This window comes from Podarcis tiliguerta (assembly GCF_965153285.1).
Source record: "Podarcis tiliguerta genome assembly, chromosome: 7".
Taxonomy (NCBI): Eukaryota; Metazoa; Chordata; class Lepidosauria; order Squamata; family Lacertidae; genus Podarcis; species Podarcis tiliguerta.
In genome coordinates, this window is record NC_139540.1 from 75777970 (window position 1) to 75918333 (window position 140364).

The 140364-nt window shown below is 43.8% G+C and overlaps 7 long non-coding RNA genes across 9 annotated transcripts; 3 read left to right on the forward strand and 4 right to left on the reverse strand.

The window, feature by feature from the left end:
* Window positions 1-1916: 1916 nt before the first annotated feature.
* On the reverse strand, window positions 1917-22857 carry LOC310681685. 2 transcript variants are annotated; one of them, XR_014513509.1, is made up of 4 exons: window positions 22664-22857; window positions 20980-21044; window positions 15082-15242; window positions 1917-2103 (listed from the first exon to the last, which is right to left on the reverse strand). It is a non-coding gene; the product is annotated as an uncharacterized lncRNA (long non-coding RNA). The 2 variants fall into 2 exon arrangements; XR_014513510.1 differs by lacking the exons at window positions 20980-21044; window positions 22664-22857 and adding an exon at window positions 15502-15672.
* Window positions 22858-23744: 887 nt separating this feature from the next.
* Window positions 23745-34823, forward strand: LOC310681721. The gene is made up of 4 exons (XR_014513550.1): window positions 23745-23962; window positions 25246-25332; window positions 32604-32765; window positions 34051-34823. It is a non-coding gene; the product is annotated as an uncharacterized lncRNA (long non-coding RNA).
* Window positions 34824-35717: 894 nt separating this feature from the next.
* On the reverse strand, window positions 35718-43292 carry LOC310681651. The gene is made up of 3 exons (XR_014513446.1): window positions 43137-43292; window positions 37283-37484; window positions 35718-36053 (listed from the first exon to the last, which is right to left on the reverse strand). It is a non-coding gene; the product is annotated as an uncharacterized lncRNA (long non-coding RNA).
* A 1476-nt stretch (window positions 43293-44768) lies between these two features.
* Window positions 44769-66613, reverse strand: LOC310681745. Its single transcript, XR_014513576.1, has 2 exons — window positions 66483-66613; window positions 44769-44865 (listed from the first exon to the last, which is right to left on the reverse strand). It is a non-coding gene; the product is annotated as an uncharacterized lncRNA (long non-coding RNA).
* On the forward strand, window positions 44858-61694 carry LOC310681663. Of its 2 annotated transcripts, none has more exons than XR_014513467.1 (3): window positions 44858-45310; window positions 48410-48530; window positions 61550-61694. It is a non-coding gene; the product is annotated as an uncharacterized lncRNA (long non-coding RNA). The 2 variants fall into 2 exon arrangements; XR_014513468.1 differs by lacking the exon at window positions 61550-61694 and adding an exon at window positions 52703-53102.
* Window positions 66614-87891: 21278 nt separating the features above from the next.
* On the forward strand, window positions 87892-92951 carry LOC310681723. Its single transcript, XR_014513552.1, has 3 exons — window positions 87892-88170; window positions 90345-90878; window positions 92510-92951. It is a non-coding gene; the product is annotated as an uncharacterized lncRNA (long non-coding RNA).
* Window positions 92952-129259: 36308 nt separating this feature from the next.
* On the reverse strand, window positions 129260-133123 carry LOC310681662. The gene is made up of 2 exons (XR_014513466.1): window positions 132364-133123; window positions 129260-130284 (listed from the first exon to the last, which is right to left on the reverse strand). It is a non-coding gene; the product is annotated as an uncharacterized lncRNA (long non-coding RNA).
* Between the last annotated feature and the right edge of the window lie 7241 nt (window positions 133124-140364).

The window sequence follows — 140364 nt, forward strand, 5'->3', positions numbered from 1 at the left end:
CTATGACCAGCCTAGGAGTATTCTACTAATGGGGCTTCCTATCTTACAAGTCTGAAAGCCATGCAAAATACAGGGGAGAGGATATGAATCATAGGAAGGCCAAGTTCAAACAGATGAAAACTGAAATGGATGAAAGGCTTTCCTTGCCAAGCTCACATTCTCTCTTAATGCAACAAAGCGCTGCTAATGACCATGTGAATATTTGTTACATCAAGCCCTCTCTGTTTTTGGGGAAAATATCTTTGAATGAGATCTTTTCATATTTTAATTTTACACTGTCCATTTAACTTCATTGGCATGTATTTAGTCACAACTGGTAACTGTACACCATCTTAGAAAACAAGTGGAAACTGTGTGTGATTAAAACACCCTGTTTTCAAGTGCATTTATGAAGGTTTTCCTTCTCTCTTTAGGGAAGTGGCTTGTGTAATCCAGAAGACTGGGTAGAATTCAAGGTTGGCAAGTTTACTTACTGCTGTCCTGGGTTTAGGGTGGATAAAGATTCCATAAAGGTGTTTTTTTTTGTCACCGTGGTGGTATTTTTTTGGAGTATCTTGTATGCCTTTTGACTTAACCGTTGCACATTCTTCAAAAACAGAATACAATCACAGACCACCTAGTCCCCTACATAAGGGGAAAGCTTCCACTATTAGATTTTTCTCCCTATTAAGAAGACATTGTCTGATTCAGTGAAATAATAAAATTAAGCATGCAAGAGATCCAACTTAAGTGATTTTTGGAGGCAAATGAACCTGAGCATAAAACAATTTTCTTTTTATCCTCATGAGCACTATTTCCATGCTAGATTAGGTTGCTGTGTGTTTCCACAGTCTCATGAATACATTTAAAGCACTGGAATTGAGTCAATTCAAATAGCTACCCATGCCTTTGATTATAATCCATATTAGATCCCAACCATTAAAAATCAGAATCTCTCGTACACAGCTTTCTCATTTAAACAACTCCTTTTAACCCCCGAGATAATGCTCCCGCTTTATATGTGGGCTGATATCAACGTTTGCTTTAGTTGTGAATGTGTGTTTGATAGAATGCTTTAATGCTGCTTCAATTTAACAAGATACACTTTAAAGGTTTTCATTAGGGAAATGGGGTGTTATGCAAAGTAGTTAAAATGGAAGTTAAAGCAAAGGAGTTTTCTTTTTAATGAAAAGTAAGAAGTCAAAAGAGGTGAACAGAAAGAATAGTCACCCTGAAAATAATTACCTTGTGTCGTAAGGAGCCCATATCTTCAGAAAATAAGCACTCTCTAGGGTGCTAGACCAGGTCTAACTACCAACATGGCATAAGGCTTGTCTACACTTCCTCTTGTTCCACTACTTTCTAGTGCTTAGCTTATTTTTCCTAAGTTGCTATTTTGTTAATGCTGTTTATAGATTATAAATGCCATGTTGATTAGTTAAGTCATATAATATGACTTTTGCTGCGGTCGTGATGTTCAGCTTGTTTTCTGGTTGCTGTTTCGTTAATAGTGTTTCATAGATTGTAATTACCTTATTGATGATTTGTTAACCATTTTATGAGATTTATGCTGTATTTGAAATGTCCTATCGTGCTCTATTAAGCTGCCATTACTGTTTGTACGCTGCTTTGAGATTTAGCGGAATAAAAAGAGGAATAGAAATACAGTGGTACCTCGGGTTAAGAACTTAATTAGTTCTGGAGGTCCGTTCTTAACGTGAAACTGTTCTTAACCTGAGGTACCACTTTAGCTAATGGGGCCTCCCACTGCCGCCGTGCGATTTCTGTTCTCATCCTGAAGCAAAGTTCTTAACCCGAGGTGCTATTTCTGGGTTAGTGGAGTCTGTAACCTGAAGCGTCTGTAACCTGAAGCGTCTGTAACCCGAGGTACCACTATATCACCAACCAATTGATGAAATGAGCAAATACAGTTCAGATTTTCTGTGGAATGCTGTTTATTCCAATTTAGAGCTAATGAGTGGGTTTTCACTGGGAAAATAGCACTTCCTGGAGAAGAGTCAATAGTGCAACAATAGCTGGTTTATGTGGGGCGGCCTCTCCTTGCAACCTTAACTGAAGGTGTTTTCAGTGGGTGTTCACACCTGGAGCCCTGAGGCACAGTACCTGTTGGAGTTGAAAGAAAGCAAGTATTATTCATTTACTCTTTGGATTTTCATTTTGCTTCTCAGATTGCTGGATGTCTGACATCAGGAAATAATTCTGGGAGCTGACTTTGGAATGGTCGTCCTAGCCACATGACACAAACCTGCTACACAGTGGCGTAGCATGGGGGGGTGCAGGGGGGGCCGACCGCACTGGGCACAACATCTGGGGGGGGCCGCACTCACACTCGCAGCTCTCTGCCCCTACCTGGCTCACTCACTCTCTCTCACTGCAGTGCTGGCTGTGCGAATCCGATCCGAGTCGCCTGGTCGCCGCCCACTGTGGAGGGGAGGGTGCCAGGCGTGCGGTGCAGTGCGGAGAGAGAGCGAGGGACTATCTGGGGGAGGGACAGTGCAGTGGGGGGGGTGCAAATTACTTGCCTTGCCCTGGGTTAGGGGGCGCAAATTACTTGCCTTGCCCCGGGTGCTGACAACCCACGCTACGCCACTGCTGCTACATACAGAACATGGGTGAAATGGGAGTCAGTCATTTGTGGAAGGGGTCTTCAGTGAGATGATCAAGCCTGCCTTTGTTTCACTGCCACCACCTCTGCCACTTACACTTCTGGAAGCCAGCACCACTTCCGGAAGTGTGGAGCCAGCTTCCGGAAGCACGGTGACTGGAAAGCCACAGTAGAAGGAGAAGGAAGAGTGGGTGATGTATTTGGGCAAGGTATGTAGGTGTGCTTTTGGGGTTCCATATTTTGGTCCCGCGCTCTGGTGTGAGCCAGAGCATGGGAAACAAAACAGGACATCTGGGATGGGTTTTTTAAATATATATTTCTAATAAATTTATTTATTTGCTTTTTCAGATTAAAATTTCAAAGTCACATATCCAACATAAAAAGGTAAAGGTACCCCTGCCCGTACGGGCCAGTCTTGCCAGACTCTAGGGTTGTGCGCCCATCTCACTTAAGAGGCCGGGGGCCAGCACTGTCCGGAGACACTTCCGGGTCACGTGGCCAGCGTGACAAGCTGCATCTGGCGAGCCAGCGCAGCACACGGAAACGCCATTTACCTTCCCGCTAGTAAGCGGTCCCTATTTATCTACTTGCATCCGGGGGTGCTTTCGAACTGCTAGGTTGGCAGGCGCTGGGACTGAGCAACGGGAGCGCACCCCGCCGCGGGGATTCGAACCGCCGACCTTTTGATCGGCAAGCCCTAGGCGCTGAGGTTTTACCCACAGCGCCACCCGCGTCCAACATACAACATAGAAACTAGATTCCAAAGAATCTCCTGGACTTCACTCCTCCCATTTGTGGGTCCTATTGTCAAGGCCATCTTACCCATAGGGGCTAGGGGTGTGAGGCACTTTGGGTGCTGGGCTCTCAGGGGCACCAGGCTAAGAGTCATGGGCCCGAGAGTTGAATCCGGGGAAGAGCCCACCTGTCGGTCGGAGCGCCATGATGGGCTCTTCTGCTGTGAGTGGCACTGTGTTGCGAATTCGGGGGCAACCGAGCCAGCGAGTCGCTGAGGTGGCAGGCTGGCTCTGCCCTCCTGGGGGGGGGGCACCAGGTGGATCTTTGCACCCTGGCATTGCATATGCTTAAGACAGCCCTGCCCAATAATAATAATAATAATAATAATAATAATAATAATGAAATTTTATTTATATCCCGCCCTCCCCAACCAAAGCCGGGCTCAGAGCGGCTAACAACAGTAAAAATAGCACAGTTTACATAAAATCACAGTCAATTAATTGAGATACATTCTAAAATCAATTCAGAATCAAATTAGTGGCAACCATTGGGCTAGAGTTCTATGAGGATTACAGAAGAGGTCAGACTGTGCCTTGGCCAAAGGCTTGGTGGAACAGCTCTGTCTTGCAGGCCCTGTGGAAAGATGTCAAGTCCCGCAGGGCCGTAGTCTCTTGTGACAGAGCGTTCCACCAGATCGGGGCCACGGCTGAAAAGGTCCTCACTCGGGTAGAGGCCAGCCTAACCTCCCTGTGGCCCAGGATCTCCAAGATGTTTTTATTTGAAGACTGTAAGGTCCTCTGTGGGACATACCAAGAGAGGCGGTCCCGTAGGTACGAGGGTCCTAGGCCATACAGGACTTTAAATGTTAAAACCAGCACCTTAAACCTGATCCTCTACTCCACCAGGAGCCACTGCAGCTGGTATAGCACCGGCTGAATGTGATCCCACAGCGAGGACCCCATGTCTCGCCACGGTGTTCTGCACTCACTGGAGTTTTCGGGTCAGTCTCAAGGGGAGCCCCACGTAGAGTGAGTTAATCATTTCCTCCTACATCTTTTATAGTAATCCAAACCTTTTACCTCTCCGTTGTGTCCAAAATTCACCATTAAACTACAAGTGTTACAATGGTTTTTAAGATAAATTATATATTTTCCCCAACAACTGGGATTGGGATTAGAAACTGGGTCAGCTTCTGGAAATCTGGGATATCCCTCTTAAAACAGGACAGTTGAGCCGTATGTTGATTGTTTCTCTGTCCCTTCCCTGGCAAACAAAAAGTGCCTGGCTATGTGGTGTGCACACTCCTGATAGGGCCACTGCAGCCATGGTTTTAGCTTTCCTGCCCTTGTCATCATATGGTGAAGGGGCATGGGCAGTTGGGTGTGCTTCAGCCAAACGTGGCCTGCAGAGGGTTTCTGATCTAGTTCTCCTCCTCCAAAAATAATTCCCTACCTCTTTTCTGGATCAAACTCAGACTGAAACTCTTGTTCAATCAATCAAGATCCTTTATTAGGCATGGTAAACCACACATTATCATACAGGCACCGTATACAAATTGTGCAAAATACAAACTCAACATAACAAGGCTTGTAACAGTCATAGAAACTGTTATTGTTCTCCTACTTTGCAGTCAGCTCTTCCCTGTTCTTTCTCTCCTTCTCAACTCTGTGCCCCCTGCTACCTTGGAATATGGTTCCATGAAAAATCTCTGATTCTCCCTGGATAAAAAAAAAGGCATCATTTGAATAAACCAAATATGCCTGTAGCTGCTCTTAGGAGGACAGTCTCTGAAGCAGGCTATCCAAATTATCACAGTCAGTGAAAGAGACATGTCACGCCTGAACTACATTCTGAAGCAAACCTCTTCCTCCCCGCCCACCCTAAACCTTTTAAAGAAAACTCCATTGGGATTGCATTTGTGGAAAGCTAAGCAATAACTGAAACCCAATTTTGAAAGAAACCAACCATAAACACCTGTACACATTAGAAGAGGCTTGTGTGTGCAGAGGATCCTTTATTTATAAAGCAATCAAGATTGTAAAGGGGAGGAGAATGCAGCTGACAGGACAGGCGAGAAAAGAAAAAGATCAGGGAGTCTCAGTGCATTTTGAGATTGTCAATTGCCAACGAGATGTTCGTTTTAATGCAGACAGGGAATTGTCACAGCTGCATTTTCCTGGCATGGTGGTTGGTTCCACTTCAGGCCTGACAGGCATGTAATTGAACCCAGAGAAGATTTGCTTGCCGCCATTGAGAGAAACACACTTTAAAGGGCACTGTCATGTCCTCCCTTTCGTGTTCAGAAATATCCCCCACTGTTCGCTTTACGTAATGAATGTCTCTTATTTCGGTGCCCTGCCTTTCACTACTATGAACAGTTTAATGGGGATCTTTCAGTCATTCGGAAGGTTTCTACAAACAAAAACATGTCCAATATCCAAACGGCCTGAGGGGAAAACAACATTCTTTCCTGACATCAAGTTTTGCAGGCAGCTGAAACCCTAAACAAAAATAGACTGAGAGGAGACAGTGGTGAGGTCCATCAAGAGATATTAACTACAATAGCTAAGTGGAATTAAATCTCCACATCCAGCAGCAGCGGACCACAGAGCACTAGGTGCGGACAACAAAGTGTGTTCTCCAATAAATGAGAGCACGTGTTGCGGTGTGGGCCACCGGGCCAGGCCTCTTATTGCCAGGAAGGTTAATAGTTGTTGCCTGGCATTGTGATTGGATAACCGGGTTGCTGGGGCAAATTGTATGTTGCAAATTGGGTGGGTGGGACCATAGTCTTTAAATATTGGTGCACTCTGGTTTCTCTTTCTCTTTGCAGAGTGCATCGGATCACCCGCCCGCCCGCCCTCTTTTCCGGTTGACCTTGCTTTGCCTGTCATGGGGTCGTCAGCCTTGGCGCAGGGGCCTAGTAGGAATTTTGCCATTTGGTGATTGGCTGTGCCATTTGGTTTTTGCCTACTACTCAGCAATTCATCACAACTTGTAAGGTTGCGGTTAGGCATTGGTTATAATATGCTGGTGGTGGAGGGGTCAGGACAGGCTGTGCCTGCCCCTCCTATTGCGCTGAAGGGAATTCCGTTAAAGGAATCCTGGGGCTTGCCATGATTTTGTCCAATCCCTGTCATGGGAATCCTTGTCATAGGACCGGGCTGGCAAGCTTTCAGGGAGCTGCTGGGGTGAGCGGTGTGGGTCCGATGTTTAGCTCAAATGACCCCCAAGTTTGACTTTCCCTTCTACTGGCTACCGATCGGACCTCGGGATGTCAGTTCTGTCCCAGGCGGGGGAACAGATAGTCATAACCAATGTCTAAACAACCACTCACTGATTTTGTATTTTAATAAAGTTGTGGCCAAAATAGTGCCCAAAAACCAAATCTAAATTACGTGTTATGTGTGAAGTTATTTGAGGGGTGGCCTGGGGACCTACACACACAAATGAGAGTTTTCATTCCTTCTTTGAGAGCTTGAGAAGATCCCTGCTGCATCAGGCCAGTGATAGCTTTATCCTCCCTGAATTTGCCTAATCCCCCTTTTTAAAAAAAAAAATAAAAAAAAATTATACTTTTCAGGTTTAAACATTTAATTAATTTTACTATCATTTTGACATTTCAAAACTTGACTTCCTTCCCCCTCTTTCTGCAGTTCCTTCAATTTATTTTTAATATCTTCTGCATATTAACCCAATTTGCTCATTTATTCATCTTCTTTAAATATATACTCTTATGAAACTGCTGGTTATTACAATAATCCTGCCAATGTTCTTCTCTGTTTACAATTTATCTGTAAATATTCAATAAACCATTTCCATTCTTTTATAAAGTTTGTTATCTTGATTTCTTATTCTTCCAGTGAGTTCTGCCATTTCTGTGTACTTCGTAAGTTTTTGTATCCATTCTTCCTTTGCTGGGACGTCTTCTTTTTCCCATTTTTGGGCAGATAACATTCTTGCTGTAGTCGTATACATAGGAAGTGTTCCGTTGAGCCAGAAGCGGTTTCGTCATGCTGGCCACATGACCCGGAATGCTGTCTGTGGACAAATGCTAGCTCCCTCAGCCTGAAAGCAAGATGAGCTCCACAACCCCATAGTCGCCTTTGACTGGACTTAACCATTCAGGGGTCCTTTACCTTTACCTTTCTTTTTCTTTTTCTTTTTCACCTCAAGGACTGCTTCTTCCCATATGAAGCAAGCCAGACCCTGTGATCATCATCTGAGGTCTTCCTCATGTGCCTCCTCTATGACAAGTCTGGAGGTGGCAATACAAGAATGAGCCTTTTCTGTGGTGGCTCTGCATCTGTGGAATGCTCTTCCCAAGGAGGCTTGCCTGGTGCCATCATTACGTGTCTTTAGGCACCAGCCAAAAACATGCCTATTTAACCATGCCATAATAATAATAATAATAATAATAATAATAATAATAATAATAATAATTTATTTACACTCACCCCCCGTCACTCTGGGCGGCTTCCAACAGAATATTAAAATACAATAGTTTATTAAACATTAAAAGCTTCCCTAAACAGGGCTGCCTTCAGAAGTCTTCTAAATGTCTGGTAGTTGTTTATTTCTTTGACATCTGATATGAGGAAGTTCCACAGAGCGGGTGCCACTACTGAGAAGGCCCTCTGCCTGGTTCCCTGTAACTTGGCTTCTTGCAGCAAGGGAATCGCCAGAAGGCCCTTGGCACTGGACCTCAGTGTCCAGGCAGAACGATGGGGGCGGAGACGCTCCTTCAGGTATACTGGGCCAAGGCCGTTTAGGGCTTTATAGGTCAACACCAACACTTTGAATTGTGCTCAGAAACGTACTGGGAGCCATTGCAGGTCTTTCAAGACTGGTGTTATGTGGTCTCGGTGGCCGCTCCCAGTCACCAATCTAGCTGCCGCATTCTGGATTAGTTGTAGTTTCTGGGTCACCTTCAAAGGTAGCCCCACATAGAGCGCATTGCAGGAGTCCAAGCGGTGGCCATTAAATAATCTATTGCTTGTTAAATGTGTGTGTAGGTGGGGACTGCTATTATGATTGTTTCATTATTGTGCTGTTCTGTTTGTATTATTATGCTGCGTAAATTACGTTCATAATGTGGCTGCATTCTGGTGGCTGCTGAATGTTGGACTTGCTGGTTTGATTGAGCAATGCCATTTTAATATTACTGTGACCCGCAGCCACAATGGAGGTTTGTGAAGATCTCATATTATCTTCACCATAAAATTCCCAATGGAAATATCCTAAGTTTGATGGCAGAACAGGCTGCCTCAGGGTCATCCTTTGCTGGAGGATTTGAAGCACGGACAGCCATTTGCCACCCAGCCTATAGGTGCATTCTATAGATGGCCCTTCGTGATTCTATGTGAATAAATCAGCATTCCAGTATTTTATTAGGAATTGATCAAGATTATAGAGTTTTCCTAATGAGTAAAAAACAATGTATGCTTTCTTGCTTATTATTATATCTGATGAAAACCTCTGGATAACTTGAGTGGGACCTTGCACTTTCACCAACATAAGCTATAAACTGCTTCGGATACGGACATGTTTGTTTCATGCTTTGTAAGGTGCCTTGTGGGTGCTTTTAAACACATAAACAAATAGCACGGCTTCCTATTTTCAAAAGGAATTGGCCACACTGTGTTGCATCTCAAAAATTTTGTTCCCCGGCCCAGAAGTGTTTTTTTGTTTTGTTTGTTTATAGCCCCAGGTATAAGAAAGAGAAATCACCTCCCTAGTTTCTGAAAAGGTTATGAAGCTTCTGATACTATTCTTTCTGGCGAAAATTACAGCAATGTCTTAAATCTGCCAGTGGTGTTAGGTACAAAGCATTGCATACTATATTCTCTTTATGGTCTGACCTACTTAATGGTAAGAGTTTTAAAAGATTTAAAACCAGTACTATAGAGCACAGTCCTTTACAGTACATGTCTAGCTGAGTAGTAAAACATTAAGTTCATTGACACTTACTCTTGTGTAAGTGTGCATGGGATTATAGCCGTTCTGTTCTAAAAATCCTAAAATCCATTTTATAATTTTCTCCACTTCTATATTTCAAAAAGTAGGCTCCCTTACCACCACATTAATTGAGCAGAGGGAGGGGTCGTGAGAAGAAAACAGTGGCAATGGCTTAATATATGGAATATAAGGGCCAAACTAGATTCCAAGCCGCTGCTGCTTCGAGCAATGCATTACCTGAAATTTAGGTTTTCCCCTCCCTCAGATACACAGAATTCTGCATACCATCGTTTGAGCTCTTCCATTCCATTTATATCCATATTCTCTAAAGGGGGAGGGGAAGCCAGAGTGAGAATTTACATTTCAAACATGGTTGAACAGAAACTGAATGAAGATGTCTTATTTTGTAGAGCGCACAGTAGCTAGGGGAATAAACTTGGCAGGCTGGCGACAGGGTGGGGTGGGGTGGGGGCTGGTTGTCTTGTCCTGCTATTTGAATGAAAATGCCTCCCACTTCTCCTCCTCAGAGACATCCCATAAAGTTCTCACGCACTCGTTGCCTGTCACCAGAAAGACCCATAGCCCAACAATGTGTTAGATACAGTTGGGGGTTCTTTTAATTCATATCTTGCCCTTCCTCAAATGAGCCCAAGGCATGAGGTGAGGCCATTTTCTGATCATGCCAATCCTGTGAGTTAGGTTAGGCCAGCTTTTCTCAACCTCCAAGCATTGATGGTCCACAACTCCCATCAGCCTCACACCATGGGGTTTCAGATGATGGGAGATGCAGTCCAAGAGGTTGGACGGCCATTTGTCATGGATGCCTTGGCTGAGATTCCTGCATTGCAGGAATTCTATGATCTCTGAAGGGCAATGCTCTGTAGATGACTGGGTTAAGTTCAGAGAAAGCGACATGCCCTTGGTCATTCTCTGAGTTTCATGGCTTGGATCATGGTCTCCCCTGCATTGCTTTCCATCCTGCTGGCCATCTGTGTTGCATTTCCACGCTGAACTTCTTTCATTTTGTCTGTTACAAGTGTAAAGAACCTGTGGACTTTCAGGTGCTGTTAAACTGCATTTAGGGATGGGTGGATCAGTCTTTTCCTAGTCCATGTCAATTTTGCATTGACTTATTCGTAAGTCTGTCTCACTCTGTTTCTGCATTAATCTGTGACATTCCCCAATCTGTATTAAAATTTGTATTTATTCATTTTTTCCCCAAATATGTAGTATAAAAAAGGTAAAGGTACCCCTGCCCGTACGGGCCAGTCTTGACAGACTCTAGGGTTGTGCGCCCATCTCACTCAAAGAGGCCGGGGGCCAGCGCTGTCCGAAGACACCTCCGGGTCACGTGGCCAGCGTGACATCGCTGCTCTGGCGAGCCAGAGCCGCACACAGAAACACCGTTTACCTTCCCGCTAGTAAGCGGTCCCTATTTATCTACTTGCACCCGGGAGTGCTTTCGAACTGCTAGGTTGGCAGGCGCTGGGACCGAACAGCGGGAGCGCACCCTGCCGTGGGGATTCGAACCGCCGACCTTTCGATCGGCAAGCCCTAGGCACTGAGGCTTTAACCCACAGCACCACCCGCGTCCCAATATGTAGTATACCTAAACAATAATTTACCACAAAAGACCTCTCACCTCATTCTTGCTGGGTAGCGGTGGTAGCAATTTTTGAGACATGGAAAATTTGATGAATAATTATATTCTGATGTGTGTTGTAGTTCAGAATATGCAAGTTAGGTTGGCTCGCTTAAAATGTGAACTAAATTAAATTCTCCTCCATCCTCATCTACAACTACAATAGGTCCAGACCACTGGACATCCTGGCTGTGGGATTTATTTTTCCTTAAATGTAGATGTTTGCATTAGTCTCTATGGATGTTCATTTTGTGAGAGTCAGTCCCATTTTCTATCCTATCAAGGTCCAGTTGTATTTTATTCCTCTGTCCTGAGATGTGCTCCTAACATGAGTTTGACCAAACTGCGGGAGGCAGTGGAAGACAGGAGTGCCTGGCGTGCTCTGGTCCATGGGGACATGAAGAGTCGGACACAACTAAACAACTAAACAACAACATCCTGAGATGTTAGCTATCCCTCCTAATTTGGTATTATCTGCAGATTCGATCATTGTTTCCTCCATACCTTCATCTAGGTCATTGATAAAAATATTGAAGAAGGCAGCTGTCATGATACCCCCTTGAAAATACCTTCAGCTTTATGAGGAACCATTGATGAGCATTTTAAATAGTTTTCCATCTCAGTGAATCCAGCTGATGTGACAGTATTATCATCCAGCTCCCATTTAACCACTCTTGTAGCAAAACTTTGTTGAAGTAGGGCTTTTAAAAAAATAAAATAGAATAGAATAAATGTTTAGAACTAAATTAACATGGCACTGGGGAGAATATCAGCTTCTTACTTTTTCTTAATAGTTTCAGTTCTTTTAACTTTTCTTTCAACTTTTCTTTGATATGGAAACGTTTCCCTTAGCACTTTCGTTGCATCCTAAATTGTCATAAAGTGTTATTAGAATAAAAGCAGTCAGTCTTGTTCATGGGCCTGTTATGATTTCTTTGTAAGTGGGGTCAATATTTCTTATTCTGAATTACAATGAAAGCCCCCTTCCACCCTCTTAACTTCCTACAAAACAAGTATAAGAAGTAATGAATAATTCTATCACTTCAAGGAGTTTTAGCATTTTTGAGAAAAAGACAAGATGCCGCAGCTATAGCTATTCAAATTATTTTAGTGGTAAAAGAGGAGAAAATGCTTGAATAATCTCTTCTGTTTTCTTACATATGGGGGAATGAGGGTGGTTAATTCCCATCATCATGAAGTATGCTTGATGGAGACTCATAATATAAGCAAATGGAGGGGCGAATCTCTTTATTTCTGGCCTGGCCACTTTCACATCTCCAGACCAGTACAGTCATACCTTGGAAGTCGAACAGAATCCGTTCAACTTCCAAAACGTTCAGAAACCAAAGCGTAGCTTCCGATAGGCTGCAGGAAGGTCCTGCAGCCAATTGGAAGCCACGGAAGCCTCATCAGACATTTGGGTTCCAAAGAAGGTTCACAAACCGGAACACTCACTTCCGGTATTGTGGTGTTCAGGAGCCAAAACGTCTGAGTATCAAGGTGTTCAGGATTCAAGGTATGACTGTAATTCCATCCCCTTTCTGCATGAATCAGTCTCTCTGTGTTTTTTTTTAAAAAAATCAGTTCTCAAACATTTATTCAAAATACATGCTTAAATGATCACTCCGCCCCCCAAAAAATCTGTATTTAAGTGTGTGTGTGTGTGTGTGTGTGTGTGTGTAAAAACATTTAAACAGCTGAGCTCTGCATCACAATATTTTGAGAAGTGCAAACTCCACCAAAACAGCTAAGTGGACAGTTTAGTCTGAGAAGTGTGAATTGACTAATTCCATATAGGAATTCACAAAGCATCACATGAATAAACGTAAAGGGGCCATGGGGCATTCACCACCCTCCAGTCTCCTTGACCCCATGACTGGTGTGGAGAGGTAAAATCTGAAGTGGGTTTCAAGTGTGCTTGAATGAATGTGCTCCATGAGCTAAGTCAGGTTTCCTGGTCATGCAGGGCCATCTAAACAGATTCAACTGAACACAGTTGGAAGCCCCTTTCACTCTCCAGTTGTGAAGGTTGCCTGTGAAGATGGGGACGATGGGTGCAGCTTGGACACATGAACCAGATGCCATCTTCAGGTGTTCACTTTAAATGCCCAAAGAAGGTTTGAATTCTTGAAGCATCTCTGCAGGTGTGAGGTCCCAGTGTACAGTTAGATTTTCTTTTACCTGCACCTGTATCTTTTTTGCTTTTCTTGTGCTGCAGAAGGTGGTGGAGGGAATAACAGAGGGAAATTGCAACTCGGTGTTTCATAAATTGTGGTCAGAACCTACCAAGAGACAGTGTGACCTATCTGCATATGGTGTCAAACTGCGATTAAGAGGGCCAAGGAGGGAGTGATTTCCAGATTACTGGGTTATTCTTGTGCAGAAAGAGAATGCTACATTTGGGAAGTATTTGAGCGGAGTTATTCCACAGGTAGCCTAAAGGAAGGCTTGCTTACTTTGCTTCCGATTGTGTAAACCTGTCAATTTATTCAAAGCAATCTGCATTTGGGTTATTTAATACCAAAGGGCTAGCGATCTGAACCAAGAAAAAGAAATAACTGTTAAAGTGTACTCCAACAATGCTGGCTACCAGTCAGGAGCATTCAGAGTCCTAAGTAATACCAGTTCAATCACAGTAATTGTGGTCTTCCAGGTAGAAAGTGAAGACTCAAAACTCACAATATGCAGAGAGAGAGAGAGAGAGAGAGAGAGAGAGCTTTTACTTTGTCTTAACAACAAGAATTATTTAGATTAACAAATGTCTTTTGTAATCTGGTGGAAGTATAACACCATCTGTTTAATAGTAGCAGTTTATAATGATTTTCCCAAGTCACAGTATCTAATGCATATTTATGTATACCATTAAAAAAAACCATTCCATTATCTGCATAATCAGATATATCCTGTTTAGTCTTAAATTCCATATCTATGTGATCTTTGTCCATCAAACATTTATAACTGTTGACAGGAGACCTCTAGTTACAGATTATCCCGGACTTATTCCTGGATCTCTCTCTCAGCATCCTCTGTGAAAAAGAGCTGTGTTGCCTCTGGCTAATTTGGGTTGTGATGGCCTGCTGATCTACAGTACCATCACCCTTGACCTCCATCCCCAGACACTCTCCACTTCGCTTGTGTATTGGTCAATACCCAATTGGCAAGCCAGAGAAAATCTGAAACCAGTCCTTGCTCAATTGCAAACCGAGCTTGAATGAACCAAGGCAGTGTACACAGATATTAATTAATGCCTACATTGCTTCTGGCAGTGTCATGGGGCAGCTTGAAAAGTTTGTTAATGAGAACAGGAAACTGGAAGCATATTGCTTGTCTCCTCTCCTAGATCTTTTGAAGGAGCCATATGTAGGATAAGAACGTTGACATTTTAGAGAGGCTGCTTGGAATATTTATAGCGAACTAGAGACACTGAATCCCAGACAGATCTCAGACAGCTGCTCACTTATTGATACAATAGTTTTAGCCATGAGTAATAAAAATTTCAGAAAACAGTCTGCTACAGAAGGGTTTGCAATTACTTTTAAAATGTTCATTTTAGTTTATACACCACATGGACTTGCTTCGTACAGACATTTCCCTACGAACACCCTGTCCAACAGTCAAATCCATCAGCTAAAATAAATCTTCGGTTTCAAGCCAAATCTTGGTGCCTTATGTTTATTAGGTTTAATAATTTAAGAAATGTTTATTGTAAGAACATCTTGGAATTTTATTTTTGAAATGGTTACGGGGTGTTTCCACCACTTGCTTATGTAAAAAAATTCTTTTAAATCACAAACTTCTCAGAGCGGCTAGGACAAATATCGGCAAAACATCAAGAACAAATCAGCTATACAAGTAAAACAGGCCAAAAAGCAGAAGGGAAGAATAGTAATGAAATAGAACAGCATCCAAAATCAGGTGAATGCCTGGGTGAATAATAGGTCTAAGCCTCAGACTACATATTGACCAAGGAAGCTGCCCTGTACAGTAATTATTTCACCACCCAGAAAAAGGGTTTTTCCTTGGCAACCACTTGCCCAATTGTGATTTTAGCTATTTCAGCTGTCGCACATCCAAACACAGATGATAATATCCTAACTTGATAACAGCTTGGGACCATGTTACTTGAAATATCTCCACCTACCTGAATCTTAAGATCTTTAGGGTCGTGGTTCATATGCTATTGGCAAGAGAGATGTTGTAGATGGCTTCAAAGCAGAGCATCTTCTCAGTTGTAGCACCCCAAATAAATTAACCTTTCAGGATGTCCTGGTCCCCACCCAAGAACAGCAACAGGTGCACTTTCTTATAAGTAAAGAAGGTAACCCATTAGCAGATTGACCATGCAAACTCCAAAGAAGAAAAGGGATTAGTTCAGAACCCTTTGGGCACTAGCAAGGGTCAGTTCTGGTGTGTGTGTGTATTGATGATATGCAATGTCCAGACTCTCTCTCTATATGTGTGTGTGTGTGTGTGTGTGTGTGTGTGTGTGTGTATATATATATATATATATATATTAAAACCTTTACTTTCACAAACATATAACTTAGAAGAATATACTTACAATCTCATGCTCAGGCTTCTCCCTATAAATGTTTAGGGATCACTTCAGACAGATCACACACTAACACACACTGTCCTCAACAGTATCCTGAGATGTCTCTCTCAGCAGCTATTCTCCCCCCCCCCTCTCTCTCTCTCTCTCTCTCTCTCTCACACACACACACACAGAGAGAGAGAGAAGCAGGAAAAGAGAGTTAAAATGACAGTTACTTGAATAACAGTCACAATTGAATGGAATGCTTCTCTCATGTGACTCACAGTCAGCCAATCACATGAGAACTATTGCCATAGGAACCCCCCCCCCCCCAGCAATTCAACATAAGCAAACATTTCCAATTCAGGGAATTAAACCATTATCCTTAACAAATTCAGCTCAGGATAGGTGCTTGAAGAATCCTTCAGATAAGCTCAGGGACAAGGCCAGAGACCAGGATGTGAAACAAAGATCTGAGAATGCACAGGAGCAGTCCAATAATTGACTGGCCTGAAGCCATGTGCTCCTTTCTTGGGGGCTGGGGCTGCTGTTGCCTCTTGAGACAAAGATTGGCTGTTCTCCTCCACAACAGCTAAATCTGTTCTGTGGAGTTTCCTTTTTCATTTAAGTTTATTGCTTTTGCTTATACCCTGGGCCATAAAGGTAAAAGGACCCCTGACCGTTAGGTCCAGTCGGGGATGACTCTGGGGTTGCGGCGCTCATCTCACTTTATTGGCTGAGGGAGTTGGCGTACAGCTTCTGGGTCATGTGGCCAGCATGGTGAACCAGAGCAGTGCATGGAAACACTGTTTACCTTCCCGCCGGAGCGGTACGTATTTATCTACTTGCACTGTGACGTGCTTTCGAACTGCTAGGTTGGCAGGAGCTGGGACAGAGCAACGGGAGCTCACCCCATCACAGGAATTCGAACCGCCGACCTTCTGATCGGCAAGTCCTAGGCTCTGTGGTTTAACCCACAGTGCCACCCGCGTCCCTTTTATCCTGGGCTATAGGCTTACATTATTTAGGGAAACTAAAGAAGGACAGGGGGGCACTTGTGTGAAGACCAGGGTTTGGACTGATCCCTTTTTCTTTTCTGTAGCTGCGAACAAGCTAAAGGAAACAGTGCAACTAGAGAAAAGTTCCCCAGGCATTCTTAATCATCTCAAACATGAACTTATTGGATCCATAATGAAAAAAGTCTTTAAACCTCCTTAGTTACCTAGTTCCTTTATTAGTATATCACCACCATAATCATCTTAGGGAAGAAACATAAAGAAATTAAATTTGTAATCATATTTTTTTTTTAGAAGACTAGCTCTCTGTATGTGCAAGAATGACAAATCACCCAAGAATGCAGCAAAAACATAAAACAAACAAACAAACACACAACAAAATTGTTAATGGACTGGAGATTCTGAGACATAGTCGTAATGATATCATTGACTAGCAAGGTTGTATGCATTCAAAAAGAAGACAAAAAGCTTGAGCTTTGTACATTTGAAGCACATGGCTTCCTCTAAAGAATCCTGGGTAGTATAGTTTTCTCCTCGAAGAGTTACAATTCCCAGCACCCTTAATAAACTATAGTTCCCAGGATACTTTGGGGAAACTTTAAATGTATATAGTGTGTATGCAGTCTTGTTTACAAGAAAATGGGCTTTATTTCTGATGTTCTACAATACTAAAGTATAGGACTGGATGTGGCCATATGCCTTGTTGAAATTGCCACAAATTGTAGTACCTTTGCCTCAGAATGTGTTTCATAATTGTCCTATACTTTACAAGCATAAAAGAAAACAAAATAGAGGGAAAGCTTTGTATGATTATTTCTGTGTGTTTATTTTCAGCTGTGTGCGTTTCATTTTGTGGCTTCTCCTTCAAGTGGTAAGTCTTGGAAGACTTGTTTTTCTTGTGATGCATGTTGTACTCCCATGTCTTGTTCTGCAGGTTCTGCTGCAAGCTGTCTATAACATCATTTGGTATTAGTAATGTTTGCAGAGACTGAATGAAGCCTCTTCGAAGTCGGGTGGGATGCCTCTAATTAGCTTCCTTCCACATTTTTACCCAAATATAATTAAACTTTTAATCCTAAAGTGCCCTGACTATTAGTGGAATGACTTATAATGAATGTTTCCACTGTGGTTTTTAATGTGTTGTGCCTAGCTGCCTTCCTAGCATTCGAATGTTAAAGGAGGGGGAGGGAATCGCTGGCCTTCAGGGAATAAAAGGACCCTGGGAATTCATAATAGGATGAGCCGAATTTGATATCAAGCTGATTTCCTTCCAAAAGTATTGACCAAAAACTGAAGTTGTGTGTTAGAGCAAGTGAGAAAGGACCATTTGTTTCCAGAAACTGTGAGAAGATTCTTGAAGATTCTCAAAGCATCAAGGTGCAAGATTCTTTAGTCTACAGCAGTTATCTATCTATCTATCTATCTATCTATCTATCTATCATCGACTTGTGCGATTCCTGCAAGGGAGAGACTGCTGAGCTGAGTTCAAGCAGCATGGAAGACTGAAGTGTGCCTTACTATCTGCATGGTAGTAAAGTTGTAAATAGTCTTAACAACAACAACAACAACAATTTATTATTTATACCCCACCCATCTGGCTGGGCTTCCCCAGCCACATAGACATAGACTTCTTGTAGACCTCTGGTTGGTCAGTGTGAGTGCAGGATGTTGTACTAGATGGGCCATTGATCTCATCCAGCAGGCTTTTCTTAAGCTCTTGTGATCCTGTGAATATTCAGTACCGAAAATTCAGAGGAGAGCATTTTAGCAGCCATCTCATTTCGTTTCCAACCCTGGCTCTGTTTTATGATAACATGCTATTGTGGGGGGTTATATTTAACTTCCAGAAATCCTTCTCAACAAACTCTTCATGCTTCACAATGAAGGAACACTTGCTTCAGAAACTGAAAGGTATTTCCACTTTTATTCACGATTTCCCATGATCAAGTGAAGTGGCTTGGGCTCAGCATGTTTTATTCTGCTCGGCAGTATAAAGCTCTTAATTAGGTAAGGCATTGCTAGGAATAAGAATGCAAAAAATGGCACAGGCATATGTGAGCTAGTAAGCGGTTTACGTTCCGCAGAGTTCCTGGGACAGCCCAGGATCACACGGCTTTGCTGGAGGAGTGCAAATAGAGATTTAGCACTATTTGTAACTGTCCTACTAATTGGGAGGAGCAGAACATGCTCTGATGTGAGAAAGATGTTCTCTATTGTACACTCCGCTAATTAAGCTTGCTGGAAGGCTTACGATTTAGCACAATTTCCTACCAGAATAATTTTTAGTAAAGGGGGAGGGAAGGATGATCTGCTAAAGTGCTTAGTGCTCTAGATGCTGACAAAAGCAGGAATTTAAAAGTCTGGATTCCATTGTAGCTGAAGTTCATTTATCCTAAACATTCTATTTACAGAAGCTGTCACAGTTTGGTGCGGTAATGATGAAATATTCTTTGAAATCCAACTTATCGTTGTAATTTGTGGCCATATTACCATGTGTGTTTTTTGGCGTTTGCCTGTAGTGCTGCCATCTTTTCATTTTAAAAAATACTGGTCTCCTGGGTGAGACCACCAAGTGATGCCAGAAAAACCTGAACCAGGGAAGAATTTAGCGGATCAGAAATTCCCAGGGAACGGGGCCAGGGGTGGTGGTGGGAGGAACGAAAGTGGGGGATATTGACATCAGCACCTTGTCATGGTCAAGTAACTTCATGTTGGGATTTATCGTGTTTTTAATTTTCTGTTGGGAGCCGCCCAGAGTGGCTGGGGTATAAATAATAATAATAATAATAATAATAATAATAATAATAATAATAATGGCTCTCAGTCCCCTTTCCCTCCCTGCAGAGGCTATGAGGATGGTCCTCTAAGAGAGGCTGATGGATCCAATTTGTTGCAAGATGGGAATAGTACTAGGAAGTCTAAAGGAAGAAGACAAGACATTATATTTATAAGCAACAGTAGCTGCAAGGCTATTGACTGCGAAAAATTGGAAAAGTGGTATAATACCGACAAAAACAGAGTGGCTTGCCAAATTATTGGAGTATTACAATATGTCCAAAACAATGGGAGAAATTGGAAGGATCTCAAAAGAGAAGATAGACAAGGACTGGAAGGTGTTTAAAGGATACTTGCAAAACCATATTGAAAAATCAGAACTCCTATTAGAATAAACAAATTCCGTTATAAATACTGAAATACTAAATAAGGTGGATAACAATGTGTAACAGAAAAAGAAGTAGAAAAGTTGGTTTTAAAGTGTGTGGAAGAAAGTAATAGAAGTGGAAAGAAATTGCAATAGAGTTGATTGGAAGTCTAACACAAGGGTGGGGTGAGGGGTGAGGGATGGTGGTGGGAAAAAGAAGTATCTGTGGGACTGAGTGTGGGTATGTATGAATATTTTTAAGGATTGTATGAAATGTATGTTTGTTTGTATATTCGTAATATGTGTGTATTAATGTTGAATTATTTTAATAATAATTTTTTAAAACAAAACCCCCATTTATAGCAGTTTCCCAACCTTGGGCAGGGAACTAAATCACTCCTGTTTTCCTAATTAGTCTCCCTCTCTCTCTGTTTTGCTCATCAGGAGATAAAAAGAACCCTATTTCAGAGGAGATGCACATTCATCGAGACAGAGAGGAAATAGTGTTTATCCTTCTTTTATGTCCAAAGCTGCTCAGAAGTGACTTTTCCATACAGAACTATCTCCCATCCAGCACCTGTTAATTCTCACTCCTACAAGAAGTAAGCCATGAAACAAAAAATGACTCTGAGGACATTTCTGATCACTTATCAAATAATGTATCAGAAATTCCTTCTCGTAATTGCAACGCCACACTTGTGCACGGATGTTCCCCCGGTGCTTGGTCTGCTCCCGAGCAAATGAGATCACTTGCCTTGTGTAATCTTAGCCTTGTGAAGTGTCATGCCTTCTGTAGCTTCCAAAATGATTCCAACATAATAATCAAGGAGATTGACAAAGGAGGACTCTTTCTGTTATGAAGAAGTCTGATTACATGTGGCAAGCTCAGACAGCTTTCCAATACAACTTGGTGCTGAACACTGATTGATGGCCCCAATGAGCCATACTGTATGAACTGGCAAAACAAGAAAATCACCATGGCCCTACCTTAGAAATGTTAACCAGGATTTTTCTATGTACTTCCCCAAATCCATGAATTTGGTCATTCAGGGCACTCATTATTTCAGAAATAGATGAATACTCTGACAGCGGAGACAACAGCATGTGAGTTCAGTCCATGTTGCAAAAATGATCTGGGCTGTTCCACTTTTCTCCAATAAACCTTCCCCAGAAATTATTGTCCTGGGGGTCACAGATGTGCTTGTTACACCCAAAATCAAAAGTGTATTGTGTGGGAGGAAGGACTGGATATTAATCCAATCAATCAATCAATCAATCAATGTATTGAGGCTGAATTCCTCTGTTTCTGCTGCCACCACTAAAGGTTATATTACAGAAGTTACTTACGTTCCGGGGATTTGTGGGGCAAGGATTATTATATGCTGTACAATTTATGGTCAGGAAATTGAAGTCTGTCAAAAGAAAAGGCAACTTATAAACTGGGCCAGAGCACCCAGAGGGGTTTGGTAAGGGGGCAGTTATTAACAGAACAAAAATATATATAAACATTAAAAGAGAGCTACTACCAGGCAGATTGTGATGAAGACTGTTTATTGTTCAGCAATAAATCATCATCCAGAGCACAGGAGTGAGGGACTGAAATGGGATGAGTGGCACAGGAAATCTCACTGCAGGAGCTGTGTGTCCAGGCAGGCTGCAAACGGGAATTGAAAGCCTAAATAACAGGGTGGGGGGGGGGTTCCGCTGTGGCTTTCTTCTCCCTCCCTAACATCATCATCATCATCGTCATCATCACATACAAACATTCAGAATAAATAGGCCAGTGCGATCTCATCGCCATTTCAACAGTACAGTCATTTGCCAAAGGGAAGAAGAGGCGAGCAATCTATTCCCTCCCTAACATAATGTTAACAAAATTACAAGATGGTTAAGGGGAGCAACCACTGCAAATGGATGGAGGCTGGTACCTAACCTTGTATTGCTCATTATACTGTACTTAAAGTTATAAAAAAGCTTCCATGGGGATGCTGCAGCATAAAAATATGTATACCCATTCTAGTTAATAACTCTATTATTATGGATGGAGGAGGAATCCCTTTTCAATAATAATAATAATAATAATAATAATAATAATAATAATAATAATAATATATTATTTGTACCCCGCCCATCTGGCTGGGTTTCCCCAGCCACTCTGGGCGGCTTCCAACAAAGATGAAAAATTCACTAAAATGTCACATATTAAAAACTTCCCTAAACAGGGCTGCCTTCAGATGTCTTCTGAATGTCAGGTGGTTGTTTATTGCTTTGACATCTGATGGGAGGGCGTTCCACAGGGCGGGCGCCACTACCGAGAAGGCCCTCTGCCTGGTTCCCTGTAACTTGGCCTCTCGCAGTGAGGGAACCGCCAGAAGGCCCTCGGAGCTGGACCTCAGTGTCCAGGCTGAACGATGGGGGTGGAGACGCTCCTTCAGATATACTGGACCGAGGCTGGATTTAACTACCTCACTGAGCTTGGCCAACAAGAGTATCCCCACACCTGCAATTCCCAGCTACTCATATAGAAAGGCATAAGGCCTCTGACAATGGACTGTCAGGGTCTGGGCAGAGGAGGAATGGTGGAGACTGCCTCCCCATCCTGACCCTTCCAAGGAGGAGGAAGAGGAATACAGTATAGGTTTACAAAAGGGGTTTGAGAGAAGGCTGCAGCTCAGAGGCAGATTAGGGGGAAAGCTGGGAAATCATGGGAGAACATTCTAGACCCACCATCTCCCAGAACCTGGCAAGCTTTAAAAGTAGGAGAGCAAAGAGCTCAAAGACAGAGGGCACTTAGTGGCACCTGTAGATGAGGTGAGGAAGTTGACGAATGAGGAAGTGGGAGAGACAGGTGGTGGAGATTTAATCAAGACAACACCATTATCCAAGAGGCTGGGTTCTATAGCCTTTCTCTGTAAAGTTTGAAATAAAAAAAGACTGTATGAAACTTTTCTTTGTCTTTATACTATTCTGGGCAACGAGCCAGGATCCTGACAGCAGGGAGCAGAGAGCAATAGCCATTCAAATTACCTACCTTCCAACTTTCTTGAGAAAGGAAATGTGATTGTATGAATCCATCCCAAAGTCACACATAAAGTTGATTATTTGATGGATACAGGGCTGTGAGTGTATATCTATTGGCCTCAATTTGATGGGTTACAAACTGGCAAACCAATCTAAAATTTTTCCCAATGGTATAAGTTAATATGTCCCCCAAATAAAACTATCCATCACCTATTATGGAGATCCATCTTAACAGGGCTGAGATGCAGTCTGCCTGTTAACTGTTTCTTGCTTTACCAAGACTTAAAGCAGATCCTCTTTGTGACATCACACATGACATCAGAATGCCATGTTTGCATTCAACCTAGACTATCTCCATGCCAACAGCAATGGCCAGTAAATTTCTGCAACTAAGTAACCATCAGCCTGACTACCCAGTTGTTTCTATCTAGACTACTGGATGTTTATTTTTTGCTCTCATAATCAAAGCCTGAAGAAGAGCTGTGTATAATCTGAAAATGTGCTTCCACTGTTAAAGAAAACTAATTGTCAGAGACTGGGCAGAGGAGGAATGGTGGAAACCCCCTCCCCACCCTGACCCTTCCAGGGAGGAGGAAAAGGAAGAAAGTTTAGATTTGCAACAGGGGTTTGAGGGAGGTAGTAGTTCAGAGGCAGATTGGGGAGGAATTGGGAAATCGTGGGAGAGTCAGAACAACACCCGGCTGACACAGTGTCATTAGAAAGCATTCCAGACCCTCCATCTCCCAGAACCCGGCGAGCCTTAAAAGTAGGAGAGCAAAGAGCTCAAAGACAGAGGGCACATTGCAGCACCAGTAGAGGAGATGATAAGAATGAAGAATGAAGAAGTGGGAGAGACGGGGGGGGGGGGGCGTGTGGGTGGAGATTCACTCGGAACAATGCCATTATCCAAGAGGCTGGGTTCTATAGCCTCTCTATGTAAAGACTGAAATAAAAAGGACGGTAAGAAACTTTTCCTTGTCTTTATACTATCCTGTCAGGTGTGGAGAGTCCTCTCCCCCTCTTGTAGCATCAAAGGCAAGAATAACAAGCAATTCATATTTTATAGACCCTTTTATTCAGTCTCCACACAAAGAGAGATGTTGGCTACTCTAACCCCACCTCTTCTGTCCCCAACAACATCCTGAGCGCCAATGGGAAGTCTAAGGAGTCCCACCCCTCTGCCTTCTCTGTTCTAGAATGTGGAGGGGCCAACGGGCCTGAGAAGATGGAGGATCCCCCCATACTCTCCAGGGAGGTCTCTGCCAGCTGTGCTCTCACCCCCCTTCCTCCTCCATTATCTCATAACTAGGCAAGTCTTCCACGAATGGTATAGCATCTCTCTCTCTCTCTCTCTCTCTCTCTCTCCTCTTGAAAATGCTGTAGACAAGGGGTAGGCAAAGCTTCCCCCTCATCCTCTTCAAAGGGAAGCTGATCAGACTGAGCACACACTTCCCAGTCTTCCTGTTCCAACCGTTCCCTGACATTTCATGGGCAACTAGCCAGGAGCCACTGATAGCATCCTGACATGGACATAGAACAAAGCCATGATGGCTACTAGCCATTAAAGATGTGTTTGTTGTTGTTGTTTAGCCGTTTAGTAGTGTCCGACTCTTCGTGACCCCATGGACCAGAGCACGCCAGGCACTTCTGTCTTCCACTGCCTCCCGCAGTTTGGTCAAACTCATGCTGGTCCAACCATCTCATACTCTGTCGTACCCTTCTCCTTGTGCCCTCCATCTTTCCCAACATCAAGGTCTTTTCCAGGGAGTCTTCTCTTCTCATGAGGTGGCCAAAGTATTGGAGCCTCAGCTTCACGATCTGTCCTTCCAGTGAGCACTCGGGGCTGATTTCCTTCAGAATGGATAGGTTGGATCTTCTTGCAGTCCATGGGACTCTCAAGAGTCTCCTCCAGCACCATAATTCAAAAGCATCAATTCTTCGGCGATCAGCCTTCTTTATGGTCCAGCTCTCACTTCCATACATCACTATTGGGAAAACCATGGCTTTAACTATACGGACCCTTAAAGATGTGTTATCCTCTTGTAAATATATCCAGTTTGGTGGTGGTTACTACATCTTGTGGGAGCAAATTACATAGCCAGTTTCCCACCCCCCTAGAAAACCTCCCTTGTTCTCTTAGAATGGCAATGGCACCTGCCTGAGAGGTGCCGGAAATGTGTTCTGGCCAGTTCTAGCTGAAAAGGAAAGCCCTGGTTCAACCATGTGGTGTTCAGCTAAGTCCTTTTATCCATCCTGAATCTTCCATTCAGCTGGATGGACTCGAGTCCTACTAGTAGGAGAGAGAGAGAGTATTTTGCTTGTATGGTGGATTGGGGAAATAGCAGCAAACAGTGTGAGAGGACTATCTCTCTTCAGAGGGAGGAGGTATGAAACTCTGTGTGATATGATACACTTGTGGGAGATGGGGGCATTTCTTTCTTTCTTTCTTTTTCACATTTCCAATTGTGCACTGAAGTCTTGTAGGAGGAGCATGGGGAGCCGTTGTGTATATGCCCTCAATGAAATGTAAAAACAAGGGAGCTATCACCACAAATCATTTCTTACAAGCTATGCTGTAATTTTTGTTTTCAGAGATGCTGTTATGCCAGAGTCTGAACATGCAGTGGGAATGACAATGGCTGGAGTTGCGGAGTTTTGTCCCAGTTATCTTGAATAATGGTAGGTAGATCTTCAGGAAAGCGGTCCCTTCATTGGGAGACATGTATAATGCAGAAGATAAGGAATATAATATAAGCCAGAACAGTTTCATAGGAAATTTAATTGTCTTCAGGTGTTCAGAACTAAGGACAGCTACCTACCAATAATTTATATATAGGCATCTAGTCAATTAGTGAGTTAGATGTTGTTCATAATCCTCATCTGGGATCCAGATGCAGCATCATGGAAACCAAAGGTCAGAAAGGTTTGTTCTCATTTTTAACATTTTCCTTTTTCTTTGCACAGTACTTCTACTTCCCAGGGAACAGTAGGAACAAACTTCACCACAAGTTACTATGATTCAATGAAGCTGAACTCCTCATTACATACTTTGCTGCTTCTCTGCTGGCCAGGGTCCCTTAGTGGAGAGGAACAGCTTTTTATAGTGCATCTAAAGTGACCTTGGGCAAAGTAGCTGTATATTGGGTCAATTTCATGAAAAGACACCATTCAGACATTTTTCAATACAAACACACACGGAGAGATCCTTACCGTGTGTCCCACCAATAGCTAGAAATCCTCTAGAGCCCAACTACATACAGCGATCTTTACTGAAGGTAAAAACCAAACCACAACTTCAATTCTAGTCTCTCTCTAAAAGATTATTTTTCAAAAAGGTTTTACACTATCAGCCTCTATTACTTACGATCTGATGATATGGAATAGACATAGGCTTCTTCACTGCAGATATCAGCTGACCTCAGCAGATTCCTTGCTCTCATTTTAGTCTTTTCCAAAATTCTAGTAAAGCTGCTGCTATCTCCACTTAGGGATATCTCGCTAGTATCCAGTACGATTGCTGATCCTTGGACGCCTTCCCTATAAAGAGTGGTATGAAACAGGGCTGTGTTCTCACCCCCTGCTCTCTCTTTGGAATATGTGCTCTATGAGGAGCTGGCTTCAGGTACCAGGTCCATTGGTAGACCTACTCTGTGTTACAAAGACGTCTAATAATAATAATAATAATAATAATAATAATAATAATAATAATAATAATAATAATTTATTTGTGACCTAGCTGAGTCTAGGAATACAATTCTGTGGTATTAACCAGCCCTATGCTTGCTAATTATATTTGACTGCAATTTCCCACAAAAAGTCCTATTAATGCCCCAGTCCTAAAGACTTATGTAGGTCTACTGCCCCACAATCATAAAGGTAAAGGTAAAGGTACCCGTGCCCGTACGGGCCAGTCTTGACAGACTCTAGGGTTGTGCGCCCATCTCACTCAAAGAGGCCAAGGGCCAGCGCTGTCCGAAGACACTTCCGGGTCACGTGGCCAGCGTGACATCACTGCTCTGGCGAGCCAGAGCCGCACACGGAAACGCCGTTTACCTTCCCGCTAGTAAGCGGTCCCTATTTATCTACTTGTACCCAGGGGTGCTTTCGAACTGCTAGGTTGGCAGGCGCTGGGACTGAACAGCGGGAGTGCACCCTGCCGCGGGGGTTCGAACCACCGACCTTTTGATCGGCAAGCCCTAGGCACTGAGGCTTTAACCCACAGCGCCACCCACGTCCCGCCCCACAATCATACCATAATACTAATAGCTTAACTTGGTCCCGTAAGTGGCATATACTGTATATTCTTGTGCCTCATCCTCAGGAATTACATGCTTGTATGTCATAGGTTAGGCTATAAGTATCTTACTCTCCTTTATAGACGGAAATTGGTGGTTTCTCAGGCTTGATGTCTATAGTTCAGCTGCATTCTCAACGTCTCACTGGAGTTAATTGTAAGCAGCCTGGGGACTGCAGCCACATTCTGCCTGACAAATGCAGCAAATTTAAAAACTAATGAATGAAATCAAGTGTGTATTATAGAAGCAAGACATCAGGGCTTCAAAATAAGAGATGATATTTAAAAGATGGATGCAAATCACCCTATTGAAGGAAAATGGATTATTCGCTTGAGCAAGGCAAACAGGATTGAGACTTTGCGGTATAAGGTGTTTTTGTCTAATTTAGGCTACAAAAGAATAGTTACTGATATATATATATATATATATATATATATATATATATATTTAAAAGCAGCTGAACACTGACTTATTTTCAGAGGGTCCACATAATTCTTTCAAAGGACTTTATAAAGCAGGCCAGCTGGATATAACGGCAATGAAATGGGATTATCTGCAAGTGTAGCCATCCTAGAATTGACATGGATATTGTCACATTATAAAATCTTTTAGATTTTTTTTTTTAACTAATCATTTAGCATTCTTTTTCTAAATGTTGCTCATCAGAAGACAGCAAACTGTTAAGTCTCCAAGAAATGTGATCCCACTACAGTATTTTGTCAGTCTGGTCCATCTCAGTGCTTCTGAGCAGGTAGTAGCAGATTAAACAGCCAAGACTGAATCTCTCTCAATATACAATGTTGTGAAATAATTGGAATGATACTAGTCAAGGCAGCAAAGTCTGTAATCTTATTCCCACTTATTTTGGAGGAAGCCCCATTAAACTCAACAGGGCACACTTCTGAGTAGAAATGCATAGAATTGCATTGTAAACCTTCCACTAACTTAACCCTGGGCTGACTTACTCACACTTACATGTTAATAACTTTCTAATTGACTGGTGTCTGGGAATGAATGTTCCATAACAGTGTGGGACGCTGGTGGAGCTGTGGTCTAAACCACTGAGCCCCTTGGGCCTGTTGATCAGAAGGTTGGAGGTTTGAATCCTGCAACAGGGTGAGCTCCCATTGCTCGGTCCCAGCTCCTGCCAACCTAGCACTTTGAAAGCACACCAGTGCAAGCAGATAAATAAGTACCACTGCAGCTGGAAGGTAAACGGCATTTCCGTGCGCTCTGGTTTCTGTCATAGTGTTCCGTTGCACCAAAAGTGGTTTAGTCATGCTGGTCACATGACCTGGATAGCTGTCTGTGGACAAACACCAGCTCCCTTGGCCTGAAAGTGAGATGAGCGCCGCAACCCCATAGTCGCCTTTGACTGGACTTAACCATTCAGGGGTCCTTTCCCTTTACCCATAACAGTACTTCCCTATTGCTCCATGGCAGTTCAATCACAGTGCCTTTCAATGGAGAAAACTCAGACATTTGACTGTAATCAGGTGACAGGATTTCCCATGTTGCACATGAATATGGATAAACCAACTCCCAGGTTCCTCAAAATCCAACACACACAGAAAGGTAGCACATCCCCTAGGACCCCTAGAACAGAGTCAGAGGTTATGTGGGGAGAGGAATGCAGGGGTGGGTGGTGGGTGGGAGAAGTCTCATTTTGGAAGTGATGCTTGTACTGATTGGACCCATTCCTCAGCATCACTTGGGATGCAAACCAAAACTTTTTTATTATTATAATGCTTCTGAAATATGCCCGGATTTTGATTTGAAAGGAGGGTAACCTATTCTTGTGGCACAGTTGCTGTGATTCCCCACTTTGGCAGTGACACAGGCAAAATTAAAGACAACATCATAACACACACAGACCCTATTTTGGGAGGAAACTTTTGGTATGGCCAGAGCATGGGAGCCCAAATGGGACATCTGGGATTGGAATCAGAAGCCGCTCCATCAATCTGGGATGTCCCGATTAAATCAGGACACTTGGGGGTATGCAAAATTAGTAATATTTGTCTCTATTCCAGCATTCTTTGGCCACCTCATGAGAAGAGAAGACTGTTAATTGTGCAACCTACATTTGCTGAAATTTGCCCTTGGATGTTGCAATTGAACAGACAAGGATATGTCAACATGGCCCCAGATCCAGTAAATTGTAAATTGAGACTAAGGTCCACTGAAACCATCAAATCTGGTTAGCTGCAATCCTGCCAACACTTACCTGGGAGTAAGCTTCATTTAAGTAATTAAATAAAGGTTTACATCTTACATTGCTAGGAATGTGCTACAAGATTCAAACTATATGTTTCATATAAATGTGTGGAACGGTAAAACCAAAAAACCAATTAGGTGCCATAAGGGCCTGCCATTCAGTTCCATGCCATAGTTTTTGTCCTACAGCTTAAGGGAGGAGTTTTGAAGAACAAACCATGAAAAGCGGCCAAAAATCCAGCTTCTGGTTAACTTATTCTGTGTGGCACGATGACGGGGCTCTCTTCCCATTCGATGCTGCAGTTTATTTTTTCGAAAGAAAAAGTATGTGTTTCAGCTGTATTTTTCTTTTATATTAAGCAGCATGGTTTTAATGAGGATGCAAAGGAATATATTAGAAGAAGAGCTTATTAGGAGCACAACAGTCACTTTTTTGCTGATTTTAATAGTTCTGTAGGGAATATACAAAGCCAGTTTGCTTTATTGTTTATAGAAATTAATGAATCTACTCAACTGGTCTAAGATATGGAGGACAATCAAAGGGAAGATGAACAACAGAAAGGGAGAGGAATTATTATTACTGACTGTAGGTCTCCTTGATGTCTGGGTTCAAACCTAATAGACTTCATCATATGTCATCTGCTCCCGATTTAATGCTGGAATGTTGTTGTTGTTGTTTAGTCGTTTAGTCATGTCCGACTCTTCGTGATGCCCTGGACCAGAGGCACAGGCACTCCTGTCAATCTTTCTCAACATCAGGGTCTTTTCCAGGGAGTCTTCTCTTCTCATGAGGTGGCCAAAGTATTGGAGCCTCAGAGTCACGATCTGTCCTTCCGGTGAGCACTCAGGGCTGATTTCCTTCAGAATGGAGAGGTTTGATCTTCTTGCAGTCCATGGGACTCTCAAGAGTCTCCTCCAGCACCATAATTCAAGAGCATCAATTCTTTGGCTATCAGCCTTCTTTATGGTCCAACTCTCACTTCCATACATCACTACTGGGAAAACCATAGCTTTAACTATACAGACCTTTGTTGGCAAGATGATGTCTCTGCTTTTTAAGATCCAATGAAAATAGGGACATCCTAAGCAAAAGGGGGGGCATTCCAGGATCAAATCAGAAACCGGGACAGCTTCTGTAAATCTGGGAGTGTCCCTGGGGAAAAAAGCACACTTTGAGAGTCTGTAGTGAAACGAAAAGCATATCGGTCAAGTTATAAATACACAGCTTTGATTTGCGGCTTCCCTACATGGGGCTTTGGAGCCTAATCCAAGATCCCAAGGAAGCGAGAAGAAAAGTTAGGAATTGTGATTCCCTATCCCCCAGGTGGAAGCAAGCATCACTGGATGCAGGTAAAAAGCTTCAGGTTTGCTAACACTCTTCTTATTTAATTACATGCCTGAATGAGTCGCAGGAACTCCTTGTGCTCCAGGTCTTTCGATGGCCTTGCAGACTGCCTAAGGCCTCAGACTGCTTATCCAATGGATTCTCTTATTTAATCATTTATATTTGGTAATAAATAAGGCCTGACCAAATGTAACATTTATTAGTAGTTTCTCCCAGGCTGAATTCATTATAGCAGTAGCTTGGAATCAACATTGCATACAAGGTAAATCAACTGTGAAGTGGAATATGGTGCAGAGCCTAAGCACTCATTTAGTTTTCGCCATCCCCACCCCGTTACTTCTCAAGATCTGGAAAGGTATAACTCAAATTTAGAGTTTTAGACAAACACATCTCTGGAGTTACTCTGCTGAATTTGGTAGTTATGTGACAGAGATGGAGCTTTGTAGGTCTTACTTTGTTTTCTCGGTGCCAGAAAATATTGCTGTTCAGAACAGGAAACAGAGCCAGAAATTAGTATATTTTGCCATGCTTGTTTTACATTTGGGTACTGGGAAAAGGAGGCATTAATGCCCATTTGTGAGGTACTCAAGGTGAATATACATGACATTTTAGTGCCTCCTTTTTACCTTGAATATTCTTTTCTCATGTTCAGAAACTCATTGCCCCTATTTGGCTTTTGGGGGAGATTTTGGATTTTTGTTTTAAAAACAAGAACATACCAAATATACATAATATGAACACAAAATGCACTAGATTCACTGCTACGTCATCCCACATCACTGCCTGTCAAGAGAATAAATGTACAGAAATTTATTCACGTATGCGACGACAGCAGAAAGAATGTTACTTGCCCCCAAAATGGAAAGAAGCAGAAGTCCCAGCAAAAGAAGAATTGATATGAAAACTTCTGGCATATGCAGAAATGGCAAAACTTACAGGAAAAAATAAGAAATCAAGATAACAAACTTTTTATAAAAGAATGGAAATGGTTTATTGAATGTTTACAAATAAATTGTAAACAGATAAGAAGGTTGGCAGGGTTACTGTAATAACCTGCAGTTTTATAAGAATATATATTTATAGTAGATGAATAAATGAGGAAATAAAGTTAATTTGGATATGCAGAAAATATTAAAAATAAATTTAAGGAACCGCAGAAAGAGGGGAAGGATGTCAAGTTTTGAAATGTTAAAATGATTACAAAATTATTGAAATGTATAAAATTGAAAGTCATAAATAAAATATTTTTTGTAGAGAAAAAGAGAATAAATGTTGGATATGTTTGTAGCTATTCTACTGAACTCATTTGTCAGGTTTAATATGTTCAGAAATAATTGAAAGACCATACAAAAGAAAAGAAAAAGAAAACACACTATGGTCATTGTGTGGATATTGTCATTATACCATTTAGGCACCGGGTGACATTGGACTTAATTGTATATGGGCGAAGTCAGGAGACTCCTGTCTTATGTAAATTAAATATTTTGTTCATTTCAGGTAAATTAAAAGAAAGGATGTTAAGGATAATGGTTGACTGTATTTTTCGCCCCATAAGGCGCACCGGCCCACAGGACGCACCTAGTTTTTTTGGGGGGAGAAATACAGGGGAAAAAATTATCTCCTCCCCAGGCGCGGGGCTGGGGCGGGAAGCTGTCCCCCGAGCTTGTGGGGCTGGCGGTGGGGAGAAGCAGGCTCCTCCCCGCTGCCAGCCTTCAAACCAGGTCAGGGGATAGCGGGACAGGCGCGCTGCGCCTCTCCCGCTGTCTCCCGAGCTTGTGGGGTTGGCGGTGGGGCTCTCCTGAAGCCTGCATTCATTCGCCCCATAGGACGCACACACATTTCACCTTCATTTTTGGAGGGGGGAAATGCGTCCTTTAGGGCGAAAAATACGGTAATTTCCTGAAATGGGAATGTTGCTTATGTTGAATTGCTGTGTGTTTTTTAGCATGGTTTTTACCCCCCCCTTTGGCAGAAGCTCTCTCATGTGATTGGATGACTGTGAGTCACATGAGAGAGGCAATCCATTTTGTTGTGACTGTTATTCAAGTAACTGTCGTTTTTAACTGCTTTCTGTTCTCTCTGTGTATGATGAGGTGGAATGGCTGCTGAGAGAGGTTTCTCTGGATGCTGATGAGAACACTGTGAGTTAGTGTGACCTGTCTGGGACGAAGAAGACAGAGTAAGATCCCTTAATGTTAGTAAGGAGAAACCTGTGCTCTCTATAAGGAACAAAGTGAATACGCTTGAGATTGTAGGTATGTTCTTCTCGGTTATATGTTTATGAAAGCAAAGTTCTTTTGAATATAAAGAGTCTGTATATTGCATAGCATCCAAATTTATATATAAAACAGGTGGCATGGGAATTAATTGTATATGGATGAAGTCAGGAGTTTCCTGGGTCTGTTTTGCTCTGGTCTAAGAAAGAAAATGGGATGTGGGTGGCGCTGTGGGTTAAACCACAGAGACTAGGGCTTGCCGATCAGAAGGTCGGCGGTACTAATTCCTGCAATAGGGTGAGCTCTCGTTCGGTCTCAGCTCCTGCCAACCTAGCTGTTCGAAAGCACGTCAAAGTGCAAGTAGATAAATAGGTACCCTTCTGGCGGGAAGGTAAACAGCGTTTCCAAGCACTGCTCTGGTTCACCAGAAGCGGCTTAGTCATGCTGGCCACATGACCCAGAAGCTGTCTGTGGACAAACACTGGCTCCCTCAGCCAGTAAAGCGAGATGAGCGCCGCAACCCCAGAGTCGTCTGTGACTGGACCTAATGGTCAGGGGTCCCTTTACCTTTACCTTTACCTTTAAGAAAGACAATAAAATTCCTGTCTAGATTTCTGGCTAGCATGTATTCTGACTAAGCCTTCAATGAGTGCTTTCAATTACAAGCTAAGCTGCAGTCAATGAACATCACATAAGGCAGTCTTCAGCAATGTGTGGTGTTGTTTAGAACACCTCTTCTTGATTGGAGGCTATCATTTTGTTTTCCACAGTGGTCAACAGATGCCTATGGGGATCCTAGGGATACAAGTTTCCCAAACCTTCTAAAATCCCCCCCCCACACCCTCAACTTGGGTTCTGCAAGCTTATTTCTTTTATTCCACCGGGGGGGGGTGTCCCCCAGTAAGAGAGGCAGAGCATGGGAACTGGGTCTGAGTCTTTTGTTGACGGAAGGGAAATTATGGGCTTACTTGCCTTCAGTCAGCTGAAGCACCCAATGAGTGAGAAGAATCTTGATAGACCATCCTCACCTAATGAGAGTTCTTAGGGAACAGTAATGGTCTCCCCTGGATTAGAGGGTGCCATTGTGGCTGCATAAGGACTGATACCCAGAGAATTCAGCTTGCTGTTGGTATATAAGATGATGCCTGGTGTACAGGAAAGAGATCATTTCAGGCTTTATTTCTAGAAAGTTCATGATCTTTATATGCACATAAATGTCTAGCTCCCATGTTTCTGCATCGCAGAGTTTTAAGTAGCCTTCTTGGCCAATTATAAAGTTTTTTTATCCCGTCAAGCCAAAGTTCCTTTTTCCATTTTCTCGTAGATTGTTTATCTCGCAAGACATGGGAATTGGTTTGATGTCTGCGCGGTTCATGAATGTGGATGTTAAGCTGCTTGTGTGTGCGGATTAAATTCTCTTTGCATACAAATAACAGAAAAATAAATCTCCCTTTTCATGTCGTAACATGCATATAGAATTAATTGATTTGTAAGCACAGCTATCTCCTTTCCAAAACAGGGTGCTGAGGAAAACGCAAAAATTAAGGGTTTAGCACAAAGATTAAAATGGAATCTGAATTTCTCTGTCTCTCTCTTTGAGTAGCATTAATACCTTTCTAAATAAGCCAGCCAGTAAAATCCACGAGACACTGTTGCAACAGCCTTCAGTTTTAATGGTATACTTGCTAGAACATTCTGAAAGTGAGTGAAGATTGTTCAGCATTCATGCCTGAAGGACTGGGCCAATGAGTCGCCACTAAACATTTGCCCAATGTAAAATTAGAAGTGAATTGGGGGTTCCCCTTCAGGAGAAACTTCAGAGGATTGTCAAAGAAATACAAATGGGTTTAGATGATAACAAGAATTTTTTTGATTAGCTTGACCAGCTTTCCCCTCTATCTGCAGTGCAGATGGTGAAGACCAAGGAAGGCTGATTTTAGAATATGAGCAGCTGTTGGAGAGGTCATTCGGTAAAAAATAACTCCAAAATGCAGCAATCACTTGTGATTTTTATTGAATGAATCAAAACCCCAGCTAGGTGGTTCTTTTTCTTAGTTTGAATCAAAGTTGGTTGAGGATTTCATAAGGAATGGTGGGATACTGTGGATAAGAGTCAGAATAGGCCGAATGAGGAACCTTAGTCATATGCATTAATTCTAGTGGGTCTACTCTAGGTAGAAATTAGTTGGATAGAATCATATGTTTTTCAGGCGCTAAACCACAGAGCCTAGGGCTTGCCAATCAGAAGGTCGGCGGTTCGAATCCCCGCGACGGGGTGAGCTCCCATTGCTGGGTCCCTGCTCCTGCCAACCTAGCAGTTTGAAAGCATGTCAAACTGCAAGTGGTGGTGGGGAAGTGGTGTGCGGTGGGTCAGGCATGGAAGGCGGAGAAGGAGGGCCAAGAGCGGCGGCAGCAGTGAGGCTCTGGCAGTGCAATGCCTCCCTTCCTATTGGAGCAGCCCCAATCCCACTCCTACTTGCGTGCAAGCAGGAGGGGGCAGGGATCCCTCAGCTGGGAAGGGAGGCTTTCTGTCACCTAACTGAGAGATCCCAGCCCCTTCCTGCTTGCACGCAACCTCTGATAGGCAGCGTGAAGCCTCCCTTCACAGCTGAGAGATCCCCGCCCCGATCCTGCTTGCATGCAAGTAGGAGTTGGGAGGCTGCTCTGATAGGCAGCATGAAGCCTCCCTTTCCAGCTTAGTTGCTAGGGTCAGGGAAGGTGGAGGCAGCCCAGAAGCTGCATCTTAGAGCCCCTGCACCACCAGCATATGGGGACTTCCGAGCAGCTCCTGAAGCCAGCCAAAGCCAACTGCTCCAGGCTGCTACTGCTGCATTCACTGGGGACATTAGATTAAATCCGGGGACATTCCGGGGATGGAATTTGTCCAGGGACTTATTTGCAAATCCGGGGACTGTCCCCAGGAAACGGGGGCATCTGGTAACCCTAGTTTAGATCCTTAAACCCTGGTTTAGATCGAAACTAGAACAGATGTCAATTTATAATGGCATGGATGACTTTAAAATGGTTCAATCTCTTTCTCTGCAGAGGGCAATGGGTGGCATCTCACCATGTGGCAAGTTATGGGAGAAAAGGAAGTGACTGACCTGTTTCTCATTCTTCCCCATCTCCTCCAATTGTTTGGGGATAGATAACTGCATACACGGAGCCTGCATTGCTGGATGTCCTAATGGGTAGCACCAAGGCCCCTGGGATGATTTTCTGTGAGCTTGTACCTGTATATGGTGCTTTCAGAGCATTAGGAACCTCTCACTCTCTCCTTTCTGTGGGGACTGCACTCTAAGCATCCTGCTGTTTTTATATCCTGCCCTAAAAAGAAAATACACAGAATGAAAAGGAAGTAATAACTTCCAACTGATATGTTCAGCTGTACATGCAGAAATCTAGCCCGAAAACAATCTAGAATGATATATCTATATATCTATCTGAGGGGGTGCAAGGGTTTCCATCCATTGCTACAAACTAATAAGAAGTGAAGAAAAATAGATCGAAGCTGAAGATTTTTGGAAAAGAAATAACTCATTTGTTTATTCCGCTGATGGATTTTCTATTTTCTCCTGTGTGCAAAGCTGTTAGATTTAGAATGCCATTCATTCTTCAGTTGTGGAAGTGTAATATTATTTTAGGTATATTCTTGGAATTGGCAAACCCGATAAAATATTTATTAGATCTCAGATGATTGAAACCCAGAGTTCTTTCCTCCAGCGGTAGCTGGAGCAACAGGAACGCCCCCCCCCCCAGTGCACCACAATATTTATTAAGTTCCAAGATTATTCATTTTGGACACAAATGTGTCATGGAAGTTGCAAAACAAATGAGAATTGAGCCTAAAAGGGAAAGGAGAGGCTGTTCTGTGAACTCTCAATGCTGATCGTGTTGGTGACAACACTACTTTCCTTTAACAATTTCATCAACATTGTTTGGGTCAATATTATTGTGGAAGGATTTGCATTGTTCTGTTGATCACTTTTATCAGGCAGGCCTGTAACCGCCTAATTCTTTTCAGGGGAACATTTTTTAATCTGGGCCATCCTTCCTAATTCCACCAACCCCAGCCATTGAAACCATCCCACTTCCTTCAAAACAGCCTTCATTCCCTCCCCCCTTTTCTTCTTCTTTGAGCACCATATACCGTATTTTTTGCTCTATAAGACGTACTTTTTCCCTCCTAAAAAGTAAGGGGAAATGTGTGTGCGTCTTATGGAGTGAATGCAGGCTGCGCAGCTATCGCTGAAGCTAGAACAGCAAGAGGGATCGCTGCGCAGTGATCCCTCTTGCTGTTCTGGCTTCTGGGATTCAGAATATTTTTTTTCTTGTTTTCCTCCTCCAAAAACTAGGTGTGTTTTATGGTCTGGTGCGTCCTATAGAGTGAAAAATACGATATATCAGGGCTTGACAATCTTTTTAGGCCCTTTATACATTTTTATTTTTGAGTTAATGTTGTAGTCACCACCTGCTTGTTAAAGTTATACATTTAATGTACATAAAATGCTGTGTTTGGATGCGTTGTATTTGGAATGCTGTAAAGAGAAGTTTACCTTAAAAAAGAGGTTCCACTCTGGCTGAAAGCAGAGGGCTGGTGTTTTTCCACCTCGGTGAGTTAAACCAACCAATGACTCGTTACCCAGAAAACTGAGCTGCAACTCTCACAGCAGAAGAAGACATCTGAGAAATCAGAGATGGCTAGTAGTAGCAGTAGCAGAGAAGCTTTGCAGTGATGAAGAAGCTGAGGATCTCTCTCTGGGACCAGAGAGAGGAAAGTTTACTGAACTTAGTAAAGGACTTAGAGGAATGAACTGCATTGTTTGATTGCACCGTGTTACTTTGTTATTTTGTTCTTGTAACTTATTGTAACTAGATTTAAGACCTTTCAACAGTAAAGCTTTGAAACTCATTATCGGAGTGGAAAGCTCACTTATTTCCACAGAAGGGATTCTGCTGAACTCTTCCCAAGATCAGCCCCCACCCAAAAGACAGAAAGAGAGACACACACTTAACTTTTTCAAGGGGTGTGGCTAAAAACGAGAATTGAACTGAGCCTTGAGAAGCACATAGAGCTGAAAGAGGAAGTGGGAAAGAGGGTTACTCTTCCAGCTTTGTCCTTCAGCTCTCTGTACTCTTCAAGATAGAAAATTGTAACCACCCTCACTATTTCATGACTGAGGGGAGATGAGTTGGGGGAGGGGAAGAGAGCTGAGAGGATTTTGGGGCACTGGGGATGACCTCATATTTTCCTTGATAATTATTTTAATGAGTGTGTAAACATTCAATTAAATGGTTGCTGTTCATTCACAGAGGTGACAGCAAATTGCTACACATGTTGGCAGTGAAAAATCTGTCCCCCATCCAACACTGAGTGTTCTCTATTGTTGTTATATATACAGTGGTACCTCAGGTTAAATACTTAATTTGTTCCAGAGGTCTGTACTTAACCTGAAAATGTTCTTAACCTGAAGCACCACTTTAGCTAATGGGGCCTCCTGCTGCCGCCGCACCACTGGAGCACAATTTCTGTTTATCCTGAAGCAAAGTTCTTAACCCGAGGTAATATTTCTGGGTTAGCGGAGTCTGTAACCTGAAGAGTATGTAACCTGAAGCGTATGTAACCTGAGGTACCACTGTATCTGCACAGAGCACAGGGAAATGCACCAGACTCTCTCTCTCCTCCTCTGGTTTCTTGCATACACCATCCATTATGATGTGCATTCTGCAAGGGAGTAAAATTTCTTTTAAGGGCTCACCACATCCATCAGTTAGCTGGTATGGCTAATTACTTAATTGCAGAACAACAGTTGGACTCCAGTTAACCGGAGTCAACTTTCCCACCACGTCCACTGGAACATGTTTTGGTTCCCTGCTGCCTACTTCTTTCCCAAGCGCTCCCCTTAATTTCTCGTTGCTGCGGACAGAGTCTTCCAGAGATGGATTGCCTTGGCTGAAGGCAAGAGAGTGAGTGGACAGGTTCCAGCATTTGAGAAAAGGCAGATGGCTCATCACATATGGACAGAAGAAGCAGAACTGGATTGCATCCTGAAGATGTCAGAGGAATTTGCCATAGCCAAATATTGTATGCATGGGCTCAGGCTGGGAAGGAAAGGGCATTTGATAGGCAAATATAGCAGCCCCCGTCATGTTCACCTCTCATTCCCCTTAAGATGTAGGCAGATTACCTGTTTTGCGATACTTTGGGTTTCTCCAATCCCAGCAGCTGCCAATGAAATGGAGTGCAGATAAGTGAATGCACTACAATGTAGGCATTATGGGAGGCTGGAGAACTTGACATGGGGTGCTGGGTGTCAGCTGTAATATCTGATTCAGAGGCAACGAGTCTATGGTCCTCAAGATGTTGCTGGACTATGTATCAGGTAGCGCAATGGGTCAGTGTGCGTGGCTTTTAACCAGAAGGTTGGTGGTTGAGCCCTACATTGCAGAGGGTCAGGATCCCTTCCAACTCTATACAGTGGTACCTCGGGTTAAGAACTTGATTCGTTCCGGAGGACCGTTCTTAACCTGAAACTGTTCTTAACCTGAAGCACCACTTTAGCTAATGGGGCCTCCTGTTGCTGCCGCGCCACTGCTGTGCAATTTCTGATCTCATCCTGAAGCAAAGTTCTTAACCCGAGGTACTATTTCTGGGTTAGCGGAGTCTGTAACCTGAAGCGTTTGTAACCTGAAGCGTCTGTAACCCGAGGTACCACTGTAGTTCTATGATTCTATGTGGTGTGGTGTAGTGGTTAAGAGCGGTAGTCTCCTAATCTGGGGAACTGGGTTCGCGTCTCCGCTCCTCCACATGCAGCTGCTGGGTGACCTTGGGCCAGTCACACTTCTTTGAAGTCTCTCAGCCCCACTCACCTCACAGAGTGTTTGTTGTGGGGGAGGAAGGGAAAGGAGAATGTTAGCCACTTTGAGACTCCTTAAAGGGAGTGAAAGGCGGGATTTCAAATCCAAACTACTACTACTACTACTACTACTACTACTACTCTTCTTCTTCTTCTTCTTCTTCTTCTTCTTCTTCTTCTTCTTCTTCTTCTCTGATCACCCCTGACCATTGGCCATCCAGCTTGGGACTGATGGGAATAGGCAGTCCAGCAATGACTTGAGAGTCACAAATCCTGCAGCCTTGAACCTTAGGATGATATACATTTAAATGCTTTGCTTGATTATAGTTGGTCTAGAAACCTAAAAGCATACAACGTCCCGCCCCATTATGTTCCAAATATTCCATGGAATACACAGTATAGATGGTTTCCTTGCTGCACCAAACAGCTGAATTAGAGTTTGATTTGTGTATATAAAACTGGCTCATTTCTTTCTGTTTGCCATTCAGTATCTAGGCCCTCCGAAAGGAGCAAATAGATGTAGAGTTGGGGGGGGGGGGGACTAGATGCAGGGAGGAGCATATCTTTTATTTAAAGGTTAAAACTGAGTGAAATGCCTTGTTTTTATCTTCCTCTTTAAAGGTTTGTGTCTGTCTGAATGACCTTACAGTGTTTGAATTTGAAATTATAGTTTCATTACCTGGTTTCAGACAAGTTGTTGTCATGTATCGGCTATGTGGGGGGAGGAACAGAGAGCTGGGTGGGTTGAAATGAAACTAAAAAGCAATTGTGATTATGTAGTCAATCTCCTGTTTTTAGGTATAAGCTGGGCATGCACTAGATAAGTCATGAGTGGCTTGTCACAGTGAGGCTCCCCACAGCTTGGCCTTCTCGTTGAAGGTCCAGATGTGATTTATTATAATCCAAACCTTCATTGCCCTGATTAGTATTTGCCTCGGTCTGTCTCTGATGCTACTGAGGATGAAATTGTTGCAGAGAGCCCCTGCCCTCATGGTCACTTCCATCTACCAGATGGAGCTGCCTTGGACACAGAATTGACCTGTGCCTCCATGGACAGCTGTGAGTCCAAAATGACTTCCAGGCTGCACACCTGGTCCTTCAGGGGCATAGTTACTCCATTCAGGACCAGAGAGTCCCCTACACCTGCCCACCCCCTGTCCTCCAGAAACAATACTTCTGTCTTGTTGGGATACAATCTCAATTCCTTCACTCTAGCCAGAAAAACAGAGCATCTCTTGGCAGAAGAGCAAAGAGGAAGAATAAGGGTTTGGCAGACCCAGGGCTACAGGTGGCAGTACTCAAATCTAGACCTACTTTGCAACTCAAGGTCCTTGAAGTCCATGCCTTGAAGGCATGAGGACTTGTGAAGCTGAAGCCTGAAATCAATGCAGCACCAGATATCAGTACTGCTCTGTTGACCAGGTACAGGCAAAAAGTCAGGACTCTTAGGATTTTATACAAAGCCTTTCAAGCCAGAGGCTTCATATTTTCTGCCAACTGCAGGGGCCACTACTACACCACCCTATTTGCTTTGGCGCTTAAGCAGTTCTCTGACTCTTAGGTCTGAGCACATGCAGCCTAGGTTACTACAATATTTAGAAATCAGCTCCATGTTCGTTCTGGGGATTCTAAGAAATTAATTCAGAAACTGGGGTACTTCCAATCCCAGGTTTCACTGATGAATTCTCTCTCTCTCCTCCCCCCACAAGGTAGATTGCCTCAGGCAGCCATGAAAGAATCTGGTAGGCCTGACTCTAAATACTTATTTCTACTGTAGTCCTTTTAATAAAACCACACTCTTACAGCAACTTACTGGGTTACGTCCCAACAGTGTTTGCTGTCGTCTATCAGCATAGGAATTCTTTGATAGGAGGCGAAGAAGGGATTTTATTTTTCCCAAAGTAGCGCTTTTCTTAGGCAACCACACATGAATGAGCTATTTCTGACAGAAAGCCTAATTATGCCAATTTCGTGTTTGTGCACAGGAGTTCCAGAATATCCAATTACAATGCATTATGTTCCCCCCACCGTCACCACATCAGCAAACAGAATTTATTACAAAGGCGCAGAAGCTGTGCCTGAAAGCTACCTTGTCGTGAAGGCTGTGTCTTGAATTTAGTTTTCATGTCTGTTTTGCAGCACACAAAACATGTTTCCATAATCAGGATTCCAAAAGGGGGGGTTGTTGGGTACGTTGAAGGAAATCGATGAATAAAAGATGTGAACATTGGATTCCAGACTCAGAACATGGTTTGTTCTAGCTACGAAACCCCATCCTGACTTAATATGCTGTTAAAACATTTGCTATACATAGAAGCAACGTGACCCTGTATTGTCTGGTGGGGAACCTGTGGCTCTCAGTGTTACTGGGCTACAGTTTCCATCATCCCTGAACATTGTAGTAGCTTGAGGGCCACAAGGGCTGGATCTACACTGACCTGTTTAACATTATTCCCCCCTATTAAAACGATATTAAATATGCTGTTCTAAAACATCACAGGGCATACTTATTAATTAAAACATATTTTACCTTCTTTCTCCCCATCAAATGTGATCCATCCTTCCTTCCTTCCTTCCTTCCTTCCTTCCTTCCTTCCTTCCTTCCTTCCATGTCCTTTGTTATCTCCGCATGTCAGCCTTTCAAATTTAAATGAAATTGAACACCGCTCCTCAAATACCATCGGAGGGGGTGGGGGTCAGCGTTTGAAAGCAGTGAAGAAAGGTAAAATGCTACATAGGGACACATGAACAGTGCTTCACCGATATAGCAGCATAAAACGGTTAAAAATCAAGCAATAAATAAGACAAGGCATTATGAAGTAGGACACCATCTAGGTTATGAAAACCATTCCTAAACTTTTCCTTAACGTTAAAAACCATGAGTGTAGATCTGCCCCAGAGCTGCCCCAGAGCTCCCTATGCTGTGTGGTTCTCTGTGTGGTGTGGGGCAAGCCATGGTCTGCTCTGAGGAGAACTTAGCTGAAGAGCACCCCATGTCTTTGGAGAAGGCAAGGTGAAGTTTACCTAAATGGGCCAGATTCCCCCCCCCATTTTAAAAATGACATCCCATTCAGCAGCTCAGCTTTCCCCAGCCTGGTGCTATCTTACAAATCCCACCCACATGGCCAATGGTCAGGGATGAGGGGAGAAGAGAGGAAGAGAAGAAGAAGAGTTTGGATTCGATATCCCGCTTTATCACTACCCGAAGGAGTCTCAAAGCAGCCAATATTCTCCTTTCCCTTCCTCCCCCACAACAAACTCTCTGTGAGGTGAGTGGGGCTGAGAGACTTCAGAGAAGTGTGACTAGCCCAAGGTCACCCAGCAGCTGCATGTGGAGGAGCGGGGACGTGAACCTGGTTCACCAGATTATGAGACTACCTCTCTTAACCACTACACCACACTGGCTCCCAGTGGAGAGCGCCAGGCTATGCAAGCTGCAGTTGCACATTCCCAGTGAATTCATTAACCAGAGACTTCCCCAAGGTGTTTTTGGGACTGCCATATTTTAAACAATTTTGGAGTGCAGTAGGCCCTGCCTGGGCAGCCCACGTACCTGGCAATAATAGCTGGACCATTTGTCACATCTTGTCAAGGTGTATATGGACCTCAAGAGTTAATGTTGGCCAGTTGTTAGCTTCCAGTTCAGGGCACTGTTTCCATTCCCACCCTACCTGGAGGCTTCATCAAGCATCTAAGACCATTCACAGTGCAATCCTGTGATGTAATAACAGCACTGGGTTGCTTATTATGATGCTGTTCATGGTTTCCTAGCAGAGAGAAGGAAAATCAACAGCTACAGTTTTTAACAACATGCAGCGATGTTGATGCCATTTGGCACTTGTATCAACACTTTCTCTGAGCTTTCAAAGGTGGGTCAGTATTGCTATACATTATTTCCCAAACTGACAGGATAGCTTCACCTGTGATATTTTACCTGACTCAGCTGTGGCCAAGTCAGCGGGCTGCCCAAGGGGCACAGAAATCACTGTTTTAAAAGGGAAACGTCTCCGAGAAAAGTGGCAGACCAATGCAGATTCAACTGCTTTAGTTAGTCCTCGCTGATTTTGATAGAACAGACTTATATGCACTTACAGAATGTCAGCATCGCCCTTGAGCCAGTGTCACCAACTGGACTCATCCACCTCAGCCCCGACTGGGCTAGGCGAGCTGGATGGCACTTCCAGAGACCACCTTCCTCACAGGAACAGGTCCAAGTGCCATGGACTCACAACTCAGAGCTGTGAGCACCGCAAATCACTCCAACAAGAAGACAGTTGTTGTACAGCAGAGTACAGCAGAGCATAAATCACTCGGACGACAGCGCTGAAGAATATCTTCTTTTATTCACTAACAGCTACTGTACTATACAAACTATATACAAATGGAGATGCTGGACTGCACTGAGTCTTACAGCTGCTTTCTGCAGCGACCTTATCTACACAGAGATAACACTCAGTCTTTTTCTCTCCCTGACTGACTCACTCACTGACTCTCTCACTGACCGACTCACTCACTCTCTGACTTGGTGCTAGAGCAGAATAAGTAGATATAAGAACACGCCTCCTCATCTCTGCAGAATCAGCAGACTGCTCAGGAGATTCTTGGGTATGGGAGGGGTGAAATCTCCTCACAGAATCTTTAAACACTCAGCTAATGGCCATTTGTAGGCAGATGTAAGCTTTCCACCTATGAGTTCCTCGCTGGTTGCTTCCGTAAACTAGCTGCTAGGTGCACAGTCAAAATAATACACCAATCTGCTATAGTGGGAAGCTGGATTCTATCCCTCATTTAATCTTCCTTGGCAACACTGGCAAAAGCTGAGAGGCCAATTTTTTTACCTGGACTACATATCATCGCTTGATCAGCTCTGTTCTGTTTAAACGTTATAAAAGACCTATCCCTTGGTTGAGATATCAAAAACAGCATGCCTGCAGTCCACGGCTCTGTCAAGAACAATGAGTGGCATCCGGTCTCCTTCTGTCATATGTAGAGATTGTTGGTTGTTCATTTGAGGGACAATGTCAGAAGGAGCAGAAGCTTAAAATGCCACCTTGATGGTGGACCATTAGATGGCTGTGACAGTGCCACTCGGCAGGTATATTTGGAATGGGGGATTTGTATGACTCACTCTTGTATCACAACTGAGGGTTTATCTGTATTAATGGATACGAAGGCCGGGTCAGAGTAAGTTGGAATTTTCATCTGTATTATACAGTGTGATGCTCTGGCAGTTTTGAAAGGCTCCACTTCAGCAGACCTCTATCATTTCTAAAGACAAAACGCTGAAAAACAAGAGCATCTGTGATTACTTGCATTCCTCCAGTATTACAGGTCAGCTAAGCCAACGCTTATCATTATAAATCATTTTATTTCCACCGTTGTTGTGGCTCGAGAGCGTTTAGTTATAGGATCAGGAGGCACAGAAGCGAGCACAGAGAAATTTGAGAACAGGGTTAAAATGAGGAGAGCAGCCATGATCGGGTGCTGTACTTATTACAAACCTGTCACTTCGAGTCACCTTTCTTGTTAGTTGTTCCTTGCCAAGCAGTGGAGTGTGGCAGCCGGAATGCGGGGAGCCGGAGGTGAAGTTACTGTGGGAGATCAGACTTGGGAAGGTGCAGAGATGCAAGACCAGATAGAATGTGAAGTGGAGCACAAGATTCTCACTGGCGGGAGATAGAGCAATTGAGTAACAAGCACCACCAAAAGGGGAAGAAATACATCAGGGTAAGATAATGAAACAGATGAGAGCTCGGTGATATCATGTTGTACCGTGCCTTTCTAAATAAGGTGTTTTATAAATAAACAGTATTTTATTTGTTTCCAAAATATTTTACTATTATGATTATGATTATTTTAAAAAAGGTAAAGATAAAGAAGGGACCCGGGTGGCACTGTGGGTAAAAGCCTCAGCGCCTAGGACTTGCCGATCGAAAGGTCAGCGGTTCGAATCCCCGCAGCGGGGTGCGCTCTCGTCGCGCGGTCCCAGCGCCTGCCAACCTAGCAGTTCGAAAGCACCCCCGGGTGCAAGTAGATAAATAGGGACCGCTTACTAGCGGGAAGGTAAACGGCGTTCCGTGTGCTGCGCTGGCTCGCCAGATGCAGCTTGTCACGCTGGCCACGTGACCCGGAAGTGTCTTCGGACAGCGCTGGCTCCCGGCCTCTAGAGTGAGATGAGCGCACAACCCTAGAGTCTGTCAAGACTGGCCCGTACGGGCAGGGGTACCTTTACCTTTACCTTTTAAAGATAAAGAACCCCGGATGGTTAAGTCCAGTCAAAGGCAACTATGAGGTTGCGGTGCTCATCTTGCTTTCAGGCCGATGGAGCTGGCGTTTGTCCACAGACAGCTTTCTGGGTCATGTGGCCAGCATGACTAAACCACTTTTGGTGCAGCGGAACACTGTGGCAGAAACCAGAGTGCACGGAAACGCTGTTTACCTTCTTGCCGCAGGTGTACCTATTTATCTACTTGCACTGGTGTGCTTTCGAAATGCTAGGTTGGTAGGAGTTGGGATGGAGTGATGGGAGCTCACCCCGTTGTGGGGATTCGAACCGCCGACCTTCTGATCAACAAGTCCAAGAGACTCAGTGTTTAGACCACAGCCCCACCTGTGTCCTGCACTGTTATGGAACATGCATTCCCAGACATCAGTCAATGAGAAAGTTATTAACAGGTAAGTGTAAGTCAGCCCAGGGTTAAGTGGTTAAGTTAGTGGAAGGTTTACAGTGCAATTCCATGCATGTCTACTCAGAAGTGTGCTCTGTTGAGTTTAATGGGGCTTCCTCCAAAAGAAGTAGGAATAAGATTACAGAAACCAGAGCGCACACAAAGGCTGTTTACCTTCCCGCCGCAATGGTATCTATCTATCTACTTGCACTGGTGTGTTTTCGAACTGCGAGGTTGGCAGGAGCCGGGATGGAGCGACAGGAGCTTACCCTGTCACGGGGATTCGAACCGCTGACCTTCTGATTGTATTTGCTTCTGGGTTACATTGGTAATAAAAAAGGTAAAGGTAAAGGACCCCTGGACAGTTAAATCCAGTCAAAGGGGTCTACGGGGTTGTGGCGCTCATCTCACTTTCAGGCCGAGGGAGTTGGCGTTTATCCGCAGGCAGCTTTCCAGGTCATGTGGCCAGCATGACTAAACCGCTTCTGGTGCAACGGAACACCATGACGGAAACCAGAGCGCACGAAAACACTATTATTATTATGGTTCATGACATAAAAATGTGAGATATAAAGTACAAAATACATAATAAAACAAAAACAAACAAATAACCCCCACCTCTTCCCACAAACACATATTAAAAGGTGTTAGAGGTTAATCAACCAAAGGCCTGGTTGAAGAGGAATGATATGGGAGATACATGTTTTGTTGCACCTGGGGCAGAAGAAGGCGTCCAGTTTTGCTGCTGCAGATGCACCATGGAGCTTCCTCTCTCTGCGCTCCTAGAATCATAGAATCATAGAGTTGGAAGAGACCATAAGGGCCATCGAGTCCAACCCCCTGCCAAGCAGGAAACACCATCAGAGCACTCCTGACATATGGTTGTCAAGCCTCTGCTTAAAGACCTCCAAAGAAGGAGACTCCACCACACTCCTTGGCAGCAAATTCCACTGTCAAACAGCTCTGACTGTCAGGAGTTCTTCCTAATGTTTAGGTGGAATCTTCTTTCTTGTAGTTTGGATCCATTGTTCCTTGTCCGCTTCTCTGGAGCAGCAGAAAACAACCTTTCTCCCTCCTCTATGTGACATCCTTTTATATATTTGAACATGGCTATCATATCACCCCTTAACCTCCTCTTCTCCAGGCTAAACATGCCCAGCTCCCTTAGCCGTTCCTCATAAGGCATCGTTTCCAGGCCTTTGACCATTTTGGTTGCCCTCCTCTGGACTCCTCCTGGTGGTCATTCCGCCTCTGGTCACTGCTATAAATACACGACATGATTTCCAGTCTCCAGGCACCTTAGACGTACCAGCAGTGTCTAAGGCTGCCGTTTCCAAGCTGGCGCCCTCCAGATATTTTGGAATACAACTCTTGGCTTTTTGTTGTTGTTGCATATCCTTTTTTTTTTTTTACTGAAAACCCTGCTTTTCCTGGATTGGGCATGCAATTTTTTTCATTAAACGCATTAAACACACACTCCTTCTCTCTTTCATAATGTGGACAGAAAGGGGTTCTGTTCCTCCCCCCTCATGGACACTTTTTCTTTCTTCCTTAGTTAGGCAGAGAGCCACAGCAAGGCTGTCTAATTCATCATCTCCCCAGCTCTGATTCCTCATGTTGAGGGTCAATGTGTGTTGCGCAGTAGGGCATTGATTTGCTGCATGTAGCTCGCCTTCCTTTTATTTTTCATCATTAGTACCTGACTCAGTACCTGGTGACGGGCTGACTGCTACCACCGAGATCATGCTATGAAGAACTATATATTTTTTTTTCAACAATTGAGATGAAACGCCTGGGTGTGTGTGTTTTTTTTATTTATTTAAAAAATGATTTGGTAAGCCAGCTTGACAGCTGGATCATTAGAGGCATGAAAAATGCATGGGGTATTTAAAAACAACAACAAAATGTGGCTGATACGCTGTGCTTGCAGGTAACAGAACAAATCTACATTTGTAAATTGTCTCCCAAAAATCAGGAATCCAGGAAAAGAAAATGCCTTCGGTCTGTAGAAAGGAATTTATTTAATTAATTAAACCTGCCACAGCAATTGACATAATACGTACTGTTCTCTGGTCTTTGCTGTAGACCACTTTGAAAGGCCCTTCTTCCATCTTAGGGACAATAATGTTTATGGTTTTTTTTTCAAAAATAATCTTAGGAATGATAATGCTACAGTCTTGTCAGAGAAAGATGCTGCCCATTATTAAAGAAGTCGTGATCAAAGGGAATGGCACTTCAGATTCCCGAAAAATGCGTTCAGAAGGGAAACTGGATGTACGGTAGGAGTAATATAGGCTTTGCTTTTACACCAGAAAAATAGGTGTTAAAGAAGGATAGAACTTTCTTTATGTATGCTACAACAGCAGCAAGAATACTCATCGCAAAGTATTGGAAGACACAAGAACTACCCACTCTGGAAGAATGGCAGATGAAGGTGATGGACTACATGGAACTGGCAAAAATGACTGGCAGAATCAGAGACCAGGGAGAAGAGACGGTGGAGGAAGACTGGAAGAAATTTAAAGACTATTTACAGAAATCTTATAAAATTAATGAATGTTAGAATGACGTTGGATGGAGGTTAAAGGGTTATTAGTAATAATGTGGTGAAGTAGTACGGAAAATTCGAAGGTTAAAAAGATGAAGAATTAAAGGTATAATACAGTAAGATAAAGATAAAGATAAGACAGAGGGAAGGGATTTGCTGATTAAATATTTGAATTGGAATACAGAGAGGGGAGGTGTGGGGAAGTCTGGGAAACAAGTAAATGTAAGAAATACTATGAAAATGGAATTGCTTTTACTTGTTTTTCTTTTTATTTTTGTATTTTTCTTTTTCTTTTTTTATGTGAAAGTCTTAATAAAATATTATTTTAATATATATATATATATATATATAGGCTTTGCTTTTGCACTAGGAACCAGTCCCAAACAAAACTGATCTTAGCCTCATATCTGAAGCACCCAAAGCAGTTGCGTGTCGAGGTCCCCAGGGCCACCCCAATAACTGACACATCACACAGAAATTTTTGTTTAAGGTTTTTGGCATAATTTTGGCCACAACTTTATTAAAATACAAAAATGCGAGTGGTTGCTTAGGCATTGGTTGTGACTATCTGCCCAATGGAGGACAGACTGACATTCCACATGCCTGCGAAAGTCAGAAAAGGGGAATACACTTGGGGGTAGCGATGGAGCAGGGAACCTGCCCTCAGCCCTCCCCAAATGCAACCAGGGGCTCTTGCATGGCCCTAGCCCCCTTGACAGGGTGGACAAAAGCAATAGTGAGCCCCTGTATTCCTTTAACGGAATCCCTTGCAGCAGCATTAGAGGGGCAGGCACAGCTAATCCATGCCCCTCAACCAACCAAACCATATACCAATGCCTAACCGCAACCTTACAAGTTGTGACAATTTGCTATGCAGTAGGAAAAAACCAAATGGCCCCAGCCAATCAGCCAGATGGACAAAATTCCTACCGGGGCCCTGCCCCAAAAGCAGATGACCCCATAGGCATAGCAAGGTCAAAGCGAACAACCCTAAATATAGGGAGGGGGGCGGGCAATCTGATGCACTGGGCGAAAAGAGGAAGCTCTACACCCCGTGCAGGGAGTTATAGCATTTCTGGCTGTCAATCAACAAATGGCAACATTAACTTCTTTCCAACAATAAGGGAAGCCCAATCACATCAGTGGCCAACGATCAATTAGCCTGCCCCACAACTTTGGAGTGTCCTGTCAGCCCCCACTGCAACACGTGCTCTCCATGAAGGAGAACACACTTGAATGTAAAACTAGGAGCTTGGCAGCCTCCATGAAGCTAGGAACTTGGACTGATTCTTTTCTGCTGCAAAGAGAAGTGTGATCTGCAGAGGAGAAGCATCTTGGGGGAGGGGGTGGTGACTTGTGCCTAAGAAGAGGCCATTCCAACATTTTCTCCCTCCAATTCTCTGGTGTAAATGGAAGAGGCACACTGCTTTGCAGTTAGGTCTATGAACCTGCATTGGTGTGTTGCCGAAATCAACTTGAAACGAGCCTGGAAGCACCGGCTTAAAGTGCATCCTCGAGGCTCACTGGAAACATCTGCTTAGGTCAACGTAGATTCTCCTGAGCAACAGATGTCTTCATCAAGGCATGTCTGGAGAGATGGAGCTGAATTTGAGGCACTCAGTGTTGGTCCGTGTGGCTGCCAGAATATGTGGAAGTCTGGATGAAGCGGAGATCTGTATATAGTTTTGTTTCTAGTTTTATATGTAGACCAGTAGTGCTATGCAACTTGTCATGTAAATAATAGAGACTTTAGAGAAGAACTGGATGGGTGAGGTGGTTATTCCTTGGTAATTCGTCAAGAGAAGGCTGGACTGCCGCGGCTGTGAAGATGCAGGAAGACTTTCTGCTTAACTCTGCTGAGACAGAGAAAATAAACCCCAGGAGTTGACGCTTATGCAATAGCAGCCTGAATCTCTAGACCCATGTTTGCCACCAAACATCTAGCTTCAGTCAGAATGGCCAGGAAAATGGATACATTTCACTATTAAAAGGCTTATGAGTCCTGCTTTAAATGATCCGTGGAAAATATCGCCTTAGACAGTATACAGTTGCTAGCATTGCTTTTTAAAAAATGCATGAATTGGTCTTTGCATGCCTAATGTAAGGTTGTGGATTACTTTGTCACCATAATCAGCAGCAAGCTGCTTTCCTATGTGCTACATGGCAAATAGCATTCTGGACAATCCAAGCTGGTCATTAAAAATGTATATTTTGGGATTTGGATCTCCAATAGCCTTTATTATCTTAACTTTTTCCAATACCCTCTTTCTGGATACCGTGAAGAGCCAACAGATTTTATATTGGTGGTCACTGCATTGCACAAGGCATGTTTTCTCCCCCCCCCCCCAATAAGCCCATCTTGTATGAATATAAAGCATTGTTATGCTGCCTTGCTTATTCAATAAGCACTAATAAATAGAACATGCAAAAAGGTAGTGCCGTTTTTGAATAAACGAGATAGCCAGAATACTAGCAATGGTTAGTAACAGTACTATGGATTTTCTCCAACTGGATTGGCAGATTAAAAGTTCCTTTGGCGTACATGTATTATTCACAGAATAAAACAGCAGCAAAATGTGTAGATTAGGTAGAGAACAACTCCCTATATTCTGGTCTGCTCTTCCAACCTTCTGACAAGAAACAGCCTAGGCTTCCTACACAGGACTGCCTTAGAATCATAGAATCATAGAGTTGAAAGAGACCACAAGGGCCATCGAGTCCAACCCCCTGCCAAGCAGGAAACACCATCAGAGCACTCCTGACATATGGTTGTCAAGCCTCTGCTTAAAGACCTCAAAAGAAGGAGACTCCACCACACTCCTTGGCAGCAAATTCCACTGTCGAACAGCTCTTACTGTCAGGAAGTTCTTCCTAATGTTTAGGTGGAATCTTCTTTCTTGTAGTTTGGTTGCCCTCCTCTGGACACGTTCCAGTTTGTCAGTGTCCTTCTTGAACTGTGGTGCCCAGAACTGGACACAGTACTCCAGGTGAGGTCTGACCAGAGCAGAATACAGTGGCACTATTACTTCCCTTGATCTAGATGCTATACTATTGATGCAGCCCAGAATTGCATTGGCTTTTTTAGCTGCCGCATCACACTGTTGGCTCATGTCAAGTTTGTGGTCAACCAAGACTCCTAGATCCTTTTCACATGTACTGCTCTCAAGCCAGGTGTCACCCATCTTGTATTTGTGCCTCTCATTTTTTTTGCCCAAGTGCAATACTTTACATTTCTCCCTGTTAAAATTCATCTTGTTTGTTTTGGCCCAGTTCTCTAATCTGTCAAGGTTGTTTTGAAGTGTGATCCTGTCCTCTGGGGTGTTAGCCACCCCTCCCAGTTTGGTGTCATCTGCAAATTTGATCAGGATGCCCTTGAGTCCATCATCCAAGTCATTGATAAAGAAGTTGAATAAGACCGGGCCCAAGACAGAACCCTGTGGCACCCCACTAGTCACTCTTCTCCAGGATGAAGAGGGACCATTGATGAGCACCCTTTGGGTTCGGTCCGTCAGCCAGTTACAAATCCACTGAGTGGTAGCATAGTCAAGACCGCACTGCGTTCCCTTCATCTACCAGGCTTGTAATTCTGCTTTTGCGCACTATATATGTTTGATATTTGTACTCAATATAAAAAAAAGAAATCAATCTGAAAACCAGCTTTGTCAATAACAGCAGGATGGTAATTTAAAATATATTAAAATGCAGCTTAAATTTTAAATGTAACAATGGCCTTTGCAAAGAGTTAGTAGGTATACCAATCTGCTGCAACAAAAATAGCAGTGCCTTGTGATGCCCTGGAGACAAATAGATTTACTATAGCATAAACTTTGTTGGAGCTGAGTTCTACAGTAAATCTATTAAGTCTCTAAACTGCCACAATAACTCTCTTCTTCTTCTTTTAAGGAATGAAGTTTGGGTGAATCCAAATTTTTAAACCAGTCCCACAAACCCCACACTTTATTGAAGCTAGCAGGCCTTTGAACAGGCAGTCCTTCCGTAACCTCTGAAGAGATGCAATCTAGTGAATAAGAACACATTGCAAACAGACTCCTGTTCTCCTGGGTGTAGATCAAACTCAAAAACAGTGACACTTCCATTTATGAGAGCGACTTCAAAGATGCAGTTATGGTCACGACTTGTAAACAGAACTCCTGTAGCAAGCAAAATGGTCATTAAAAACAAGCAAGCAAACAAACAAGAAAATTATTTGCTACTTTTTCATTTTAAAGTCTTTCTGCCTAGGGCTCGTTGTAGACAGAGACTGGGGCTGGCAATAACTGAGATTTCAGTTTAAGTCAAGTGAAGAGTTGCGTGTCGAGGTCCCCAAGTCACCCCCCAAATAACTCACAATGCACACTTAATTTTTGTTTAAGGTTTTTGGCATAATTTTGGCCACAACTTTATTTAAATACAAAACCGTGAGTGGTTGTTTAGGCATTGGTTAAGACTATCTGTCCCCCCGCCTGGGGACAGAACTGACTTCCGGGCACCACCAAAAGACAGTGCGGGGGAAAGCAAGTCGGGGAGAAATGGAGCTGAGTCACAGACCCTCAATTCTCATCCGCATGCTCCCCGAAGGCTTGCCGGCCCTAGTCCCATTCCAGGGATTGGACGAAAAGATGGCAAGCCCCAGGATTCCTTTAACGGAACTCCCTTTCCGCAGCAACCATGGAGGGGCAGGCACAGCCTATCCTAACCCCTCCTCCATCAATTTATAACCAATGCCTAACCGCAACCTTACAAGTTGTGACGATTTGCTACGCAGTAGGCAAAAACCAAATGGCCCAGCCAATCAGCCAGATGGACAAAATTCCTACCAGGCCCCTGCCCCAACGGCAGACGACCCCATGACAGGCATAGCAAGGTGAATGCAACAACCCCTTACTCAAGGGCGGGTGGGCGGGTGATCTGTTGCACACAGCAAAGAGAAAGCTCCAGGCTGTGTGCAGAGTATTTAAACATTTTACTCCTCCCACCAAAATTGCAACATAACTTTTACCCCAGCAACCCAGTGAACCAATCACTGCCCCAGGCCATCTTTAGAGACCCTGCCTGGTAACAGAGGGGTGGCTCAGCAGACCCCACCGCAACACGTGCTCTCCATGAAGGAGAACACACTTTTCAAGTACAGTGGTACCTCGGGTTCACCGAACCTGGATGTACTGGAACAGGTTACTTCTGGGTTTTGGCGCTCGCACATGTGCAGAAGCACTAAATCGCGCTTTGCGCATGCACAGAAGCACCAAATTGTGACACATATGCAGACGTGGTGCTACGGGTTGTCTGCGCGGATCACGTTTGCAACCCAAGGTTCCACTGTACAAGCTTTATATAAACTATGTTAAAATCAGGACAAATAACTTGTCAACTGCCCTGGGAAAAATGGGATACCCTGTTTTTTCTCGTGAGAGGGCAGCGGCCAAAATGGTCGCAACAATCTCACACAATTTTGGAATGCACTTTGTCTGGCATGGTGCCCCATAACACACGTTTTGGGGTGCCATGCAAGTTCACTGTCCTGGAAAAATCACTTTTTGCAGGGCAGTGATCTTGTGGGGCACCCTGTAAGGTAAACCCCCCCACATAAATCTTGCCATTCCCTCCCAGTGTGGTGTAGTGGTTAAGAGCAGTAGTCACGTAATCTGGGTAACCGGGTTCGCGTCTCCGCTCCTCCACATGCAGCTGCTGGGTGACCTTGGGCCAGTCACACTTCTCTGAAGTCACTCAGCCCCACTCACCTCACAGAGTGTTTGTTGTGGGGGAGGAAGGGAAAGGAGAATGTTAGCCGCTTTGAGACTCCTTAAAGGGAGTGAAAGGCAGTATATCAAATCCAAATTCTTCTTCTCTTCTTCTTCTTCTTGCATTGTGTAACTGTATGATATTCCCGGCCCAAGCAGAGGAACTGGTCCCATCAGCGTAGGGGCTGGAACTTGCATCCTAGAACTGGTGCAAAAGGGCAAATTAATCCTTCATCTTTTTATCATGAATAATTCTACTGGATTCATCAAAAAGCTGCCTGAGCACAGACGAAAAGACTGCCTACCAACCAGTATTTTGTTCACAGCTTCAACAAGTAAACACTGTTCTGTCAGTCAGGTAATAATGGGATATAAGGACTGCTATAACCCTCTGTGTGTTTTCCCTATGTGAGCTCACATTTTTCTAGGTCCCATTCCTTGCGTCCTTTGTTATGCCTGGTTCCACTGGGGACTGGGCAAAATTTGGAAGTCAAAAGTTGGAAATCTTGACAGTGTGGGTTTGGGTGGGTGGGGATTTCCAGGGAAAGACCCAAAACAACACAATGAGGAGAGCATTGCCTAAGTGAAGGGGCTGTTCATTACAGAGTGCTAATTACAGAACTGTAAGTTTGCCTTCCTATTTTTGTTTTGTTTAGAGAACAATTTCCCTCTCTTATGAATTCATGAAGCTGAATCACTCTGCATCCTTGCACTACAACCTGTTATTCATTCAGTGATGTTTTCATTTTCAAACGCCCTGCCTGACTTTGCGCATAAGTTTGCAAAGTGGTGTAATGCATCATTTATGTTTTCCCACCTTTCTTGACTGATAGCCTTCTTGACTGTCAATTGCATGGTAATATTCTGCAAAGGGAAGAAAGTATGTGTGTGCCTGCATGGGAGATTTAGTTGTCCTGGAACTCAAGTGCATCCACCTATGAACAAATGCACAAAATAAAAAGCATAAGTTGGGATTACAGAAGATCATTTGATAGACAACAAAGGCCCCAAGAGAAGGCATTTAGAGATGAGTATGGAAATAAATGAAGCAAGTGTGATCTACTTAGCTGAGCAAGAGTCTTTGAGCAAAGGGGAGCATAATAGCAAGACTTTGTTTACTAATGAGATGGTGCATCTATAATATATATTGTAATGAAATTTCCAAAATCGTAATTATAGGGAAGGGGTTGTAAATGCCAACTACTGTATAATGTGGCAATCTTTCCTATTTTTTAAAAAATAATTGCTTACTATAATAAACAGCTTAACAAAATTCATCATGTAACTCCAAAGGTTTCATTACAACTCCAAAGCCTTCAGTAAAAACTGTTAGGAACTGGATAATGTTTATGTGGCGCTGTGGTCTAAATCACAGAGCCTAGGGCTTGCCAATCGGAAGGTCAGCGGTTCGAATCCCCGCGACAGGGTGAGCTCCCATTGCTCGGTCCCAGCTCCTGCCAACCTAGCAGTTCAAAAGCACGACAAAGTGCAAGTAGATAAATAGGTACTGCTCCAGCAGGAAGGTAAAGGGCATTTCTGTGCGCTGCTCTGGTCCACCAGAAGCTGCTTCGTCATGCTGGCCACATGACCCGGAAGCTGTACACCGGCTCCCTTGGCCAATAAAGCAAGATGAGCGTCGCAACCCCAGGGTCGTTTGTGACTGGGCTTAACTGTCAGAGGTCCTTTACCTTTTTAATGTTTATATATTCTATACTGGCAAGTTGCAATGCCAGTGTTAAATGTGTCTTATATACATCCCTGAATCAAAATCGAAGATTGGAGGAGCAACTCCACCCAAGCATCCCTTTCTACACATGCAACCAATCCTTCCATTGTAGTGAAACTATTCCAAGAATGTGAGACCCCCATGGCCATTTCCAGATGACCTGTTTATTGACCATTCATCCTGGTTTGTTTGCACAAAGTTTGCTGGGAGGTTGAATGATGCCAGCTATTTATTCAGTATTCATTCTTATTTGCTTGCTGGGCAGAACTCCAGCCAAGTAGTTGGCCTGTACTTTATGAGCACGTAGCTGCCACCCTGAAGCTCTCATGGTAAAAAAATGGGAGGGGCTGAACCTAGCAACCAATTTTCAGTATTGCACCTAGCACCAGCTGACAAGATCTCCCACAGCTGGTGTTCTGAAGCTGTTGCTGTCAAAAAGGAAGTGAGGTACCAGTCAAGGAACCATCTAACTTGCTTTTGACACCCCTTTTTTGCACTACAGTGGTACCTCGGGTTAAGTACTTAATTCGTTCCAGAGGTCCGTTCTTAACCTGAAACTGTTCTTAACCTGAAGCACCACTTTAGTTAATGGGGCCTCCTGCTGCTGCCGCGCCGCCAGAGCATGATTTCTGTTCTTATCCTGAAGCAAAGTTCTTAACTTGAAGCACTATTTCTGTTCTTATCCTGAAACGAAGTTCTTAACTTGAAGCACTATTTCTGGGTTAGCGGAGTCTGTAACCTGAAGCGTATGTAACCCGAGGTACCACTGTATCTGCCTAGATCCTACTATGTTGCTGCCATTTTGAAAGGAGATGCAATGAAATGTACAAGTGTCTTTAGCTTATTCACCCAAGCTCAGTTGTCTGCATCCGAACCAACCCCTTCCATCTGCAGGCAACTGCAAAAGGGACAAGAAGATCTGCCACATTTACTAAGTCGCCCTGAACACTTCTATGGAAAGATGAGACAGACGTATAAGAAACAATGTCTGCCACATAATTTTTTGTTTTTGTTTTTAGTAACTGTGAGTTGTCCTAAAGGTCTGGATCAGTGCTTGAATTATTGGGATGGGGGCTGTGAGGAAGACAGGAGGGCCCTTAGTGAAACCCAACAGCTTCATCAGCTTACTCCCTGCAGATTATGCTATTTCCTTCCCTACTCTGTAGCCATATTAAAATGGTATCTAAGGAGACCATTATAAAATGGTATCTAAGGAGACCACTAAAGGCAGTGTGGTACCCTCAGCGCTTCCTAAAATTTGTTCACTGTCTTGATACTGAATGCAACATTGAAAAATACAGAACCCTAGTTTCACTGGAGCCGGCCAGTTTTGCTAAACTACATGTTAATTCCCCTTTAGCAATGGGTATGGAAAACTGCATGTAAGCTAGGTAAAGGTAAAGGGACCCCTGACCATTAGGTCCAGTCGTGACCGACTCTGGGGTTGCGGCGCTCATCTCGCTTTATTGGCCGAGGGAGACGGCGTACAGCTCCCGGGTCATGTGGCCAGCATGACTAAGCTGCTTCTGACGAACCAGAGTAGCGCACGGAAACGCCATTTACCTTCCCACTGGAGCAGTACCTATTTATCTACTTGCACTTTGACGTGCTTTTGAACTGCTAGGTTGGCAAGAGCAGGGACTGAGCAACGGGAGCTCATCCCGTCATGGGAATTTGAACCACCGACCTTCTGATCAGTAAGTCCTAGGCTCTGTGGTTTAACTCACAGCGCCACCCGCGTCCCTGCATGTAAGCTACTTCAGTTCTATTGACTTCAGCTGGATTCAGGCAAACTAAATGTGCGCCGGTTTGCAGCCTTTGGTGGTAGGCATTTCTGAAATACCACAAAAGGGAAATGGTAGCGGTGCCAAGAGAGCCAAGGTTATGCAAGGTCGTACAACTACTTTGAATTCTTCCTACTGTGATTTCCTCCCCATCAAACCCCCGGTACAACTATCCTCACAATGGCACATATCTAATTAAAGTCAGTGGCAATTGAACAACCATGAACCCAGACTTTTATAAAAGATGATTTATGTGTCTGAATGGAGACTGTAATCCTGGTTTTCTTATTCAATTAAATGTTTAAGTGCTCTATAGCATCCAAATGAAGGTTAAGTTCTAAGTGATTAAGATCAGTTGCACTGAAGAGTTTTTAACAAGACAAGACTTATATGATAACCTGGTTATAAAATCTGAGCTTTTCAGAGCGGTGAAAGCTAACAATACAGAATGGACCTCCAAGGTTGCTGCAACTAGTGAGATTTACCCAGTGCAATGTTTCTAGAGTTTTCTTGGCAGGGATACTGGAGTGGCGTGCCGGTTCCTGCTCCAGGTGGATCACTTTTGGTCAAAACTCTCCACTATGACCTGTCCATCTTGGGTGCCCTGCTCGGCATAGTTCATAGCTTCTCTGAGTTATTCAAGCCCCTTCGCCATGGCAAGGCAGTGATCCATGGAGGGGGATGGATGAATCCCTAGCCGGAATTAAGATTGCCGGAAGAAATATCAACAACCTCAGATATGCAGATGACACACCTTGATGGCAGAAAGTGAGGAGGAATTAAAGAACCTTTTAATGAGGGTGAAAGAGGAGAGCGCAAAATATGGTCTGAAGCTCAACATCAAAAAAACGAAGATCATGGCCACTGGTCCCATCACCTCCTGGCAAATAGAAGGGGAGGAAATGGAGGCAGTGAGAGATTTTACTTTCTTGGGCTCCATGATCACTGCAAATGGTGACAGCAGTCACAAAATTAAAAGACGCCTGCTTCTTGGGAGAAAAGCAATGACAAACCTAGACAGCAACTTAAAAAGCAGAGACATCAACAAAGCTCCGTATAGTTAAAGCTATGGTTTTACCAGTAGTGATGTATGGAAGTGAGAGCTGGACCATAAAGAAGGCTGATTGTCGAAGAATTGATGCTTTTGAATTATGGTGCTAGAGGAGACTCTTGAGAGTACCATGGACTGCAAGAAGATCAAACCTCTCCATTCTGAAGGAAATCAGCCCTGAGTGCTCACTGGAAGGACAGATCGTGAAGCTGAGGCTCCAATACTTTGGCCACCTCATGAGAAGAGAGGACTCCCTGGAAAAGACCCTGATGTTGGGAAAGATGGAGGGCACAAGGAGAAGGGGACGACAGAGGACAAGATGGTTGGACAGTGTTCTTGAAGCTACCAGCATGAGTTTGACCAAACTGCGGGTGGCAGTGGAAGACAGGAGTGCCTGGCGTGCTCTGGTCCATGGGGTCACGAAGAGTCGGACACGACTGAACGACTAAACAACAACAACAAGGATGTTGTGGGCACAGAGCACAAAGCTGAAGGGGTGCATCTTCATCATCTACCGTATTCTTCGCTCCATAAGACACACCTGACCATAGTTTTTAGAGGAGGGATGCAAGAAAAAAAATATTATTTAAAGGCAGCGCTGAGCAGAGCCTGTGTGCATCCCAGGCTCTGCTCAGCGCTCCCTTTCATGAGCTGCGTGGAGTGTGTGTGCGGCGCTCGCAGGCTTTTCTGCGAGGTGGGGGAAGGGACAGAGGGTCTAAGCCAGAAGCTAGAACAGCAAGAGTGATCCCTCTCACTGTTCTGGCTTCTGGGATAGCTGTGCAGCCTGTATTCTCTACATAAGACGCACACATTTCCCATTACTTTTTAGGAGGGAAAAAGTGTGTCTTATAGAGCGAAAAATATGGTATATTTATATGGGTACCTAATCAAAGTTAGTGGGGGTGCCAAATGCTGTCCTTGCTGAAGGTACCGTATTACCCAATCCACCATAGCTCAAATGTTGACTCAGCAGCAAAGCAATCCAAAATGGAGTGTTAAATAGAGCTGCAACTCAACCTGGAAACTGAAGACAGAGAACAGTTTAGTATAGCGATTCTGATGACCAAGCGGAATGCATTAGCACTGCACCGACGAATAAAGAGGTTTGATGAGTAAGGAGGAAGGGGGGGAAAAACCACTGGAAGACTGACAAAAGTCCTGGTAGAGTCATTTTCCCCCTGCTTATATAGAAAGGAGAAAACCGGGGTGAAAAGATCACAAGGGCTGCCTTTGCCGCAATTGTCTGAGAGATTTCCAGCCCCTGTTAACAATAATTGCTGTGCGCTTGGCTCATCCCTGTTATCTTAAAACGTAGGTTGCGGCAGGAAGGATAAGGCCACACCATTTCACAGGCTATCCAAAGATGCAGCATGAACTGGCAAAGGATGACCTCGAGAAACACCCTTGGCAGGAGACAGCACAGCGTGGAAAAAAAGGAAGCAAGGAGGAAAAGCATAAAATAGGGGATTGCCACTCCTGGCCAAGGTTTCAATACCATATGCTTCTGTCTCTGTGTTTTGCTTGTTCAGAACAAAAAGTATTGCTGTAAAACTTGCCTCACCAGATGCACACTTCCTTCTGAACAGGAGTTGGCTGCCTTAAAGGTCAGCAGATGGACAGGTGATGGATAAACCGCTAAGCTGAACAATCACACCCAAGAGTCAGTATTGTTAGGCATTGGAGGTCTTATTGGAACACGAGTGCAGGAGAAGTTGGAGAGGCTGGCTGAAGTTTACTCAACGCTTTCTGATACCAGAGACACCCTCCTGGCTGTATTCACCAGCATATATCCAGTGGAACAGACTGTGCATTGTTATTAGCTGGAATAATTGACTACAAGAGCTGCAGCTACGGCTAATTTAGTCAGGATTACTGTCTCGGGCTGTAGCTCCCAGTACTCTAATAGAGGTCTTGCTGAACAGTAATTATTGTACATGCCTGTCAACTACAAGAAGTATTTTGAGATAGTTTTTATCATCAGACAAAAAAGTGCTGGAATTATTTATAGGTGCGACCAGAATATAATAAATGTTAAAGCAAGGCCGGCTGTTTTGCACATTTAAAACCAAGTGAATTGTTGGGACTGTGAGTTGATTGGTCTGTGCAGGATTCCTCATTTGGAGTAGATTAGCATGGGTCGTGTATTAGGGTTGTTCTGTGGCAAGTATTGAATTAAGGTGCTAAGCCTGAAGACCATAGAAGTGTTTAGTATCATTGCTTAATTGACACTGAAATAGTGAATGGCTGTGTGTATTGCTGAGAAAGTTTAACATCAGAAAATGCCACTGGAGTATACTAAGTGGTCTCTGAACTCCTTGATGGGTTGATTATTAACTACTGTTTTTTTCTGCTAGCTGGCATGTGAGTGTTTAACCTTAAATCAGGTAACAAAGGTATTTGGTTGCAAATCTCCATTTTGCAAGAGAGTTGCCTTTATTCTTTTGTTCCCAGTTTCTGTGGAAGTAAAGACGTGTAAATGACCATCTCCAGTGAGTGAATACAGGCAAAATGGAGACAATAAGGAGAGACAGACCTTTCATTTTAGATCTGTTTGGAGTATTTAATATTTCATATTCAGCTGAGTCATTGCTGGACTTGCACATGATCTTCTGGATATTTTGGATTTACTGTTCTGTTTTGGAGAAAGTAAAGCTTTAATTAAACTTATGGGCTTTGGCAATGTTTTGTTTCCCAAAACGAACCAGTTTTTGTGCATCCAGTCACATTACGTTGTACAATATTAACATCTGCAATAGAGAGAGGAAGGTGGCAGAAGAGCTGGGGCCTCAAATAGCTGTAAGGTAGGAAAGAAAGTGGGAAAATGGGAACATGAGTGCCGACCAGAGGCTCCTTCCCCCATTAGAGGATTGGCAGAAAGGGGCCCTACATCCCTACAAGTAGGCTAGGGATGAAGAACCTGTGGTTCTTCAGATGTTGTTTGACTAGGTAAAGGTAAAGGCACCCCTGACCATTAGGTCCAGTTGTGGCCAACTCTGGGCTTGCGGCGCTCACCTCGCTTTATTGGCCGAGGGAGCCGGCGTACAGCTTCCAGGTCATGTGGCCAGCATGACTAAGCCACTTCTGGCGAACCAGAGCAGCACACGGAAACGCCGTTTACCTTCCTGCCAGAGCGGTACCTATTTATCTATTTGCACTTTGACGTGCTTTCGAACTGCTAGGTTGGCAGGAGCAGGGACCGAGCAACGGGAGCTCACCCCGTTGTGGGGATTCGAACCACCGACCTTCTGATCAGCAAGTCCTAGGCTCTGTGGTTTAACCCACAGCGCCACCCGCGTCCCTACAGCTCCCATTATCCCATCATCATGCTAGCTGGGGTTGATAGCAGTTAGATTCCAACAAAATCTGGAGGGAATTGGTTCCCCATCCCTGCCAGAGATACTGCTAGATGAGTCTCACTCTACACAGAAGCATAAGAGTGAGATGGAGGAATATTGGTAGGGATGGAACTTTTGTCATGCTTAAAACAAATTTGTATACTAGATGAGGCTGTTTGCCATTTGTAAGCCGAAGTCCTTAAACAGAAACATCTCTCCTCGTGATCACTTTGTGGACATATTTTTTATAAATGGGGAAATCTTGAATAGAACAGTGATGTTTGAATTTAAAATTACTATTCTTGAAAAGTGTTAGGAAAAGTAATAGCAATTTGCTGAGGAACCCTTCAGAACAAAAGCATGTTGCGCGGTATTTCAGAAGAGGAACCTTTATGGTCACTATTATGTAAATAAGCTTTGTATTCTGTTAATGCCATTTTAAGTGTCTCCAAGAGAACTCTGCAGGCCAGTCACGTAGCAAAGCTGCCAGTGAGACTGGACAATCCATCTAAAATGCCATTTTGAAAAGACATTTCATTTCCTTGTATAAAGCATTGAGAATCAACCCAGTGAATATCTGCTGGAAGCAATTGCTGCATTCAAGATGCCATGTAATGAAATCCTCTGCCCTTGGCGGTAGGAAATCAATAATTTCTTTATTCAATGGTTGAAATAACAAAACAGAGATTATACAGATCTGGATGAAAATATATCTTATACATGCATAGCTAAAAACAAAGCAAGTGCTATGAAGAAGTCTTTGGATGCAGTTGTAAGAGCCCACTAGGATCCTGGTGATCTGTTGAAATAGCGCTGCTTATCACCACCTCGCTTGCGACTAGCCTGTTGCGAGCAGAAGGCAAGATGGTGGAAAAATCCCTAGCAGAAGTGACTCTTCTTTGTTTTCACCAAGCACTGCCCTATCGCCGTACCCCGGAGCCACAGTAGAATTCACATGAGCTTCTTGTGCAGCTTATGAAATATCTGTTGTTCTCCAGTTTTATTATCATTTTTCAAAAGGACACTGTGTTTTGATTAGTGATGGGTGAGCTCCCGTAGGCTTAGTTTGGCTTGGAACAGGCAATCTGATACCCAAACACTCTGAGTGTTGGGTTGGAAATGAGTTGTTTCCCTTTTCACTCTCCCCTCCCTTGGTGTGTAGAATGAATGCTGCCCTGGTGCCAGGAATCCATAGTAATGACATGTGTCCTGGGGAAATGATATCTTCCAGGATCCCTGGTGCCTGTTACACTGCCGTCATGGTTCTCAGGGTGTCAGGGGAAGGTGGAGAAGGAATTTGTTTGGTCCACTTTTTGCTACGGACCAACCCGATCTTGCTTCTGAAGTTCCTTACAGATTGGAATGCAGTTCTCATTCTGATAATGTACCGTATTTTTCGCTCCATAAGACACACCTTTTCCCTCCTAAAAAGTAAGGGGAAATGTCTGTGCGTCTTATGGAGCGAATGCAGGCAGGAGGCTCTGCTACCTTTAAAGAGCCACGTGGAGTGTGTATACGGCTCTTGGGGGCTTTACCCTGAGAAGGGAGAAGGGCAGCCCATCAGTCCCTTCTCCCACCTCGTGGAAAAGCCCCCAAGAGCCGCACGCACGCTCTGCACAGCTCTTTAAAGGGAGCACGCCTCTTGGGGGCTTTTCTCCAAGGAGGGAGAAGGGACTGATGGGCTGCTCTCTGTCCCTTCCCACACTTCCCAGAAAAGCCAGCAAGAGCCAGTGCCAGGCTCTGCTCAGCGCTCCCTTGTAAGGGCTCCCTTTCGTCCCTCATCCCACTTTGCTGAGAAGCCAGCAGAACAAGAGCCGCTGTGCAGCTATCGCTTTTGCTCTGCTGGCTTCTCAGCAAAGAGGGAGGAGGGATGGAAGGGTTTAAAGCAAGAAAAGCGAGAGCTGCTTACATGCTCTGTGCAGAATATTTTTTTCTTGCTTTCCCCCTCTAAAAACTAGGTGCGTCTTATGGAGCAAAGATACGGTACTTCTTTGAGTGGATGCAATGCATTTTAGTGCACAAAGATGCACACTAAAACACATATTTTACATAAAAGATGCATGCAAAATGTGTATGTATATTCCTGGGGAATGTATTGAAAATCCTTGACAAGTTTGCCTAATGGCCTGTAGTCCCAAGTGTTTCCCCTTTAAGGACTGAGGTTCTTAAAAAGTGTGTGGAGCCTATGATCCATAGGCTGGAATCATAAGCTCTAAATACATTGCTAGAGCAAGTTCTCACTACATGCTGGGGCAACAACATTTGCCCTGCCAACCATGCCCCCCTTTCCTTTGGGCTCTGTTGCCAGACCAGAAGAGGACTCTGTCCAAATTACCAAAAACACAGCAATCAAGTCCAATAAATTCCAAATCTGTAGATAAAGGCTCCAATTCTGTAGATTGACGGATGAAAGACCAGAGGAATCCAATATATAACAGGAAAAAAATCACAGGAACATTACAGATTAGTGGTCCCTTAATCCAGTTCAGAAAATCTTTATCAAGAGTTAATTTGCATGCATGGGTTCAGCAAACCATGCAATACCCAAGTACAATTCAATGATCGAAAAAACCTTGCCAGTGTAAGGTGAGAGTTAAGGCCATCTCATGTTGGCTCAAGCTCCACAATGCTGGGAAGTAAGCTATGGTAGATGCATCAATGGAGTCAGTAATGATGTTGCGCGATGTTACAAAGTTTGCTTGCTCGCAATTTATCCTCCATGCTCCACATGGTTATTTTGCTGCCTGAGGCAGAGAAGAAAAGGGTAAAGGTAAAGGACCCCGTCAGTTAAGTCCAGTTGTGGATGACTCTGGGGTTGTGGCGCTCATCTCGCTTTACTGGCCGATGGAGCCGGTGTTTGTCCACAGATAGTTTTTATGGGTCATGTGGCCAGCATGACTAAGCCGCTTCTGGCGAAACCAGAGCAGCTCACGGAAATGCCATTTACCTTCCCACCGCAGCAGTGCCTATTTATCTACTTGCACAGGTGTGCTTTCAAACTGCTAGGTTGGCAGGAGCAGGGGCCAAGCAACGGGAGCTCACCCTGTCGCGGGGATTCAAACCGCCAACCTTCTGATCGGCAAGCTCAAGAGGCTCAGTGGTTTAGACCACAGCGCCACTCCTTATTTCTGAATACAGAAGCAGACAGGACTGGCAGTTGTCTTTCATGGGGAGTTGTGTGTGTGTGTGTGTGTGTGAGGGTGTATGTATTTGTGGTGTGCATGTATTGGGGTGGCGTTGTGTCATGACCTGGTGAGGGGTTTGCAATGTAGGCTAGGGCAGCATGTTTGGTGAGGTTTGCCTGTAGGATGCTCAAATGGCTGTGGGGTGTGGTCTTCCAGGACAGTTCCTCAGATTTCCATATGTGCTTATGGGCCAAAAAAAGGTTGACAAATGCTCTTCGAGCTACTTCACACCATACAGTCATAACTAATGGAAAAATCACTGTACGTAGCTTCCACTAGATGGCTGCCTCAGCAAACGCTGAAGTCCTGGCAAATTGTCACTTCAAAATTTAAAATGCGCATGCACAGTAGTTTGCCAGTAGTTGCTGTCTTAGGCGTTATGGGGGAGCAAAATCCTGATAACTTTTGCACTGCCGCTCAGAACTTCATCAAACACAAACCTTGATCTGAATTAGGCAGTCTGCAAAGCATCTTGGAATATGTTGGCCTGTTTTGGCCTGGGAACCAAAGTAAATCTTGTGGTCAGTGAATATTTCTACTAATAGTGTTGTTAAAGAAGCTCTCGGTGTTCTATCACATTCCTTTTTAAAAAATGAAAAAACCAAACTTAATAAGGAAAATATAAACAATAATAAGGGGGGAATCACCAGTGCTTTTTTTCTTTAAAAAATGTTTAGGGATACTCTCATTGACTCAAGAAAACCACGATTTTATAGTTCAAATCGGGGGAAAGAAATACAGCAAATGGACCAAAGTACAAAGATTCTCAAAATGTTAGGGGTATGCGTACCCCTGCTCTCCCCCCCCCCCGAAAAAGCACTGGGAATCATAATTTTTATAATGGAATAAGTTGATCTCATATACCTTTCAAACACTGATTGCATATTTTTTTCCTTATCTTTTACATTCACAACTCTCCTTTTCTCGAACTAAATTCTTGTATTCCACAGCACTCAGGATATTGGTGTTAGTTCTGCGATAGAAGTTAGCTTGATTGTCTAAATGTCCTATGGGGAAAACCAAAGCATTCTGATGGGGAAAATGCTTACCTCTACTCCACATACTGGGTGTCAAGATCAACTCATGCCTGGAACCAGAACAGGACAAGAAAGAAGACCGAAAACAAACCCCAGCATGGCTTGAGATCAATGGAAGCCAGTATACAATCAGGCCAACCCTGAAACCAAAACCCAGAAAGTTGCACTACTTGGGAAAAACATGAAAAATGGATTCACCCTTTAGTTGCTTAGTGGTTATCTCCCAATAACCACTAATGTAACAACCCCATGTCTCAGTTTCTGTTTTCCAGCCCTGGGGATACCACAGATACCCCTGCTAAGAAGATTCCAGTCTGGGTTTGGGCAATTATTTCCTCCTCAATGGCAGCATTACACTACTGATAATATGAGAATTGGGGTTCTGGTTAACAAACAATCCGTACAATTCAGAACAATGCAAATACTTGTCAGTTCTGCATAGAAACTAATGAATAAAAAATGGTTTATTTTTGTCTAGCTGGGGGGAAAGTTAGTCACAGTTAGGTCCCACTGTAGCTATTTGTTGTGTCTGAAAGAAGTCATTCAGTATATCTCTCAACTAGGCTGTTTAGGCTATGGTTACCAGATGTCCCCATTTTCCGGGGACAGTTCCCAGATTTACAAATCTGTCCCCGGACAAAATCCATCCCTGGAATTTTCCCAGATTTATATTTTAAGTGTTGTAGATTTATTAGTAGGGAATGACTGTTGTGTGATTTGTTCAACGGCACAAGACACATCATATGGGGACTTCCGGTGAGGCAAAGTGGCAGACACCATGGCAGTGAACAGCTCCTGGAGCCAGCCAGAGCCAACTGCGCTACCAGGCTGGCTCTGGGCTGCTGAGACTGCCACCACTGCCAAAGGGGAACCGGGGACACCCAGTGCATCAACTGGGGGAACCGCTGACTCCCCCTGCCCGCGTGACCCAAATCGAGCTAGGAGCAAGAGCGCCTGACCACCTGGCCAATTGCCCAACAGCTCTCCAGGGCCAGTTAAAACCCCAGAGCTGACGCAGTGAGAAGGAGGAGTTACTGCCGCTGCCACTGCTGAGGGGGAACCGCTGGCACACACACACCGCGACTCAAATCGAGCTGGTGCGAGAGCACCCAGCCACGCAGTCAACTGACTTCTCTTTTTAATAAAAGGGTCCCTGGATTCTTTGAAAAAAAATCTGGTAACCTTAGTTTAGGCAATTTTAAGCAATGAGTTAGAAGTGCTTTTTAGAATTAGCAGACTAACACCGGGATTAGAAAATTCGTTTTGTAGAACCAGGAGCTCAATGCACCATGGAAGAGAGTTTGTATATAACTGGGGGGAAATACATACAGTATTTGCATTTTTGGTACTGCTTGAATACCCTAAATCAACAATAGTCTCAATTCTATTAAACTAAGGTCTGCGTTATTTACACACAAAGTAGTGTTTGAAGAATGTATAGGATAGTTTCCATATTTTCACAAGATGCCTGTGGGCTGGTTCTGTTGTCTATGCAGTTCATTCAGGTGCAGAAAGGTTCTTTGAAGGACTTGCTTAAAGCATGTTGAATGACAGTGAATCCCTGATATGAAATTACAGCCCTCACTAAATCACTATGCTTCACTTCTACTCAACATTTGCAGGATCTGCATATAACTAAATGTACTATGCATCAAGTTCATTTCAATGTTGGAGGTTTACTGCTGACATTCAGTGTCAAAACCAGCTTTCCCCCCACTAATCTTGGTGCCGGGCTAGCAACGTGGCTTTCGTTAAAACTATAGAGCAGAAAGACCATAAAAGACAGGACATAACAATGAATCTTAGAATGCAATCTACAAATTAATATGGAAATGTAGTAACGCATATATCTGCCATTTAATTTCTTAAGAGGCAACACAGAACTAATAAATGGACAAATTAGTATAGAAGTAACATCGCATAGTAATTTGGGTATTTAGCGTTAATTAATGTCTGCTTATTGTTATGTGTCATCTGTAATTGAATTCTGCTAATGCTAATAAATTACTGTAGACAAAGTCGGCGGTGGAAAGGCATCACCAGACAAATCCCTTAGTAGCTCTCCTTGTCATTGAGAGGGAGTTTCGAATGCATATTGTGTTGAGGCCTGAATAGATCACTAAACTTCATGAAAATGTATGTATCCAAGAGAACAAAAGGGAATACGAACATTAGAAAGCTATAAAGAGATTACACAGGGATTATTTTAGAAACACTGAAGCATGTTTTCTAATATAAAGACAGTTGTGGGGGAAGAGGGCGTTGTTTCGTTCCTTCTCCCTCAGAGCAGGGAGAAACTCAGTGCAGCCTTTCCAGAGTTGATTTGCCTCAGAGGACAACACTTCGAAGCACTACGACACAAAGCATTCCCATAATCCTCATTTAAGTGGTGTGGAGGACGCAACTGGGCATCTCAGGAGCATGCTAAAGGAGTTTTGGGGAGCCTTCCAGACGCTCATAAGAGCAGGCCTGCAGGATAAGACTAAACATAGTCCAACATCCTTTTCCCACAGTGGACAACCAGATGCATTTGGGATGCCCACAAGCAAAATAGGACTATATATTCCGTAATCCCCAGATATTGTTCTTCAGATACACACTTGATCTTAGCCAAAAGGCCGAGAAGTAGACCACAATAAAGCTGTGTGTGTTATTTGGAGACATTCTGCCTGTGATACTGGCTGTAGTACATACAGTCATACTTTGTGTTGCGTCTGCTTCATGTTGTGTCTTTTCACATTACGTCCCACGGCAACCCGAAAGTGCCGGAATAGGTTACTTCCGGGTTTCGCCACTTGTGCATGCGCAGAAGTGCTAAATTGCGCTTTGCGCCTGCTCAGAAGTGCCAAATCGTGCCGCGCGCCTGCGTAGACACAGTGCTTCAATTTGCGGGTATTTCACGTTACAGATGGGCCTCTGGAACGGATCCATCCGTAACATGAGGTACCACTGTAAACACCTTCATGACTAGCAGCCATTGCTAGGAATGGACAAATCTGTCCGCTTTGAAGGTTTTTTGTTTTTGTTTCATTTTTCCATACATCAGTTGAGTTCACCACATTTCTGCATCAGTTCAGAAATGCACCAGCTAGGTAGGTTTGCGTTACAATGTGGACCAAACCAAATTTATCCTCCAACCTTAGCCGTTGTTAACTTTATCCTCCATGAATGAGACATACACTCGGTCGAGCCAAGATGGCCACCGTGTAAGGTTCCGCTTCCCAGTTCTCTCCGACCTCTTCTCCCGATTTGGATTTTACAACCACTGGAGTAAGTCATTTACTTTAGTTTTGCATTTAGCTAGACAAGTAATTGCTGGACTCTCCACTGATGTGATGCCAGATTTTAATTAAGTCTGACGAAGGAGGATTGCTTTGGATTGATCTGGGGAAGCTGCTGTAGAAATGGCGTCAAGGTAAGACGCATTTGCCGGAGTTCATCTCGAATCCTCCCTAAAATTTGTGTTGCGGCTCCCAGCCTTTCAAGTTCTTGCTGAAGGTTGCACCAGGGTGACGGAGCCCATACCAGGAGTTTACATTGCTGATAATCTACAAAGCCTGCATCGCAAATCAGCTTTAACGAGCAGATAACCGTACCCTTCGGCAGCCTTCGACACACTGGTTTTTTTTTCGCCAGCCCACATTAGGTTGTTTTTCTATTTTTATTACCTTTTTTTATTACCTTTTATTACCTTTTATTACCTTTTAACCACTGCTATTTTAAAAGACTCACAACGATGGGCCAAGGCAAACGCCTAAGGGACTGTGACGAGGCTCTGCCCTCCCCAAGAGCCAAACAATCTAAAACCGACCCCCCTGTGTCTGGCAAATGGAGTGTCCCCACTCAGAACCGTTTTCACCCTCTAATGTCACCAGAAACAACGTCAACACCAGAGGAATTACCTTTACTTTTACCCCAGACTACAGCTGTGGATGGCAAGCTCGGAGGAAGAGGGAGTGTCCCACTGGGGGTGGCGCAGGACGCTGGAGTCGAGGACTGCGCAAGACAAGAACAACACGAACATCTCCACCTTGTGGTCAGAACCCTTAACTGCATATTCAAGAAGATTGATGTGCTATCCTCCCAGCTATGTAACCTCGAACAGAAAATTGATAACCGCTGGCCAAAGTTCGAACCAACTGTAGCTACGGGGGAAATGAAGTGCCAGAGAACCTTATCCTCAACCAAAAAAGGAAGTGGGATCCCTAAATATAAACCAAATCCCGCACTGAAACATCAAGCATTGTCTCTGCAACCTAAGAAAATTTGCCTAAATATCGGGGTAGGGTCAGCAAGGTGGCTCACTCTGGATGGGGCCAAAAGGTATATAAGCAACCTACTAAACATAGAAACCACACAATGCGATCTCATTGCAGTATTACCTTTGAACCAGCACCTCAGGCAACAGAAAGTGATGCTTGCGTTTTACTCTCCAAGGATCCCCTCAGCTATCATCAGGCAGAAATCACTCTTGGCTAGGTACAATATCATCCCAACAAGAGTTTTTATGGATAGCATGATCCATCCCCTCCTACTTGCCGGTTACGACACGGAGCGGACCCGGTCGGAGAGGTCGGGAACACCTCGGGACATCGAGCCTCCTATTCCGGAGGATATCCATCCATCTCGAAACTGGACTTATTCCATGTCCCCACGAGCCTTAAAGGATCCCACTGGCGCAAGTAACTCTCTGACCCCACCGGAGGAAAGAGAGCTTTTAGCCACCTTTGGCGACCTTCCACCGAGGGAACAACAAGAAATAATTGATAGACTAGAAGTACTTAATCATCAGCTCATACACGTCCAGAAGAACGGAAAAGCCCTGTCCACTTCTCAGGATAACCTTGCCAGCTTTTCGGAGTCGTGCTTTAAGGAAGCAGGAAGTCTTCCACACCTCAGCCCAGCTCCTAAACCCATACCTCCCCCACTTGTGGGTAAATCCCACCGATGCTTGGCAGACTCAAGTTTTGCCACACAAGCTGGCCGCTCATCCCAACTCTTGATAAATTTTGATTCGCCCTCCAAGAGCCCTCCGCCGAAGAGTGTAACTCAGAGTGCCTCCCACCAAAACAATTCCTTACCATCCAATCCATCAATGCCGGAACTGGAGTCTTCATATTCCCCTGAGCGGCATAGACCCGTCATACAAACGGTAACTGCACGCCGAGCATCCCCAGCACCTTTGCTGGCAGCTGGTCAGGGGAGTGTTCCATCTACATCAAAAAATGGCGCGGATTTGACTGAAGATCCGGCCGGACATATAAACCAAATGGTTTCATCGGCGACCTTTAGACCTCGCGGTGGGGCAGTCTCAGCTAACCCCGTGGTGTTCCCCACTGAAATGTCCGCCCTTGGGTTAGCTAGCGGGAGACCCGTTCTGTCACCCCAGTCAGAATACCTCAATACCAACTTCAAGACCAGGACCCTTCAGCAGGTGCCTATGCAAAGTAAAATAACTGATTTCTTTGTGGGGCCTGCCCTGCCCCCAAAGGTCTCACATTCCTCCCCGAAATGACAGCGAATTGGACTCAACAGGAACTCCCCCCTATCAGTCCTGAGCTGGAACATTGCGGGCTGGAGGGGAAAAAAACTTGATCCAGAATTCCTGGAATTTATTAACCCATTTCATATCATCCTGTTCCAAGAATCGTGGGAAGTAGAGAAAATTGTCCTAAATGGTTTTGAGCTTCTAGAACTCCCAGCCTGTCCCTCCCTGAAAGGAGGCCGCCCTAAAGGGGGCCTAATAATAGGCATTTCTCTCAACCTTCATTCTAAATTTTCTCTAGTACAGGCCTTACCCCCTTACGCCCTTACCGGGCTGATAGCGGGGGAAAAGATCTCACTCCTAGTTACAAATGTTTATTTGCCTCCTGGGGGTTCCTCTCTTGAACTGGGCTCTAAATGGGCCTCGCTGGAAGATCATTTGCTCTCATGTTATGTTAAGTTTCCCAACACCCCGGCCATAATAGGTGGCGATTTTAATGCCCGCACAGCAGCAAACTGGGATTCGCTGACCAAAGCCAAATGGTGGGTTACCCCAAATCTTGATAATTATGATCTGGAACACATCATGAGGAGAACCTCTAAAGACCACAGAGTAAATGAGGCTGGAGTGCTCCTATATCAAATGGCCATCCGTTTAAATCTGGCCCCCTTAAATGGCGCTTGTCTCCCTGATATCCCAGGGGATTTCACTCACCTGAGCGTTAAGTCAAACAGCGTCCTCGATTACCTGTTGGTCTCCAGGGATTTACTTAAGTGTATTTCCACCTTTAAGATTGAGAATGTACAATCTAGTGATCATCTCCCCCTGGTAGCCAAGTTTTCCCTGAACTGGCAGCCAGAGGCTGATAGACACACGACCCAGATGGTAACCAACGAATCCTTCCAAATAAGAGGAATCAAATGGTCGGAGACCCAGGCTCAAAGGTATCAGGAATTCTTTCAAAAAGAAATCCTTGGGCCTCATCCCAACATAGGCTCTGCCCCAGACGAGCATAGCATAGTGTTGAATCGCTTCCACCATCATACCACTGTTCTTACGTCCTTCTTCAGGCTACCACCCAAAAATTTAAATCGTAACGAGTATACTCACGGTGCCCCCTGGTATAATTCTCAGTGTAAACAAGCAAGACAGCGCCTTCGTGCTATATATAATGTATATAAGACCTCTGATGCATCTATTCTGCCAGCTAGCTACGCACAAGCCAAGCAAGTTTATAAACGCACGCAAAAAATTGCCAAACGCGAGTGGCAACATAATCGTTGGCAGGCCCTGATTGCTGCTTCAAAACCACACAGATCCAGGGAATTCTGGTCCTTGATTAATAGAAGGGTGAGGATATACCCAAGGGCAGTCATCCCTGCACCGACATGGGAATTGTTCCTGAAGAAATGTTTCTCACAAGCAGATGCTCCCTCCGACCATCTGACGCACCTGTTTACCCATCTACCCATTTGGCCTCCCACCGATCCTGACGAAATAGTCAAGCTAATAGCCCAGCTTAAACCGGGCAAAGCCCCAGGGCCCGATCTGATCCCTGCCGAAGCCATCAAACTACACCCAAAATGGTGGGCTGGCATCTTGGCCAAAACCTTCAACGCAATCAACGCCTCTGGTCACATCCCCAAAATATGGAAGGAGGCCATTATAGTACCAATCCATAAAAAAGGTTCTCCAACGGAGCCGGAAAATTACCGTAACATCAGCCTCCTTTCGATTATAGGGAAAATTTATGCCAGCTTCTTGCTGACTAAACTATTGCGTTGGGTAGATGAGACTAATCAGATTGGCCATGAACAAGCAGGGTTCAGAATTAAACGCTCTACAACCGATCATGCGATAGTGCTCTATCACCTGGCACGGAAGTACTCCTCCCCTCCGCGGGGCTACCTCTGTGCGGCCTTTTTAGATCTAAAGGCAGCCTTCGACAGCGTGCCCAGAAATATTCTTTGGGAGAAACTTGCGAAACAGGGCATTGATAGAAGACTCTTATGGCTTATAAGTCAACTCCACGAAGGTACCCTTGCCAGAGTGAGACTCACTCCTGCGGGCGACCTCACAAACCCGATACCAATAAACAAGGGAGTGCGCCAAGGTTGTATATTGGCTCCCTGCCTATTCAACCTATTCATCAGCGACATGCGAGCACCCCTAGTTAATTCATCTCCAAGTACACACGCGCCTAGACTAGCGGACTATCGTTGCCCACTCCTTTTATATGCGGACGACGCAGTACTCCTATCTTTTACACGTGTTGGACTAACCAGAGCTCTGAAGATCTTTGCCATGTATTGTCAACTCAACCAATTAACCATCAACTATGCCAAATCCAAGATTCTGATTTTCTCCAGAAGCCGGAGATTATATAAATGGAAGCTTGGTGGAGCAAAAATAGAGCAAGTCCTAAAATTCCAATACCTAGGAGTTATTTTTCAATACAATCTGGGGTGGAAAGCTCATATACAACACCTACTTAATAAGGCCAAAACTCTGTCATATGCGCTCCTCCGATTTTTCTTTTCGGATGGAGCTTTGCATGTTCCCTCGGCCCTAAAGGTGTTCAAGGCAAAAGTGGTGGCTGTGCTCGCTTATGCTGCCCCGCTCTGGGCCGTGTTGACTGATCTTGCTCCCCTTGAGACTCTGCAAAACCAATTCCTACGCCGGCTCCTAATGCTTCCTCTGTGCGTAAGCAACGCAGCCATGCGACTAGAATTGAAGATCGCATCCTTAGAAACTTGTCTGTGGAAGCAAGTCTTCAATTACTGGTTATCACTGTGGCATAGATTACCAAACCATTACCTTATCCAATGCCTATGGCGAGATGAATTCTCTAGCCTTTGGTCTAGTAGAATTCATGCCAAACTCTTGAGCTATGGAATCTCTCCTGCAGATTCCCTAAAATTAGATCAAATCACAGCTCAAAGACTGATCCGCCAAAGACTGGATGACATCGACTTACAGCGAAATTATATGCTGGGGGGAGGTGTTTGTTCGCCCCAGAGCATTGGTATCACTTTAACTTACTGCGTCCCATCATACCTCTCCTCCCTTTCGACTGTTGCCCATAGACTGGCCTTCACCAAAGCGAGGTTTAACGTTTTTCCCTCCAATGTCCTGAGACATAGATTCTCAAAGGGCCAAGTCCCCGCCATGTGCGAATGTGATAAGGTGACGCCGGAGTCGCTCCAGCACATTATGTTTTCTTGCCCCTTGTTCAATGTGTTATGAGCAAATCTGCTGGGATCAATCATACAGAAACTAGCGGGTACCCCTCCAACATTCCACCTTGCCCAAATCTTGCAGGATAAGGATACCCATACGACCCTGAAAGTGGCTAGGTTCCTGGTCGCGGTCCTTACCCAAAAGCGACGCCAAGGAGCACTACAAGCTAATTAAGGCGTAGGATGCCATTCTATCTTATAGTATTTTATTGTTATAGCGGTGTTTTAGCGGCTGTTTTTTTCTTTTTTTGTTCCCTTCCCTATTTTTTTTATTTTATTTTATTTTTTTTTTCTTTCTTTTTTCCCCACGTGCACAAGTTGTTATTTATGTTTTTTCTTGTATGGGCCTATGGCCGTAATAAATAAATTGTTGTATTGTGACATACACTCTTTTTGAAACTGTTCAAACTGGTATGCAACAAATGTAGTGGTAGCAAATCCTGCGTTGAAATATTCACTGCGTGGAGAAATACACTGTTGGACCTTGAGCTACAATTCTTCTATCTGGGATGGTCGTCCTCTTCAGCAGAGCACGCCACTTCAAGAGGAACGCACATGGAGTGTTGAGAGAGAAAGGGGAAACCCGTCTAGCCAGCCAGATCAGCCGAATCAACCCTGACAATCAATGGGGCGAGAGATGTCGCAGCCAGATCGCCCTTGCATCACCACAACAGTTATTAACACTGGGCTTCAGCAAAGCAAATAATTTAATTAGACAGTGCCTATATGATATCAAGGGATGCGGGTGGCACTGTGGGTTAAACCACAGAGCTTAGGACTTGCCAATCAGAAGGTTGGCGGTTCAATCCCTGCATGGGGTGAGCTCCCGTTGCTCGGTCCCTGCTCCTGCCAACCTAGCAGTTTGAAAGCACATCAAAGTGCAAGTAGATAAATAGGTACCGCTCTGGCGGGAAGGTAAAGGGTGTTTCCGTGCACTGCTCTGGTTCACCAGAAGTGGCTTAGTCATGCTAGCCACATGACCCGGAAGCTGTACGCCGGCTCCCTCAGCCAGTAAAGCGAGATGAGCACCGCAACCCCAGAGTCGGTCATGACTAGACCTAATGGTCAGGGGTCCCTTTACCTTTTTATATGATATCAAGCGACAGAATAATCTGGCCACAATAAGGAAATTTTGTCCATGGCATGATTATTTTCCACCTAGTCATTTTGACACTTGGGCACCCTCTTTGCAAAATTTAACAATTCCAAAATACAGACGTGCTTTCTCTTTCGCAAGATGGAATATACTGCCCTCGGCTGTGCTTGATTTCAAAAAATTCCACTGGAAAAACGGTTATGTCAATGTGGAGATGGCAGTATTGAGTCAGTGGATCATGTGCTTCTGACTTACACTTATAAAGATTTGAGGAGTGAGGTCATTGCCCCTCTATTATTGTCCCCGCCAGGTTGCTCAACCATTGCTACTGTGTCCTATCTTTTAGCAGATCAAGATAACCAGGTGACAGCAAAAACTGCAAGGTTTTTTGCAGGGGCAATTAAAATTAGATCTACTATTTGATTATTGGAATAAACCCCCAAAATGTATTTTGTATAGTTTAGGTTTTACCTCTATCTTCAGTACATTTTATTTTATTGCTATGGCTAGTGGCTCACTGAAAGGACAGATCATGAAGCTGAGGCGCCAATACTTTGGCCACCTCATGAGAAGAGAAGACTCCCTGGAAAAGACCCTGATGTTGGGAAAGATGGAGGGCACAAGGAGAAGGGGACGATAGAGGACGAGATGGTTGGATAGTGTTCTCGAAGCTACCAGCATGAGTTTGACCAAATTGTGGGAGGCAGTGGAAGACCGGGAGTGCCTGGCGTGCTCTGGTCCATGGGGTCACAAAGAGTCGGACATGACTAAACGACTAAACAACAACAACAAAAATGGCTGATGCAAATAAAGATTCTTATGATTCGGAATACTTTGTCGCTGCAAGACCATTCCCTCAGATGAATCTTAGGGAAAAGACACAGAGAGGCCACTGTCATTCTGGGCTGCTGCAACTTTTGGCTACTCCGATCCAGCTGCTGCCTCTAGTAGCAATGGTGGCAGAGGGGAAAACCAGTGTCAGGAAAGCTCTTCCCACTCAGCTTTACTACACAGAGAAGGTTCCTCCTTGTACCTGGAGGGGAGAACACAACAGGGGCTGTCCTCTATTCACCACCACTTTCCCCATTTAATTTTCTCTCCTTCCCTCCTCCATCCCACTCTTGGAGCTCTGCTTCCTCACTTTGAATAGTATTAGGAACTGTCAGCAAAGCAGATAGGAATTAAAAGCTGCTTTTAATATAAAATTGATCTCGGAATGAATTCATTAGTTGTAATCATGGCTTTCCCTCAGTGGGGGATTACCTCCGTAATTTCATCTAAATGTTTTCATAGTAGCCAATCTTTCTATTGACATTTCACTCTTTAAATTGGTTTTTAATTATAATATTGAATTTCCCTTTCATGCTCACCATTCAATTGATTTCTATTCCAATTTGCCATAATAGAGTCGTGCATTCGATTTCCTGTGTCAACCTGCTCTGCATGTCTGGACAGGAGGCAGGTAACTTTATCAATATCCTGCCCATACAAATTTTCAGTATGACTGTAGTATTTATATTTGAGAATGATATTATTACATGTACATGCAGAAATCCAGGCACATACACAGAAAATGTGCATGGGGTCATTCACATTAGTCCCACAGTATCATAACCAGAACTGGCAATGTTGTACCACCACTGCAAACAACAACAACAACCAACCAACCAACCATGGGACAAAAGATCACACAGGTACAACGATGCGTGCTTATGGTTCTGGTCCAAGTTCTTATGGATGTATGAAATGTGGGTGCATAATGAAAGCTGTGGTGAATTTAGGGATGTAACAAGACCATGATTTCTGTTCCAATCTGTAATTGACAGTCAGCGGTGTCTCTATTCTACTGCAGTTTGCTTGACTCCAAACACTATTTGTACCAGTTACAGGTAGGTAGCCGTGTTGGTCTGCTGTAGTCAAAACAAAATAAAAAAACTCCTTCCAGTAGCACCTTAGAGACCAACTAAGTTTGTTCTTGGTATGAGCTTTCGTGTGCATGCAAACGTCTTCAGATACACTGAAACAGAAGTCACCAGACCCTTATATATAATGAGAGGGTGGGGAGGGGTATTACTCAGAAGGGTGGTGGGAGTGGGTGATTGGCTGATAGGTGTGGTAAACCTGTTGAGGACTGTTAAGACTGCCATTGGTCTTACAGGAAAAAGCAAGGGGTGAGATGGCTAAAAATAGTTTTATCATGTATAATGAGATGAGAATCCAATGTCTCTGTTCAGACCAGGTCTCTCCATGGTTTTAAGTTTGGTAATAAGCTGCAATTCAGCAACTTCTCTTTCCAGTCTATTTCTGAAGTTCTTTTGTAATAAGACAGCTACTTTGAGATCTTGTATAGAATGTCCTGGGAGAGTGAAGTGTTCTCCTACTGGTTTCTCTGTCTTGTGATTCCTGATATCAGATTTATGTCCATTTATCCTTTGGCCTTTACCACACCTATCAGCCTATCACCCATTCCCACCACCCTGTTGATGACTGTTAACGACTGCAATTGGTCTGGTGACTTCTGTTTCAGTGTATCTGAAGAAGTGTGCATGCACACGAAAGCTCATACCAAGAACAAACTTTGTTGTTGTTTAGTCGTGTCTGACTCTTCGTGACCCCATGGACCAGAGAACGCCAGGCACTTCTGTCTTCCACTGCCTCCCGCAGTTTGGTCAAACTCATGCTGGTAGCTTTGAGAACACTATCCAACCATCTCGTCCTATGTTGTCCCCTTCTCCTTGTGCCCTCCATCTTTCCCAACATCAGGGTCTTTTCCAGGGAGTCTTCTCTTATCATGAGGTGGCCAAAGTATTGGAGCCTCAGCTTCACGATCTGTCCTTTCAGTGAGCACTCAAGAATGGATAGGTTTGTTCTTCTTGCAGTCCATGGGACTCTCAAGAGTCTCAAACTTAGTTGGCCTCTAAGGTGCTACTGGAATGAATTTTTAAATTTTGTTTCAACTATTTGTACTGCTAGTCACTATTTAACGTAACGTATCTAAGTTATTTAACTATATACATAAAATATGCTCATTTAAATGTAAAGGAAACATCAAAATAATGTTTAGAAAGGTAATTAATTACATTTTTTTTTGTATAGTTAAACAACAACAAGAATGGGAACAAATTCTTACCATATTTTCTTGACTGACTTCCTGTCGTGATGACATCAGGCATCGATTTGGCAAATGAAAAAGTTATTTAGAGGCTCATTGCATCTCTCTAAGGCCTGTAAACTGACATTACAAAAGAGCTGGCTGGTTCTGAGAGTTACCCTCTGTGAAAACAGAATTAGCTTGAAGATGTATATTCAGAAATAAAACACTGTGTCTAACAAAGGTTCATAGCTAGGTTGTGAAATTCCATATGTTCTAGACGGCATTGTTGAATTATATCAGAATACAGCAGTTAATTTTTAATTATTATTATTTTTTAAATTGAGGTCCCTACATGATTCCCTGAGAAACTGACTGGACACATTAGGATCAACTATACCTTCCATATCTCAGCTAGAATGCTAATTCTATATAAATGAAGCAGTTGCCACTGAACTGCGATTTTAATTGGTGCTTTCACTATTAATTTATGTATTACTTAACCAGCAGGTTTGCCTTTTCACTCCACAGCATTCCCAACGGCTTCCCCACCCCCATTTCTTACTTAATCTTTGCCAAATTCTGTGTCATGCTTAGTTTACATTTCGTTAAGGCAAAATGCCAGCACAATGCTTTGGAAAAATTCCATGAGGAAAGAAAGTAGATGGAAAAGTTTGCACACGTTGGCATCTGATTAATCTGAATTGGAACCTTGTTATAATTCATGACCAAATGTGTTGCTTACTGTTTGTTCGTAATACTTTTAATTATGTAAAAATGACACCCTTATGACCTGCTCCAGTTCTCTGATGTCAACAGAAAGACTAGCTCTGAAATGGCAATAAGGATTTAAAATGCTAACAGCTCAATTGACCCTAAAGAAAGATGTAAAGTGAATGAGAAGCTGAGGCCAAACCATGGCGGTAATGTAATTAAATATTTCCTTGTGGTACTCATACTTAGGTTATATTGTAGCTAAAGGGGGGCACCTGAGGTGGTTCCAAAGAATCTGTACAATAATAAGTTTTGACAATGTTCTTCTGAAAAAGAGATGAGCTTGTAAAAGCTCCAAGCTGAAAGCAAAACATAAGATTATTTGATTTACCACAACTTGGGAATTTAATGCTAAGAGGCTAAAGCTTGCTAGAAACAGTAAAAACAAACAAAGTTTGAAGAAACCATGCCCGTTAAAATAATTTCTCAAGCACTGTCTGTGTTTGAAAAGTTTCTGCTAATACAGATTTGCAGCAGCACCTCTGACAAGAAAAGAATTGACACCTCTTGTTTAGACAGCATTTGAAGACCATACCACAAACTGGTTTAATAATAATGACCTCGCCCCAAGGAACTCTGGGAAATGCAGCCCGGCGTGGCATAGCTAACAATGAATTATTAGCACCTGCACCAAACGACAGTTCTGAGATTCTTTGAATCTCATGGCAATTAAACTAATATATAACACTGATATGGATTTAGAGTACAGATTGGTTGTTTAGCAAATGCCTTGGACAAGACTGGACTCTATCATAGGATTGCCATATGTCCAGAATTTCCCAGACATAGCATCAGAAACAGTGTCTGGGCAGAAATAGGTGAAATGTCTGGGGAAATCCAAATATATGGCATCCCATGTTGGCAGTGCCGTTTTTGGCATTTTTCTTTAAAAATAGCTCTAAAATTTCAAAATTGCCCCAAAAGCTCAAGAACTTTGTCCAAGAAAGCTCAGCAACCTTTGCATCTGGATTTTCAGTTTTTGAAATATGGCAACCCTATTCGTCAAGGTCCCTAAGCCACCCCAAATAACACACATCACACAGAAAAAAATTTGTTTAAGGTTTTTGGCATAACTTTTGGCCACAACTTTATTAAATACAAAAATGTGAGTGGTTGCTTAGGCACTGGTTGCGACTATCTGCCCTCCAGTAGGGGACAGACTGACATTTTGTGAAAGTCAGAAAAGGAGAATACATTTTGGGGTAGCGACGGAGCAGGGAACCTGCCCTCAGCCCTCCCCAAATGCAACCAGGGGCTCTTGAATGGCCCTAGCCCCTTGACAGGGTTCAGAAAAAGCAATGGTGAGCTCCTGTATTCCTTTAATGGAATCCCTTGCAGCAGCATTAGAGGGGCAGGCACAGCCAATCCATGCCCCTCAACCAACCAAACCATAGAACCAATGCCTAACCGCAACCTTACAAGTTGTGACAATTTGCTACGCAGTAGGCAAAAACCAAATGGCACCAGCCAATCAGCCAGATGGACAAAATTCCTACCGGGCCCCTGCCCCATGAGCAGACGACCCCATGACAGGCATAGCAAGGTCAACACGAACAACCCTAAATATAGGGAGGGGTGACGGGCAATCCGATGCATGGAGTGAAAAGAGAAAGCTCTACGCCTCGTGTAGGGAGTTTTAACATTTCTGGCTGTCAATCACAAAATGGCAACATTAACGTCTTCCTAACAACAAGGGAAGCCCAATCACAACAGTGGCCAATAATCAATTTGCCCGTCCCACAACTTTGGAGTGTCTTGTCAGCCCGCACCGCAACACATGCTCTCCATGAAGGAGAACACGTTTTGTGTCACACCTCACAGACCTATGGGAGGTGTGACAGAGATGTTTGCTCTGCTGAACATCTCTTCTGCAATGGGAAAGGTGTTTGGTACAAATAGAGTGATCAAGATAATGATTGAGTGTCGGGTATTCTTGAAACTGCTTCCTTGTGCGAAGTGCCCCTTCTCCATAGATCTCATCGCTTGAGTTCCCCCTTGTGAGTTATAAAGCCCTACACTGAGATGGCTTAAAGTGGGGAGTCAGGGTCAAGCTCACAAGTTGCTCTATCAGCATCATCACATGGCCTTGGCTCCACTTCCGTCCTTCCCATATTGAGCATAAAGGTCTGAAGGGAGAATTTTACTGCATCAGTTCCACTAACAATAAAGGCACCCTCTGCTCATTTTCCATCACCATTATTTCTGCTGCAGATTTTTCTTCTCCGAGATGTGTATTGATGACTCTAACAGCTCTATTTGCTCAATACATAAGATGCACATCATCGTACTCTGTGTTAACGACGTGAAATATGAGGTGTTTACTGTGCAGTTGATTATTATGGATTGGATTTAGACATCATGGAGAGAAGGCGATTTGAAAGTTGGATTAATTAAGGCAGCTTTCGGTGACTCCATGGCTGCTCGTGTTTTTAATATTAACCTTTGCTGGTCTATATGGCTTAGATTTGGCCATCTGTTCCTTCTGTTTTTACCTTGCTTCTCAGCCGATTCTGCCAAAGTGAAACACTTCTAAATATCACTGATTTTAAAGAGAGATTGGTCACATGTCACCTCCCTTATAGTTTAAAATAATAATAATAATCCTTGTAAAATGCTTTTGAGTGCCCAATTTTGCTTTTACCCCTGACCATTAGGTCCAGTCGTGGCTGACCCTGGGCGCTCATCTTGCTTTACTGGCCGAGGGAGCCAGCGTACAGCTTCCGGGTCATGTGGCCAGCATGACTAAGCCGCTTCTGGCGAACCAGAGCAGCACACGGAAATGCCGTTTACCTTCCTGCCAGAGCGGTACCTATTTATCTACTTGCACTTTGACATGCTTTCGAACTGCTAGGTTGGCAGGAGCAGGGACCGAGCAACAGGAGCTCACCCCTTCACGGGGATTCGAACCGCCGGCCTTCTGATTGGCAAGTCCTAGGCTCTGTGGTTTAACCCACAGTGCCACCCACGTCCCTCTTAGAGTGCTTAGTAGCTACCAATTAATTTCCGGGCCCAATTCAAAGTGCCGGCTTTGACCTATAAAGCCTTAAATGGCTCGAAACCACAATACCTCAAGGATCACCTATTTCCATATGAACTGTCAGGTGCTGGTTTGGTTGCTCGAGAGCAAACAGGCAAGACTCCAACCTGTCTTTTCCAGGCTTTATTATCTGTACAAAACTATTTACAGTGCAGAGTGCCGCAAGTCGCAAGTCCATGTCTGCTCATTCGCTAGCAGAATCTGGGAGTGGGTGGTCCTTATACCTTCCCCAGCATAACAGTCGTGTGACCCCCATCCTTCTCCTCCCCTCTCTGCACCCAAACCTACTGCGCAGAGTGGGCGCTGGCAAAGGGGGACTTGCCTCCCCTCCGCTTTGCTCAAGCTTGGTGTTGAGGCTCTCCCTAGCATCTTCTGATCCCTGCACCCCTTCCCCACTGGAGGTGGGGCTTCCCTCCTCGCCAGAGGAAGAACTGCTTCGCAAGATCTTCGGAGGCTCCCCGTAACACAACTGCCCTTCCACCTCTCGCCTCTGAGCTGATGGCAGTTCCCTGACATGAACCTACCCAGACCATGAGATCATCTTCTGAGGCCCTCCTTCGTGTGCCACCTCCTCGAGAGGTCCAGAGGGTGGCAACATGAGAACGGGGCCTTCTCTGCAGTGGCTCCCCGTCTGTGGAATGCTCTCCCCAGGGAAGTTCACCTGGCGCCTTCATTATACACCTTTAGGCGCCAGGCAAAAACATTCCTTTTTAACCAGGCCTTTGGTTGATCTAATTGACATCCCTATGCCTTTTTAAAATATGTTTTTTTTGTGTGAGGAGGGGCTATTGGGTTGTTGTTTTTATTTTGATTGTATATTTTGTGGTTTTATATTCTGATTTTGTTCTGTGAACCACCCTGAGACCTCCAGGTACAGAGCAGTATATAAATTCAGTAAATGAATCAATAGTGTCGCAGTCAGTCAGATGATTCTATTCTAGTCATCTTTCCACCTGGTTTTCTATTCCTTCTTTCTCCACCTCAGTGCAGTCAGGAACCTTGATCAAACAGGTTCCCCAATTGACTGGAGGGCTTGTGTGTCCAACAACTGGCAGAGTATTTATTCTTCTCTTAAACTCAAGTCTCACTGCCTTCAGGGATTCACTGCAGTAAGTTGTAAATGATGTATGTGATAAAGGGAACCTCTGGTAGATAATAATGAGAGGCAAGGAGAAACTAACTACCCGCTGTGATATATATATATATATATATATATATATATATATATATATATATGGATTTATAATGTTATGAATGAAATGAAACCTCTCCAAAAAAGAGAATTTAATAAGTAAATGGCAAAAAGACTTAAAGCAACTAATAACTGAAGAATACTGGGATAAATCACTTGCCGTAATGGAATCGTCAATAATAAATATGAAATATGAATAGCAGGACTGTTTTACATTTAGGTTTTATTAACAGAACAAGTGTCTAAACAGATTTGATAAAAGAGGCTGGCAATTCATGAATCACTATTTCATTATTTCCCAGCACTGCCCTTGGAATTCTTTATACAAAGAAATATCAAAATACTGGAACCTCTCATCTATTACTAGGAGTCCATAAACAGTACTTGCTGAAAGTGTGGTGGCATAAATATCTTCACCATCCCTTCTGTTTTTTATTTATTTGTAAGGTGTCTACTTCAATTTCCAAATTTCTGACGTCTTTGGCAGAGAACCATTCTGCGGGGGGGGGGGGATTCTTTAATTTTTAAATGAAGGGATAACTATATGCATAGATTTTCTCTCCCTCTTTCATAAAGGTTTCTGTTTTAAAAGGGCATATAAAAGATTTCAGGACAGTTTCTCTGTTGGTATGTAAAAGCCAGAGTGATTTTAATAACTAATCCACTTTAACAACTAATCTATTATAGAGGGAGCATTACACATTTTTTATTTACATGTTACAACAATCTTAGCTATTAAATATATGCAGGCAAATAGCTGAAACATCAAACATATATTTTTGTTCCCTCTGTTTTGACAATTAGACAAGACAGCTTTTTCCCATGAGCCCAGCGCACGGGCAAAATAGCCAGTATTTTGCTTCAATCTATGAGCCCCAGCACTGTTGTGCAAAGGCTTATTGTGCTTATTAATAATAATAATAATAAATTATTTATACCCCACCCACCCTCCCCAGCCAGAGCTGGGCTCAGGGTGGCTAACAACAGTAAAATTACAGTAAAAACATAATAGGGGGGAAACACCAATTTAAAATACAGGTTAAAATGCAATTTAAAATGCAGCCTCATCAAAACCATAAGGGGAGGGAAACATAAAGGTTTCTTAGACACAGAACAAGGCTAATCTGGAAAACTAGGACAATATTCCCCACCACTGAATATATGCTGAATGTTTGTAGACAAGGAAGCAACATGATATCCCCTAGATGCACCTTCATGCACCTTCAGTAAAATGTCAGAAAGACCCTATGCAGATGCCATCTATAAATGTGCATAAGCTCTATGTGTAGGATGAAGTATATGTGGGTTCAAGCAATACCCAAGGCAGGGGATCAGTTTACAGGCTATATTGAGGCATCAGGAAGAGAACAACAACTGCTGATATGTATTTCTGAAGACCTGGGCCACTCCCACTCTCAACATGATTGGTTGTCTAAACCCACAAGCTGTGAATCGTAACCCAGAGTTTAAGAGCCCATGCCAGTAGCCCAAATCCTGACAATGCTACGTTTTTGGATATCATGTATTGAATCAGGGATCGGAATCCTAGTTCAGGCTCATGCTCAGAGCAGAGGACACATAATGTACATACATAACACAGTATCATGGACAGAGTTGTCTATGTGTCAGGATGCTTTCAGTGGCTCCAAGCTGGTTGCCCAGGAAAGTATAAAGACGAGGAAAAGTTACTTACAGTACTTTTCTATTTCAATCTTTACAGGGAGAGGATATAGAACTCAGCCTCTTGGATAATGCCATTGTCCCGAGTGAATCTCCACCCCCATCTCTCCAACTTCCTCGTTTGTTTATATATATATATATATATATATATATATATACACACATATATATACACACACACACAGTGGTGCCCCGCAAGACGAAAAACTCGCAAGACGAAAGAGTTTTCCATTTTCTGAGTTGCTTCGCAAGACGGATTTCCCTATGGGCTTGCTTCGCAAGACGAAACATCTTGCGCCTTTTTTTTAAAACCACCAATGCATTCCTATGGGAAACCGTCAATACACATTGGTGCTTCACAAGACGAAAAAACTCGTAGAACGAAAAAACTCGCATTAATTTCCTCTTGCGGGGCACCACTGTATACACACACACACACACACACACACAGTGGTACCTCATGTTACATACGCTTCAGGTTACAGACTCCGCTAACCCAGAAATAATACCTCAGGTTAAGGTAATACCTTGCTTCAGGATGAGAACAGAAATCATGCTCTGGCGGAGCGGCGGCAGCAGGAGGCCTCATTAGCTAAAGTGGTGCTTCAGGTTAAAAAGAGTTTCAGGTTAAGAATGGACCTCTGGAACGAATTAAGTACTTAACCCAAGGTACCAGTATATATATATATATATTTAAACAACCTTAAAATATAAAAAAACTTCCTTTCATCTCTTTCCATGGTTCATTTTGCATAACATTGGGTATCTTTTATATAAACTAAACCATTCAGTATCCCATTATTACATCCACCAAAACTTATTTACGCTGTTGAAATTATCTTAATGCTGCCAATGTTTTCAAGTGTACACAATCCCCCCCCCATATATTCAACAAACATTTCCCAATCTTCTTTAAACATATGCTCTTCTTGTTCTCTTATTCTGTGTGTTAGGTCCGCAAGCAGCGCACATTCCATCAGTTTAAGTTGCCATTCTTCTTTAGTTTGTACCTCACTCGTTTTCCATTTTGGGGCTAACAAAACACAGGCCGCAGTAGTGGCATACATAAATAACCATTTTTTGACATCTGGGAATTTCCACCTCATTCATCTTTCTCATTACCTCCTCTGTGGGTGCTGCTATGTGCCCTCTGTCTTTGAGCTCTTTGCTCTCCTACTTTTAAGGCTCGCCGGGTTCTGGGAGATGGAGGATCTGGAATGCTTTCTAATGACACCGTGTCAGCCGGGTGTTGCTCTGACTCTCCCATGATTTCCCAATCCCCCCCCCCATCTGCCTCTGAACTACTACCTCCCTCAAACCCCTGTTGCAAATCTAAAGTTTCTTCCTTTTCCTCCTCCCTGGAAGGGTCAGGGTGGGGAGAGGGTCTCCACCATTCCTCCTCTGCCCAGTCTCTGACAACAGTGGAAGCAGGTTTTCAGATTATACACAACTCTTCTTCAGGCTTTGATTATGAGAGCAAAAAACCCCCATCCAATAGTCTAGATCGAAGCAACTGGGTAGCCAAGCTGATGGTTACTTGGTTCCAGAAGTTTACTGGCCATTGCTGTCGGCATGGAGATAGTCTAGGTTGAATGCAAACATGGCATTCTGATGTCATGTGTGATGTCACAAAGAGGATCTGCTTTAAGTCTTGGTAAAGCCAGAGACAGTTAACAGTCAGACTGCATCTCAGCCCTCTCAAGATGGATCTCCATAATAGGTGATGAATAGTTTTATTTGGGGGACATATTAACTTACACCATTCGGAAATTTTTTAGATTGGTTTGCCAGTTTGTAACCCGTCAAGTTGAGGCCAATAGATATGCATTCACAGCCCTGTATCCATCAAATAATCAACTTTATGTGTGACTTTGGGATGGATTCATACAATCACATTTCCTTTCTCAAGAAAGGTTGGAAGGTAGGTAATTTGAATGGCTAATGCTCTCTGCTGTCAGGATGCTGTCCGTGGCTTCTGGCTGGTTGCCCAGAAGAGTATAAAGGCAAGGAAAAGTTTCATACAGTCTTCTTTTATTTAAAACTTTACAGAGAGAGGCTATAGAACACAGCCTCTTGGATAATGGTGTTGTCCTGAGTGAATCTCCACCACCTGTCTCTCCCACTTCTTCATTCGTCAACCTCATCACCTCATCTACAAGTGCCACTAAGTGCCCTCTGTCTTCGAGCTCTTTGCTCTCCTACTTTTAAGGCTTGCCAGGTTCTGGGAGATGGTGGGTCTGGAAGGCTCTCCCATGATTTCCCAACTTTCCCCCTCATCTGCCTCTGAGCTGTGACCTCCCTCAAACCCCTGTTGGAAATCTATACTGTCTTCCTCTTCCTCCTCCCTGGAAGGGTCAGCTCTGACCACCTCCCATTCCCGGTCACTACGATTTCACAGAGCTCTGTCACACATCTTTCTATGGTGACGGTTATGCACTCAAGTCCAAGCTAGTCTGGTGCATTTTTCATTGAAAACTATGCTGCTGTAAGTAGGGACTCATGAATGTTCACAGTGTATTGGGGCAGGAGAAAGTGGGAGGGATGTTAGAATGAAGAGGAAGTGAGGACAGGTTTGAAGAGTGGGACGCTAGTGCTACAATTTGATGGGAGAGGTGTGATCTTAGAAATGCATGAATCGGCTCTCCAGGATGTGCCAAATATCAGATTGCCATGTGGTGGGTCATGTTCTGAAAAAATACTCGTCACTGAAAAAGAGAGGGGAAAGTCATCATGAATGAATGGGAAAGTAAGGTCTGAGCCTGAAAACCACAAATACAGTTAATAACAGCCGTGGGGGGATGGGGAATCCAAGATTAAAAAATGAGAGCAGCTGCACGATAGATATGGTTCCCAATTTGTTTTAAGGAAACTCATTATGAAGGAACATGGTTAATGTTTCTTGATTAAAAACTGGGATAACCTTTCCACTAAGCTTAGGTGAGGCTGAGAACAGATCTATTTCAAATTACTATTTAAAAAGAACTGTTAGTGTTGGATTGTTTGGGACATTGCCAATCAAGTAAATTTATTGCTCTGCTAAGAGTGGACATCCTTTCATGTCTCAAGCAGCTACTATATATGTATGTGTTGCCACTGTCAAATTTATCAGAACCATCTTCATAGCATAAGGGATAACATTAACAGGAGACTTTATCTCTCACGAGAGCTTCTGCAGACTGCAGCGATAACAAGCAACATGTCAAGTGCAGATAACATTTCCTTTTCAGGACTGCTTTATTTTCTCTCTTGAGATTCCCAACTTTGTAAATCTGTTCACAGTTGCGTCCACTCATAACAATGTGTTTGTATAATCAAAGGTGACTTAAGCTCTGACCTTCAGCTATATATAACACATCACAGCATGGGTGAAGTTTCACACTGCATATTCCAGTTCGACAAAAAGCCCTTTCCATCATTCTCCTCATCCTGTGAGCGGGCAGAGAGGGGTCTCTGGTTCCACCCCCTCTTGTTTATTTATTTATTTATTGAATTTATATTGCACATATATATAAAATATTCATGTTGCCTCACCACTACCACTCCTGCCGCCCTTCATGCGTTGACAGCTGAACATCCGCAGCATTACTGTATTTCTGTTGGCTCCTCACATGATTTCATTCCCCAGGGTCTAAATCACACCGGGAGTTTACATGAGCGAAAAAGGCTCTCAACTTCAGAAGCTATCCCTTTCACTCATGGAAGGTAACAGGAATTGTGACAGGAGGTACATAGGGTCTTCGCTGCATCATTTGATGGATTAGAACACCTTCAATAGTGACAGAGAGGGTTTTTTTGTTTTGTTTTTTAAAGGCTCTCCAGATTCTCTAATGTGCTGATTTTTTAAATGTATAAACACAAGGAGACACTTCCCAGGAGGGTAACCAAGAAGGAAAATAGGCAGGCAATATTCTACCCAATCAAAGTGCGATGAAGCCTAAATGGTTTAATTATTAGCATGTGTGGCAGGGGAGCTACTAAATTGATGTCTGAGGTCAGTAATGACCTGGATGAGGGTCAATGAAATGAAACTCTGTCTAAATAAATTGACAGGCTCTGTTGGTAGGTGATTTGTGTGACCAATGAGATGGTGTTCAGTCTATTGTAGATCACTCCCTCTAAAGGACCAGGTTCAGCATCTGGGGTGATGACAGAGCCAACATTTTCACTGGATATCCAAGCGGCGTCTGTGGAATGGAACACCTTTCAGCAGCTAAGACTGTTGGACCAGCTGCGTCTTCTTATTCAAATTCTAGTAATTCCTAAGATGACTGCTGCCATGCCTTGCACGTGGGACTACCCTTGAAGACTTCTTGGAGGCTTCCATTAGCACAAAATGCACCTGCCAGGCTGGAGACTGGCAATGGCGAACATATTTTCCCAGTGCTTAAACAACAACACTGCCATTCCTCTTTCAGGAATAATTCAGACTGCAGGTCATAGGGCTAAACGGCTATTTGAAGGATGCTTTTTACTATATAAACACACCTGGTTCCATCTCTGCCCTGCTTGTCATCTGGATTTAGGCGGCAGCGCACTTGGGATATGCCCAGAGGATGGATAACTGCGACCACAGGGGCTATTAATATAGCAGAGAATCTAGAAGGAATGTGGTTGTATATTCTAGCCAATGTAAGTTTGGACTCATGGGGTATGAAATACTAAATTGTGATTTAGTGTTTTTTTAATATATTTTTTTATTAATTTTAACATATAAATTATAAAATGTACGACAAAACCTATCACTTATACAATCTTTTTAGACTTCCATCAGCACCTCTGATGATCCGCCATTTTAACCACTTCTTATGCATTTCTTAACTTTATATTGCCTTTACATCTCTTAACAAATCATCCTCCCCCTTGTCCATTTTTACAATACTTCTAATAATACTCCTCACAAAACTTCTTGCAATCCTACAAACGTCATCTGTTCTTCACAATTACTTTTCAAATAGTCCGTAAATTTACTCCAGTCTTCCGTGAATTTCTGGTCTCGCCGGTTTCGAATCCTTCCTGTTAGTTTATCTAATTCTGCATAGTCCATTAACTTCATCCCACATTTTTCAATCGTCGGTAACTCTTCTTGCTTCCATTTTTGGGCCAATAATATTCTTGCTGCTGTTATTGCATATAAAAGAGCTTACATTCCTTTCTATTTATGTCACTCCCCACAATGCCCAATAAAAATGCTTCTAGTTTCTTTATAAATGTATATTTCAACATTTTTTTCAACTCATTATATATCATCTCCCAGAAGCATTCCACCTTTTTACATTCACACCACATGTGATAAAATGTTCCCTCTTTTTCTTTACATTTCCAACCTTTATTACTGACTTTATACATTTTCGCTAACTTGACAGGTGTAATATCCCAGTTCAGCCCCTAGTGTTTGCGCATATTGTCCTCATTTAAAGAAGGGTTCAGAGTGGCTAATTGTGCATCATTCAGCCTGGGAGCTTAGCTGTTGTTATTTTTAAAATTTGCTCCTGCTTTGCTCTTGCTTATCAAATTTCCCCATACAAAGTGGTGATGAGCATGCTATTCTTCATCTAGCTGCTCATGCAATTTCTTGTCGGACTTGCCATTCGTCTCCCAATTCCCAATGCAAACAGCTGCTCAACTAGCTATTGCTTCGCTTCCCTTCCCTCTTCTGTTCAACTGGCTTTATTTGATCGCGCCTTGCATGAGAAGATGTCGTTCTTCTTTTGCCTCTGATATGCACAAACCGTTGGAGAACTTACTCCATTATTCAAAGCACACATCCATAGACGCACACGTGCCCCCCCCTGCCGCCGCCACTCGCCAATGCATGTAACAGTGCATAAATAGAAATTTTCTTTACTACTTTGCTTTTCTGCGGCTGCTTCTTTGCCTCAACTACTGCTATAGACTGCGGTGGACATTTAGAGCCACGGTGGAGCAAGAAGGAGCCATTAATTCATTTTCTAGTTGCATTAAATGGGATGGAGTAATTGCAAACTGCCAGGGTAGCTCATAAAATAGAAATGTGTATTCATGACTGAAAACCTGATAAGACAAAACAGGAAAACATATCCCAAATGATAAATGTTATGGGGACAGACTCCAGCTTCCTCTGCTCTACATCTTTATTTTTCAATTATAAGACGTGACAATTGATTACAATGTTATCTAATGGCTCCTTATCATCACCTCTGGAATTTGAAAGGAATAAGAAAAATGCTTTGTCTACTTGTTCTTTAGCTGCAAAGATAAAAGATGTTTTATTTCCTTTATAGGAGCTCATAAAAAAGAGAGGAGATAATTATACCAAATGGTTATGTAAATCCCAAGAGAAAAAGAAAATCAGCTCTTGTGAAGAATTTAAATAAGTTTTTGAATTCATTGGGAGATGCTGAATTTTTCATTTCATTGTTTATCAGTGAGGTTTGTAAAAGTTATCCAACTGGCCTAATGAAATATTAATTTGACTTCCATTACATTAAAGGAGAGAGCCATTTTTATGTTTAAAGAAAACGGAACAAGGAATATATCCTATATCAATACAAAAAGAAAGTACAACCTAGATAAAATGTGTATAATTGCTCTGATTTTAAACTCTGATTTTTAAGAGTAGCAATTAAATGAAAGCACTTTGGAAACATAGAGGCGCTGCTATTGTTTTAAAGCTGCCTTTATCAGCTTCCTCTTATGATACCATGAAAATAAACTGTAGTGTGTTGGAAAATGGAATGAGTTTTCATAGCTTCTTCTGTAATGGATTCCATTTTCTCTCTCTCATGTTTATGGCCTTCCACTCTGTGGTGCAACATAGACCAGGTGTAGTTAGATTGCTGATTATTCTAAAGAGCCATGGTTTTGAAACTGTGCTCTGCAAAAGCTTATTGGGATTCCTCAATGAGAAAGTCATGATGGTGGGCAAGCTTGCCATGATTGCAGATCCTACAATATGCTGCCATAGAAGTGGGCAGGTCATGCTCTAGAGCAGACTTCCTCAACTCTGGAGCCTCAGATGTTGTTGAGCTGCAACCTTTGGCCATGCAGATTGTGCATGATGGAGACTGTATTCCAATAACGTATGGAGATCCAAGATCAGGGAAGGCTACTCTAGAGGGTTCTCTCACTTATGAACAGGGTAACAATAAGGCTGAATCAACAGATGTCCAGCAGTCTGTGTGAATTTACTGCGTATCCTAGTCCATATCCCAGAATAGGGATGCGGGTGGTGCTGTGGTCTAAACCACTGAGCCTCTTGGGGTGCCGATCAGAAGGTTAGCAGTTCAAATTCCCATGACGGGCTGAGCTCCCTTTGCCCTGTCCCAGCTCCTGCTAACCTAGCAGTTTGAAAGCACACCAGTGCAAGTAGATAAATAGGTACCACTGTGGCAGGAAGGTAAACAGCGCTTCCGTGTGCTCTGGTTTCCATCACAGTGTTCTGTTGTGCCAGAAAGCAGTTTAGTCATGCTGGCCACATGACCCAGAAACCTGTCTGTGGACAAACTCCGGCTCCATTGGCCTGAAAGCGAGATGAGCGCGGCAACCCCACAGTCGCCTTTGACTGGATATAACTGTCCAGGGGTCCTTTACCCTTTTACCTATATCCCACAATCCCCTACACACTTATAGAGTTCTTTTAATACTATAAAGATCATCTAATACCCTTGCAGAAGAGTTGTCCAGTAATACGAGCACGCAGTCCTATTTTTCTAGAAAAAGAGGTTGTGGAACTCTCTTATTTTCTTATACAGTGGTACCTCTGGATACGAACAGGATCCGTTCCAGAGCCCCGTTCGCACCCTGAAGTAAATGTAAGATGCATCTGCGCATGTGTGGGTTGCGTTTCGCTGCTTCTGCGCATTCGCGTGACGTCATTTTGAGCGTCTGCGCATGCGCGAGCGGCGAAACCCGGAAGTAACATGCTCCGTTACTTCCGGGTCGCCGTGGAGTGCAACCCGAAAATATTTATCCGAAAGCTACTTCAACCCGAGGTATGACTGTAATGGCAATGGTACCCACGCAGGAGTTGCAAGAGTTAAAATGGTACCAAAAAATGACATGAAAACTGGAGTTTTCTTGTTGTATAAGCTACTATTGAAGATATACACCACATCTTTAAGCTTATAAACAAATCCTTCTGGATAAGGAAATCAAAGCATTGGTGAATTCCACTTGCCCTAGGTGGAAGATAAGGCAAGTTTGCACCAAAGGTCAAGAATACCCCAAGTGTATTTTCAATGTACTGATTCATTCAGGCTCTCACACACCTAAACTGCCATAATTTGGGTCGTAATTGACATAGCAGTGGGGAACTAGCGATTTTTCCATCAGGATTTTTGAAGTAGGAGTTTTTTAATTATAGAATTTGCCCTTTCTCCGTCATCCTCCTATCAAATCATCAGCTCCTGAGGTAATTAATCTGAGATCTTTTGCAAGGGTTGGTGACTCAACATATCGAAACCATACATTTATTTCTGTCTCTTCTGAAAACGTAAACTGTTCATTTGTGGTGGGGAAGGGTCTTTGCCTATGCATGCTTATCTAGAATTCGTCCTTGTTGGTAGCACAGATACTTTTGCTCAGCATAGCACAAAACAACCCAAATTGCGTGATTTGTTGGTCCCATGTGAAATGGCTCAGGAGTGCTTGAGCTACAGCAATGCTCCCCCCCCTTTTCTTTCTCTCATTTATTTATTTATTCATTTATTTGACAAAGTAATAATCATACATAAATAAGAATAAAAACGTGCGCCCTACCACCGAGACCATTCCATTATAACTATCCAACCTCCCAAATTTTCAATACCTCTTGTGATGGTTTGACCCCTTTCTATTTTAACAGTACAAATTCTATAAACACCCTCCATATCTCCCCATAATCATTGCTCCTGGATATTCCCTCTCTTAATGGCACATGTTAATTTATCATTAATAGCTATATCCCACAGCTCTTTATACCATTCTTCCATTTTATATTCTGCTTGCCCCTTCCTCTTCCTAGCTATCATAATTTGTGCAGCTGTAAATTGATAACCTCTGGACTTTTAGTCAGCTTTAACCAGGTGATTTCTGTTATCTCCTTAATCACCCTTTGCCAGAAAAATTGCACATATTTACACCCCCACCACATGTGAACATAATTCTCGGTTTCCTGGCATCCCCTCCAAAGCATAATTTCTCAAGCAGGAATTGTCTGTTCCTAAATTAGACTCAGTCCAATGGGCTGGGACTGCTGTAGAAGCCACCATCTTCTGGAGATGATATTGTCTAATGAAAACAGTAAGAAAGTCAGGAGAGGAAATCTCTCATCATCTTCTTCCTTGCTGATGGGGCACTGGACTACTAATATACCATAGAACATGGGCCCAAATCAGAACCCCAGTTCAGGAAACCAGCAGACTTGTACCTTCTCATTCATTATTATGGGGAAATTTAAAGAAAGGGCCATAACCTTTATTCCTTTTGACAGACATGGGTAATGTTTGTGGATAAAACCTGTCAAATTAAAAATAGGTCCTGGTGTTTTGTGCTGGGCACTTTTAAAATTTGATTATTATTATTTTTTAAAAGACATAATTTATAACTTTTTGGCTGAATTGCTATGGAAGTTCTTCCTTTGGTTTGGGCTGATTCAGAGGGAGCCCACTTTGGTTTTGTCAAGTCCTGAAAATTTCAAAATCAGCCTGGGGTTACTCAAAATTCAATGCACACATCGTAACATGCACACACACACACACACACACACACACACACAAAGACAGAGTGCACATATTCAAATAGCCTGCAATACTATAACTACAATAAATGTATTGACAGTTTATACTGGATTAAGTTTTCTGAGTCAGAAAATCAAGTATAATTACAATTTATGGGGTTTTATATAAAGCTTGTGTCCATGCAATTTGTATTTTTTAACTTGGAGTAAAATATATGTGCACTATATATAGTACTACTACAATTTCTTCTGCATTATGCATTGCCATAAAAATTCAGATAAATACATGACAAAGTAAAAATGTGTGTGGATAAAGTAAAGTTAAGTACGAAGTGTAGTTATTCAATCTAAAGTTGCTTAATCATCATCTATTTCAAGTAGTTTATTACTGCACACAATTGCCTTTTACCATTATCGCTATAAGAATTTATAGCAAACTTTACAGGCTCTTAAACCTCTGATTTATTTTAATGTGTGAACCATTTTCCAAATTTCCCAAAGCCTGTGGAGTTGCAGTATTAAATACCTGATTCTTGCAAATGGATTTTAATGAAAACAATTTCCTGAGATCTCATTCTTCAGCTTGTAGACCAGTAACAGAACTGTCTAAGGCTATGAACAAAAAGGTCACATGAAAATTCCCATTAACACTGCAAAACAAATTCATGCCCTTCCAAATGTTCCTGCCTCTTTATATTGAAATAATGATACTCTGAATATTATGTATCTTCTTCTAGATTGTATAGCATTTGCATATGTAGTCCAGAATCATATTTACTCAACGTAGAAGTCTAATTTGTCAAAATGGCCAATTCAAGACTCCATCAATGACAAAAATGAAACTGTACAATACAACTACACACATTTTGCATTTCTACCAAAGGAGCTCAAGGCAGCATATAGCTAGTGACCTCACAGTTGCCTTATAGCAACCCTGTGAAGTATGTTTAGGCTGAAAGAATATGACTAGACTAAAGCACCTCAGTGTATGGTTACCAGACGTCCCTGTTTCCCGGGGACAGTCCCTGGATTTACAAATCTGTCCCTGGACAAAATCCATCCCTGGAATGTCCCCGGATTTCATTAAATGTCCTGGGATTTATATTTTAAGTGTTGTAGATTTATTAGTAGGGAATGAATGTTGTGTGATTGGTTCAACAGCACAAGACACATCATATGGGGAGTTCCGGCGAGGCAAAATGGTGGGCATCACAGCAGTGAGCAGCTCCTGAAGCCAGCCAGAGCCAACTGCACTACCAGGCTGGCTCCGGGCTTATGAGACTGCCGCTACTGCCGCCACTGCCAATGGGGAACCGGGGACACCCCGCACATCAATGGGGGGAACCGCTGACCCCCCCACGCAACCCAAATCGAGCTGGGAGCGAGAGCGCCTGGCCACCCTGCCAACTGCCCAACGGCGCTCTGGGGCCAGTAAAACCCCCGGAGCTGACGCAGTGAGAAGGAGGAGAGGAGAAGGAGAAGGAAGAGAGAGGAAGAGGAACTCTGACCTGGCCTGCCCCTGCTGCTGCTGCCACTGAGGAGGAGAGGTAGGAGAGCACTGGGATGGCAAGGACACGTGGCTGAGCCCAGGCCCGACCTGAGCCTACTACATGGCAGCTAGCGCTCCAAGAGAGCAGGCTGAGGCACAGAGGAAGGCTGTGTGACAGAGACCACAGAAGAGATGATACAGTGGTACCCCGCAAGACGAATGCCTCGGAAGACGAAAAACCCACTAGACGAAAGGGTTTTTCATTTTCTGAGGTGCTTCGCAAGACAGATTTTTCTAAGGGCTTGCTTCGCTAGACGAAACAGCCCTGCCTCTCCTGTCATGGCGACGGTCGCACGCTCGCTTCCCCGCTCCTCCGGCTCCCTCCCACCTTCCTGCTGACGGCTCCTCCGGCTCCCTCCGACCTTCCAGCCGACCTTCCAGCTGCCTCGCGCCGCTGCCCACCGCCCTCGCGCGCTCCCCTCAGGAGCCGTTGCCGCCAGCAGCCAGCGTTGTAGCAGGAGTCGCGCTCCTGAGCCCCGCCGCCCTCCAGCAGCCGCGTCACGCGGTGTCCACAACGCGCGGGTGAGTCCGAGGACTGGCTGCGGCACCTGCCCTGCTTCTCCCCACCCCTCCCCGCCGTGGTGCTTCGCAAGACGAAAAAACTTGCTCTACGAAAAAACTTGCGGAATGAATTAATTTCGTCTTGCGAGGCACCACTGTATTACTTTTTTATTTTTTAAAAAATATTTTCTCCTCTTTTTTAAAAGAAAGGGGGCGTCCCTGGATTCTTTGGAAAAAATCTAGTAACCTTACCTCAGTGGGCTTTATGACTGAGTAAGATGTGGATCTGGTAGGTGGATGGCAATGAACACACAGGGGCTGATTTCCGTGTAACGCTGGGGGGAGGGCTCACTGTGTTTGTGTGGCATCACACACATTGGTAGGAGGCTGGGAGGCCAGGGGAGTCTTGCCACCACCACAGGTAGGCCCAACGAGGCCTTCTGCCACTGTGGGCCATGGTTCCTCAAGACTGGGGGGATTCAGCCCCATCACCACATACTTTGGGGGGGTGAGCTATCCTCAGCCCCATAGAATTGGCACCTGTGAACAGTTATTAAAAGATATACATTTGACCTGTCACTCAAGCCTCCCTGTTGGCAGCTAATTCATGAACTCAAAGGATGCAGGTGGCGCTGTGGTCTAAAGCACTGAGCCTCTTGGGCTTGCCGATCAGAAGATCAGCGGTTGGAATCCCCGCGACGGGGTGAGCTCCTGTTGCTCGGTCCCAGCTCCTGCCTACCTAGCAGTTTGGAAGCATGCCAGTGCAAGTAGATAAATAGGTACCACTGCAGTGGGGAGGTGTCCCGTTGTGTCAGAAGCAGTTTAGTCATGCTGACCACATGACCCGGAAAGCTGTCTGTGGACAAATGCCAGCTCCCTCGGCCTGAAAGCGAGATGAGCGCCACAACCTCATAGTCTCCTTTGACTGGACTTAACTGTCCAGGGGTCCTTTGCCTTTTTTTTTTTTAACCTCATAAACTCAGACTTTTATAGCTACATTCTAGGAGCCACTGTTTTCTTCTGCACCCAAGCAGGTGAAGTATGGTCAGCAGCTAGAAGCCACCAGCTTTCAAGGCATTCAGCAATCATCCAGCTATAAGTTTTGAGAATGGTCTCTTCACTTGTCACAATGCAATACATTTCTCATCCGGGTCAGTCGCTTTGGGACTATATGTGGAAAGTGACTAATACATTTGATAAATAACAACATCATAAGGTGTTGGTGTCATGGCTTGCATTAAGAATACTGTGCTCAGTGGTGCTTGGTTGGTGTGTGTGTGTGTGTGTGTGTGTGTGTGTGTGTGTGTGTAGAATCTCACACATGGCTCAGGCCGAACCACATCAGTAAAACTTCTCTGATTCCCACAAAAAGCCATGCTTCTCTGAATCCATCAAACAAACACTGCCCCAGAGGCAACATCAAAACACAGCGGAACAACATCAAAAAGGCAAATACAACACAGGTATGCCCTCTTTTCATAAAAGAGATCAGCAGGTCTCTGACTGGTTTGAGGCTGGCATTAAGGACATGGAGCCTGTTATCACTGCAATGCACGAGGCTCCTATGAACTACAAGTGTTCACTCTATGAGAATATGCTTGCCGCACAGAGAAAGGTAAGGAGTGGTGCCCCGCAGATTGCCAAATGATGTGCCAATGACTACTGGCTAAAGCTGTGTCAGAGCATTCAACTCATTGCTGATAGTGGCAACCCTTGCGTAATGTACTCATAGGCATGAATACAGCCTTTGGATCCACAGTCAGGAAAACTGCACCACTGAAAACCTTGTCTGGAGAGCTCATTACAGATCGCAGCAAGCAGATGGAGCAATGGACAGAGCACTATCGAAAACTGTACTTGGGGGGGAAACATGGCCTCTGACACATCAATTGACAGCATACAGACTTAGCCTGACTTGGAAAAGCTAGATGCCTCTCTCTCCCTTGATGATCTGAAGAATGTCAACAACTCTCAGATATGTTGTAAAGCCCCAGGACAGGACAGAATCCCAACAGAAGTGCTGAAAGCCAGCCTCATTCCTCCCTCACAATGCACCTCCATGGCCTTCTCTTCCACTGTTGGCGGAAAGGATCCATGCCATAATATATGTGCAACCCCAGCATTGTGACCCTCTATAAAAACAAAGGTGACCAACACGTTTGTCACAACTACTGTGGAATCTCCTTGTTGAGTACTGTGGGGAAAGCCTTTGCCCATTTAGTTCTCTGCAGATTACAGTCACTCACTGAAAGGGTCTATCTCAAGTCACAGAGGTCTAGAGGTCATAAGTTGACATTATTTTCTTTTTTTATAATAATATTTATTAAAAGTTTAATCACAGAAAAAAAGGGGAAAAAAATACAACAAAAACATTAAAGAATTTAACAATCAATACATCAAAAGTAAAAAGAAAAACAGAGAAAAACAGTGCATTAAAGCAACAAAAAAACCAGAAAAATTTAAAAACACATCTAATGTTTCCATATCCTTACTTTTCATTTACTTGTTTCATCGACCTCCTCACACCTCCCTTTTTTTGTATTCTAGTTCATAGCTATTTCAGCAAATCCTTTCCATCTTTCTCAATTTTTTTGTTCTATAATTAATCTTAACACAATCTAAAGTTGACATTATTTTCTCACTGCACCAGCTGCAAGAGAAACGCTGAGAGCAGAGATGCCGCTTTTACATCATCTTCATAGACCTGACAAAGCCCTTTGACCTCATCAGCCAAAAAGGACTCTTCATTCTGCTCAACAAGACAAAAAAATTCCTTCCAGTAGCACCTTAAGGTAAAGGTAAAGGGACCCCTGACCATTACGTCCAGTTGTGACCAACTCTGGGGTTGCAGCGCTCATCTCGCTTTATTGGCCGAGGGAGCCGGCGTACAGCTTCCAGGTCATGTGGCCAGCATGACTAAGCCGCTTCTGGCGAACCAGAGCAGTGCACAGAAACACCGTTTACCTTCCCGCCGGAGCGGCACCTATTTATCTACTTGCAGTTTGATGTGCTTTTGAACTGCTAGGTTGGCAGGAGCAAGGACCGAGCAATGGGAGCTTACCCTGTTGCGGGGATTTGAACTGCCGACCTTCTGATTGGCAAGTCCTAGGCTCTGTGGTTAAACCCACAGTGCCACCCGCGTCCCTTAGTAGCACCTTAGAAATCAACTAAGTTTGTTACTGGTATGAGCTTTCATGTGCATGCACACTTCTTCAGATACCAACCTAAGGTCTATAAGAGTATCTTGCCCTTCCACAAGAACACGAATGGCACCGTCCAGTATGATGGTTCATCCTCAGATGCCTTCCCTATAAAGGGGAATGTGAAACAGGGTTGTGTTCTCACCCCAGCCCTTCTCAGCATATTCTTTTCCTTGTTTCTCACCTATGCCTTTAGTTCAACTGAAGACAGTGTGTACATTCCTCCAAGGAGTGACAGGAGTCTGTTCAACCTGGCAGGTCTCCACACCAAGCCAAAAGTGTGGTGGGTTCTCATCCGATAAATGCTCTTTGTGGATGGCGCAGCCTTGACAGTGCACTCCGAGGAAACACTACAGAGACTCATCAACTACTTTGTCCAAGCCTGCATGTAGTTTGGCCTCACCATCAGCCTGACGAAGACCAATACCCTAGATCAGGACATCGCCAGCACTCCATGCATCAGCATTGGTGACCACACACTTGATGTGGTGGACTGCTTTGTCTACCAGGCCCCACCATAACCAGCAACCTCTTCATCTACACTGGGCTGGACAAATGTACTGGCTAGGCAGCTATGGCAATGGCTCGCCTTTCCAAAAGGTCATAGGAGAATGAGATGTTGTTTCCAAAACCAATGCTAATGTCCAATATCAAGGGGAAGGTCTACCAGGCTTTGTTGTTGAGCATGCTGCTTTATGGAAGTGAGTTGTGGGCAACATTCACCAGCCAAGTGGGATGCCTCAATGCCTTCCATATGTGTTGCATCAGGAAGATTTTGGGCATCGCATGGCAGGACAGAGTCTCAAACAAAAATGTGCTCTCCCAACCCCACATCTCCAGCATGTTTTCACTCCTGTCTCAGCGGCGTCTATCCTGGCTTGGTCATTCATAGAGAATGAAGGCTGGCAGGATCCCCAAGGACGTGCTCTATGGAGAGTTGGCTTCAGGCAACAGGCCCATTGGCAGACCAACTCTGTGTTACAAAGATGTTGGCAAACAAGATGCGAAGCCAAGCAACCATATGGGCATCCCTTGAGATAACCACAGTGCCTGGAGACAGACAGTAAGATTGTGTATCTACAGTAGTGGCCAGGGGAGGAATGACCACTGGGAGGAGCACAGAAGGAAGAAACACCATGGTGTACCTCTAGCAGCAAAACCGGATGCTTTCTTTTGACCCCTGCCTCTGCAATAAAACATGTCTCTCCCATATTGGTCTCCACAGCCACAGCAGGCACTGTAACTTCCCAATGGTTTGACTTTATTCTTGAAGGTGTACTCTTCCACTGTATTCCGATAAAGATGGATGCCAACAACCACAGAAGTGTCTCCTCGCACATTTTTTACAGCAACCACACTATTTGCCATTATAAATGAATCAGGCCCTTGCTACTGGCCTGTGGTGCAAACCATTTTCTTCTAGTGCAGGGATGGGTCAGCTTAAGCAATAGTTGGGAGCGCTAAGAGCAGAAATCGCACATGGTGCCACTTCCGCTGGGCTGTATCGTTACAGGCTGTCAGCGTTCAAATACATCCAACTCCCCCTCCCAATGCGCCTTCAAGAAGCAAAGCAACACGTCTGAGAGGTGGATAAAGTAGAATAGTTAACCCTGAGATATAATGTTCATGTGTTTCGTGTGCATTCAAATATGCAAACCCTGCCTGCCATCTAAAATTATAAGAGTCCAGTAAAAGTTGTACCACATGAATGTTCTGATAGTGTGTGTGTGTGTGTGCGCGCACACACACACACATCTATGACCGTAATAAAGTGATGTTGTTTGTTTGTTGTTGTTGTTGTTAATAATAATAATAATAATTCAACTTATACACCACCCTATACCCGGAGGTCTCAGGGCTGTTCCCAACAAGACCACAGCATATAAACTCAAACCAAAAACAGTAACGCAGTAACCCACCCCCCAAAAGCTACATTCTAAAAGGGTGTTGGATGGCAATAAGATCAACCAAAGGCCTGGTTAAAAAGGAATGTTTTTGCCTGGTGCCTAAAGGTGTATGATGAAGGTGGTGTGTGTGTGTGTGTGTGTGTGTGTGTGTGTGAGAGAGAGAGAGAGAGAGAGAGAGAGAGATATGTCAGTCTCTCACCCCAGTCCATAGATTGGAATCTGGTACACAATGCCTTGCCTCATTTGTTGTTGTTGTTGTTGTTGTTGTTGTTGTTGTTGTTGTATTTATTGAATTTATATACGGCCCTATACCTGGGGTCTCAGGGTGGTTCACAGAACAAAATCAAATTATAAAACCAGAAAAGATATAATCAAAATAAAAACAGCAACCCAATAGCCCCTCCTCACAAAAAAACCCATATTTTAAAGGGGCCTAGGATGTTATCCCATATACATCCCCATGCAGAACCACATGCACAAGCCTTATGTAGTCATATGTGGCTCCCAAACTTCTCTATATCTGTATATGTCTGGTATAGAGACATCCAGTACAAATAAACTGCACTACACTAAATGTAATACAAGTCTCTAATTCTGTGCACCAAATTCATCTGGAATCACATGGTTCAATAACATAAACCTAATACATGCTTGAATCATTGCATCGCAGGATCATTACCTCAGTTGGTACTGCTCCGAATTGCCCACTCTAGTGAATCTAATATAATCAGTAGATTAACCAAATAAAAGGTTTATTGATTATCTTTCACTTCCTTCAGAAATGCCCTTATACTGGGGTTTTGGTAATATTAAAATTTATTAAAAATTTAAGCATGGATTAATATTTAAGGAGATGATAAATTAGCTACAGCTCTTTAATTAGCTGGCAGTCCTGCTACTCACAAGTAAATGATTTCACAGAAGCAGCTCTGTCATTAAAAAAAATAAAATCCCATTAAATCTTAGGCCAATTGGTAACAATTTACGTCACCCTATTAGTGTTTTTGAGACAGGCTTTTGGAGGATCCGATTTTCATCATAGCTCTTCCTACTGCTGGGATTAAACCACTGAACCAGCTTATTCATGGAAGAGTTGGTGATCTCTGAGTGCCACATTAACACCTCTAATTGGCACAGAAGACGTTTTCCTGGTGTTTGGAGTATGTGGCAAGGAAAAAGCGGCGGCTCTAAACAAGATGTGACCTTTAGCTGATTACTGAGAGTATTAATATGTCAGCTAAAGGTCGCCGTTTGCTAGCAGCAAGTGCAATTAACTACAAAATTGTCAAAATATAGGAGTTTTTGAGCACTGTATGATCATTCTTCAAAAACATGATATAACGAGTACTTAGTTTAACAAGAACCTTTCTCCCAAATTACCTTACAAAATTGTATTTTATGAATGATCCACACTCCTTAGGCAGGATTCAAAGAACTGCAGAACTACTGTAAATTCACGAACTTGAGCAAGCTTTCGATTGTCTTCATTCTTTCCTTCCTAAATACATTTCATTTCTTTCAGACAGTGTATCAGCCCACAATGTCATATTGTTCTTTGTGAAACTGGGGGCGTGGGAAGAGAAACTGTTTGTGATATGACACTACACTCAGCTGTTTGTTTGCTTAAATCATAGGTAGGCAAGCTAAGCTCCGGGAACCAGATCTGGCCCAATAGCCTTCTCAATCCGGCCCATGGACGGTCCGGGAATCAGTGTGTTTTCACATGAGTAGAATGTGTCCTTTTATTTAAAATGCATCTCTGGGTTATTTGTGGGGCCTGCCTGGTGTTTTTACATGAGTAGAATGTGTGCTTTTATTTAAAATGCAACTCTGGGTTATTGTGGAGCATAGGAATTCGTTCACCCCCCCCAAAAAAAATATAGCCCGGCCCCCCCACAAGGTATGAGGGATGGTGGACTGGCCCCCTGCTGAAAAAGTTTGCTGACCCCTGATTTAAATGTTCTCAAATTTGCCAGGGAGCCTAAAATACACCTTTGGATCCTGGCTTGTGTTACTTGAATGCGCCTGGTGTTCATTTATAGCTTTTGCAGAATTCCATGCTGAATACTTTCCTGTGCAATTTTTGGGTAGTGTGTGTGAGGGACTGGGCAGAGGAGGAATGGTGGAGACTGCCTCCCCAACCTGACCCTTCCAGAGAAGGAGACAGTTCAGAATTACAACAGGGGTTTGAGGGAGGTTACAGCTCAGAGGCAGATGAGGGGAAAATCTGGGAAATAATGGGAGAGGAGGAAGAAGACGTACCAGAGGGGCCACAGCTGATGGACACAATGTCTTTCAAAAGCATTCCAGGCCCTCCATCTCCCAGAGCCCAGCGAGCATTGAAAATAGGAGAGGAAAGAGCTCAGAGGCAGAGGGCACTTCTCAACACCCATAGTGATGATGCATGAAGGGAGAGAGGGATGGGGTGGAGACCCACTCGGGGTAATGCCATTATTCCAAGAGGTTGCATTTCCAAGCATCTCTCTGTGAATATTGAATAAAAAGCAGTTGGTAAGAACTTTCCCTTGTCTTATCCGTTCCTGGCAACCTGCTGTGGGGGTGGGATCCTCTGCCACCTGACAGTGTGTGGCATATTTGAGCCAGTGTGGTGTAGTGGTTAAGAGCAGTGGACTCGTAATCTGGTGAACCGGGTTCGATTCCCTGCTCCTCCACATGCAGCTGCTGGGTGATCTTGGGCTAGTCACACTTCTTTGAAGTTGCTCAGCCTCACTCACCTCACAGAGTGTTTGTTGTGGGGGAGGAAGGGAAAAGGAGATTGTTAGCTGCTTTGAAACTCCTTAGGGGGTAGTGATAAAGCAGCTTATCAAATCCAAACCTTCTTCTTCTATTCCAAGGAAACAAATGTATTTGTTCACTAAGCTAGCACATTAAGGAGACGGGTTCAGCCCAGAATTCTCCAGGACATGCTATTTTATCCATTTGCATAGGGGATCTGGTGTCTGGGATTATCAGGATATAGCAGTCAGAGACCCACATTGGCTATAGACAAGCATTACCCACCAGAAATGGTATCAACTCTGGCCAATGAGTGCACAAAGTTACAGAGGACTATACCTGTAAAACAGATGACTTTATAAAGTCTATTTCTATTTCGGTACTATGTGGCCTTCAAGCAGACATTGAGGAATTATTTTTTCTGTGAACAACTATCCTGGTAGCCAAACTGGAAAGACACTGACCTTTACTCTTTAAAATGCATTGAAGGGACAATCCTGGCTGTAGTCCTGTGACATCTCCTCAGTCTAAATCAAGCCCCAAAGCTGCTATTCCCAACTGTTTGACCAGGGTCTTCATCTATGTGCCCAGAGATTTGAGTATCTTAATACTTGGTTTGATACTCAAAATATGAGACCACCTTCATGGCTGATCTGTATCCTTGACAATATTACGCAAAGGCAGCCATTGTGACTTCAAGATGAATTTCCATGGTGAAATGACTCAGCAACCATATTGTCTCCCCCTGGCCTGCACTGCTAGAGAAGAAATTGTCATGGGGGGAGGCAGAAGAAAACAGGTATGTTGGCCATCATGTCTAAAGCTACCACGCTTGCTAGCCTCTGGTATTTCAAAAACTATGATGACACATGGAATGTGGAAGAAGTAGAAAATTGGGTTTGGGTCATGGGGTTGAGAAAAGGACTGATGCTTGTAGGCTGCAGAACGGATGGACATGGGGACAAGTTATCTGAAGGCCTTGGAGGGGAGGGTCAGTTTTGTGTGGTGCAGCAGTATTCAATGGTAGACCTGGTTCAGGTGGAAACATAAACATAGTCTTTGGATTCTGCTGGCATCTGATAAATATTGGCTACTTAGACTAATGTAAGCTTTATAAAGACACATAAAGTGCTCTGTGAATGGTTGATCTAGTCCCGCATTCTCCTTCCCAAAGTGGTCAGCCTCTGTGAAATCCACAAAGTTGGACATAAAGGTCATAGCCTCTTGCCCACGGTTGCCTCCCATCCAATGGAATTCATTGGCATATGAAACATTTGGCACTCTCAGGTGCTGTGCAGCTATGGACCATCCATCCACTTTCATCCAGGTCAAGAATTCCCACATGAGCAGTAGAGTCAGGAAAGAGGCAGAAGAAGAGAGGCAGAGCTGCCAATGGGCTCATGAGAGAGCAGGAGGCACCTGCTGAGGCCACACAGAGAAAGGACAACACACACTTTTGCTCCATCTGGTTGTCTTGACTGGCTCCCTTGATGGTATTCCACTGCAGGACCCACCTTTCTTCACTTTCCTCATTGGCTGATAGGCCTTCAGCCTAGCTCTGCAGCCTGGACAGCAAACCAGAGTGCAAATTGTTCTGTGCTCTCAACCAATCAGAATCCTTCTTGCTTTTCTAGAGCTGAGGGATGTGTCACTTATGCTCTGAAGCTGAAGAAGGGGCAGGGGTGTGGGGTAGCTTCAGAATTTGCTCCAAGTTCTGTTTTCACATCATGTTTGTCTCAGTTTCCTTCTGAAAGGGAGCCTAAGCCTATAAAGAATGGTGATTTTTTTTTTCTTGTTAACTGACTTGTGCTCTTCGTTCCACTTCTCTTTAAAACGACTGTGTCTGTGCAGCAGGGTTCCACCACTGGCCCTTTCTCAGCAGCAACATCTCTCTTTAAAAACTCCAGAGTTCTAAAAGCAGCTGGCAGGATAAGTTGGAGGGGGTGGGGAATGCTTTTTAAAAGAAAGAGAAAAGGCCTCATTGCAGACACGGCTCTCTCCATATGCTTCTTGGATCACAGCCAAGGTATTGGGGAAATAAATTCTGCAATTAAAAGGTTTAACAATAAGAGAGAGTTGATTCTTGCATTTCATTTTTTTGTTTAATGAAGGTAACAATGGGTTTTCCAATATCCTTGTGAATTTGACAGCCAATTCAACTGTATAGTGGGTTTTTGTTTTTTTGTTTTTTTGTATAAACAAATTTGCAGTATGATATATTGGAAATCTGCAAGAGAGAGCCAATTTATTTCTCTGTAGATCAATCTGAAATAAAATGTTTTCCAGCTTTTCGTTCCTCACAAAATGGTTTGGCAAGTTTCCCCTTTGGAAAATGATACTGCCATCTGCCGCTGCTATGCTATAGATTGCCTGTTGGTAAACAATTGCACAAATCATTTAAATAAATGCAGATGAAAACTGAATCCGGTATTGATTTTCCTTGAATACCTTTTGCCAGAAGGAATGGTTGTAAATCGACAAGAAACTGAAAGTGTCCTTGACCGTATTGCGCAGCACAATGCATATCACTGTATTCAGAATCCTTTGATGAAATTTCAGTGTGCTCCTTTTACCAAAAATCCAGACTTCAATAATTCCAGTTAGTAGCAATAGCCCTGATATACATTTATTAAGAGAATTCCATAGCATGTACCACACAAAAAAAATGGTCACAGGGCAGTATACAAAAATAGGGTAACTGTAACTCATAATAATAAGGAACATCAAAATAATTATCATAAGGAACATAAATAACAAGATCATAACAATGGCAACCCAATTAAAAAGGTGGGCTTTTACCTGTCTTTGTGAGACACATCAATGGGAAGGTCATTTCAAAGACAAAGAGCCAGCATTATCCCAAAAGCTCCTTATGCAGTTTATTTAATGCAAGGAGCAACATCTTCCTCTGATCTTAATGCATGGATAGGTTGAAAGAGGAGGAGTTCTATCAGATATTTGGGAAGGGACCTGGATGTCATTGTGTAAGCTTAACTGGCGGTCCCCTCACTGTGAGAAGCGAAGTTACAGAGAACCAGGCAGAGGGCCTTCTCTGTAGTGGCGCTTGCCCTGTGGAACACCCTCCCATCAAATGTCAAAGAAATAAACAACTATATGACATTTAGAAGACATCTGAAGGCAGCCCTGTTTAGGGAAGTTTTTGATTACTGATGTTTTATGTATTTTTAATCTTCTGTTGGAAGCCTGCCAGAGTGGCTGGAGAAACCTAGCAAGATGGGCGGGGTAGAAATAAATACTACTACTACTACTACTACTACTAATAATAATAATTACTGAGCTAAGCAATAGTATGCAGATTTGTACCTCTAATTTATCCAGTGCACAATATTATTTCACCCCTTTGGGGTATGGAGGTATCATGCATACATTTGTACATTTCCCAATTCTATATGTTTTTTAAATGGCTTCCCACAATTTCCTGGGAACTACGGGCTGGAACCATGGGACACGGGTGGCACTGTGGGTTAAACCACAGAGCCTAGGGCTTGCTGATCAGAATGCTGGTAGTTCGAATCCCCACGACGGGGTGAGCTCCCGTTGTTCAGTCCCAGCTCCTGCCAACCTAGCAGTTCAAAAGCTCACCAGTGCAAGTAGATAAATAGGTACCCCTCTGGTGGGAAGGTAAACAGTGTTTCCATGTGCTGCTGTGGTTCACTAGTCATGCTGGCCACATGACTCGGAAGCTGTACGCCGGCTCCCTAGGCCAGTAAAGCGAGATGAGTGCCGCAACCCCAGAGTCATCCGCGACTGGACCTAACAGTCAGGGGTCCCTTTACCTTTACCTTTATGGGCTGGGAACTTCCTGCTAGTAAGACTTTTGGACCTAATGAAGGCTCAAGGAGCTTCCACCCTCTTCTCTTTGCACACGTACTTGTTGCTTTTGATGGAAGACCCAAGTTTAAATGACCCAAGATTACTTACAGGCATAGAGATTTTGGCTTAGATCATATTTATTACTTAGCAGTGGCATAGCATGGGAGCCAGGGGGGCCGTGGCCCCAGGTGCAGAATCTGGGGGAGGGGCACACGAACCAGGTGCCCCCTGCAGAGATCCTGGTTCCAGCAGTGAGGGCTGGGTGAATGCAGAGGGTGAAGAGCAGCCTCCATGCAACGCTCGATGCACAAGTGCCCACCTATTGCTGGCAAGGGTTGGGTGAGCGTGGAGGTTGAAGAGCACCCTTCGTGCCCTGCCCTCACCTGGCTCATAGGTGGCAGCATTGGGTACTGACCAACAGTGCTACACCCCTGTTACTACTACTACTACTACTAATTTATTTATACCCCGCCCATCTGGCTTGGTTTCCCCAGCCACTCTGGGTGGCTTCCAACCGAATATCAAAAACAATACAGCATCAAACATTAAAAACTTCCCTAAACAGGGCTGCCTTCAATTGTCTTTTAAAGTAAAATAGTTGCTTATTGCTTTGACATCTGCTGGGAGGGCGTTCCACAGGGCAGGCGCCACTACCAAGAAGGCCCTCTGCCTGGATCCCTGTACCTTTGCTTCTCGCAGTGAGGGAACCGCCAGAAGGCCTTCAGCGCTGGACCTCAGTGTCCAGGCAGAACGATAGGGGTGGAGACGCTCCTTCAGGTATACTGGACTGAGGCCATTTAGGGCTCTCAAGGTCAGCACCAACACTTTGAATTGTGCTCAGAAACATACTGGGAGCCAATGTAAGTCTTTCAAGACCGGTGTTATGTGGTCTCGGTGGCCACTCCCAGTCATCAGTCTTGCTGCCGCATTCTGGATTAGTTGTAGTTTTCTGGTCACCTTCAAAGGTAGCCCCACGTAGATCACATTGCAGTAGTCCAAGAAGGAGATAACTAGAGCATGCACCACTCTGGCAAGACTTCTTAGTATTATATTTATTACTTTAGGGAGGACTTCGTTCAGAATCCCTCTAATTTCCAAAAACTTGGCGACATCATTATGTACCGTATTTTTTGCTCTATAGGACACACCTGGCCATAGGAGGCACCTAGTTTTAGAGGGGGAGAACAAGGGGGGGGGAAATCTCTCCCTCTCTGCGCAGTGCCCCTTCAGTGAAGCAGCAGGAGAAACTGGGCCCCTTCCATTTCTCCTCCTGCTTTCCTGAAGGGGTGCTGCACAGAGAGGGAAAGCTGTGCAGCGCCTCTCCAGCGAAGCGAAGCCAGGAGAGCAAGAGGGATTGGTGCGCACCAATCCCTGTTGCTCTCCAGGCTTCAGCGAAAGCAACACGAGGCCTCGGGTGGCGATCCCTGAAGCCAGGAGAGTCTTGATCTCCTGGCTTCAGCGAAAGCAACGTGAAGCCTCCGGAGTGTGGCGGGAGCTTTGGAGGCTTTGTGTTGCTTTCACTGAAGCCATGGAGCCTGCATTCGCTCCATAAGATGCACACACATTTCCCCTTAATTTTTGGAGGGGAAAAGGTGTGTCTTATAGAGCGAAAAATACGGTAGATAACATCATTGCATGGAGCTGCTTTTCACATGGTGATTTTGTAGTTCATGAACCAGGAGCAAAGGGCCAGCTATCATGGTAAAAACAAGCCTCCATTTCCAGAGTTCGTGGGTGCCATGTTCTGGGAAGGGCTATGAATTTTGTGCCATCCTTGTGACCTTCTAGAGGCAACCTATTAGAAAATAGGATACTGAACTAGGTGACCTTTTGCTGTGATTCAGCAAGGCAGTTGCTTAAATATTCTTAAGTCTCTCTTATCCGCCCCCAAGCATTCACATGTAGTTCCCTCACTGCCTCCTTTGCAAAATGAAAAAGGTCTTTAAGATGGGATAGTTTTAAGAGTTCACAGGACTTTTAGAAGGAGTCAAAAGGCTGTGTTCTTCCATGGCTAATCCTGATTAGAAGTTCAGAGTCACTTTGGCGAGAGACAGTTGCCTTGTAACAAACCAGTCATAGGAAAGAGGGTTGTTGTTGCAGTTAGCTCATTGGAGGCAACCGGTGTCTGTCTGCCTGGCTGGATTTGGCCGTAGGTTTTAAATGGATTAATTTCCTTTCTACTTAAATCCTTAAGAACGACTGAGCAGAGGGGCAAGGGCCCTTTGAACCCCGAGACATGTGAGAAGCTAACAAGGCTGCCCTGTGAACATATCCAAGAGCAGACTAAATAAGGAGTAGCATTTGCAGAAATGCTTTTGGAATGGCAAAATCAATGGGGTTATTTGCTGACATATTCCAGTCCTCCCCCTAAGCTGTGTAAAGTACAAGAGATAGTCATCAAAGTATTGATCAACCAATTAGTCATCACAAGTAATTACAGCCTTGGACTCTTGAAGAAAATTTAGTTCACTTAATTACTCTTCAGACCCAAGCCCCGCTGTTTATTTTGGGCCCAGGAATGCTTCGCTTGTGTAATTAATCCGGAGGGGGAGCAAAAACTCCAGCAGCCAGAAGCAACCGTAGCTTTACATTTCATATTTGTTACAAATGAGCTCAGGTCGCATCATGCCAGTCAGCAGGCAGGCAAATAGATGACACTTGGCTCCTGTTGCTCTCAAGGAGGATGTCAGATGTCATGTCCAAGCTATTTGTTTCTCTACTGCTTTTGCAGGTTTCCAGGCAGAAGGCTTCCCCCACCCCCTTCCTCCGACTGTGTTAAGAAATATGTTTGCTGCTTTGTTTTGCATTGCTGTGACATTGGGATGCTTAAGATCAAAATCTTCCTATCTGAGGAGGCAGCTCTGGCCAATTGCTGTCCATCAGATAATACTTATTAACCTCAAGCCTCTCTCCTTGTCAACTGTTTTTACAGACTAGCTCTGCTTGCTGCCCTGGGGTTCTGCAAAAACTCTGCCAGGCTCCAGAAAGGTGAGTGATGCTTTGGTGTGTGCATGCAACAAATTGCCTTCTAAAAACGGTTTGATTCTCCCAGAGAACTTCTTCTTTCCTTTGACGTTTTCATTAAAAAAGAGAGAAAAGAAAAGATAGAAGTTGAAGATAATTTGGCTTTAGAATCTCCATACCTAAAAAAACCAATCTGCTTATTTATGCTGCTGCCAAATAGCTGTAGATGATCAAGTGAACAGTCCCAGCTTCTCTTCTGGGATGGCTTTATCCCAGTAGTGATGTATGGAAGTGAGAGCTGGTCCATAAAGAAGGCTGATCACTGAAGAATGGATGCTTTTGAATTATGGTGCTGGAGGAGACTCTTGAGAGTCCCATGGATTGCAAGTAGATCTAACCTATCCATTCTTAAGGAAAGCCGCTCTGAGTGCTCACTGGAAGGACAGATCCTGAAGCTGAGGCTCCAATACTTTGGCCACCTCTCCTTGTGCCCTCCTGTCTTCCACTGCCTCCCATAGTTTGGTCAAACTCATGCTGGTAGCTTCGAGAAGACTATCCAACCATCTTGTCCTATCGCCCCCTTCTCCTTGTGCCCTCCATCTTTCCAACACCAGGGTCTTTTCCAGGGAGTCTTCTCTTCTCATGAGGTGGCCAAAGTATTGGATATGCAGAAGATATTAAAAATAAATTTAAGGGACTGCAGAAGGGGGGGGGGAGAGAAGTCAAGTTTTGAAGGGTTAAAACGATTGTAAAATTAGTGAAGTTTAAAATTGTAAAAATACTGAATACATCTCAAATTATTGAGATGTATGTATATATGGGAATCCAGCCCAACCTCCTGCAATGTGTCACCTCAGGGCCTTCTGATGTCTACTGCCAGTACACAGTCTGCCACCCACCAATTTTGCAGGTGGAAGGGGATGGTCTTTGCTGGTCACAGGAGATCAGCTCATCCAGGATAGCTAAGAAGAGGAAGATTTCTTCTTGGGCTGTGTATGTGATAAAGGGGAGCCATACCAGGTTAAAGGCGTCTTCTTCTGTTTGTCCCCATGTCAGTTTCAGTTTATTGGTTAATTTTTCTAGCAGGGCTGTTTCCCATACAATTTGGTACCATTGGTCCATGCTTACTCCTGACAAGTCTCTCCAGTGTCTGGTTATGGTGTTTCTGGCTGCTGAAAGTAGGTGGGTTATGAGTTCTTTGTGGTGTAAATGGGCATTCTTACAATAATCCACCAACAGCATACAAATCAATATGGCTAACCTGATCCAAAACACCCACCCACCCCACTCACACACGAAAACAAAAATCACCACAGCCAATCACAAACAAACAACCACACCCTAGGCCAACCCCAACCTCTCTCACCACCAAAGAAACACAAATGAACAGCAGAGAACCTGCATGAGCAACGCTGACACCAAACCCTACATACATTAAATAAAATAGAAACATCACCACCTGACCCCACCCCCACCCATCTTCCCCCCTCCCCCCCAATGTCTCAACAAATGAAACTGATTTGTAAAACTGTTACATGGGAAAAATATGAGGGACATTGCACATACTTCTGTAAAACAAGAAAATCTTTAATAAAAAAAGTTGAAAAGAAAAGAAAAGAAAGATTTCTATCAAATCCAACCCTTACAGACTGGCAGAATGGGGTGGCTTTGGATTGCTCTGCCTAAACCTCTTAGATTTCAAATCAGGGACTAATTATTTTTCCAAGAAATGAGGGGGCTAATGATATGCATTTTGCTCCATGGGTAGACACTATTTGGGAAGACAGTTCCAATCAAGAATGTTGGAAACCATAACGTTTTCTGCCAGGTGATTGCTAACTGAATCGAACGTTCCCCATGCACACACAAAAAGCAACTGTTTACAGCTGAAAGCCCATTTCAGATTGAAGAGAATAAACAGGGCTAAGTGAGTTTAGAAAGATGGACAAAATCTCTCTTACAAAATAAACACAGATATTGCTACATCATAACAGGCACTTAAAGACCAGGTCTTTTTGGAGGATCAATGGAGTAGATCAATACCATAACCCTGATTCTCATGGAAACAAATGGGGCTTCTGATAGTTCAACGCTTTGTGGAAAGTGCACGCTCATCTTTCTGTGCCTTGATATATCATCTGTAAAACAAGATCAATACTTTCCCCTTTACTTGTAAGACTACCGTGCTATGGGGTACAATGAAGTTATATCCCCTGCAGTGAGACAGGTGTCAGCTGGCTACTGTGCGAAGGCCTCTAAACATTGCTATGAATTACATATCTGTATAAGCAAAGCCCCCATGTGGAAGACAGTAATGTGCCGCAGTGGTGTTCAGCTCTTTTTAAGGCACACTTGTCTAAATGTAAAAAATGGGGCATTGGCAGACGCAAATGCCTCCTTTTTTAAACAGCGCTTTCAAAGTGTTCTCTTACTCCATCCTGTGCTCTTTTGAGACTGGTTGTTGTCATTTCTATTTTCTATCTGGGATTCTGAGGATGAGGGATTTTGAGTTGCACCCTCTCTCCTCACTGAATTAAATGATTCCCTGCCTGAGGTGCTGTTCTAATTTGCAGTGATAAAATGAGCTTGGGCTGTGCTACTACAGAATATGGGTAAAAAGGTAAAGGTAAAGGTACCCCTGCCTGTACGGGCCAGTCGTATCCGACTCTAGGGTTGTGCGCCCATCTCACTTAAGAGGCCGGGGGCCAGCGCTGTCCGGAGACACTTCCGGGTCACGTGGCCAGCATGACGAAGCTGCTCTGGCGAGCCAGCACCAGCGCAGCACACGGAACGCCGTTTACCTCCCCGCTATAAAGCGGTACCTATTTATCTACTTGCACTTGGGGGTGCTTTCGAACTGCTAGGTGGGCAGGAGCTGGGACCGAAAGACGGGAGCTCACCCCGCCGTGGGGATTCGAACCGCCGACCATGCGATCAGCAAGTCCTAGGCACTGAGGTTTTACCCACAGCACCACCCGCGTCCCAGCTGTTCTAATTTGCAGTGATAAAAAGAGCTTGGGCTGTGCTACTACAGAATATGGGTAGGACTCCCTTAATTTAACGCTTCTCTCTCTCTCTCTCTCTCTCTCTCTCTCTTTCTTCTTCTTCTTCTTCTTCTTCTTCTTCTTCTTCTTCTTCTTCTTCTTCTTCTTCTTCTTCCACTCATAGCCAAGTAAGATTGTCTTCCATGAACACGGTCTTAACGGTGAGTCCGTAAGTGACTGTGGAGGCCAGTTCTGGATCCACACGTCCTTCCACAGGTTTCCGGGTGGAAGTTGATCATGGTGAGGGTTTGCCAAGCGTGTCTCCCTCTTAGCATGATTCTCCCTTTCGTCCTGATTTTGAGCGTGAACAGAATGGAAGCACTGTTTTCCTTCCTGCCACAGCAGCACCTATTTCTCTACTTGCACAGGCATGCTTTCGAACTGCTAGGTTGGCAGGAACTGGGACAGAACAACAGGAGCTCACCCTGTCGCGGGGATTCTTTTCCCTTGCTGAGTTCAATGAGGCCCTAAATTGTTTGGATGGCCTCTTGTACAACCTTCTTCCAGCGACTCCTGCAGCCAAGCTGGTGCCAGATGTATTCCTCTGCTTTCCTTAGGACCACATCGGTGAGACTGAGGGGGGCGGGTCTTGTCAATTGGGCAGCCCAGGATGTCCATGCACACTGCCCAGGCTTGTGTCCTGGGGAGATCACTTTGGTGCTGCTTAAGAAGTGGTTTGACTTCTGCCCCAGAGGGCTATTATATGTGATGAATTATTTTTGTTCTAGTGGAAACAGAAGGTGATGCTTACAAAGTTGGCATTGTTGCCTTCAATATTCTTAGCTAAACCTACTGGAAAACAAATTTGCTTCCTTATCTGTTTTTATTCTAAGGTTTTCTAATCTTTTAAACATTATGTACAGGTCTTTTTTTCAGCCGGACCAGAGTTGTAATTTGGTGATCTTGTGCCCCTGGCAGAACTGTTCAGATTGCGCCCCCTAGCCATGGACAAATTAGCTCTTCTTTCTGCCTCCCCCCCCCCTTCAATTCACCCTCTAAAACATTTTCTTATGAGAAAATAATCCATATTTTTATTTATAAATGTATTTATGGACATATTTTAAGCTGATTTTATACACACCCACTCTCGCCCTCACCCCTAACAGGGGCCCACCCCACTAACCCCCTAGCTGTGGCCCTGGCCGGAACTTACTAGAATTCAGTTCTTGCACCTCCTAGGTGGGTGCTATTGCCATTCTAAGAGAATAAGGAGGGTGTTCGTGGTGAGTTCTGGCACATCTTTTTCTAGAAAAATATTACTGATTATATAACAGTAATGATTAAAACCTCTATTTGCTGAAGAAAGAAAGTATGTAGTGCTTCATTTTTTTCTGATAAAGTTGGGGATTAGCAGCAGAATTTGATAATGTTCTAGATAATAATTCCCATCTCAAGTTTTTTGTTCATTGAACAGATTAACTGACATTTGAAATACTTTTTTTTCTGCTTTGGGGAAATTGAGAGCCTTAGATTCCTCTTGCAAATAGAATGATTTCATTTAACTCCATGAGAAACTTTCTCACCCCAGAGCTAACTGTATTTTCACTTTATTAACATATAATTTATGTTCTGCCTTCAAGTGGCTAGAAAATACTCAAATGCATTTTGCATAATCCTGATTATTACAGGCTTTGACTATCCCCACTGCAAACTAGTATGATAAAAGGTATGTTTTTTATGACTTAGTGTCTGATTATTGACAGTAGAATGAACTTGTGCACAATAGGTAATAGGCAATCAAGAATCCGGCTATTAAATTTCCTTAAATGTTGGAATTCCTGTACAAAATAATCCCCCTCCCTTTTTAATCAAAGGAAAATATGTGAATTAATTACTCTTGGCCCAGCTAATTATCCTGGTCTGATTCAATTTATCTATCAAAACTTTCCTCTTGAAACTGAATTGATATAGTAGTCAATTTGGAGGAACTTTCAGTGGATGTCCTTTGCTATTTGTTCCTATTCAGCACGAAAGATCGGGTTTCCCCTGAGAGAAAACAGTGGAGCAAATGGAGGTGTGAAAGGAGCAGGCAGGGTTTGTCTGTGAGTTAGGGACCTGAGTTTTAGAATTAGGGACTTTATATCTGAGTGGGCAGCAGGGGGTCACTGGCTATTTGAGTAGACTCAGATAGGGTTTCCCTGTTGGAGGGAACAGATTGCAAAGCGGATCTCAGTTAGAGTTAGGAATAGTTTTTGGCTTGGCAACATATTATCTACGTGTCTGATGGAAAGTCTAGACCTGCAAGAGGGGTGGAAGTATTTTATGGGTAGGTTAAAACAACAGCCATCCTATAAATAGTTTCTCTGTCCAGTGGCAGATTTAAAGTGTTGAGTTAAAATGGTTACTCGCAAATCATCACTGTTAGGAATGTCTATTTGAAATAAAGTGTCATGCCTTGGAAAAGTAACCACTAAGCTACAGCCACTTTTGCTGTTGTTGTTGTTGTTAAAGATTTTCTTGTTTTACAGAAGTGTGTGTAATGTCTCTTGCATTTTTTCCATGTAACATTTTTATAAGTCAGTTTCATTTGTTGAGACATTAGGGGGAAATAAGGGGTGGAGGGGGGGGAGATGGGTGGGGTGGGGTTGGGTGACGATGTTTCCATTTTGTTTAATGTACCGTATTTTTTGCCCCATAGGACGCACTTTTTCCCCTCCAAAAATGAAGGGGAAATGTGTGTGCGTCCTATGGGGCGAGTGCAGGCTTTCGCTGAAGCCTGGAGAGTGAGAGGCATCGGTGCGCACCGACCCCTCTCGCTCTCCAGGCTTCAGGAAGCTATCCGCAAGCCTTGCAAGCCCGGCGGGAGTTCCCGCGGGCTCACAAGGCTTGCGGGCAGCAGCCTGCAGCCCGAAGCATGGGGAGCCCTCTGGAGGGCTCCCCATGCTTGGGGCGGGTGTCCGCAAGCCTTGTGAGCTCTGTTACTGGCTAACCAACTGGTTCTGCACTTGGAGGGATGTGGGTGGTGGTGTGGTCTAAACCACTGAGCCTCTCCGGCTTGCTGATCGAATCCCTGTGACAGAGTGAGCTCCTGTTGCTCTCTCCCAGCTCCTGCCAACCTAGCAGTTCAAAAGCACACCAGTGCAAGTAGATAAATAGGTACTGCTGTGGCATGAAGGTAAACAGCACTTCCGTGTGCTCTGGTTTCCGGTGTCCCGTTGTGCCAGAAGTGGTTTAGTTATGCTGGCCACATGACTCGGAAAGCTGTCTGTGGACAAACGCTGGCTCCCTCGGCCTGAAAGCGAGATGAGCACCGCAACCCCATAGTCGCCTTTGACTGGACTTGACTGTCCAGGGGTCCTTTACCTTTACCCTTTTACTTCTGCACTTGGAGTTCCTATCCATAATAAACAACAAACATTAGGCATGCATGCCAAAGTCACACATTAAGGCTGTACACAGTGGGGCAGAGGGAATCGCACTTGAACCAGCCTCCTCGGCTCTGATGGAGGGGAGGGGGTCTTCTGTTTGGTGTCTCAGAATAACACCAGGCTTCCCTTCTGATCCAAGGCAGAGGGTCACCTTGACTTAATTTGCAAAGCCTGTAATGTCTTCTCTGTTGATTCCAAAGTTGTCTTAGTATCTCTGAGGCAGGGACCCTAATCTTGAATGAAGTATGAGTCCAGCTTTAGCACGTATCACTTTTTGCTTTAAAACAACTATCTGAACCATATTGATAACTTTGAAGTAGTTATTGTGTTAAGGAGATATATATATATATCCTTAACAGTTGCTCTTAAAATATACTGCTTTTTGTTAAAGAGGAGCACAATGCCGAAGAAGCCAACTAAAAGTGTTTTCATAATGCCAAAATGAACTAACTCCTGACTGATACAATACTGAACAAGATCAGTTAGATATACCATTATCTACTTTGTGCTAGCGAGGTGCAAGAGATAGACTTTCATGTGTAAAAACCCAAATTGCAAGTCCTAGTTCTATTGAACATTTGGCATACACAATATCTCGTGATCTGCCTCCTTTGATCTTTGGATTATATTACCCACAATATGATTGAATAAGAAAAGACGTAGAGTTTTCATTCTGGAGGGGAAAGGGCTTTTCTAAATAATACGGCTTAGCTCATTTTATTAAAATCTTTTGCATGAATCAAGGGTCACGGGAATTTTCTCCTTTTGAACGAATTCTAAAATGAACAATAAAGCTTATAGAATTAATATCCAAAACATATGGGATTTTGATTAATTAGGAGAAGGTAAAGCAAAAATATTCTAGTTAAGATTAGACATTTTGGAATGGTTTGGGGGCTCTATCCCACTCCATTTTACTTACTTACTTACTTATCAGTCCCATTGGACAAATTTACTACATCCAGTGGGGTTTACTTCCTAGTAAATATGCTTAGGATTGCAGATAGATTGATGCTGCATTTTCCTGAAGCAATTAGTGCTATGTTTTACTATTAGAAGCTGTTATGGCAGCCAGTATAATAGTTTTAAGAAAATGAACCCCTTAACCTGCTCCTACCTCAGTTAGAATAACTCACTAAAGTCAAGGGATTGGTTTAGAATAAGCTGTGTGAATAGAAGTTTCATGCTGCCTGGATGCAGAAGAATGGTGGGAAGAACCAACTGGGGAACCCCCAGAGCCTGGGGCTTGGTGGTCGGACTACAATGAGTGGTCAGTGGGAGAAGACTGATGGGATGTGTTAGAAGCTGAAGAGGTAACAGGGCTTAGTGAGCAGGAAGAGGCTGCAGTAGAGAGCAGTCCAGAATCAGAGCTAGAAGCTTCAGCAGGAGAGTATGACAAGGGAGGCTGAGGGGCAGAGATGAGTCAGGCTGGTGAAGAGTCACAGGTGTCTCCCCCTCCTGTCAAGGAGAACCAGTCTCAGAACCAGTAGAGGCATGAGGAGGGAGGAGCAATGACAAGCAGACAGGCGCAGTCTCAGATTGCTTGGAGGAAACTCTGAAGAGGTGGGGACGTAGCTGTGGGGAGGCGGGGACCTAAAGTCTCCACAACCGCTACATAAGGGGCAAGACCTACTGAAGAAGAGTCGCTGTCCTCGTGTTCAGATCCTGTTTTTCTAATAAAGAGTTAACTCCTGTGTGATTTACCGCTGACTGGCTCGCTACTGACACCACCATATTCCCTGCCCAACACAGCCCCTTGCTTCACCCCATAATGACATGGGACAGGGTGCAATTAGCTGCGGTTGGTGAAATGGGTGTAAACCAGATGCAGGATACCACGAGCAGACTTCTCACCCACCTTGGTGGAGGATGGAGGTCACTGCACTGGTGGAAGACAGCTCAGCTGGCAGAGCTGAGCAGATAGATGCCTCTACCTATGAAATCTCCCTCAGCCAGTCAGCCAGTGACACTTCCATACATGTTCAGCCATATCATCCATTTTGTTCTGTTTCCATATTAATACACTTTTAAAAATCCGCTTGCATTTAACAAAGTACTTACCCTCCCCCTCAAAAATATGCAGCTTAAAAACATGTTTTGAAAGGGTTTTTCTTTTAGCTTCTCCAACTTCATCAGAATATTTTGGAAGCATGAGAGCTGATGATGATGATGGTGATGATTTGAACTTATATACCGCCCTATATAAGTTCTCATAGACCAGGGGTCTCATAAATAAAATCAAGATATAAAACCACAAAATACCTAATAAACATAAAAACAACAACCCAATACAGTGGTACCTCAGGTTAAGTACTTAATTCATTCTGGAGGTTCATACTTAACTTAAAACTGTTCTTAACCTGAAGCACCACTTTAGCTAATGGGGCCTCCTGCTACCGCCGTGCCGCCGGGGCACAATTTCTGTTCTCATCCTGAAGCAAAGTTCTTAACCTGAAGCACTATTTCTGGGTTAGCGTAGTCTGTAACCTGAAGCGTATGTAACCTGAGGTACCACTGTAGCCCCATTAAAGGTAAAGGTAAAGGTACCCCTGCCCGTAAGGGCCAGTCGTGTCCGACTCTAGGGTTGCGTGCTCATCTCGCTCTACAGGCCGTGAGCCGGCGCCATCCAAAACACTTCCGGGTCACGTGGCCAGCGTGACGAAGCTGCAGCTGGCGAGCCAGCACCAGTGCAACACACGGAAACGCCGTTACCTTCCCATTATAAAGTGGTACCTATTTATCTACTTGCACTTAAGAGTGCTTTCGAACTTCTAGGTGGGTAGCTCCATTAGTTCTGTTCAATTTCTGATGCACATAGCCTGGGAAGTGTGGATCATGTCAGTTTGTATGGGAATTCTCAAAGACTGAATTTCAAAAAAGCCCACCAACCCTCTAAATATATTTCTTTCCTTATGTAATTCCATTTTATGAAGCGCTCTAAAATGCATGTCATTCCCTCTCCCTGATTTTGAATTAAAGACCACATGTTTGCATTCCCCTTCAGGGAAATCTCAGCCTTGTCTTCTGAAAGTTCAGCAACTGTTTCGATGGTCTTCATTAGCAAGAGTCTAGCACAGGGGTAGGCAACCCAAGGCCCGGGGGCCAATCGCCTTCTCAATCCGGCCCACGGATGATCTGCGAATCAGTGTGTTTTTACATGAGTAGAATGTGTTATTTAAAATGCATTTCTGGGTTATTTGTGGGGCATAGGAATTTGTTCATCCCCCCCCCTCCCCAAAAATATAGTCCAGCCCACCACATGGTCTGAGGGATGGTGGACTGGCCCACGGATGAAAAAGGTTGCTGACCCCTGGTCTAGCAATTGTTTGAATGCATGTGAATTTTCATCCCAGCTTCATAGTCTAGGGATGAGCAATCTGTGGCGCTACAGATGTAATTTGACTACAACTCCCATTTTCTCTGTCCATTGGCCATGCTAGCTGGGGCTTGTGGGAGTTACACTCCAACAGTATATTGGAGGGGCACACGTTCCTCATCCCTTCGTGTGAGGGGAGAGACTCCATCAGGCAAGGCCTCTTTCCACCTGCCTTGCTCTACCCTCTGCTTCTCAATGGGTATTGTATTGGTTTATGCACTGTGGCTTGCCATTGTTTTATTGATTATAGTTTAGATATTATTGTAACTGTTGAGTGGATTTCTGTTTAACTTTTATATGTTGATATTATTATTTTATACTATTCTAATGATTGTTGAATGTTACTTTTTGGATGGAGGTTGCCTATTTTAAAGTTATGTTTTATTATGACATTTTTGTATTGCATTAGATTGTTATAAGATGTACATTTTTTGTTTCTTCAGCTTGTAAACCGCCTTGAGTATTGTAAGATAGAAAAGCAGTATACAAATTAAAAATGATGATGATGATGATGATCTATACATTAATTAGATTTGCTAAAATCCTACAGTCCCATGAGGCAATCTTTTATTAGGGGCAGCCATTGCTTCTAGAAGTAAAGGAAGTGTTCTTATACTGAGTCAAACCATTGGTTGATCTCGCTTAGTTTTGCATTTTCCTGTCATATCTGGAGATGCTAAGGGCTTAAAGAATCATACAATTGTAGAGATAGAAGGGACCACGAGGGTCCTTTAGTCCAACCCTGTGCAATATAGGAATCTTTTGCCCAGTGCTATTTTTCTAGAAAAAGAGGTGTCATAACTCACTATGAACACCTCCCTTCTTCTCTTAGAAGGGCAATGGCATCCACTTGGGAGGTGCCAGAACAGAGTTCTTCTGAGTTCCTCTGAAAAAGCTCTGCTTTTGCCCAATGTGGGACTTAACTTAGGACTTTTTGGATGAGAAGCATGTTCTTGAGTTACCTTTTTAAAAATATATATATATTTATTAAACAATTTCAACCAAACAAATTATTCAAATAATCAATTACATTCCCCCCTTTCCCCCCATCCCTCCCTCTCCCCCCACCTAAGACTTCCCTCAGCTCCCCTCTCTGATTTATTTGCACATATTGCTCTCTGCATGTAAAAAACTGTACATATCATTCCATCATCTGTCCTATATTCTGTTAATAAAATTGTGGATGTTTATTCAAAACCTGCCACGGAGTCCAAATCATTTTGCTGTTTTTTTTAAAATAGTATTTAAAAAGTTCCCAATCTTCTCTGAAGTCCTGATTGTCCTTATCCCGTAACTTATTCATTAGCTTTGCCAAATCTGCTTGAGTTATCTTTTAAGTGGGGTGGTCATATTGGGTCTTCTGAAGGACTGTGTGGTTTTGCAATGACACCCCCGCCACCACCAATTCTTAAAGGCATCTTTTATACCAACCAGTTTTTAGCTTGGATAATTTTCTTATATTTTCTAGTGTATATATGTTGCTACAGCAGGCTGGGCTGACTTGTTTAATTTTATGTATGAATTCATTGTTTCTTTTTGTCTTAAAACATGAATAAACTACTGATGTTGTATTGACCCTCGTAGAATAATTTCCCCCCAATGTACTCAACCAGAAGTCGAAATATGTGCATATCCCTTTTCGCTTTGAGACGTTGAAATGTATCTCCCTTCGCTTCTCAGCTTTGGAGAACAAAAAGCCTCCCTCAGTTCCATTGGGTAGAATGTCCTGCCAATACAAATAAATAATGATGAAAAAGTCAATAGAACAGCATATTATTGCTACTATATAATATAGTGGAGAACATAAATGTTAAATTAAGATGCCCTTGGCTCCTTGGTTTTCTACATGAGTTGTGGGTTATTACTCTGCAGAAATGAACCATCTAGCAGCATCTGTCACAGGAGGAAAAATTAGTCAAAGGAATAAAAGAACAGGAATGTGGGAGCTGATATGATGTAGGGCACTCTGTTGGTCTTCAGCTGGTGATTTGTGGTCCAACCTAAAATGGACCATGCTAACACTACTAGCACAATTTTAAAAAAAGGTTTCTAAGGTTTCTACTTTTTAAAGAGATGGAGTGCGTATGAATGTCTGCACTTGCAGAGGGCTGGTGAAGAGTGAGAATGGGAGGTAGAGGGATAGACGGGAAAAATGTAAAGGTGGGTGTGATATTGCAAGTTAGGGTTAAAGGTGTACCCCAGCTTTGAAAAAATTAAGCAAATCAGTCTCTTAAACTTAAGCCAAGAAATAGTATTCTCTATGAAACTGAATATCAATATACGTATCAAGGCTTTGAGATTAGACCACTGAAGAAGCCCAGAATACTACCTTGGGAGTGTGCTATCTGCAAGCCTCAGTAAAAGGGCCCCATCAGGGGCGAACAGCGGCCTTTTGATTACTTGGATTGCCAGGGTGAAACAGGTGCACAACGCTGGCACCCTGTCGTCTACAACTTCATTAACATCCAACTACAACTTCACTAGCATCTCTCGGTATTGTGAACACCGAACTTACCTTTGGTTGGTATCTTCATGAACTTACCTAAAAAGATAAAGGAAACAAAAGACTGAGGTAAGCACTTGAAAAATCCATTGAAATCAGACATTATAAGTTCACCTTAGGTTGGGTAGTTCGCAAGTCTCTGTGGCTTTGCATAAGGTTTTGTATTTTTCTCAGAAAACTGATAAAGAAAGCATAATCATTTTGGTAATTATTGTATGTATATTAGTCGCCAACGTGTTGCATGAGTCGTACTACTTCTATCAACAGCACAGGTTGCATTTTTAAAGCATTGAAAAAATTAATGGCACTGAAGGTATTGCTGAATGAATGTTTGGCTTCAGTTCTTAGCACTGACGACTAACAGAAGTGCAGAGGAACCAACTCCCACAGCAGGTTGCCAGGAATGGACAAGACAAGGGAAAGTCCTTGCTACCTGCTTTTATTCAATATTCACAGAGAGAAGCTTGGGGATGTGGCCTCAGAATAATGGCGTTGCTCCGAGTGAATCTCCACCCCTCCCACTTCCTCATGAGTCATCACTACAGGTGCTGGGATGTGCCTTCTGCCTTTGAGCTCTTTGCTCTCCTACCTTCAAGGCCCGCCATGTTCTGGGAGTGAAGGGAGGTCTGGAATGCTCTCTAAAAACACTGAGTCCATCAGCTGTCGCTCCCCTGGTGCTTCTTCTTCTTCCTCCTCCTCTCCCATTATTCCCCAGCTTTCCCCCTCATCTGCCTCTGAGCTGTGATCTCCCTCAAACCCCTGTTGTAATTCTGAACTGTCTCCTTCTTCTCTGGAAGGGTCGGGCTGGGGAGGTAGTCTCCACCATTCCTCCTCTGCCTAGTCCCTGACAGTGGGGTAGGGGAGACACAAAGCTAACTTTCCATTAGTGAGGTCATCACCACTTACTGATATGGAGAGGGGAGAAAGAATGGGGAGGGAAGCACCTGCCCCCTTACTTCCTTACCCCTCACCCTCCCATTAATTGACGGCAACTGTCCTGCTGCGAAGCTCACGCCGTGACTCTGCTGCTATGGAGGAGCCATTTATGCTGGCTAATAGTATCAGAAATTTAAAGAAGAAGAAGAGGAGGAGGAGGAGGAGTTTGGATTTGATATCCCGCTTTATCACTACCTGAAGGAGTCTCAAAGCGGCTAACATTCTCCTTTCCCTTCCTCCCCCACAACAAACACTCTGGGAGGTGAGTGAAGCTGAGAGACTTCGGAGAAGTGTGACTAGCCCAAGGTCACCCAGCAGCTGCAAGTGGAGGAGAGAAGACGCGAACCCGGTTCACCAGATTACGAGTCTACTGCTCTTAACCACTACACCACACTGGCTCTCAAAAGAAGTTTGAATCAACTACCTAAAAAGAAAAAAACCAGAGTGAGAAAATTGCTTTAGAAATTCCAGAACACACCCCATTTTTTTTTACAAGGAAGGCAAGTAAACATACTGAGGTCTGAATGTCGTCTTTCTCTACACCTCCAGCCTCTCTTGCCACAGATCTCCTACAAAACCAAGGCTGGCTAATGAAAGGAAAGAAAGAAAGAAATGTTGGAATGGGTAAGCCTCAGCTGACGTGCCTGCAGGCAAAGGAACAGAAGCAGGTAATTAATGTGTTGACATAGGAGCAGATGTCAAAACTGATTTTGTAGCTGCCCTGATGCCAATTCCATTGTGTATGTCAAAAAGAGAGAGGCTCATTTGTGCATATCCATTCTCCTCATTGACCTCACTCTTTTGTTCCCAGAATGTTTTGCTTGGACAGTGAGTGGGAAGACAGAAGAAATGGACAAACCCTCACACTCCTACTTTGGGGGGGGGGGTGGCAGGCACACTGCCAGAAATTGAGAGCTTCTCTTCTTAAAATCAACGCTCCAGTCAGAAAGGTCACATATTCTTTGAACCTCTGGTCACTGGCATACAGAGGGGGTGGGGGTGGACCCCCCAGGCACCATTTGGGGGAAAGGGTGCCATCACGGCTGCCCCCTCCCGGCACACACACCCCACAACCCCGGATGTGTGCCACACCCCCACACCACTCACCATGCCCCCATGGGTGACACACCACACCCCTAGGACGCATGCCACGCCTCTGGGACACGCACCAGCAATGCCCCCACCTGTTCTCTACTCCGGGGGCTGCAGTATGTTGCTCCACCACTGCCTCTGGTTAATATTACCCCCTAGTAATTATTTATTAAAGTTCTTCAGCATGCAAAACTAATGCATAATACAGGTAATACTCTTCCATGAGCCAATTTGTTCTCCTCCCGAACACTTTCATCATATTCCCTGTACAGTGGTACCTTGGGTTAAGTACTTAATTCGTTCCGGAGGTCCGTTCTTAACCTGAAACTGTTCTTAACCCAAGGTACCACTTTAGCTAATGGGGCCTCCCGCTGCCACCACCCCGCGATTTCTGTTCTCATCCTGAAGCAAAGTTATTAACCTGAGGTACTATTTCTGGGTTAGCAGGGTGTAACCTGAAGCGTCTGTAACCCGAGGTACCACTGTATTGTTAGGTTTTTGTTTAGTTATTAAAAGGTTAAATAGGCCCTCCATGTTTAGAGATAGTGTACCCCTGATTTCTGGACCAACATTGGGTCCTGAGAGCATGGGGAAAGTATAGAATGTGGGCCTGGATGCAGAATTGAGATCTCTGAGGATCTCAGCTTTAATTTATTTAAAGAAACCAAGTTTCTGGTCCCAATGAAGAAGGAAGTAAGCCAACTGTGCTTTCCATTCTGTTGCTCAGAAATAAGCCAAATTATTTCAAAATTCAGGAAATTGCCTGGGAGTCTTTCCTGAACTAATTAAAGGTCAGCCTGATTTTTCCCACCATGCTGCCTTCAGATGTCTTCTAAAAGTTTGGTAGTTATTTTTCTCTTTGACATCTGGTGGGAGGTCATTCCACAGGGAAGATGCCACTACCGAGAAGTCCCTCTGCCTGGTTCCCTGTAACTTGGCTTCTCGTAGTGAGGGAACTGCCAGAAGGCCCTCAGCGCTGGACCTCAGTGTCCGGGCTGAACGATCCTCAAACCTCATAAACTTGGTTGCTGTGGCTAATGATGACAAGCAAACACAGGTAAGGGAAAGAGACCGAGAGGATGCACATCAAAGGCCCTTATCACCCCTATGGAAGGACACATCTACTATGCACAGACACATCACTGAGTTTTGGAGGTTGCACAGAGACAAAAAAGTCTCCTCCAAACCACAGGTGTGTATTGTGGAAGAGGAAGTCCCAGCTCCCTCCAGGGACTCCTTTGTTCTAATGGGTATTTACTGATGGAGGACATTCCCCGCCTCCTTTCTAGTTGTTTTCAAAACTGTAGCCTCTTAGTCCAGCTGCCTGCGATGGCTGACCCAGTTGAATTTAAGGGAAGTGGGGCAGGGTTGGTGGCTGGGGTCTGGTTTGGTGCTGACTGGTTGTGAGGGGCCCCTGGTCATCTAGGAATTTGTCTCCAGCTCAGATTTTAATCTGAACCAGAGCACAATTCAAGTTGTTTACACTTCTCTCTTCTTTGAGCCCCTGGACTCCATATCTTGGTCTGACTCCACGAGCTTCAGTGGCAATTCCTAGTCTTTACGGCTGTAAAAATCTGCCATGAACCATATTGGCCAGTGTTTGCTGACATAGATAAAAAAATAGTCCTTTATTGTGAAACAACCAGTTAAAAAGCCGTTAAAGAAAAAAATCCAATACATTCCAAGCCCCTTAGAATTTCCTTCAGGGACTCCTAAAACTGTTTACAGTGAGGACAAATACCTTCTTCCAGCCTCCTGAATGTTCTGGCATCTGGAGAAGGGAGAAAATGCTTATTTCCGTCTCTGTAAAGTGATCAGTGCCTTGTGTTTTCAATGACCAGCCCACTTTGAAAGAGCAATAGCCTCTCTTGTGGGCTTTGTGCTATGTGGGTGCTGGCGCCTGCCTCACAAAACTGCATGAAATATAGTCCAGAAGCGACACAATAATGTGATTACTTCATACGCAGCGGTGTCGAGTGTGAAATTCACCAAATGATTAACGGTATGAGCCTGCTGTAAAATATCATCCTGATGCTTTGCTGTTGCCCCGCTTGTCCAGTTTTTAGCGCTGCCTTTCAAACAGTCAGAAAACTAAACATGATTATAGCAAAACATGGCTTCATTAGTCCCCTCGGGGAATTAATTACCTGCTTTATCTGAGAAACTGTAATAATCCTCTTAGGTCGTGAGTTGTTAATCTATGTTAACATTGCAGTGTAGGTCAGAAGTGTGGAACAAGACAATCTATATCCTGAACAATCCTATTGGTGACATTTCTTTTCCATACAACGACCGAGACAAAGAGATATCAGAAAAGCAAGCTTTTAATAATTTTCTCCTTAGCTTTTGGGTACTGCTGACCAAAGGCAAGGACATACAGGGATGTGCACTTCATATTAGCCTTTTCATTGCAACTGTCGTAGCAACATCTACTATGGATTAAAGAGATCCATTCTCGATTTTTCTTAAAACTTGGTTGTGTCCTATTCAAACCTAGTGCAGGAGCAGAATCACTTTTCCTTTTCTTTTCTTGCAAACAATGCCAGGAATGATAAAAAGCCTGTTTGTAGTGTTTGCACCTACAGTTTCTGCTTGCAAAAAGGGGGAAGCAGCTTAACAGATGGGGTGGAGCAGCTATGCAAGGAGAGAGAGGGGTGAGACAATGAAGTCAGTGCAAATACAATAGTGGAATCAATTTGGTGATCCTGCCAGTGGTTTGCACCATGCTGACCAATTTGGTGACCTTGCCAGTGGGTTTGCACCATGCTGACCTGCCTGCCCTCTTTCTCCTGTTAAGCAACAGTTACCCAAAGTTAGGATAGCATTTCCACACTGTCCTGCCTCTGCAAAAAAAATGTTTATTCATTAAATTGCCTTCGGTGAAATTGTTGTCAAATCAAGCTGGCTGGTAGCATCTGCCCCCCTGATTTTATTTAGAGTTGCACAATATTTGTACCGAGGTATATTTTCAGTGCAAACATAGTCCTCAGAGCTGGGACCTGACTACTCGTATTGAGTGAAGGACACTGGTGGTGCTACAGAAAAAGAAAGAATGAATGCAGTGCTTTCAGAACCTCCAAAACATACCAGGAAAAAACCCTTTCCTCGCCTTGTTTGTATGCCAACTGGCTGCTCCTTGATTGGCTGCTTTTTCAGGAATATGAATTGGATGATGAAATGGACTGTGCTCCACGAAAGTGTTTGCCATCCAAAATTTGGTCATCTAAGGTATCTCAAGGCTGTTTGTTGTTTCACATATTATCCTTTGTGCTTGCACTGCAGCAGCTGAAGCCTATGGCCAGGACTGGGCTGTAAGGAATGTCCTTAGAAGCTGAAGAAACAAAGAAAATTGTTCTTGTCAGTGGTGAACCACATTTGCAAAAGAAACTGTACTTGAAAGTGCCAGAGAATAACATTGTTTGACAATCTGTTCCTATTACTTCTTACTTGTACTAGGCATTGTGACTTTCGGATCTTTCAATCTTTGGAAACTTGACTGCTAGAGTATTTCGTGATTTTAAATTTAACACAGACCAATAATCGCCTGATGAATTTTGGACTCCTCATAAGGAGCTCAACTTCTCTTTAGCACAATATAAATGAAATACAATCCCCATGCATCCAACTGATGGAGATCCTTGACTTTTTTCTTAAGGCATTGTAATTACTCCTTGATTCATTTTCCTTTGAATGGAACAGTTAATAGAAGTTATTTTTAGTGCTGCTCCTATGCAACTCAGGTTGAAATAAAATGTTTTATTCCCCCCAAGGAGCAATCTGTTTAAAATCATTTCTCAAGCCCGGCTACTATCAGTAGCACTGTCAAAACCTCATTATTACTGACTGCATGTTTTGAATTTTATTCAGCACCTTTTCAGCCACTGGTCACAGGAAGCTTCTCCAGGCCCAAATAGCTGTTTGCAGTATTCATATGGGAGCATGAATAGAAATTAGGCAGAGCTAAGGCAGGATAAGAACGCAGTCAGTCAGACAAGGCTAGCAGTGGCTGTGTGTCAACCGAAAGAGAATATCTCCATCTACCAGTGAGTGAGCTAAAAGGGCAAACAGGAATGGCAGCTTGAAATACCCTTTCAGACTGGAACTGGGAGATGAGTTTATTTTGTTGGATAATGTCTGAATGTGATGTAAGTAATGTCCATGTAAGTAAGGGAATAAGAAAAGGAAAAAAAGAGGGTTGTGGAAGGAAGGAAGGAAGGAAGGAAGGAAGGAAGAGAGAGAGAGAGAGAGAGAGAGAGAGAGAGAGAGAGGCACAATGGGTAAACAATGTCTGTCCAGTAGCTGTAAAGCATTAGAGACAGAGAGAAAGAGATAGAGATAAACAATTATCGTATTTTTCTCTCCATAAGACGCACTCGACCATAAGACACACCTAGATTTTAGAGGAGGAAAACAAGAAACAAGAAAGCAACGCAAAGCCTCTTGAGTGAAGAGGCTCAAGAGGCTTTGCGTGGCTATCCCTGAAGCCAGGAGAGCAAGAGGGATCGGTGCGCATCGATCCCTCTTGCTCTCCAGGCTTCGGCGATATCTGTGCAGCCTGCATTCGCTCCACAAGACGCACACACATTTCCCCATACTTTTTAGGAGGGGGAAAGTGCGTCTTATAGAGCGAAAAATACGGTAACTATCAAACTACATATTCTGCATGGTAGGTTCCTAGAGAAGCTGGGACAGGCAGCAGTTTTAATTTTATTTATTTATTTAGAGCAGGAGTGAGGAAACATTGGCTCCCTAGGTGTTGTTGAACTTCAGTACCCATCACTGGAGACAAATAGTCAGTTTATGCATCCACAACAGTGACCAGAGGAGTAGTGACTCCTGGGAGGAGCTTGAAGAGATAAAACACCATGGTGCACCTGTAGCAGCAGAACATGGATACCTTTATCTACCCTCTGCAACAAAACATGTCCCTCCCATATCGGTCTCTACAGCTACAGCAGGCGCTGTAACTGTCAAGGACTGGGCAGAGGAGGAATGGTGAAGACCGCCTCCCCATCCTGACCTTTCCAGGGAGGAGGAAGAGGAAGACACTATATATTTACAACAGGGCGTTGAGGGAGGTAGCAGCTCAGAGGTTGATGAGGGGAAAAGCTGGAAAGTCATGGGAGAACCGGTACAACACCCAGCTGACATGGTGTCTTTAGTAAACAATCCATCTCCCAGAACCTGGCAAGCCTTAAAAGTAGGAGAGCAAAGAGCTCAAAGACAGAGGGCATGTAGCAGCACCCACAGAGGAGATGATGAGAATGACGAATGAGGAAGTGGGAGAGATGGGGGTGGAGATTCACTCGGGACAACTCCATTATCCAAGAGGCTGGGTTCTATAGCCTCTCTCTGTAAAGATTGAAATAAAAAAGGACGGTAAGAAACTTTCCCTTGTCTTTATACTTACCTGGGCAACCAGCTGGCAGCCGCTGACAGCATCCTGACAGTAACTCTCCAATGGTTTGACTTTACCCCTGAAGGCACTTTCTTCCATCGTCTCCCAAGACAGATGGATGCCAGCTCTCTCAACTCAACAACTCCCATCAACCCTAGGAAGCTCACTTTATAGCCTTATGAGACGTTCTCTGAGCGGCTTATAAAAGATTCCCAGATGAAAAACGGCAAGTCTGGTTTCAAGCAGAGGAACTCAGGTGACATTTCCTGCCCTCATTCTTGGGTCTGCCCTGATTTTGACCTTCACCCTCAAACCGTAGAGGCAGCAAAGCCTACTGAGAATCTTGGAGGACAAAGGAGTGGGAACTGAGCAGCTTGAATTCACTCAGCTCATAATGGAGGCAAGTCTTTCCTTGCTGGCAATTGGTCGTTGCCTGGCAACAATTCTCACTGAGGACCACAAAGTCAAAGGAGTGGGGCTGAACTACCAGAACTTGTTCAGCCCATGATGACCTTACATAGACATTTTCTATTGTCTTTGCTCGGTGTGCTGTGCAAACCAGCAGTTCTGATTGCTGAGAAAGGGAAGTACAGCATAAAAGAGGCTAATAGAAAGCTAAACCACAGTAAGGCTACAATCCTAAGTTCACTTACCTGGGAGTAAGGCTCTTGAACTTGGAGGGACTTGCTTCTGAGTAGACGTCTATCCTATGTATAGCATTACACTGCCAATGATCTTTAATATGAACTACCTAACAGTGCTTTTTCTGGGGGTACTCAAGGGTACTCAGTACTGGCACCTTTTTTCTAGAAGAAAAGCACTGCAGATTTATGCGTAGGGAACATGGCTAGCTAAACTATACCTGAGAACTGGGTCCCACCTTTTTTTCCATCACAATCTGGAGATTACACCCAAGATATACCTCCTTTTTATTTATTTAACTGCTAGGCAAATCTAGCCAGATGGGTGGGGTATAAATAAAATTATTATTATTATTATTATTATTATTATTATTATTTACATGAACTGTAGGACAAATGTACACACTGAAAGCTGAATAAAAATGGATTGGAATTGGCTAAATATATAATATAATGGAAACATTCTGTGGCGGAGGGAAACTAGGTTATCCATTGGTGTCTTTCCAGTTTTATTGTTCTTAAATTTAGCTATAAAGCATTCACATAAAATGTGGTCAATTCTAATGCTCAAATGGTAGTGATGTTTAGCACTTATTTTGTGTCTTAAAATCAGTTCATGTACATTACCTCGCAAATCCTTTTAATAGCCCTGAAAGGTAAGCCAGTGTATTACTTTTCTAGTGTTGCATATAGAGGGTCTTAAGCTGAAATTTTCGGCTTGCCCAAAACCACGCAGTAAGATTTGAATGAAGGACTCTCCAGCTCACACTCAAGAGTCACTATGCTCAATCAGTTCCATGTAACATCACAGACGCCATTAAGTGGTATTCTGAGCAGGGATATCTCAAGACCCGTGGAGGAATGTGCCAAGCCTTCTCAGAGCTCTTCTGGGTCTACTGAAATTGGTTGGCTGTTTTGCCCAAGCAGGAAGCTCATCTTGACATTTCACATTAGGTCAAACTCACTACATTAGATCGAGGCTTAGTCATACTTCAAGTAGACCCATAGAAATCAATAGGACTGACTTAAGTGCAGTTGATTTCAGGGGGTCTGCTTTAAGAAAAAGCAGCATTGGGGCACAGGTCTGAAATGTGGTCCTGATCCAGATTGAGAAATATAGTCCTGATCTGAAATATGGTCCTGATCCTGGCCCAGAGCAGTCTTCTATCAAAAATTGCCTCCTTCCTAGATGTTAGCTCCAGAAGCGCCATATAGGGGCAAGTAGAATGAGAGAGACTCCTGCCAACCTAGCAGTTCGAAAGCACGTCAAAGTGCAAGTAGATAAATAGGTACCACTCCAGCGGGAAGGTAAACGGTGTTTCCGTGCACTGCTCTGGTTCGCCAGAAGTGGCTTAGTCATGTTGGCCACATGACCTGGAAGCTGTACACTGGCTCCCTCGGCCAATAAAGCGAGATGAGCACCGCAACCCCAGAGTCGGCCACGACTGGACCTAATGGTCAGGGTTTCCTTTACCTTTACCTTTACCTAGAATCAGAGAGAATCAGAGAATTCTAGACCAATCCCCTCTAGACCAACACTTTCCAGTGCAGGAATCACAGCACAAGCATCTCTCACAAAACAAATCTGCTCCATCTTCCCTGTGAACAGCCCTTCAGATACAGCAGAATAACAGAACCATTTACAGAGTTGGAAGGGAACCACCAGGGTCATCTAGTCCAACCCCCTGCCATACAGAAATCTTTTGCCCAAGATGGGGCTTGAACCCGTGACCTTCAGATTAAAATTCTCCTGCTCAGTCTCTACTGATTGAGCAATCACATCTGGATATGGTGATTTTGGGTAGGAATTAGGTGCGGGCCTCAATCCGGATTGCAAACATTGTTCCCCGTGGCTTTTTCTTTAAAAATAAAAGTGGCTGCTTTAAGCACACCCTTTTTTCCTTCCAAAGTGTGAGTAACATGGCATATAGTGGCCCTAAGCATTCATTAAAAAGTTGCCTTATGCAAAATGCGATGGCAATGCCTACAGATTTATTTGTAATGGCAGGAATAATGTGTTCTCTGTTGAGAATTTTATTGTCCATTTCTGAATACATGAAACAAACCTCTTTCTCCTCGCTGTATTCTACCTCCTTTTCTTCTTCTGCTACAGTTTTGGGTTGTTTTCATGGCCTCTTCATGTTTCTCAATCCTTTATTGGCATGTATTCCGTCTCTCTTTGTCACCACTCGCATGGCACAGTCAGTGCTGAATCTGTCTAGCTCATGATTTTGTATTCCTAAAGGAGACTTTCATTTAAAACTGTCCTTCAGCTTTTGTCCTCAGAGATGGATGGGGGGGGGGGGAGAGACACCAAAACCCAACACATTCCTTCAGAAGCATAATTGGGGACAATGGCGCTGTGCACTCTGTAAAGAATGACATTCTTCTCTTCAAAGTTCCCTTAATCTTTACAATCCTTTATTTTCTGAATCACTATGTCATCTTAAGAAGGATGGCGCATCTGCAGATTTATATTATGAATAAAAGCCAGCCAGAGGCTTGGTTTTCTGCATGCAAACATTGAATTTCACAGCTGATGGACTTGGGTCTGGAGTTAATGATGTGCAGCATGAATACTTTATGAAGATCAGATGAAGTGTTTAAGTGAAACACTTCTCAAAAACCTTCCCTGTTTTCTTCAGGGTGCTTTTGAATCTTTCAGTTCATCAGTCACATATCTTTGGGGTTCTGGTTTAAAATTGTAATATATTAGACAGGTACCCTAGATTTAAGAGATTATACAAGTTTTGGTAATGTAGGAGGGTTTTTTTTAATACACTGTCTGGTGTGGTCACGGGTGGCACTGTGGGTTAAACCACAGAGCCTAGGGCTTGCTGATCAGAAGGTCGGTGGTTCGAATCCCTGCGATGGGGTGAGCTCCTGTCACTCGGTCCCTGCTCCTGCCAACCTAGCAGTTCGAAAGCATGAAGTGCACATAGATAAATAGGCACCGCTCTAGCAGGAAAGTAAACGGCATTTCCGTGCGCTGCTCTGGTTCGCCAGAAGCAGCTTAGTCATGCTGGCCACATGACCCGGAAGCTGAACGCCAGCTCCCTCAGCCAATAAAGCGAGATGAGCGCTGCAACCCCAGAGTCGGTCATGACTGGACCTAATGGTCAGGAGTCCCTTTTCCTTTACCTGGTGTGGTCAGTGCTATTTTTCTAGAAAAAGAGATACCTGAACTCACCATGAATACTTCATTTGTTCTCTTATAATGGCAATTATAATGGCACCTGAGAGGTGCTGGAACTGAGTTCCAGTGAGTTCCAACTGGAAAAAAAAGCCCTGGGTGTGGTTATCACAGTTGTGACAGTCATTACAAGAGAATAAGGAGGAGCTTGTGTTGTCTGCTATTATGTGCTTGACTCTTATGTGGAATGGTAATTGAACTTTAATGTGGGCTCTGTGCTTTTCATTCATTTGCTAACCATGTGAGCCAATTAATTTCCATATGACCACTAGCTTTATTGAACAGTACTGATTTTTTTAAAAAAGCACCAACCTAACAACGTTTTCAAACTCAGGCCATTATACAAACAATACTCCGTTTGTTGTCAATGTTTTGGAATTTACACTGGATGCAATGTGCTAAAATGTGTAGGGAGGCAATGATATACCCTCCACCACTGTCAGGCTTCGGGGAATCGAATCCCTCCCTCGGTGGCAGTAATTAAGAAGATCAAATGAAAGGAACTTTCTTACCAGATAGTTTCTTTAATAATCACAGCGAGAGACAAAGGAATGCATCTCTCTCTAAAAATGGCATTGCTCCCAGTTAAGGTTTACCCCCTCTGTCCCCATTAATCTACATAACTCCTACGCCTGGTAATCTGAGCTTGTTGCCTCTGCTCTTTCTGTTCCATCACTCTCAGAGCCCGTCTAGTCCTAGGCGAAGGGGGGGGGTCAAGAATGCTGTCCAAGGACACTGAATCTGCCAGCCGTCTCTCTCCTGGTGTGCCCTCTTCTAGCTGTTCCTCACCCAGTATTTCCCAGCTTTCCTCCTCTGGACTATGCCCCTCTGCAAACCACTGTTCTAAATCAATACTGTCCTCCTGCCCTTGGGAAGGTTCGGGAGAAGGGAGTGGGGCGGCTCCCACCATTCCTCCTCAGTCCAGCCCCTGACAAACACGTTGCTGTGGAAAACCAGGACACACTGCTACATGAATCACATGAACTGCATGAGATTGCCGTGCCCTTAAATGTGTGATTTTGGGCAGCCTGCTCTTGAGAAAACAGCACACATAAACGGGATGCAGTTGAAGGGTATGAAATGAAGGTAGCTTAACATTCACTGTTAATGTTTCTTATCCTGTCTCCCTACTTATATAGCTTTCTGTTATGTGTGTGTAGACATTAGTAATGCTTAATGGTACCAGTAGCTTTCTTTAAAAGAAATAATGATTTTTTGAGTTTCTCTCAGAGTCACATGCATAGTCTCATACGCTGCTGTACAAAACTGAGGTCATTCTGAATTACATAAATTTTATTTCATCTCCTCAGCTTTCATCCTCAGTTCATCATACATTAAGACTAAGTTTTTCATTTATTTCTCATACAGATGAGGAAACAATACACACAACTTTCTCCAAAGAGAAAGTTATAATTCCACTATATAATTGCATTATAATTCCACCCCTACCATTGCACACCCAACCGAATGTTTAAATGTGTGAAATGTTTGAATGCTTATGTTTAAAGTTAGGGTTGTCATACTGGAATACTCTTGTTGGTACCAGTGTCCAGGCAGAAATCGCTAAAATGTCTGGGAAATTCTGGACAGATGTCAACCCATGTCGGATTTCTAGATTTTGCCGAATTTCCTTAAAACTAGCTCAGTGGCAACCCTATTTAAAGTATCAATTTTTCTAAAAATAATAAATGTTAATGCTGCTTACTTATATTGATCAACCAAATGCATATTTGTCAAAAAAAATGCTTTTATTTCTAAAGAAAATGATTTTTACAAACAAGACTTAAAATAAACAATGCAGATCCCTCCTGCAAAACAAACAACGCAGTTAGGGTCAATGGCACAACTGAGGATCGATGATGGAGTCAACTTGAAAAATAGCAAAATAGTAAAATGAAGTACTTTGTTCAGCTGTATTTGCAAGCCACATTAAACTCCCAAAGAAAATAAGGACAGAAGAAGGGGTCACATCAAACCTAATGTGACACCACAAGACAGACAGATTACAATACACCTAGAGGCATGCAAATTACTGCTTGATGACGAGCAATGAATAACAGCAGCAGTACTGTGAAGAACTACACCCATTGCATAAATTCTGCAATGCTGCAAGAAGGTTCAAATCCAAAAATGCTATTTTTGCAAACCACCAATCATGGTGTGTTGTGATTCCCATTTCATTAAGCTTCCAAGTTTGAGTAACAATCACTCGGTCAAAAGATGAACAGGTACAGAACAGCTAATCCCATCCCTACTGATGAGTCCTTGTTTATCGTTTGGAACATAAGGAGCTGTAACTAGCACTATTGCCTAAAGTTTGCGAAGTGGGCACATTCATGCGCTGAATAATTTTGGAAGTTGTTTGTTTTTTAATTATGTAAAATGGTGTGTGTGTGTGTCCACATATTCACCCATATACTATTTTTTTAAAAGGTGGGGGCAATGGAATAGTATAAATATACCCATTTCATCTATATACTGCCGTTCAACAAAACTATTCCCCCCTACTTTCCCATCCTAAATTTTCTCTCATTTTATGGGAAGTGATTCTTAAATGGAATGAATTAAATAAACTCACCAGACCAGAAATACCAGTCCAATTCTAGATTGCCAGCACAATTGGCTGGTGCTGATGGGAGTTGTAATCCAAACCATCTGTAGGACATCTGGTTGGCAAAGGCTGATATGATATATATACCAATCGAAGTGGTACCATCCATGCATAAAAGGGGGTGGTGGCAGGAAAACGGTTTTACAAACAAAGGGTTCTGCCCAAATGCCCGGTCTAGAGGGGGCTGAACATGACGAGTGGTCCCAGTATGGTGACTGTTATGCAGAGGATAGAAAAACTAAGCAAAGAGGGTAATGCAATGGATTATCCTCAAAAAGATAATGTCTGGAACCCTCAACCGTAAACTTTCATGCAGGTCCAACTTGTGGAATAAATGTCACAATTCAATGGACTAGGGACTTGTGCTCATTAAGGTGGTGCATGGCTTATGTTTCTGAAGGACCAGCTTCTCCTGTATGAACTTAGCCATTTGCTGTGATAGCCATTAGCAGAGGCACCCCAGATTGTGGGTGCTCAGCGGCGCACGTGCAACGTGACGTTGTAACAATCACTTGTGCATCATGTGCTCATGACGCTGGGCTCAATGCTTGGCTGCTGCCCACTGCCTTGCCTCCGCTGGCTTGCTGCTGTGGTGGCGACTGAGCCAGGGCCTCCACCTCCGCCACGTGGCCTCCGTTGGGGCCCTCTGCAGATGTGGTTGCACTCCTGGAAGTGCTGCCTGGCTTCCTGGGGTCCGGCTGTGGCTGTGGTGGGACTCGGTGAAGGCCTCGCGCTGGAGGTCTTGGCCTCGTTGCCGAAGAGGCAGCAGAGGTGAGGGCTGTAGAGGCCCTGGCCTGGTTGCTGTGGCAGCGGTGGGGGTGGTGCAGCCAGCCAAGTGCATATCTTTGGGATGAGACCTCCCCTACCCCCTCAAAATTTGGGGGGCTTGGCCCCCTGCCTACAAATATTGAGGAGCCTGAGACACCCACAGCCCCTTAGAGATGGTACCATTGGTCACTAGAGACCTTTCTCCAAGCACCCCTGCTTTAGTAAATAGACAGGTAGCCACCATAGATTAGGATTTTCCTCTGGCTGGCGCCCAGATATACTGTATTTTTCGCTCTATAGGACGCACCCAACCATAGGACACACCTTGTTTTAGAGGGAGTGAACACGAAAAAGAAATCTCCCCTCTCTGCTCAGCACCCCTTCAGTGAAGTGGCAGGAGAAACGGAGCCACTTCTATTTCTCCTCCCGCTTGGCTGAAGGGGCACTGCACAGCTCTCCCTCTCTGCTGAAGCCAGGAGAGTGTTGCTCTCCTGGCTTCCACAAAAGGAACCCGAAGGCTTCGGAGCGCAGCGCAAGTTCCTGCTGTGCTCTGAAGGCTTCAGGCGGCTATCGCTGAAGCCTGGAGAGCGAGAGGGGTCGGTGCGCACCGACCCCTCTCGCTCTCCAGGCTTCAGCGAAGAAGAGAAGAAGAAGAAGAGTTTGGATTTGATATCCCGCCTTTCACTCCCTTTAAGGAGTCTCAAAGCGGCTAACAATCTCCTTTCTCTTCCTCCCCCACAACAAACACTCTGTGAGGTGAGTGGGGCTGAGAGACTTCAAAGAAGTGTGACTGGCCCAAG